Source organism: Diadema antillarum, unplaced genomic scaffold (genome assembly GCF_040938485.1).
Source record: "Diadema antillarum isolate AM-2024a unplaced genomic scaffold, OU_Dant_1.0 scf00000002, whole genome shotgun sequence".
NCBI classification, from domain to species: domain Eukaryota; kingdom Metazoa; phylum Echinodermata; class Echinoidea; order Diadematoida; family Diadematidae; genus Diadema; species Diadema antillarum.
In genome coordinates this window covers 1070559-1214737 of record NW_027270891.1, presented here as the reverse complement: position 1 = coordinate 1214737, position 144179 = coordinate 1070559, and the positions used below count along the sequence as shown (strand labels likewise).

The 144179-nt window shown below is 38.5% G+C and overlaps 4 protein-coding genes across 4 annotated transcripts; 2 read left to right on the top strand and 2 right to left on the bottom strand.

Moving 5' to 3' along the window:
• Positions 1-12125: 12125 nt before the first annotated feature.
• Positions 12126-17833, top strand: LOC139731422 (cytochrome b5 domain-containing protein 1-like). Its single transcript, XM_071642338.1, has 4 exons — positions 12126-12243; positions 14886-14962; positions 15952-16170; positions 17603-17833. Exons 1-4 carry the CDS (start codon positions 12126-12128, stop codon positions 17831-17833), a joined length of 645 nt encoding a protein of 214 aa, XP_071498439.1.
• A 7954-nt stretch (positions 17834-25787) lies between these two features.
• On the bottom strand, positions 25788-69122 carry LOC139732083 (uncharacterized). Its single transcript, XM_071642988.1, has 15 exons — positions 69075-69122; positions 56945-57146; positions 55500-55605; positions 54622-54690; positions 50390-50494; positions 49679-49774; positions 44379-44533; positions 39194-39291; positions 33408-33686; positions 31448-31526; positions 30316-30426; positions 29669-29766; positions 28784-28867; positions 28005-28349; positions 25788-27190 (listed from the first exon to the last, which is right to left on the bottom strand). Exons 2-15 carry the CDS (start codon positions 57064-57066, stop codon positions 25788-25790), a joined length of 3150 nt encoding a protein of 1049 aa, XP_071499089.1. The 5' UTR covers positions 57067-57146; positions 69075-69122.
• Positions 69123-93765: 24643 nt separating this feature from the next.
• Positions 93766-95073, top strand: LOC139729524 (uncharacterized). The gene has a single exon (XM_071640482.1). It carries the CDS (start codon positions 93766-93768, stop codon positions 95071-95073), a length of 1308 nt encoding a protein of 435 aa, XP_071496583.1.
• A 31012-nt stretch (positions 95074-126085) lies between these two features.
• Positions 126086-143001, bottom strand: LOC139731317 (uncharacterized). Its single transcript, XM_071642243.1, has 4 exons — positions 142915-143001; positions 128536-128866; positions 127808-127906; positions 126086-126789 (listed from the first exon to the last, which is right to left on the bottom strand). The coding sequence occupies exons 2-4, from the start codon at positions 128678-128680 to the stop codon at positions 126581-126583; spliced, it is 453 nt and encodes a 150-aa protein (XP_071498344.1). The 5' UTR covers positions 128681-128866; positions 142915-143001; the 3' UTR covers positions 126086-126580.
• Positions 143002-144179: the final 1178 nt, after the last annotated feature.

Sequence of the window (144179 nt, the reverse complement as noted above, 5' to 3'; positions counted from 1 at the left end):
GTGAATATTGAAGATGATGGCTAGTAACTGATCAGTGGGAATGTGGGGAATGATTGTTCCAATTCTTGTGGGATTCATTTAAGAGTACATTGTATATCTATTGTTGTGTGAAAATTATTTGCTTCAGAATGGTCTCATATTCAAGTATGTGGGTATAGGCAGTTTAATGTTTCCATTTACACATCATGCCTGTACAGATCAGGGCGATCGTTAACGGGCCGTTAACGATCACCCCGTCACTGTACAGGCATGCTAACCTGGAAACATTAAAGTGCACATTACTTGAATATGAGACCATTCTGAAGCAAATAATTTTCACACAGCAATAGATATAATTATAATGTACTCTTAAATGAATCCCACAAGGATTGGAACAATCATCCCCCAGCATTCCCACTGATCAGTTACTAGCCATCCCCTTTAATTTCGCGGAGGCGATCACATCAAGTGTATGTGTGTGTGTGTGTGTGTGTGTGTGTGTGTGTGTGTGTGTGTATGTGTGTGTGTGTGTGCGTGTGTGTGTGTGTGTGTGTGTGTGTGTGTGTGAGTGAGTGTGTTTGAAAGTATGTGTTTGTATGTGCCCCTGTATCATGCATGCATGTATGTTTTAGCTCTACTTGTTGCAGAATGACATCTTTCTAACTTTCTTTCATGTGTGTTTTTTTTTTCCTTCTGAATGATTATGTTTTCTTGGGACATTCAGTAAATCCAAAGATATATACATCACAAACACCCCCTGATTAACCCAGCAATTGAAAATGTCATTTTTACCTTATCACTGTGTCCATTCAGTATCACGTGTTCTATGACGTTTACACACAATACAAACAGTACAGATATAGCGTCAGCAAACGAGAATAACTAAGTTTTCTGGTAATATGTATGTCTCAGTAAATACTAATATTTCGTAATTCTGATAGGAACAGGGGTTTAAGATATGATGTTCTGCAATACGCGTGGTAGTGATATACATGAACCTGAAATGTTTGCATTTATTTCCCGCTCAGTGCACTGCCAGTGTGTGTGCATTTTATAGTGTGTGTTCTGCATGCTAACATGACATGACGTAAGAAATATTATTTGAACAGTCATTCCTTGTCACTCACGACATTATATTGCATGATCACCAAGGCAGCCATCTCGGCTAATTTTAGTTTGGTCGACTGTTTGATGTCCTGTTTTCCAGCTTTAGCAATATTACGCCAAAGAAAAGAAAAAAAAAAGGAGAAGATGACTACCATGACAGTTTCAGTCTATACATTGAAGCGGAAACTGCATATATGCAGCTGTCGTAACCCAAATACAAAATAAGATAGCAGAGATAAGTGCATTTAGAAATGTTTACTTGTTAAAAAATGCATGCATCGAATTGGAACATGAAATCGAATTGGAACATGAAAAAACAACAACTTGAAATGCGGTAAAGACTATAAAAAAACACAAATCTAGGACTTCAGTAAGATGAAAGACGACGATGAATGAAAGGAAAAAGGAAGATAGAGGAAAGAAGAAGGGATGTGGGAGTGAACGGAGAGGTTTGAGGATGCGACTTGGAAAAACGGGGCAAGAATATGAAAAGAAAAAGAGGATGGAGCTAGTGAAGAAACGAGGACGTGACACCAATAGCATACTTCAGACAGAAAAGGGCAAGCACTAGGGAAGGAAATATTTAGACTTCTCTTCTGTAGTCACTATGCGTCCATATAACAAAGTAGGTTTAAGTTGTAGAAAAATCCTGCCGCTCATGGGATGTGCTAAGCACGTCATGCGATAGAGGCCTGCACCATGGAGTAGTAAATCACTTTTCCGATTGCTCTGGAACCGCGTGATCTGAGACACAATTGTTATGATGCACAGGGGAAGTATACTATATGGACAAAACTTGAACCCGACAACACAGCTTTTAGGTTGTTGTTGCTTTTTACGTGCGAATACTTTCCTGCAGATGACAGAGTGATTCTCCCCCGGTGACTGGAGGGCTGGTGTCCGTCGATGTTTGCCTCGCTTGTTGGCCTGCGATGGAGTATCGTAGGGCAAACCAAAGACCAACACTGATCAGACTCACGCCAGCTATAGCCTCATATTATTATCCTATATATATTTCATCTCTCCTGAGAGACCTACAGTACACATACGACCTATTTGCATTTCGGTGGCTTCCTTGCACCAGCATGGCTCAGTTCTATCGAACCGCACATACACTTTAATTTTACTTTCCTCACCAGCTGATATTAGCGATTTCTAACGTTAGATCTGCGATGCGAACGCTAAGACGACATTAATAACGCTAAAGATATCACGTTCTGCACATGCACGGGGCAGCTGTTTCATTGTTCAATCAGAGGTTGCGTCGTCTAAGCGTTCGCGTCGCAGATTTTATTTCGAAGTCGTGTACTTTCCAACCTGTATTTTGTATGTTGTATATTCACTTAATACTTGATTCATAGGGGGTGTGTAGCACACATGACGAGCGACTGAGCAGCTGCGGGAGATAGTGTAGAAAGCTATATTTCAAATTATTGGTTCCACGTGTCTCTTTTTATTTTGCTGGATTGTTTCACGGTGTATCTTCACCAGCCAGCTTGATTCCGGTAAATTATGTCATGTGGGATACCGTAATGTTCTACGGTAGAGAAAGTTTCATAATTACGATTACTCTGATACACATACACAGACAGACAGACAGACAGACAGACAGACAGACAGACAGACAGACAGGCAGACACACACACACACACACACACACACACAAATCATATTAGAATTTCCCCTTGACGAACGTCCATATAATTATTATTATTGTACTATCGCAGGCACACAGGCACACGCTTGCATTGTACATGTAAACAAAATGAAGTGGAACAAAAATCGACCGGACCAGGAGGCAGATTGCAACTTAGCAAGAAAGCTAAGGTTTTGCTTTCTTTCTTCTTTTCTTTTCTTATTTTGGTTTGAAACATATTCTTTTAACACCCACCTTGGATTTGGATTTGGATTTATTTATTCAATACTCCATAAAAACCATACAAACAAACAGAGAAAATACACTACATATAAGTACAAATACATTACATTTAAATTCATGTCGTCAAATTTGTATAAAATAACTGATATGACTGCAACGGATACAAAATATAAACGTCAACATAAGAAATCATGAAGCATTAGGAACTTGACAGGAAGGCGGTGCCTTATATGAAGCCAAGTCCTTTAACATGTACCAAACGAATACCTTCATCACTACCGTCAAACATACAAAATATTTACGCCAATTAACAGCGACGAAGCTGCGGATGCTAAATATCACTGGGAATCAATTGTGTCATGATACGTAATACATCACCTGCAAAATTGTCAAACATGCATCTATCTATTCTACAAATAGTTCCGGGGTGTAAGAGAATATTTGACGCATCGTGTCGCGCATGAATCCCAGCCGAAAAGGGCTCAAGGTCGACTCGATATTTAAATAACACCTGCGGCAGCAGTACGCCTTTCAGGTCCCGGATGTGCGTGAGCTGACCGTTAACACCTTAGCCAAATATCACACCTATCAAAAAGAGAAAAATAACACGTTCCAAATATCAATAACCGTTAAATGAGAGTGAGGAGAAGAAAAAGAAATCATCTAATTTCTGTGGGACCAAACAGTTTTGTTAAGGGAGTTTTCGCTGCTAAGACTATAGCATGATCACAGCGGATCGATAATGCGATCTCTGTATCTGCGATGAACGTCATATTTTCATCAGAACAAATTAAATTCAGACCAATTCATGTGTCAAAATATTTTGAAAGCGACGTTTTAAATGAGGTTGTAATGACTCTAAATTGGTATTGTAATGTTGACACCCTCGGTTGTCTTAGTTATCACATTCTATGGCATAGGGCCATCATCTGACGTCGAATTTTGTGATGACGCTTGAATGTTCGAGAACGGTATATCATTTCCCCTTTCCGGATAATTTTTTTTTTAATTAATCTTTGAAAAACTGGTTCTATTTTCCAACCTTTATTGAATGACGGACTGATAATCAGAATGTAGTTTTGATTCTTGCTTCACTTGATAGCATGATTTGTGTATTGACGCAAATATTGCTAAAAACATCCTTCTGTTTTTGTTATCGTTGTTTCTCTTACATAGTATTGAGGTAATTACATGATGTTCGGAACACTCAGCATACTCAAGCATAATAATTATGATAATATAATAAAGAAAACCACCCAAACACGGATATATATGTACGATCTTGTGTGTGTGTGTGTGTGTGTGTGTGTGTATGTGTGTGTGTGTGTGTGTGTGTGTGTGTGTGTGTGTGTGCTATATTTGTACATGGGGAGGCAAGCGTGGAGAAAGCACACAGAGATGTTATCGTGAAAAGCGATCGATAGTTCAAACTCAAAACTGTAACGACCATGCATATAGATTAGCCAATAGCACATGATAAGCTCGACATAGGCTGTTAAATGTTTGAGCACGAATTCCAGACGGCACACGTCTCAGCCAATCAAATCACACATAAGCGTGTTTGAGTGTTTACCATTAATCTTCTTGAGTGTTGAGACTCCGTCCGTTACGATGTTTGAGTTTGCAGCTGCCCGTATTACTGGCCCATAAAGTATACACAAGTTTTGGGAGATCATAATTATCCACTCAGCACCTCCTAAAAAAAAAAGAATTTCAGTCTTTTTTCAGCACTGATGGCCTCCCGGTAGGTTTGTCTTTCACCTGGAAAAGAAAAAGAGAAGAACAGGTAATTTCCATTGTTCTCTTTGTTTTGTTTTGGGGCTTTTTTTCACTTAAATTGCATAAATCTGAACTCCTTACAGACATGCCTCGCCTCTCATCAATTCTCTTGGGTGGTGAAGGTTTTAAAGAAAAAAAAATAAGAGATGATCAAAGAAAGAAAATAATATGCATACAAAGTATACAGTTTTACCTAGAAGGAGGCAAAGAAACATATAGATATTGACAAAAAAATATATCATCTTGTATTGTCTTGTCTATTCTCTCCATGCAGGCGAGGGTAACCTTTCCAATGGAAAAGCAGTGTTCTTGTAGAGGTTTTTGTCATTATGATAACATTATTATCCGATTATAATTATGACTGCCATGCAGCATTGTCATGTAAGCTCATTTTTATAAACGTGGATCGCGTTGGTGAAAACAGCTTGTCCATGAATGTATGCAACGGGTTGGATTGCAAAATGATAGCCCCGTGAGGATGAATCTATTCATTGCCTTGATATCTAACATAGCCGTTAAGTGACCTAGAAGTAAGGGAGAAATTAAAAGAAGAGAAAATAAAGCAGACAGAAAGAAATATATATGGAAAATATATGAAGGGAGAATAGAGAGAAAGACGGAGAAAGAACAAAAGAAAAAGAAAAAGTATTAAGGTAAGTAATATGTATATGACTTAGAGCATAAAACTCTCCTTTATTCCTTTCAACGTTTCCAATAATTATATGCAATTAAAAAAGATAAAATACAACATAATTCACACGTGTTACACAACAGAGGGATGACATAACATAACAAAGTGGTATCAAGCCAGACTTTAAAGAGAACAAGAAAATAAGAGTGAAGTAAAGTGAAAGAAAAAGGTGTCCCGTAAAAGCCTCAAGGGCTTGCGAGAGATGGGATCACCTGACTATAAAGAGTTGGAATACACAAGAATAAAAGAAAGTGCAACGCTCTGTTGGGTAAATCATACAGGTGGTGGATCAAGTGTGAGGCAAAGTGAAGCTAATATTTGGCGAGGAGAAATATTTTGAGTTGTTGTGTTGTTGCTGTTTCTTTTTTTTTTTTTGAACGTCCTGTTATATTTTGAATTTCGAATACTATAGTGACTTCCAAATGACCAGCAATCAAAGTGAGCACACTCGGGTAAGAGATAGACGAAGTGGGGAAAAAATCGGAATTTAACGGCTAGACTGCACTGATAAATTCTTTTGTAATTGATTTTTATCTGATAAGGCAATGTTATTTTCTGGAGTGTATTTTGGAATACCCATGTATAAGAATGTTTTTTAATCTCTATCAAAGGGAAAACTACATACATGAAATCAAATATGAAATGACATGCAAAACGAAGAAAGAGAAACGGAAGATGAGTATTAAAAAAAAATGCATTTTTTATTTCTGAAGCTGATCCTTTATTGAATTTTCTCCATCTTTCAATGAAATTTCAGACAACTAAGCCATGACTAATCCACAATCTAGATCCCAGAAATTGCTTATTGGCATATGGTATAGTGCCAAATATTCTATAGAACAACGAATCCTGTACATTCGTGACTCATTTTCCCAGTTTATCAAAAAGATAAAGTTCCTGTTGACCTTTGGGAGCAGTGATTTAAAAAACGTTCAAGATATCAGTTTTGATGCATAAATGTGTAGACTAGTTGTATCATAAAAACATCCTACCATACACAATTTTTTGCAATAAAGCCTAAAATATACGTAGATATCACTATCTTTCTCATTAAACCATAACTGTAGACGGTTTAGTCAGGAAAGTTTTTATACTAACTATTGTTCACATTTTGTATATTTAACAATACTTAACATCGATTATACTTGCTCAAATTTTTACACTGGTTGTTTATATCCCTAACTCACATTTTAGAACTATTTGGAAGCACTAATGCTGGGTTTTTGTTTCATCTGCAAATGGTAAATTATGCCTTTAAGCTTTTACGCATTTTCAGCATTTTATCTTTTACATCTACTGTAACACCATAGACAAAATGCCCTTTATCGACGTATAGATAACATCGAATTAATCAGTGTGTTAGTAGTAAGCATGAGAAAAAAAAATATAAATATATATCATATATAGGCTACATACTGGGGAGGAATTCGAACCTACGACCTCCAGATCACCGGACAGGTGTCTTATCCACTGGTCCCGAGCTTGCCCCAACAGCCAGTAGTGGGTGCTGAGTTTGTATGCCCATTATTTTTTATCATGGCTACTATTAAATACTCATTAATGCGGTGCTTATTTGCGTAGATGAAGGGCGATTTGTCAATCAGCTGCAATAAAAATAAAACACAACTCGACGCAAGAATAATATCATTTATTTGAATTTTACATCTACTGTTATTATTTTACATTACTGCCTTTTTGATACTGAGTAAAAGATTAGATATAAATATTAAAGAATTTTATTGGTAGAAGAACCGTCGCACCTATACCTGCCACTTTAGATAAACAAAAAGGAAAAAACGGAAAAGAACTCTTGGCGAATTTTCTGGTGAAAATTAGTTCATGATATAACAAATGATTATGTTGAATCCACGTTTAAAATTGCAGCTGGACTATGACTGTCGCGAAATATTGTGCGCTAATTAAATTGTCATGATTTCTGTTTCAGACGCCCGCTCGCATAGGCGTTATCAATCCTGACTTCATTTATGACCATGTTCTTATACACACGTTTACAAGCATGCATTCTTCTAGACATGCGAATTTATTACGTCAGTATTAGGGTTAATGTCGGTCCTTAGAGAGCAACAACAACTAACAATCTTCATTATCTTTGTCAGGTCAAGTTACTTTTCTTCTGTTATGATCATACTCTAATTGACAGCGCTTTTCCCCGTGGATGTGAAACGTGAAGAAACTGAGATTCCCGCCATTTTATAGGCTCTCCTTTACCGAAATCTTGGAAATGTCCAGCGTCACTGTAACCACATTGAACGCTGATTGTGGCACGATAAAAGGTGAATTGATTACTGTATACCGAACTGACGTAACAATTTAGTTGGAAATGTTAACAACATGCGTGGAATGAACTCGGACAGATAGTTCTCGGTAAGGCCAATTCGCTCCTTCGAATACAACCAAAATAATAGCCATGAATGAATTATCGGGCAAACAAGATTTTAGGCTGAGAGAAAGCCCCCTAGGGGCATCTTTTGATAGAAAGCCTTTATTTCAGCTCCGCGTGGTAAAAAGGAAACAAATCTTACTAGGCCTATATCATTCACAATCACGCTCATCCGTGTTTTCAGTTGAATCCGCAACACTGGGCTGTCGATAATGTGTTTTTGTTTTTGTTTATAAACCCGCTTGTTATTAAAGTTTCGCTGATGACACCCCCTCACTTACAGTAATGAATAAATGAAAATTACGATGAAGCACGGTCAAACTAGACACGTCATGGCCTACGTACCTTCCTCAATGAAGTAGAGCATCAGTTACGCCTACTTTATTTAACACAACACAAGGGAATCTATATTGATGAAGGAGATTGAACACAAAATGTATGGGACAAATTGAGCTAACCCTCTCAGAGCGTGTTCCCGATCTATTGGGCGCATGGTAGTGAATCGGTGTAAACCTATATGGATATACCATCGTGACCTAGCGTTATGTCACCAGTGAAGGTGTCCTCAGTTATAATGAGGCCTATTGTGTTCTTTACTAGTCCTCCCCGCTAATTGGTCGAGGGAAACAAACAACACTACTACGGGCTTTAATTGACATAATCAGGAGTTGTTATGGGTCATTGAGGCAGTTTTATCACTATTATTATGCCGTGGATTTGGAATCTGACCTTTCTTCGTTGTTTGTTCACTGGGGACATGTCATGTGATAAGAAAAAAAAGCACGATTATTAAAACGATTTTGTAATAAACTACACCATACATAATACACACACACACACACACAAAAAAAAAACTTGTTTTCACAGGGAACAAAAAAACGGTATGTTGCCTCAGTTTGGATATCAAAAACAGGGAATAGCCGGATGTTGCATTTTTCTCGTGCTCGTTTATTAGTCTCTTTGTTTGTTTGTTTGTTGTTCGTTCGTTCGTTTGTTTGTTTGTTTGTTTGTTTGTTTGTTTGCTTGTTCGAATCTAAGGGAGGGTGCCTCCCTCCCATTTCCCCTCTCCGCCCATGATCAATGATAGAGCAGCGAAGTAATTATCGTGCCGACTTCTTGGTTTACTCGTAACTTAAAATAGGTGAAAGACAAGGTCGCGTTTCCCGTAAACTTCATGGCAGTGTGGGAGTACTGTGCCAGGCTTCAAAGCATCCAATGTTATTTCTTTAATTCTATCGACAGGATGGACAATATAATATTTAGCACCAACTAGAGTTAAGTTAGCGAAATTGCTTGACGTCACAATAGAGTGTTACTTACGTCTGTTCCGTGCAACATTGAATTTGGCAGTTAATGGAAGCCTTGATTTACGTGTCCTCGGAAGTGACGTTATTATTTAGAATACTCCGAAGTATTTACGACAGACAACGCCACTTTAGTTCCCCTCAACCGACTCCCATGTTTTAACTCTGAGCGTGCCATATTGATTTCCTGTCTGTGTGTAAAATCTGTGTAAATTTGACTCACTGGCATAGAAGGGGTTAATGTGCTGTGTCAATACGCGTTGTATATACACACGAAATTGTTTTGTAATACTGAGTATTAGACTTCACAAGAGAAAATTGTCTCAAGCCAATATAGGAAGACGTTTAATGACTTAACATATGGAGGAAATGGATTTGTATACATCATTGATTTTTTATGGATTTATTATGTATTAACACTCATAATGATAGTGACATTGAGGTTCTATTAGGACCGTCACTCTCCTTGCACGAAATATCTACTTTCAAAATCTCGGAGCCGAGGAAAGCTTGGTGATAGGGTGAAGCTCGCTCTCTGTATTGGAACTATTTCACCTGAAGGCTGTAGAAAGAAACCAAAAAATTGTTTCTTTGTTTGTTTGTTTGTTTGTTTGTTTGCTTGCCTTTTGTGTGTTTGTTGTTGTTGTTGCTTTTTTTTTTTGGTAAGGAATGAAAATATAACTTGTACTTGTCCAGCTCCTGAACTTGTTTTCACATTTCTTTTTTTCGGGTGAGGGGGGAGGGGGGGGGGGGGGGGGGGTAGAAGGTTGTTTTTGCTCTTCTTTTTTTTCAGAGCGGAGCGATGGATGATACAGCCACGCCGATACAGAGCTTTCTATAGAAGGCTCTGCGCCGATAAAAGGCCTTACGCCCTCTAGCGGCGTGGCTGCTATTACTATCATCATCATTTTCCAGAAGCTGCACTGTCTAAACCTTGAACACTCCGTGAACCCGATTTTTACGGAGGATTGGGAGAAATCAAATTTATGTTCCGTCCAGCCTCCCATTTCCGGCAAATCTGAGAGAGAAGTTTGCTATTACTCAGGTCAGATACCATTTCCGCAGTATACAGCAAAAATAATAACAGGCAGTGATAGAATTAGTCAATCAAGTGCTACCTTACTCTCGACATGCAAAGGTTAGGAACAAAGGCATTATTCACCATTTGCAGATGAAACAAAAACCCAGCTTTAGTGGTTCAAAACAGTTGTAAAATGTGAGTTGGGGATAGAAACAAACAGCGTAAAAATATGAATCAGTTTAATCAATGTTAAGTATTGTTGAATATACCAAATGTGAACAAAAATTAAAGTTTATAGACCAAATTGTCTATACAGTTATGGTTGAGTGGGGAAAATAATAATATCTCCTTATATTTTAGGCTTTATTACGAAATTTTCATGCTCGCGGGGTAGGATGTAGGCCCCTACATTGCTTTGTGATACAACTGCCCTCACATTCAGTGGCGTATCCGAGAGGGGGCGCACCGGGCGCATGCCCCCTCTTTATTTGTTGCTAAAACAAAAGAGATTTAAAAAAAAAAAAAAATGGGATGAAACCCGGAAGTAGCACCAGAAATATTGTTTATGCCCCCCCCCCCCCCCCCCCCCTTTACGGAATTTCTGGATCCGCCCCTGGCCTATTATGCATCAAATGTGATATCTCGAACATTTCTTAAAATCACTTCTCCCAATGGTAAACAGTACCTTTAAAGTGGGAAACAATAAAGAAACTCGGGGAAAAGCAGAAGCAAACATCCCGATAATGTTGAGCAGAGGCCTTTAAAGCATTATTCTTGTTTTATGTAATTTTTTAACATAGGACCTATCACTTTTAAAGGTAGAATAAGATAGCTGTATAAAACGTACCAAAAAAATCCAATAACAGCAATAAACATCGCAAAATTTGAATACTACTCTAAAGAGATAGACAAACAGAGGGACAGACAGACAGATACACGCACACACATGCACAATATTTGTGTGCGGGCCTGTGTTACTTAGTAGTGTGCTGCATAACGCATATCGTATATATAAATGCACAACGAATGATAACACACCAACATTTACCCCTTTTACACACACACATACATGTACACGCATGGCATGCAAACACACACACTGCGTAACACTGATTGAAAACGGTACAACATTACGTAGCATAGACTGAGAGGATTAACACTGGAAAAAAAAAAAAGTTATAGGCCTACGTATCTTCAAACCAAGTCTGCATTAATTCCCAAAGTGGACTTTCACAATACACGGAAGTAGACGTACAGGGGCAGATCAAGGAATTCCGTAAAGGGGGGCGCCAAAAAAAAGAAGAAAATTCTGTGCTACTTCCGTGTGTCATCTCATTCTTTTTCTTTTCATTCATTTTGTTTTTAACAAAAAAAATAAGAGGGGGCTCGCGCCCAGTGCGCCCCCTCTGGATCCGCCACTGACATAGGTGCCTACATGGTAAGGGAGGAAAGAGAGAAAAAAAAATTAATAAATCATGGCAATGATCCTTTTTATTTAATAGCGATGGATGAATTGTATACCTCCCCCTCGGCGCCCCTTAACCATTCCGTGTCTGACTGCGATCATGTTAAAACACTCTGCGTCTGCGACGAGAAGTTACATGTACATGTGTAGGGCCTACCAAATTCTTTTTCACCCTTGAAAAATAAAAACAAATCAAGATGGCTTACTCTCAGAGATAGATGCATTGGCATGTCAAATTTATCGTTCCCCATGATATTTGAGAGTAGATATGTAAACTAGAAAAAGAAATGGTTGCAAAAGTCGCCTCCAATTGTACGAAACCGCTACCAATTAATGGTCGTCGAGACTTCGCAACAATGATGGACAGTCTGTACGGAAGAGTCTTTCCACATACTGAGTCTATCTAACTTTTTTTGCTTCTACGGATACCATAGTTTCTTGTTTCTTGGCAACAGCGAAGCCACTGCAACGTCGTATATCACACATTCCAACCGCTAAAATGAGGCCAAAATACTATACTCCAAATGAAGTATTAGTACACAACACACTAAAGGACATCTGGATTTCATTTCTGGGAAAAGTTTATGATCTTACCCCACTTTGTGAAAAATATGAAGGTAAGAAATGAGAAAGGCAAACGTGCCCGTCGACTACTCAGTCCCATCAATTGGAATTCGTGTGTGTTGATATTCGGTTTTGTTGTGCCATTACTGCTGGGGCATTGTGCAAATCAAGTGGCACTATTGCCCAAATCAAGACGTGCGGTCTAGCGTAATAGAGAAGAGTTATTCCAGAGATTTTTAATGTGTTTTCAGGAAATTTGAAGCTGCCAATGCAGTAGGAGAATTAAGAGGGTAAAGACTAGTTTTAAAAACAAGACTTGAAGCTTTATTTATTGTCCATTGATATTTATACCACACCAGCTAACAGTTAGATTTCTAACTCTCATAGCGGTTATAGGTCTAACACATGGTTAGTCTATACACAGCCCAGTCGCTGTATAATTTACTATAAATCGCGACAGGGCTTCACATGGCGTCTGGTCGGGCTAATTAACAGCCAGCATGCAGAAATGGACTTGGACTGACTGGTTCGTGTTTGTTGATCTGTCTACGTTTGTCGTTGGTAAATTTAAAGGGGAAGGCTAGTATTTAAACTGATCAGTGGGAATCAGTGGAAATGCTGGGAGATGATTGTTCCAATCCTTATGGGATTCATTCAAGAGTTCATTGTATATCTATTGTTGTGTGAAAATGATTTGCTTCAGAATGGTCTCATATTCAAGTAATGTGCAGTTTAATGCTTCCAGGTTAGCGTCCCTGGTCAGTGACGGAGCATTAATCTGCACATTACTTGAATATGAGACCGTTCTGAAGCAAATCATTTTCACACAACAATAGATATACAATGAACTCTAGAATGAATCCCATAAGGATTGGAACAATCATCTCCCAGCATTTCCACTGATTCCCACTGATCAGTTACTAGCCTTCCCCTTTAATGGTATATGATAGGGTCTAAATCTTATTGTGTACTGATACAATAATAAGGGTGATGATATGGCTCTAGTATAGAGTCGGGGCACCAGTTTGCTGCAGGGGTCCAGTTTTCGGCACCCCTAGGAATATATAACCATATCTTCAAAAGTAGAAGGGTATTTTTTTTTTCTAAATTGTTTTATTTGAAGAGCAACTGTAGAGCTTTCTTTTGATACCAGAATCATGAAATAACTCAGATGATGGCCTTCGTAATTCTAATTCAAACCGTCTGTGTCACGCTGTTTTTAAAAAAGTATGACTTTCTTAACAAAACGTTAAGATTTTGTTCTGTTGCTAGGCAACCACCATCATCCCTTGTTTGTATCTTTTAACAAAATCTTACTGTCAAAAGAGGCCTGACATGGTAGGGATTCCTCGTGTAACTGTGTTAAATATTTTGAAATTCATTTCCTTTGTCAGTTTTGAGGATTGCAACAGTGACCAAAATGTCGCGGATGGGTCCGGTTTGTGGCACCCCTTTGGGATTTACACACATAGCACTATTTTACATGTCAAAATGGGTGGAAATTGATGAAATACATGCGATCTTGAAAAACTATGAAATCGTGAAGGATCGAGATAGTGAATCCAAATAAAGTGTTCTAACAAGCTGAAAACTAGTTGGACCATCAAAAAAATTTTTTTTTTTTTTGCAAAATTTTAATGTTTGAAGAAATCAGGGGACATTTTTGTGTGGGGTGCTGCAAACTGGACCCCCCTGCCGCAAACCGGGTCCTCTTGGTGGTTGCAAATTTTCTGCATAAAACTGATTATTATGACTGGGGTAATTGTCCACCATACAAAATTGTGATGCAGTGTCAAGAGGCCTTTGGTACCTCTTCCAATAAAAAAAAAAATAAAAAAAATATTTAATTTCTGTTGCCCGTTTTACCAGAATACTACTAAATACCCTTGAAAAGGCCTTAACCTGCAGCAAACTGGGTCCGCTACTCGATAGACTATTGCCAGTATTGGAAGCTTGTCTGCCTTTGAATCCAAAGGACCCTGCGTCTGGTTTGATTCCCGAGTCTCAGTGAGCAATTTGCAAATGTTCTACCGCGTACCGCCCCGTAAACTAGAGAGAAAAACACTACAAGAGTACAAACGTTAAAGGGAAGAGCTAAACAATTTGGACTGGAATTTTGTTTTACTGTTTTGAGTTGTTTTCTAAAAAAAGTATATAAAAAATAAATAGATGTAAATGAATGAAAAAAAAAAATCTCTTCACTGGCTTTAGGTGTCTACAAAGTCACTTATCTCAGATTGTGGTCAAATGTAAATTTTTAACCTAGACTAGAGGGTTCTAGATCTATATAAACTTTGAAGTTTACACTACAGATCGAGCACCATTTTTATCAGGTGACTATAATTCATAAAGTCCCTTGAAAGACTCCATTCAGATTGTTTTGTTGCTGTTCTTGGTTTGTATGTTGTCATGGCTCTTTCTAGGTTTTTTAGTTTCATCATAAATTCATGTTTTGTTTTGTTTTGTTTTTCAGATTGCTTAAATTACACTGCATCTTTCTGGTGGTCGAAGTAATTTTGTCATGTTTTTTTTTTTTCTTCAAATTTGATATCTCAGGAAAGAAATGAAATGAAATCATTTGTCATCATATTTTCATAATCTACATTTTGCTGCATTGCAAGAGAATGATTCGCAAGGTACACTTTGTAGGAAATGTTCACTCGCATCATTGTGAAATTGTCTGTCACCATTGCAGGAAGTGTTCTGTTGAAGCCCATCATTGCTTGTGCGGGGAAAGATATCTCACATTGGTTTGACAGAAAAACACAAGATGTAAGTATCTCCTTTCGTTTCCTTGTTTTTCTCATATTGAATAAAGTCTTGAGCTGTCACCAGTGTTTAGATTTTGTGTACATCACTGATTATGCAGCTAATTATAGCTTAGTAGTTGTGACCCGCTACAACAAAAGAATCTGAAAGTCGGAGGAGGTAGATTTTCTGAAAAATGATATGACATTCCCTTACTCTCCCACTTTAATTTCATACATAACACGACTCATGAAAGTAACTATACTCGGTTGCGGAGATATCAATGAATTTATGAGATTATGTTGAGTGGTCTAGGAAATCAGCGTTCCGATGCAATCATGATCAAGGGAAGGTGAGACAGTTTTCACCTCTTGACAATAGAAGTTATAATGCTCCTAGCAACCTCTCCATTGTTCATTTCAAACTTAGCGCCAGTGGTCTACGCTCGACCAATCAGTAGCCAGGATGCCACGCACTGACCAGTAAGATCACTCCCTTGTTACTAGGGGTGGAGGCAGTCTGCAGCACTAAATCTAAATCTTCGGACACATTTCTGCTCCTTTGAAACTCAGAAAATCATGGCCCAGAAATTGTTTCGAAATTTCGGCAGATGATAGAGGAAACATTAGACTACAAAATTCTGCCAAAAACAGAAAGTCGATGGTTTTGACCGATTTTGATGATCTGACTTCAAATTCGATTTTCTCCACATAACCATCAGTGACTTTCAGATCCTTTTGACGGGTCATATTTGTAGTAAGCAACTGAGGCTGAATAAGCGTTTTCCAAAAGTTTTAGAACTTGCTGTAGTTGTAATTATGGCAGACAGTGCATTAAGGATGAGGATTCTGCATTTTTAGCACTTCCATGGCTTATTTTGACTAAATTTAGCTTCAGTGATTACTTTAGCACAATCATAGTGACTTCTTATGTGTGTGCCAGGTCTGCGGTACAACTCTTGAAAGATTTTATAAATGTTAACTCATCAACCTTCTTTCCCTCCCACTCTACAGATCAGAACACATGTCGACCCTGTGACGAAGTGCATGTTCCCTTTCGCCCCTCATGGCCGTTTTGTGCACATTCCGCCTCCGTGCCCCCGGACAGACTGGGCCAATGACTTTGGCCGCCCCTGGTGGAAAGATGAGAGCTACTGCATTGGCATTCTGTCCAAGAAGACAAGGACGGTCAAAATCATCAACACACTGACCTCCCAGGAACAAATTATTGAGGTGAGATGACTAACACACCCACGAGTCATACAGCCCACGAGTCATACAGTTCATCAGTTCAACACTAAGCTAACAAGGCCTACGAGATGGACACATTAAGCGCTGTGTTGTATCTGTCGAACTTGTGGGCTGTTTTTACCTAGTATTGAACTTTGCCTAGTGTCGAACTCATGGGCTGTGTGATTCGTTGGTGTCGGTCTAGTGGGATGATGCCTGACCAGTCGGGTTGGACGGTAGATGCCATACACTGCAGAGCATATTGTATTTTGGTGCAATTTTCAAACTGCCTGAAATCAAAGAAATTGATAAGTCACAATAATATGATTGCCTCAAAATCAGGAATGCATCATATATCCTGTGCATGGTATCAAGTTGTCATGTTTTCTCTTGAAAAGTGATTTTAAGTATTTCTCATTCTGTCTCTGTTGTTCTTCATCAAAAAGACATCAACTCACTAAACTGTCTTGCAAGTCTGAATTTGTGAAATACTATGCATGAGAAAGTTTGCTTCTGAATATGATGCATCCCCCTATAAATCAAGGCTGGCTCTGTTGTAGGCAGAAGAGTTGAAGAAGTATAAAGGCAACCTCTGCAGTCGTTACTGAAAATACACAGAGAGCCCTTTCTCTGTATTACAGCTCTTGTATGTGTTTAAAATTGTGACCTGTACACATGAAAATATCACTACTTGCATTTCATACAGAGTACATGTAGTATGCTTGCAGGCTAAAGAACACCCAAATAAATGATAGATTTTTTTTTTTTAATCAAAAAAAAAAAATCACCATTGCTCTTGATGTCTGGTGTAACCATACCCGTATTTTACTCGTTTCTAAGTTGTAACATAACAAAGATTATCAATAATTTGTAGTTTTGCTGGAATAAAGTACATGATTGTGCTGTCATCATCCATTTTCCTACCCTAAGCAGAGTACTTTAAGTGTACTTTTTCTATTGTAGGATGATTTAAACATGCTGTACTCCCAAAAGTAGAATTCACATTTCTTGAGTATTTTTTTTTTCCTTTTAATGGGGAAAGGGGGGGGGGGGTCACGGATGTATGAGTTCTTTTGACTTTACAGCAGTCTTAAAATCCCCACATAGAAATAGACTGTGTTTGATGCATTGTAAACGTAATGAAACCCATTACAAATGTAAAACTCTAAGGCTCTATTTGACTAGTACTAACAAATATACGCCAAGTAATCTTATCAACAAGTCCCCTGTTTATTCTGATACCATTAGGAAACCGTAGGTAGTAAAACTTGTTGAATGGATGCATGGAAATGTAGTAGCAGGTGCACTATGTTTCTTTATTTAACCACATTCAATGACATGTTCAGTACAGTTGTGTTGTGTCTTGATTTGACATTGAAGAGAAAAAGAAGAAGAGTTGAGACTTATTAAGCCTTCCTATCTCTCACTGAATCAGGTGTGCTCTGAGGAGACGATGAACGAGATCCTCCAGCGGTATCTGAAGTGGAACCAGCATGCCGCCAGCTACACCTGGAAGTACGAAGGCCAGAACTTGGACATGGACAAGACTCTGGAGGAGAACGGCATCACGGACGAGGACGAAGATTTCTACAAACTAAGCATGAATGACGACGAGTTCCTCCGCGCCATACATCTCTACTTCAACGATGACCTCACAGAAGCTTGAGAAGAATTTTGGCGAACTCTTTGACATCCAGCATTTAGAAATATTTAATATAGCTCATACTGTTCCTATGGTGACTTGCAGTAGTCCCAAACGGGGTTGGAGACTTTTTGCACATACAGTGGGTAACTGCTATCGCATTTTCTGATTTCTGTTATACTGCATTCTTGATTTTGGCTCTTGTAAAGTAATCTTGGTGCATTCCTTTACCCACCTCTGTCTCAAAATATAACACAGCTTTAATATTGATTCTTTGCTTAGATATCACCAGCAGCTGTTATCAGCCTCGTGCATTCAGTATACCACAAAATTGACTGGTACAGAGAAACTTGAATTCTGGTTCAATTTGTTGATAACTAGTAATGATTTGTGTGGCTGAAAGTGATTTCTGGTCAAAGTCTGTCAACTATAAAAGCACAATCTGTTTAATCTTCACAGTGAAGAATATTCGGATTTGAAAGCAATGAGTTGGGTCATATGAGTAGGACTACCGAGCCATTTTGCTGCTTCTCATGGTCATTTTAGTAAGATATGTGTAGGTGTACTCTTACATGTATAACTGTATGGCACAAAAATAGCTTGATACTTGACAGTTGTGCCTTATACTGATAGAAATTTCATATAATATAAATTATGAATTTTATATAATGCTTGCTACAACATACTGTACAACGAATAACATGGTTCTTTTTGAGGAGATCCTTGCTGACCTGTCTCCGTCCCATTAAGAGTAAACCATCCTACCTGGTGCCTGTTTCTGCAGCTACTAGTATACAACGAATATCTGTTTCAACTTGACAGTATGGTACTTATCATTCACTTGATTATGTCTGAACTGTTTCTGTTTTGCTTGTTTTTACAAGAGTGTATAAAAATATTCTCATGCCATTAGGAAATCACAGGTTGCATGGCTTGTCAAATGAATGCGTGGAATTGTACAGTACCAGGTGCACTATATTGTCATATTTAATCACAATATGCAATTTTGTGTTTTGTGCAGAAGTGCTGTTTGTTGTTTTAACATTAGGAACTTTAGATTCTAGCAGCACAGACATTCAGAGGATAAAAAAATATTTTCTGCGCATGCACAAATTCGCTTATAAATATTGACCTTGCGTCATCTGAGTTTGCATGGTCTGGGCTATTTATGTTTTCACTCAAATTCACACTACAAAGAACTACTTGATGCAATGTTTAGTATATGGGGCACCATTTTACTTTGTATAGGCTGTATCCTCATGTAATCTAGAGCTACTTTCAACACGACACAGGGAGAGAGGAGAACGGCCAAAGCAATTGTCGCCTTAACCTGTTGAGGACGAGTCCCCAGTGTACTTGGGCAGGTATATATGGGAAATGCGTGTTGAAGCAAGACCAGTCCATCCTCAATGGGTTAATGTCCACGTCACAAATCTAAAGCTCTCTATAGAAGAGGGTGGAGACTGTAGCTCAGGGTACATGTCAGAAGTTGTTGTTTGTTCATACCCTTTGACCTGCCACCTCTTCCCTTGAGATGGAGAATCCCTCATTCAATCAGCTTACTAACCAGTGTCTGAATATGAGAGAGTTAGTGTGTGACCACCCTGCTCAAAACCAGCAAAAATAGGCCAAAATGAATTTCCACTTTTCTATGTAAGTTTAAAACAGTAAAGTTTTTAAATGGTATACACTTGATAGAATGGTAACTTGTTGAAATTGGACCACCCTAAACCAGTCAAAAGGTGACTGAAATAAGAGAGCTAGGAGGTGCTGTCGTAGAAAAGGAAGAAAAGAGGATGTAAAGATTACGGCCCCTCAGGCATACTGCTGAGCTTATGTCACATCACCTTTCATGTAACCCTTTCCCACTAGTTGTGGTGCTCAAAGGGCTCCTTACTCCAGTCACTGGGATCAAATTGGCAACTGAAGGATGAGTTCTCTGTTATGATCACTATGCTGATTTGATATCAGCTTATTCAAGTTTGGGTTAAAAAAATCCAACTTTATGCCGTGTTGATCATCAAAGTATTAAGAATATTACACCCCCATTCCACAGAATTTTTTTTTCTCATTGGTCACTCATTGGCCACCCACCACAGTGTATCGGATTGCAGTCTGATGAATCGGACTTGGTTGGTCAACTATCGAATCAGTGTCAGACATGTTGCGCGTGATCTTCATCGAATGATCTTTCCTCATTGGATCACCACTCGACACGTCTGACACCGACCTGGGGGGCGTTTCATCAACGAGTTCGTCGGAGTTTTCACTGACGAATTTGCTATCAGCCAATCAGACGCAAGGATTTATACTGACAACTGTCAAAAGCTAATGAAATCCTTGGTCTGATTGGCTGATAGCAAATTTGTCGGTGAAAACTCCGACGAACTCGTTGATGAAACGCCCCCCTGATAGTCGACCGACACAAGTCGAATTCATCGGACTGTGATCTGATACACTTCGGTAGGTGGCTGGAAGCGACAAACTTTGCTTCCGATGAGTGACCGACGAGAGAAAATCTCTGTTGAATGGGGTTATAACACATTACTAATCTGAAGGTCATCTTGGCTACAAGATTTTACAAGAATCATTGCATTCATTCAGTATGAATCCATTCGATTCCCTGGTACATGTACGTGGTTGAGCTTGAATGTGAGTGTTGCTATGCCTGTTCTGCATTACTGTGGTATTTTTCTCTTTTTTTTTTTTTCTTTTTTTTTTTTGGGGGGGGGGGGGGCATATTGTAAATATTTGTACATGGATTTGTTGCAGGTTGTAATGTATTCTATGAGATATGTTTGTGAATAAAATATATGTGTGTCTCACTCAAATACCAGGTATCAGTGCAGATTTGGACTTCATATGATTTGGTGTGATTTTGCAATATCAAATTTATTTCACCTTTGTGATTTTATTTTTTTTTTAATAGCTCTAGTTGCTAGCTCCATTTTCATTAATGTACCATGCATTTCTGTACAGTAATGCAAGACACTTGTATGGTATCTTAGCAGTTCACACACACAAAAGTGTATTTCCCTGATCTCAGTCTGACATACTGCTGCATTGAAACACAACACAGCAATCAACAATACAGTACGGTACATTCATTGCATCTTTACATACATTTGTATAGCAAGTCACATTCGGTGTTAATACAGTAGATAGCGTTGTGAATTTTTTTTTTTATTCTTGGTACATGGTACTGCTTTTGTTTTGTTTTGTTTTTACACTCAAGTGAGCATTATAATGTATGAGTCATGTTTTTGACCAAATATGCAAGCAACATATTTCATGTATCAATTCCAGTAAATTTTAAGAATGTGAAACAACAGAATAAAATGTCAGTGTACAAAACTGTTTGACATACATACAGGCTTGGTTTTTAATATGTCACCTGAAGTGTGACTAAACAAGCTTCAACTCTTACAGAGAATTGTCTGTACAAATAATTGACTTTTTCTGTCTTCAAGTGAATCATATCATGATTATGTTTACAAAATACGAAATGGCAAATCATTCAATTTTCATATATACATCTGATCAGGCCAGAGATACACAATACATTAGTGCATGAATCCAGAATACTTGTGTACACATACTCCAATCTATCTCCACCATTTCTTAATACTGTAAAACCAGAATCTTCCTCGTGCATGAAACTCTTGCTAATTTCGCGAGGAGCCAAAATTTGCTAAAGTAAAATGCATGTGAAAGGTTTTGACACCAAAATGCATTGAATGCCAGTGGCAATTCACGAAAATTTCATGCCACAAAAAGAAGATGAAGGGAAAAAAAGGTAGTCGGTTCCAACGTGAGAAAGTTTTATGCCACAAATGCTTCTGGTTTGACAGTATTTTTTGATAATCTGTGTAGAGACCTTTACGACAGCCACAACAATTGACAGAGTGAGAGCAGTAGCATTCTGTGAGAACAGAAGGTAACATGAATCTTATCCCATCTCACTCCCGACTGCAAAAATGGGCATAGGCTGTAAAATAAGGTCACATCATAGCAGTATAAGACTTCATACTGAGGCTGTCTTTATTAAAGGGAAGTTCCATCCTAATATGTTGCTTTGTTATAAAGACTCAAAAATCAGAGAAGTACACCTGTAGAGTGACAATTTCAGGAAAAATCAGACACACACACACAAAAAAAAAAGCTATAAACTGATAAAGTTTAGAGAGTAAGTCAAATTGGCAACTCTTGTGTGATGTAGGCCCTACGTGTTGAGCAGCTCTCCATTCAGTTTGTACACAAAAATTCACCAATTTCCATTTTTCTTCCAAGAAAAATTTCTTTAAACCTGTTCTTGGTATATAGTGAGAGTAATCAATTTTTGCATGTCCTCCTAAGTAGTTGAGTTCTGTCTGTGCCAAAATATTTGAGAAAAATTGAAAATTTGTAAATTTATGTGTACAAACCAAATGGAGAACCCAAAACCTACATCACACAAACTTGCCACCTTTGTCTTACCCTCTTTAAACTTTTACAGTTTATTGCTCTTTCTGTGTGTCTGAATTTTTCTTCAAATTTCCATTGATCTATTTCTCTGATTTTTCTGTTGTCACACAAAGCAACATGACATCAAGATAGAATCTCCCTTTATACAGGGCTCGACACTAACGGTGGCCCGGTGGCCCGGGGCCACCAAAAATGAAAGTCGGGCCATCAAATTTTTAAAAAGGGCAAATTTGGTGGCCCGCCTCGGGCCACCAAAATTCTTTGAAAAGTATGTCAATAAATTCGTAACTTTTTGCGCCGGAAATTAGCAGTTAAATTTGTTTAAAGGATGGATGAAAAGGACTTAATGAGTGCCTGAGAGTGAGTGTTGCAAGTTTGTTGAAGTTTATTTATGAGTAGATATGTCAAACTTCTAATTCTTACTATCATAAAACTTAGATATTTGACTCATTTAAAAAAAAGGACTTTTAATGTTTTTTATTGTTTTTTTTCGGGCCACGAAATTTTTCTCTCGGGCCACCAAAAATTTGAAATTTAGGATTTTGGTGGCCCCATCGGGCCACCAAACAAAAAAGTTAGTGTCGAGCCATGCTTTATATACAGTAGCATCAGACATAGGGAATGGTGGAAGTATCCAAGCAGGACTGAGAATAAGAAAGTTAGGAATTTTGAGGTTTAACGTTTCCACCAAATAGTAATCTTGCTTGCAACCACACGCACAGATCAGTAGAGGTGATGCTGTCTTACTCACATCTCTTTCACTTTTATTAGTAAACATATCAAATACAAAATCAAATATTTGCTCGCCAATCTAGCCCTCTACCTACATCAGCAAAGAAATTTGATTGAAATTGTACGTAATTGGCATAGTCGTGATGCCATAACATTAGCATCTGCAATATGCACGAGTGGTTGGTAAATATGTCACCATTTTGTTCAATATTCAATCTTTTAAATCTCATAACTTCCTGATTCAAGGTCTAAATTTTATGAAACTTCTTCCACTGTTTGTTTGATTGCCTCTATAGCCATTTTGAACATGGTATGGAATTGTAGTTTAAAATTTGCATGTACAAACTTTGTCTTAAATGCCGCATGAGAATTTTGATTTTCTCACCCTGGGAGACTGCATGGGGTACTGACACGCCCAGGTCATGGACACAAAAGGTGAGAGAATTGTTACAAATCTTCCATTTCTCCTTTCATCACGGGGGGGGGGCAAACTTTGGCAGTCCTTGAATTTGATCTGTATTCTCATGATGGCAGATACAAAAGTACATCTGTATGTTTTACTTTGGGATGATCTTTTAAAAAGCAGCTTCAATTTTCTACCACAGCCATTACACTCTTTTTTCATAATACTGGAGCTAATAACAGTACATTTCTAGGGTTCCTGAAATGAATTGTGTCCGAGCCTCCACGGATTAGTCTCCTTCGTGTGAAAATACACTTTTGGCATTACTCTTATCCACATACAGTGTATCAGATATTGATGCATTTCAGCAGCAATAAAGTAACACACTTCTAGCTGAGATTTGTAAAGGATTTTGTTACAACTTTTAGCCGGGAACAGCATGTCAAACCTTCTCGAATGCAGTCTTTGAAAGCATTCATCTGTATTTACTGTATGTTCTCACAAAAGGGCACTTAACAATGTACTTGTTGAAAAGGTTAAAGTAGTATTGTTCCTAAACATCATGGAGGAGTTAGACTGCCATCAAACGAATGACCTCACACAAAAAAAAAATGAAACAAATCCATGTTCAAAATTGGTAGGATTGTTTCATGATCAATTCATGCTGCCTATGTTATTACCAGCATTTACATCACACAAACTCTATCAATTTAACTGATTTTAATGGAGGGTTTCTAAACTAGGACCCTGAAATAGGAGAAAAACACATTAGAAATGGCTCTCTACTATTATGCAAATTCCAAAACTACTGTAAAATCTTGGACAACAAATTTTTTTCATACGGAGAATAACTTGTACAGGACTTTTCAGATATAAACATGGATTATAAACTGGCTTGTGATTTTGATATCCACTGCTCCTTCAATTCATACATACTGAGTTTATTTCAACCCTATTTTAACTGGGCTATTTGAGACCAAGTTTTTACTGGGGGGTCAATTTGACCCACCCTTCAGATCTCGGCCGCTGATCCCGCAATCGCCGCAAAATTTTGCCTGAACATAGAGCCGGAGGTCAACTACAAGATTACATGTCATACAATAGAAAAATGTTGATTTTATATTTTTTAATAAATTAATTATGCAAATTTATGCATGAAATCATATTTTCACCTATAACTCCATCAAAAAGACTGAAGGATTGCTAAATTTTTGTGTCAGAGTTCCTCAAGACACATCAAACAATTTTCTTGTAAAAAAATAGCGCAATCAAAATCAGTTTCTTTTGTTTTTTATTGTTTTTTTTTATTTCTTTTGCATTTTGCTGTTTTTTGGACCTTCTTTTTTTTCTATTGTTTTTTTGCCAAAATTTGTTGCAGGCACTTTTTCAAGCCTATCTACATTAGAATTGATTAATTTGAATGTTCAAATGTTGAAATAATCTAATTTGTATTAATTAAACAAAAAAACACAATTTGCACTGGATTTGCTCATGAAATCATGAATTTGAGCTGTTTTGGGGTTGACATGCATAATATGCAAAACATTGCGTAACTTCAGAACGGTGTACCCGGACTTCGCAAATTTGGTCTCAAAATATGCAGGAGACTTCAATGAAAAAAGTCATGAAACGACGTGGCAAAATCTTTGCGCGTTGCAGAATCGTGGCACGAAATGTCAAGGGGGGGTGATTTGGGTTTGTTTTCTTTGGGGGGAGAGGGGGATTGTTCTAACTTAAATGAACTTCAAGGTCTGTGTACATCAAATTGCCTCAACTTATTCGAGTTTAGACTTTGTGGCTTTTCTTCTTCTTTTTTTGCCTTTGATATAAGTGATCTTGGGGGCATTTTATCAAGCATTTTGTCACATATCTTTCTGACAAACCATTTCAAGCTAATGAAATCCTTGCATCAGATTGGCTGAGAAAAAAGAAAAAAATATATATATATATCTGACAAAACGCTTAATGAAATGCCCCCTAATGTCAAAGCACGAGAGGTTACCTCTACTAACAATACATTTCCAGTGAGGGAATGTTTGCTGACTCTCTGAATTCTGTACATGAGGTGTTTTGTTTTGTTTCTTTTCTGAGTAATAACCCTTTTATGGAGTAAAAGTCATTAGACCTTACCATCGGCATCCATTGGTAATCTTGAGATTGCAAGCAGTCATACTGTGAGGATGATACAAGTAAGTAGAGGCCCAGGGTTTTTCTGACCAATGCCTATCATAACCATAATCATCAAGACAGGTTGAGTGAGTTGAATATTACTGATTCTTCTCCACCCTGTTCTAACGTAGGGTTTGAGCTTGGTCACATGCACCTGCAGCTAGACACACCTCTCCCGGATCTCTGCCACTGAATTCCTGGTAGAGCTAGCTACCACATTCCCCTGCCCATCCCCCTCCCCCACCCTCTCCCCCTCCCTCTGAATCCCATTTGTGACCCTGGTCCAAAGGACCCCCTTCCCATCATCCCCCCACCCCTTCCACCAGCCACATCCCCTCCCATGAAGCCTGGGTCCTCCTCCCCTGTTCCGGGCCCCTCCTCCCACGTTCGCTTCCTGTGGGGCAAGGGAGGGAACTCCTCGTGGTCCTGGAGAGGCAGGGACCTCTCGTCAAAGTCTCTTGCTGGGTTTGCAAACCCAGGACCTCCTTGTCTGAAATCCTGGTCCTGACTTTCTCTAGTCCTCATTTGGCCACCGTCAAGGGGCAATAATGGTGGCCTGCGAAGGTCCTCGTCCTCCTTGCCAGGGGCCCCTCCAGGGGTTGTACTGTCCACTGGAAACCTACTATCTACATCTTGAGCCTGCTGACTCTCAAAAACCCTACTGGTGGGACCGTTGAAACGTTGGATTGAGCTTTGTCGCATGTCCTTGTCACCAAATTTTTCCTGCCGAAAATCAACATCCCCTCCCCCTGAAGGAGCAAAGCGCTCATCGCGATCTTCACCAGAGCGTACAATTGGTCCATTCCTTCTGGCCCCATCTGGACCAGGCATGGGTCTCACTGATGAACCCCCAGCAGGTCCACCGGGTTGTTCAAGAAGAGGGTTCTTCACATCGGGTGCCTGCCTCATATCAACATCACCAATCAGGGGTGCCTTCCTCAGGTCCACATCTCCCTGGCCAACGTTAGGCTGAGCATCCACTGTAGGAAGCAAAGGTTCTTTTGGAGGAGCTGTGATGAGTGACTGCGATGTTGGGGGAATTCCCGGAGAAGGCAGCAGGCCAGCCGGCTTTGGTTGTGGCAGCAGTCCTCCCTGGCTCCCAGGGTCTGGCAACAGACCTCCAGGCTTGGGTTTCTCCCCGAGCAGTCCTTTGCTCGGCGCTCCTGACTGGCTCTTTGGCTCCCCTTGCACTTTCTTAGCAATCTCAGTCTTTCCATCAGGTCCACTTGAGTTGTTACTACTCTCTGCTGGGGCTTTCTTCTCCTGTTTCGGTGGTGGAACAGCGATTGGCAGTGCCGCAATGCGTGCTGGCAAGGGTCTATCCGAGCGTTTGTCCTTGTTGAAGTTGCCGCGACTGCCATTCTGCTGCTTGAGACCTTGCTGGTTGTCGGAGGTGTCTGCAGGGAGGAAGCCTTCTTGCTTTAGCTTAGCAGCTAGATCAGGTGGGATGTGGCCCGCATCGTGGAGGACATTGATCGGGTTCAGGTTAGGTTTCAGGATGGGAAGGACCGTGCCGGCCGGTAGGTTGGCTTGGATGACATTCACCAGTGCCTCACGAGCAGCATTTTGCCCCTGCGTCCTGGCGATGAACTTAATTACTTCTATTGGGTTCCCTGCAATAAAAACCAAATGATTTACACCAATCACTAAGTTAAATCACTTTCAGTACAGTTTGTCCATACTGGCACTATCTACCCTTGAATAGCCAACAATAATCTCTTATCGGGCTAAAAGGAAACCCTGAAAAGAATCTATATTTTTACAAATAGGAGTGTACATCAACAATACTATAATAATCTCCAAATTTGTGGCAAGCCATGTTCTGTAAAGATTCTGATAGTCCATAGATTTCTACAATGCATGGCTGCCAGCACTGGTCTTGTATACTAATACTGTAAAAGTTCAAAGTTCAATCATTGTGACTGTCTAAAACATCAAAATCACACTAAAATTCATCTTTTCCAGCTGGGCAAGATTACTTACATGAAAGTTTTGATTTTCACAGCATATCAAAGATCATGCTGTCTCCTTTCAAAGTAGGCCTATTGAATTAAAAACGAACAGTTTATTTCAGTTGGGAACAGTTACAAACAACACATACCAGTCATGTACTAGTACATCCATCTGTAGTTTAATATGGTCACTGTACGATGATATGCACATCAGAGATTTTACATTTTCTCTTCAGGTTATCACGCAGATACTTTAAACACTGAAAGAGAGTGACTTTTCTGTCCTCCAAACAAACAGGTAAAAGTACGACCATCAATTTTATGTTTTGCACATATTGACACGTATCATTCATTCACCTGTTGGCATACATGAAGTGAAAGTTTGAGAAAGTTTTGATTGGTTGATTCACAGTGCCAAAACCAAAGCATGGAAGAAGCGGCAATTCTAGCACATGCCAATGAAGCTCACACATACCTCCAAAGTCTGGAATGTTGACAAGCCCCGAAGCATCTGCCTTCTCCTTGGCTCGTTTCAGGTCCATCTCCTTCCTCTTCTTCTCCTCCTCCGCCCTCTTCTTCTCCTCCTCCTCCTTCTTCTTCCGCTCCTCCTCCTCCCGTTTCTTCCGGCGCTCCTCCTCGATGTTTGGGGCGACGCCCGGTGCCTTGTTGGCCTCCCATTCCTCCTGGAAGGTCTGGGGGACAGGGCGGGCGTAGGGGACCTTCCGCTGCGGCTTGGGCTTCAGCTGTTCCAACTCCTCAATGGAGGAGTCCAGGCCTGGGATGGAGGTATCTAGAGTCTCTTCCACCACAGGTGCCACAACTATGGCAACAAGAATACAAACAAACATACACATAAAAATCATTAACAAAGAAGATTGATGGATACTGCTGTGGCCATTTTGTTGATTATCTATAATTGATTATGATAAATTACACAGCAACCATGATCAGGTAAGCTCTGAGATTGCGGACTTCTGCAGACCTTTTTGGCTACTGTTTCACCTTTTCGTCGATATCCACTGAAATTGTGATATTACAGTGTTATTTCACACATTTCTTATGCATAAATGTACATTTTGGATGAATAATCAACAAATCTGGAGGCATATGAGAACCATGTTTTGGCTTCAAGTCCTGGCCTTAGATTGCTTTGTGGCAGCTCAGATCCTACAACATGCACCTTTAACTAAACATTGAAATGAATTTCCAGATTCAAAATGCTTTACCCTATTAAAGTTGCTCTTCTAAACTCACCCGGTTCCTCCTTCCTCATGTGCTCTGGGACACCAAACTCCAGACCCATCCCAGGGATGACGGGAAGCGATGTCGTGTCATCGTCTACAGACACAGATTGCAGGGATAATAGAGACATACAAAGAACATTTACACACTTCTGTATAAAGGCACAATGCTCCTTCATAAATCAGATGAAATAATACTAGAAATAGGAATAAATGGACATGGTACTGTATAAGCTGTTATCTTCGCGAAGGTTTGATTTTCGCAAATCACTGTGGGACCGCGAAATTCACAACACACAAAAATGTCTACATGCGCTAGTGTAATAGTGCATCACTGTCATTTCGTGAGAAAACAGCATACTGCGAAAACCTCCCTGATCTTCTCATTCACAAAAATATCTGCATGTGAAAATAACAGCTTGTACAATAATAGAAGCAGGAATAACTGTAGTGGTAGTAGAAGCAATAATGACATTTGTAATAGAAGTAGTAGTGATAACAGTAGTATACATGGTGGTTGTGAAGGTAGTGGTGGTAATATTAATTAATGAATGGTTTCATAGTAAACCATGCAGTCTTCCTTGGATGTGAGTGTGGTCCAGAAAAGGTCCTTGTCAATCTCGACCTTTCAGCAAACATTTTCTCACCGTCCTCAGGATGATGAGTTCTTACTGTCCTCATTCCCCTCAGGATGGTAAGAACATACTTTCCAAATTGCGGATAAAGTTTACACCACTTGTACCGTCTGCTAATAGCTGCATCAAAATCAAAATGATTAAGAAGATTGAAAGTCTATCATAATCATGAACTGAAACAAGAATCATGCTTGAGCACTCTCCTGTAGCCTAATAGAGCACACCAACATCTTACAAAGCTATTTCACAGAAACTCAATTTACCGTATTCCAGGAGGTCCTCTGACGTCCCAATGGGAAGAGTGTTCAGGTTGTACCTATCCCTCATCTTATCTCCAGGTCGATTCCTTGTCCAGAATTTTCTGAAAGATATACAGCAAAGAAACATTTGAAAAATGCATATTCAAAACTATACATATAAATGTATAAACACATGTCCACAATTTATACAATCATGAGCAAAAATATTAGTTTTCATTAACAGCACTGCCATCACAGGTTTTGCTTTCTAAATAGTATCTTTTTTTTTACTTCCAAAACGTTTCATCAGAAAGACAATGAAAGAGGCTTTTGAGCTTGTAGGATCACAGGATTCTACCACTGAACCATCCATGGGTCTAGCATATGGAGATGAAGATCCAAATACTGCAAACAGCAATGCATTATTCTGAGCGCAGAAAAGCCATATTTTCTTTATTTTTTAACAGTATTTTCATCTTTCCTGCTATAGACATGTGAAGTAATATTATTTGGGAAAACAGTATCTTCCATGAAACCTGGAGTATTTTTGGCCAAAAAAAAAGTACAATAATGTGCAAAAAAAAACACACAATAAAATTACAATAGGCATTTTAGAAGCAAACTAAGATAACTTTAATATGATACATGAGTTGGGAAGTGGCATTACTCACGTTGTGTGGTCGTTGGAGCCAGAACAAAGCATGTGACCCAGAGGGTGCCAAGCCAGACTCCAGATAATACTCTCATGCGCCTCTTCAATCCCTCCAACCTCCTTCTCATTCCTGGACAGAAGGGGAGAAGACAATATCAACGACTTTCACTTACACATTCAATCAAGCTGTGGGGGGCCTGTGACATAGTGGATAAGACTCCCAACTCCAAATTGGAGGGCCAGAGTTCAATTCCTGCCCAGTGCTTACATCCTGGAATAGACAGTCTCACTTTTGGCCCAGGTGTATAAATGGGTACCTGGCAATGCTAGGGTAATAATAATGGCAGGGCCCTCTGGTAGAGCAGTCGCAACACTGAAGAGGTCCCTGGATAAAGAAAACCTTGTTATCATCATCCATCTGGCATTAGAATAACATATGACTGTGCATCATACAACCCACAAAGAAGATATGTGGGCCCATATTCACCAGTAAGCCTGCAAAATTGCATTTTCATTTGGCCCAGCTGAAGTGCGGCTCTTGGGTGGATTTTTATTTTTGTTATTGTTGTTGTCAACATTTTTTAAAATTTACCTTTTATAGATTTCAATTTGATGTCTGGAAACATAATATCAAGCAGAAGCAGTGTTTTAGTAGACTCATTTCATTCTTTTCTGTCCAAATATATCCAATTTGTAATCCATGAGGTTCTGAAAGTATGGATGATATTAACCACACAGAAACTTGAAGAAAAATCATCAGTACATGTGATAAATTTGACATGATAAGATTAAAATAGCGCTAGTGAGTTCCAAATTCAGAGTTAATCTACCGATCACTTCACAGTTTGTCAGATTAACATTGGCTCAAGCATTTTGAATCATTCCACAGAAGGGGAACACTGCCCTCTTTAGTCGACCCATGGCCAATTGTAAGGGAACACTTCCCTCTACAGTTGACCCAAGGCTCAGTGAAGGGAAACACTGCCCTCTTTAGCCCATCCACAGCCTAGTTGTTGTTGTTGTTTTATAGAAAGAAAGAAAGAAGAAAGAGAAAAATGGGGCCCTATACAAATAATTTGCCCCAGACAGCACTTAACATAAAACAGACATTATTAACACAGCCTAGTGTTAGCAAGAAGAGACACACTCACCCAACTTGCCAGAAGAGAATCCCACCATCTGAACCACCAGATACAAACAGGTTTTCATGCACAGGATGCCAGGCTATGGCTGTTCATTTGAAAAGAAAGACAAAAAGGGGAGAAAAATTGAATATTACCCTTACTTAGAATTCATTCAGAATATTTGCATCATCATGGTTGATTCTGTAAATGAATCAAAGCTTCACTGTAAGTTGAGCTCAAAAGAAATGTCTCTACATGATTGATTTGAAGTGACTGAAAGCATGGTAAAACTTATGTTTTTGTAACCTACAGTATAACCAATCACATCTCCTCCTGCAAAGACAGGGTGAGCCATTTCCTGAAGGAACCCATAACTATTGTGCAGCCTTGACAAAGTATTACTGCCAGGTACATCATACAAAGTCATTATACCATACATGTATTTTGTGATTCCCCTTAGCTTGTATTCTAGAGTTTCTTCAGAACGGAGTAAATATTTTTCAATCATTTCTTCAAATGCAATGCTTCATGTCATAAACACTAAAAAAAAAAAATTGGCATGCTAACTTTTATTTCAGGATCATACTTTTTTTTTCAATATCTATATTCTTCCAAACTTTCTTGCAAGATTTTGTTTGGGGGCTTTAACTCCTTATGTGCCATGTTTGCACATCCGACTCAGTCGACGACGTGCTAACTTCGCATATTCTGCTCAAATGAACAAATCCGCCCAATCATGTCAATAAATCGCCAAATGCAGCAGTACAAGGAAAGTGTTTTTCACACTTCCGTTCTTCTCACATAATAGCTTACATTTTATATTAAGTGATTGACTATAAAGTGATGTTCCCTACTGGATTTGCATGTAAATTAGAAGTTTCTGTCACTGTTTTGTGTGCAAAAGTCATGCCTCTGCAGTAATGCAGCTACTGTTCATTTCAAAGAAAAACAATCATAGATTTGTCATACAATTTCCATACATCACAGCAAAACTTGTCATTTTCTCTACAACTTCAGTCACACTATTTTATTTTGTCCAGCTTAACAAAAAATCTATAGAAGTTACATAGATTTGAAAAACAGGCGTGGTATTCTGAGGTCGTAATTAAGTCTGTAATTAACTTTGTGATTAAGTCGTGAAGTTAATAGGCCCTTAATCATGGGCAAAATCGGTATTCTAAGGACGTAATTAAGGTATGATTAAGTCCCCTGTAATTATCTTAGGTCCCTCCCATCTAATTGTTATTCCATCCAATCAGACGTGTTGTTAGAAGCCAAAATGATGATTGCAAGCGCAAACATGCCCTCAATGCGCGCTCCTGCACGCCCCCTGTAAGAGCTCCGTGCGCACACTCCGGTATTTGATTACAACCCCTCACCTACGCACGCGAAAATCTCAACCTCTTTGCTCACATAAAATGACAAAATTCCTTGAAGATCGGCTATATTTCTTTTTTTCTCTGAATTCTACGGATACCATGATAACAAGATTCAACCGCTCCTCGGTTACCGAAGACGGTAAGCATCGTTGTGGCAGAGAAAACTTGATGTAATGCGTGATATCGGAGTAGTTAATGACACTCTTTGTATCATTAAGTTTTCCATTAACTTTCATACTTAATTACACCCTCAGAATACCGATTCGTAATTAACTCTGTGATTAAGTCCTCTCGGAGGTGCACGCACATTGATACGCGTAAACGCGTAGGTCCTTCCCGCCAAAACGCTTGTTGCTATGGTAGTTGACATACCCCCAACTTAATTATGCTCTCAGAATACCAATTCAGTAATCAAGTGCTAATCAGACACTTAATTAGCTCTCAGAATACGGCCCCAGAATGTTTCTCCAAAGCATAACTGCATTAGTGTGTCAGAATAATGTGGCACACAGGGGGTTAACACCATTGGACATAAAGAGTTAAGGAATAGGCAACTGACTGTGACCTTCATGTGGTCATTGCCACCTTGTCCTTGTGGTCAGACTTACCAGTAGCCTCCTTCTTGTGACCCCTAAAGGTATTCATCTCCTTCATCATACGGATGTCAAACAGCTTGCACAGGTGATCTCGGGACGCGGTCAGCAGCCAGTTGCCGTTCATGTTCCACTTGGCGGACATGACGGTGGACTTGTGGGCATGCAGGGTGGCCAGGGCCTCGCCGGACCGAGGGTCCCACAGCTTGACCGGTTGCTGGGAGTCCTTGCTGCCGGACACGACGATGCCCTTGTGGGGGTGCCACTCCACACATCGCACGTCGGCACCGTGACCTGTGGACAGAGATCACTGGACATACACTACTGACCGGATGTTTGCTAAACACCCTCACAGTACTACTAGTACCTGAACTGTAATTACTGTGTATTCTAGGATATTTTTACCAAGGGAATAGTGCAACAAACTGGTATATATGAAGGCAGTACATGTAGGAATCATACCAAAGCTAGAAAAAGGTGAATTCGGGATAAAATCTCAACACTTACAAAGTTCTAATGATCAGATATTCAGCATGTCCTAACATGACATCAGAAAGTCTATTCAAAGCAGGGGTCTCGGTCAGGTCACTCTAACCCTGATAGCATAGTAATAACAAAAGGTAGCATCTTACAGCAGGTGTGATGCAATTCTACTAAACAGAAGCAACCTCCTTCCAAGTATGTGCATGAAAATCCTCCATTTTGTTAATTCCTCAACGTACAAAATGCACAACGTCTACCTCTTGGTCTGCGTGGGAGGACTGCCATTGACCACAAAGTGATATGCTAAATATAAAGTAGCGATTAGTGGTAACAATTTCTTCACGCATGCACACCTGTGTCATACTTCACTAGTAGAACTTCTCTGTAGCTGTGTATAGAAACTGACCTAACTTTGCATGATGGTATTGACAAGCTTGGGCAGCACAGAGCTTCTAACATTCACAAATCAAACTCAGGTAAGATCCAAAGGGCTTTCAGGGAAATAATGTCTGACATGCATTCCAGTACATAAAATTCCAAATCCGCACGGTTTTTTTCTTTTCTCAGGACATGAAAAATATATCTCTTTCATGGAGCCTTCTACAGAACAAGGAATACTTGTAACCTTTGACAATGCAATATTTTTTGTTGTTGTTGTTAATCTCATGTGCCACTTGTAAATTACATCACAGACATGACATCATGTCAGAAATCTTCAAAAAAAAAAATACATGCAAGTGTATCTAAATTATTGGCAGCATTGTATCCAGTGGAACAGGTGCTCTAAACATGTCTACTATTATTCTTATTATTATCATTAGTAGTAGTAGTAGTAGTAGTAGTAGTAGTAGTAGTAGTAGTAGTAGCAGTAGTAGTAGTAGTAGTGTCATTATTATTACCCTGTCCCTCGCCACTTCCAGATTGTGGTCTTACAGAAAACGCCTTCTCCATGTTTAGGCTGACACATATATCGTTGGTGGGGTGACAAAACCTCGTATCTCAATATTTGGTGAAAATGAGTTTTCTTCATTATATTGAAGCTAGGAACCATTACTATGTAATTCCCAATCCTCATATGCCCATCTGCAAAAATAAGGTCACAAATGAAAAATAAAAGTTGGCTGTTTCCATTGACTTACTTGCTATGGCAGCCATGTTTTTTAGCTCTCCTGAACATTTGACATTTTTTAGATACAAGGTTTTGTCACCCCACCAACGATATGTAAAATATAAGTCAATAAACACAAAGTAGCGGAAAGTTTTATCGAAAAAAAAAGGAAAGATTTACACTGATCTACAAGAAAGGAGAGAGTACAAAAATTATATTATGAACAATTCTGCTACTTCCCTTCTTCTTTGAACTGTCATTATTGACAAGTTGTTACAAGTTCTACAATTAGACGGAGAAGACACCCTCCCCTCATTTCTATTTCCTGTTGAGAAATAGAAAGAAATCTTGTGAATATTTGAGTAAGGGTCATTGGTAAACTATGACATCCTCACCTCAGCTAAGTTGCATGTTGTCATACTGTTATCACCACTTCATGGAAACATCTTAACTTTCAAATTCCATCATTATACAATGTCCAAGTAGATCCTTGTAATTTGATTGGAGGATTGTTGGTGGCGTGATATTGAATAAGTACTCCATTCAACGCGCCGTGCAATTTTCGTTCTATTTTTGCGTGCAACTTGGTTCGATTTTTTCGTTCTATTCAATAGTTCGAGAAAATGTATGGTACTGCATGTACTGTGTGTGTTGCATATTGAGGATCGCATGCAGCTAGCGCAGTGTACGTGTGCGGTACATGCATGCGCGTATGTATAGGCCTACGTAGTGCTAGTGTACGTGTGTATGAGCGCTAGCTGTGACCTGTATCTACACTGATTGCACAAGCCAGGAAGAGAATCGCAGTGGATCCACATGTACGTATGGCTATATTTTTCATACATAGACTTCTAGGCCTACTTAGACCTACCCATAATCCTCCAACCAAATAAAGATCTACTTGGACGTTGTATAAAACAAATAGTGTATGGTCTTTACTCGTGCAATGGAACAAGATTTTGCACTCGGTGAAAGATGAGGCGCACTATTAAACTCGGCTTCGCCTCGTTGAAAAGAGCGTCTCTATCTTTCACCTCGTGCGAAATCTCGTACCATTGCACTCGTGACCATTCACTATTTGTATACTAGTTTATCATCAGTCAAATTCAATAGAAACCTAACCCTTTTTGTTAATTTTCATTTTACTTTATTCCTTTCAGTTTTTGTGATTACTGCACTGTCCTCTGGAAATACCAAGTATCATAACTGGTAATTACATTAATTATGATAAGAATAATATTATTAATAATAATAGTTCAACATGAATATGGAGTAGTTTTCACCCTTGAAAAAAAAAATTGAAACAAACTAAATATATGGGAGGTTCCTGAAATAACTCCTCTTGCTGAAAGACATCCTTCAAAGTTTGTGTCTGCCTTTTGCAACTCTGAAAATCAGATTCCTTTTGAAAGCTGGCATATTGTAGAGACAGGTAATTCAGACCTTTTCTCAGAATAATAATAATAAAAGTGGAAACTTCTTAAAGGGGATGGCTAGTAACTGATCAGTGGGAATCAGTGGGAATGCTGGGGGATGATTGCTCCAATCCTTGTGGGATTCATTTAAAGGGTGTGTACAGTTCTGGTCGAGGTGAGGATTTAGCTTTTAACGTCTTGCGAGATATTCAGAAACCACTCTATGAGATGTCAAAGAGCATGCGATTCTAAGGGTTATCAAAAGTTTATTTGATGAAAATCGGTTTTGAAATGGCTGAGATATCCCAAAACAAGGTGAAACAAAGACATCCTAATAAAAGGCGTGGCCTATCGCCTTTTATTATTATCACTTTTTTGGATATCTCAGCCATTTGAAAACCAATTTCCATCAAATAAACATTGAATCCTTCTTAGAATTACATGCTCTTTTATATTTCATAAGAGGTTTCTCATTATCTCACTTAGGAATGTTCAAAGCATGAATCCCCACCTCAACCAGTACTGTACAGTCCTTTTAAAGGACAAGTTCACCTTCATGGACATGTGGATCAAGTGAATGCAGCTATATTAATAGAACACATCAGCAAGAGTTTGAGGAAAATTGGACAATCCATTTAAAAGTTATGAATTTTTGAAGTTTCTGCTTAGTCACTGCTGGATGAGAAGACTACTACAGCTTGTGATGTCACATGTGTACAACTATATATAATAATAAAAGAACACTGGACTTCCCTCTTTCAGAAACAAGAGGAATAATATTACCCTCAACATACGTCAGTGACGAGTCAAGGAAATGTGCACTTTTTTTCAAAAAGTAACATTTTGTGAAATTCTCTTTACATTTTCCTTTTAACGCTGTACGCATGTGACATCATACACTCTAGTAGTCTTCTCATCCAGCAGTAACTGCGCAGATACTTTAAAAATTCATAATTTTTGAACGGATAGTCCGATTTTCCCCAAACTTTCACTGATGTGTTCTACAAACATTGCTGCATTCACTCAATCCACATGTATATGAAGGTGGACTTGTCCTTTAAGAGTACATTATATATCTATTGTTGTGTGAAAATTATTTGCTTCAGAATGGTCTCATATTCAAGTAATGTGCAATTTAATGTTTCCAGGTTAACATGCCTGTACAGTGACGGGGCGATCGTTAACTATATTCAAGTTATAAATACATGTATCTCAATTGCAAGAGAAGTGAAGTCAAGAAATAGTATGTGAAGAAATGAGGTTGTCCACAAGTTGTGAAAAACTCAACTACAGCCTTCTCGTGATCACTACATGTAGTTCGAGAAAAAAAATATATATAGCTTCCTTATTCCCTTTCTCTCTTTGTTCACATGTTCATATTCAATAAACGTTTTGCAAATTCTCTTCCTACAATGCAACGTCGCATCATGTTTGAAGTTGACCTTCATAAAGGTAGCTAAATCAATTAGAGAGATGGAATCTTCATTAAAATTGACTGAAAGTATGAAAGATGGAACTCCAGTTTCACACATTTTTTACCAAATAGTGGTATTGGTCTAAAATAAGTGCAGAGAAGCCGGGGCGAGGCTATCTACATTTCAACTCTGCCACTGACTTGTGCACAAAGATATTACTGGGGGAAAATTTAGCAACTATAATCCTTTCCCACTAAAAGTGACCACTGCTAGGATGTAACTGTTATGCAACACATGTTTTTCTGATTTTCTTGTTGTTATTGCCATTCAAAAAAACAGGAAAATTATTGAGGATTTGCACGTAGGTCGATGGAAGGCCATATTGTCAATACTAGAGCTTTGCACATAATTGCACTATCACCATTTCCTGGAAGCACATGAAAAACTCTTATTCCACAATTTCTCTTTGTCTTATTCTATGTTGAATTCAACTAAACCAGTTTGAGCATGAAGCAGAATTGCACTTCAAAGTAAATGACCTATGGATTTTGGTGTCAATATAATTATTTCTCAAAGTACAGTACACTCCGATAACAACAGAAAAGGATATAACAAAATTTCCATTACAACAAAATAAAGATTCAGGTCCAAAATTATTGCCTACGATTGTACATGCAATGTACCTTTACATACTTATTTGGTCGGCTAATAATGAAATTTTGATGTAACGAAATCAAACTGCTGGTCAAAAGAAATTTGTTACAATGCTACTCGCCCGTGTGTCAAATGCACCCGTTTCTATCTTATCATAGAAAAGAATACCAGCTTTTTCCCACAGGATGCTCCAGCATTTTCACTGTAGCATGCTAATATAATGACTACAGTACATACAGAAAGCTTCCAAAACCCCGACCTTTGTTCCACTGCCGCATTAACATTTCAACTGTACGAGGGGAAGATCTGATTCTAAAGAAGGCTAAAACAGTGCACTCCCGTTATAATGAACACGGTTTTAACGAAATTCCGGTTACCAGTACAACGAAGTAAAAATTCAGGCCGCAAGATTATCTACTCTATATATTTCTTTTTGTTCATTTGTTTGGATATAACGAGATTTCGATATAATGAACGAAAATCGCCGGTCCCGAAGACTTCCACTGTATCTACTAGGAAGTAATATCCCAGTGCCGAACTCCATATTTCCTCATAACAGAAGGAAACTTACATCGCTGAATTCCACATTAGCTCATGAAAGAAGTTTGAATGGAGGAAATCTGAACGGACTACGTGTATCAAGGAAGGAAGCTGAAGTGGTGAAACACCGGACTAGCTGAAGGGAGGAAAATTGAAACATGAAAAAGAATGTCATGCAATACGCACCTCTCAAAATCCTCTCTTCATGGCAACGCAGGAAATCCCAAATCCGAACGGTTCCATCGTCAGAGCAGGAGCAGAACTTGGAATCAAACGGCGCGAAACTGGTAGGAGGGAGTAGAGTGAAGGGCACATAGGGTCATCTATCGGCATTTATCGTTTGTTTTTCTCTGCAAAATCCACAATGACGTTGGACTGCAAACGTTGGAGTGTCAGTGGAAAGTGGTTAGGTAGTAAAGCTGCAAATGTTTCTCTCTTGAGTCAGTAATTGTCTATTTCTATTCGATTGTCACGATTCATTTGTCTCTGCTCTTTGTGTATACATGTGCATGTGTGTGTGTGTGCATGAGTTGAGGCAGGTGAGTGGACATATCCTGGTTTATATACCTTTCCTCTTTGTCAGTGTATGAAATGACTGTAGACAAAATGAACAAATTATATGCTGTGTTGTTTATGTCTTGTTCTCCAAGAAGCTTGAGGTGAAAAGGGGGACAAGTTTAATCGACTGAAAAATGGAAAAAAAAATATGATTCATTTTGTACAAAGGCTTAAAATAGTAACATACAAATGTTCTGTCATGTCCCCCCCCCCCCACACACACACACACACTCTTCTATTTATAAGCAAGTCAAGAAAGCCATCCAATGACTGAAGATTAGCGATTATTGTCCTGTGAACCCCTGCCGAAACAGTGCCGAAGCAACCACACCCTACACTGCACCTCCAAGCAAAGGTCGGGTCATGTCAGCCCGAACAATCTACCTCTCACAATTTACACTGACATGAAGTACCGGTTACTGTAAAAGTGGACATTTTCGCGGTGTTGAAATGTTCGCGCATTTCGTGCAATCAGAAACAGCGCGAAAATAAAAGCACGCAAATATTTTTGCTTGCCATATGTTCCTGTGCGTGATGTCTTGATTCCGCGGAATTAAAAACACGCGAAACTCTTCTCATACGGCCAAGCGCGAGAAATTAGTTGAGCGAAAATATCCACTTTTACAGTAATCCTTTTCTCTCACTTTCTCACTCTCCTCCCATTACGATTCAAATCTTACGTCTTTGGCATACTTTGTCTCATTCTGACTCATCTCCTATGGTGCATGTCACATGCAAATTTCCTTGGAAAATACTGCATTGAAAATGAGGAGAAAAACACCATTCAGTGAAATTTAAATGACAGGTCAAAGTTCATGTCTGTCCGCAGCTTCCATCACGTTCGGCTTGCACCAGGCTGGTCTTTAAAGGGAAAGTTTCTCTACAGTTCAACATTTTCACTGCACATAGGTTTACCGTCTACACACGATGTCCAAAAACTAATTCTGCTTAAAGTTATTCCTGGTTGCAAAGCAGTGAGAACATGGATGCACAAAATCTAAATGGCATTTGCACGTGCTAGAGTAATACTGTTTATGTAACAAAATTCACAGAGAAAGAAACCAAGGAATTGAAAAGAATTTTGTGTTCTGTTTCAACAACAGTCATGTTCTGCTTTATGTCAACTTATAGCTTGCTAATAGATGGTATAGCCTCTCAAACAGGTGTTTTTCATTTTCAATGGGGTTTCTTTTCATGAAGTCCAGAAAATGAAGAGAAATGCCTTCTGCATGTCAAAGGAAATTTGCATCTGAACAAATTATCCTGCATTCACGCTCAAGCCCTGCTAATTCATGTTAATTTTCACAAGTCTGCGGCATACTGTAAAAGTGGAAATTTTCACGCATTTCGCGCAAATGAGAAACTAGCCCGATAATGAAAACAAAAAAAAATATTTTTGCTTGCAATATGTTACAGTAGTTCAAGTCTTGATTTCGTGGAATTAAAAATGCGCAAAACTCATCTTACCCAGCCAGGCGCGAATAATTACTCAACGAAAATATCCACTTTTACAGCACAAATGCTCAAAACAAAAAAAAATTAACACACAAGGTGGGAGAGTAAGTTGAATTAACCCACAAAAATCTACAACAGAAAGAGGATAAGCAGGCGACTTGTAAAATTGTGCACACTTGTGTTTGTATGATTGTCAAACTGCGAAGAAAAAGAGATGTGAATCTTAGGAGCAGTACTCCGTCAAAAAGATGAAGAATTTAAAGAACTTAGTCCTATATATGTAAGAGTAAGAATATAACCCTTCTAGAAAAAATAAAAAAGGATATATTCGCGGCGTTGCCCAAGAATGCATTTTACTTTCGGTTGCAGTTTTAATGTGTGAAAAAAAAAAGCTGCACAGTGTGAGAAGACTCTTCATGAACCTTAAAGGCACTTTTCACCATTCACAGATGAAACAAAAACCCAGCTTTAGTGCTTCAAAATAGTTCCATAATGTGAGTTACGGATAGAAACAACCAATGCAAAAATGTTAATCAGTATAACCAATGTTGTGTATTGTTAAATATACCAAATATGAACAATAGTTTTATTAAAAGTGTTTCTAGAATAAACCATATACAGCAACGGTTTATTGAGAAAAATAGTGATATCACCTTATAGTTTAGGCTATATCGCGGAATTTTTATTTATGGTAGGATGTTTCGTGATGTAACTGACCTACACATGTATGCATCATATATGCTAACTCAAAAAAAAAAAAAAAATTAAATCACTGCTCCCAATGGTAAACAGTGGCTTTAATCTGTTCTAAGACAAGTCTCAAGTGTACTCGGGCAGGTGTCTATGAGAAATGCATGTTGTAGCAAAATCAGCCCATACTCAACGGATTAAGGAGACATGTTAAAGACCCTACGGCATAATAAATAACGGAATGAGGATACAATTGGTACCCGTCTGATAGTCACCAAAATCTCTTGAAAAACAAGGTCTACTGCCTTTACGAAAAAATTGAGGTATGAGACAGCAAAGGGGGGGGGGGGGGGGGGGAGGAAGCACAAAAGCATACACTTCATTTTGAGTGGATTTAGACTCCCATTAGGTATGTTTCTTCTCGTGAGTGTTACATATTTGACAGCACAAAATTTCACTTTCTGGTTATAACCCAAACTAGGTATGTAAAGCATCTCCCATCAAGGGCAGATATCTTACTAATTGGGAACGTGCTAAATCGTCACTCGATTCATGGCTATAATTTTGGGCCTGTTATGTTGTATAGAGTGACATAAAAAATCTGTATTAGGAATGATGCCTGTCAAAATACAGTCATAACTTCTAATTTTACTGGAAAATAAAGAGATTGGATATTTACAGAATACAACCATGTCTGTTCTGCACAATAAGCTTATCAATGTTGATTTAAAAAAAAAATACATGTAATAATAATAAAACAAAGGATCACGATGTGGTGATACAACATAAGTAGAGGGGCAAAAGAGAAAAGATGTGTTTGAAATGTAAGTATGTATACACGTATGTTTGTATGGTATTATGCATCTATGTATATAGGTCCTGGAGTGTATGCTCATATGCTTGTGCAAGAGTGTGTGTGTCTGTATGTGAAGGAATGGAGTTCCTTTGTGGTGTTAGTTTTTTTTCAACAAATCCAACATCCAGTATACACCAATTTACAAAAATGTTGTGGATGGTCAATTTCTTCTTAAATCTTTGCAAATTTTTCATGTTTTGACATTAGAAAACTACCTTTGTTATGTGACTTTAAAGGCTTCCCGAAAGAAAGTTTGAGGTACAAAGAAAATTAGTAAATACAGTCAATGAGAACTGAAAAAAATTTAAAACAAATCAAATTCTGAGCATTGGTACTTTCATCCATAAACACACATTTTAGGAGCATGTATCATAAACTAACTTTAATGTCTATTTGTTGCTGTTGTTTATTTTGTTTTTCTTTGGGGTTGATTTCAACAATTGTACACATCTACATGTATTTCTGGGCTTACAAATTATAAATCTGATTGTTATACGGTTATCCGCATCTTTGTTTGATCACACAACCTACAATACAGGAACATCTGTGAAATTAACAAGAAAAATCTAGTTTCTCCACGAACTTAATTCCACAATCATAACTACAGCTCGGCATCTATTTTCCCTAACAAAACTTTCCAAATTTCATTGGCAACTTGAGATAACCTTTAGCAATGCTTTTGATTTAGCATGCTTCTCGCATGCATCGGATGAATACACATATTTCCTTTATCTTATTCATTACAAAGATGAGATACACGTAATGTAGGATTGTAGTATATTAAGCTTAGGTGATGAAAAGTGTCTTCTGTGCAGACTTAAATGTACCTATTTGAACTATTTACTAGTTTTTTAATGAAAATTGTAGGTCATGGTTGAATGTTGATACAGTTTTGACACATTCATGTCTGGATTGTAGTATCCATCTTTAGTCATCTTTATTACTTTAATGGTTATATGGCAATTCTATTTGTAGGTTTGATGTCTAGCACTCATGTATTTAAAGTCTCAGTTTTGTTGAAGATCATTCAAATATGTTTTCCATCTCTTTTCTCTCTCTCTCTCTCCTTCTTCCTCTCATTGCTGCATTTAATTTGACTCAGTTTCTTTCTCACGAGCACCAAACTACAGATATCTAGTCAAAATATCCTGACAGTCTTTCCTTTTGTTTGCAACTTTATTGAATTCCCAAAATTATGCTTTTTTATTCTTTTATTGTTCACAATTTTGTTGATTTCCAGATTTTATTAGTTTCATTTTTTTCTTTCATGGCAACCTTTTATTGAATTTCATTTCATGCATGCATTTTCTTATACGTCAAAATAATCTGTGACTGAACAATTGGAAAATCTAGAAGTAGATTAGATCACTCTCACCTCTCACACCGTCAACCGTTTTATTCACAGTTTTCACAAGCAAAGGTCTATTTCTTACGGCAGATATGAATGTAATCATCATAGCTGAAGTCAGGATACGACAGATATAACGTGTTAGATATCTACAGGCAATATTTTCCAAACACGCATCCACAGCTTTACGCCAAGTTCCACAGATTCCTTCCTTGCCATTTGCTGTATACAATATTACTATAAAGACAATGTCACAATGGAAAATGGTGCACCAGTAGTAGGCTTGACACAGCTCTATCATCCAAGCGACTAGACAGATAGTGAAAACAATCAATAAACAAACAATATAATCTACACTGGCAAAATGACAGATTTCTGTATACTTCTCTCTCGTCACATAGCTACAGATAACTTTCTCGCCGATGGAGTGCAAGAGATCCAACAGACTGTGGGTGGTGTTGTACCTTGCGCATCGGACAGCTTGGTTCTTGTGTGCCTGGTACATCTGGACATTGTTCATGTTGGACTGCCAGTACTTGACGTAGCCCAGGTCGTCCCCCGTCAACAGCCACATGTCATTATGACTCCATGTCATCGTCCTCACAGCATACTCATGCGCCTGTAACAAAGACATTGGAGATCGCTATCAATATCGACATCATTATCGCCATTATTACCATCATCATCATCACTATAATCATTATCATTGACATCGTCATTATAATCATGATATAATGATCATTTCTGTAATCATAATCATCGTCAGTGACATCATCATCACCATCATTATCATCGTCATGACATCACTTTTATCTATGAGAAGCAAAAGGACTACAAATTTGTATCTTATCTTCAGGGTTGCCAACATTTACCATTCAAAATGCGGAAGATTCCACTGAGCAAACATGGAGATAATGTTTAAGTTTGATATACAATGCACATACATGCAAAGTGCCAGGACATACACAGATGTACAAGTTTTCTGGAAGCCTCCTGTAGCTCTTTTCTTAAACTAAAAAAAAAAAAAAAAAATACAGTGCACTCCTATTACAACGAACATGGTTACATGTATAACAAAATTCCGGTTACAATGAAGTGAAAATTTGGGCCGCAACATTATCCACTCTATGTAATTTTATTGTTTAATTGTTCGCTTACAATATTATGATATAATGAAAGAAAACTGCCGGTCCCCAGGACTTCATTATAACGGGAGTCCACTGTATTAGAAGTCGTCATTTCCATGTCTGATATCAAAGCAACAGGTGTATGTCACTACATGAAGGGCTTCCTACAGACCAACCTGTACCTATCACTTGGGATAGAACATTGGTGCTTACTCTGACACATGTTGAAAAGCATAAAGACAAAAAAAAATACAAACATTCAGATAATCTATGACTTTCTCCATCAAGTTATTAAATTCTCAAAGTTAATATGTCACTAAGAGTCCTCTATGCAGCCCATATTACTATTAAATTAAAATCCACTGTGAACAAACCATGGTTGTTGAAAGTGACTTGTGCACTGTAAACTTAAAATACACAATGTTCTTGATAAAAGGAATCTTATTATAACAAGCAGTTTGGGACCACAGAAATTGAAATCTTTTATCAGGATCTTGTTACAGCAGGGTGAAACAAAAGAATATAAAACGCAATATAACCTGCAAAATTTCTTGTTATATCAGGTACACGTATCTCCTACGCGTATATGAAACCTCATTATGAGGTTCCACTATACAGTAAAGCATTGATGCAAGTCACAGTAACTTATTCTGTAGTTCCCTACAGTGACACGTGTACCAGGAGCAGTCTGTCTGCTATCATAGCATCACAAGACCTTTTGTCTCAGGTTTGTGAAACTAACAGAGATGAATGCACTTCCATGCTGAAGGTGTACACATTATTGTAGCACAAATTTCAAAAGGCATGATGTGGAAAAAAAAAATATATGAGTGATGCCATAGACATGGTGATCGTTTTACTGAAGATGGAATCAGTTTGACTTGTAGCTTTGTATGCTTACAGAGTCACATACAATTGTACATGTGTAGGGAGTGTAGAATAGCACACAAGTCAAGGGGTAGATTTGCTTGTTTTGTTTTTGGGGGTTTGTTGTTTTTCCCAGTGTGTGTAGCACAACCTGAGCAAATTTCCTGAAGTCATATGTACAAAACACTGAGCACAGTATGCATCAACGGCGTAGCCAGGATTTCATCTTAGGGGGGGCGGTTAGTCTGCGAGGGAGCGAAGCGACCGAGCCGAGCGAGCGGAGCGAGCGAGGGGGGGGGGGGGGAGGGCTGTGGGAGGGGGGTGTCCCCCCTCCCACGGTAAGAACTTTTTGCATTTTGATGTTGTAAATGGTGCGATTTGATGCATGTTTTTGCGCGTTTTATCGACGTGAAACAGTCCCACTTGTTTATGGTAGCAGTTTATTTTGATGTAGATTATTATTGAGCAATTTGCCTATAAAAGGGTATAATTTAGATACACTTCTTGTATTAATTCTTTTCACTGAATATCATGGACGCGACTGAACCCGAGCGAGCGGAGCGAGCGAGCGGGGTAGGGGAGGGTGTGGGAGGGGGGTGTCCCCCCTCCCACGGTAAGAACTTTTTGCATTTTGATTTTGCAATGGTGCAATTTGGTGCATGTTTTTGCGCGTTTTATCGACGTGAAACAGTCCCACTTGTTTAAGGTAGCAGTATATTTTAGTGTTGATTATTATTGAACAATTTGCCTATAAAATGGTATAATTTAGATACACTTCTTGTATTAATTCTTTTCACTGAATATCATGAACGCCACTGAACTCGAGCGAGCGGAGCGAGTGAAGGGGGAGGGGAGGGTGTGGGAGGGGGGTGTCCCCCCTCCCACGGTAAGAACTTTTTGCATTTTGATGTTGTAAATGGTGCAATTTGATGCATGTTTTTGCGCGTTTTATCGACGTGAAACAGTCCCACTTGTTTAAGGTATATAGCAGTATATTTTAGTGTAGATTATTATTGAACAATTTGCCTATAAAATGGTCTAATTTAGATACACTTATTGTATTAATTCTTTTCATTGAATATCATGAACGCGACTGAACCCTATAGCGAGTGGAGCGAGCGAGGGTGGAGGGGAGGGTGTGGGAGGGGGGTTTCCCCCCTCCCACGGTAAGAACTTTTTGCATTTTGATTTTGCAATGGTGCAATTTGGTGCATGTTTTTGCGCGTTTTATCGACGTGAAACAGTCCCACTTGTTTAAGGTAGCAGTATATTTTAGTGTAGATTATTATTGAACAATTTGCCTATAAAATGGTATAATTTAAACACACTTCTTGTATTAATTCTTTTCACTGAATATCATGAACGCGACTGAACCCGAGCGAGCGGAGCGAGCGAAGGGGGAATGGAGGGTGTGGGAGGGGGTGTCCCCCTCCCACGATAAGAACTTTTTGCATTTTGATATTGCAAATGGTGCAATTTGATGCATGTTTTTGCGCGTTTTATCGACGTGAAACAGTCCCGCTTCTTTAAGGTAGGAGTATATTTTAGTGTAGATTATTATTGAACAATTTGCCTATATGATATAATTTAAATACACTTCTTCTATTAATTCTTTTCACTGAATATCATGAACGCGACTGAACCCGAGCGAGTGGAGCGAGCGAGCGAGGGGGGGGGGGGGAGGGGAGGGTGTGGAGGGGGGTGTTCCCCTCCCACGGTGAGAACTTTTTGCATTTTGATGTTGCAAATGGTGCAATTTGATGCATGTTTTTGCGTGTTTTAACGAGTTGAAACAGTCCCACTTGTTTAAGGTTGCAGTATATTTTAGTGTAGATTATTATTGAACAATTTGCCTGTAAAATGGTATAATTTAAATACACTAGTCTTCTTGTATTAATTCTTACACTGAATATCATGAACGCTGTCTGTTCAGCAATCAAACAGAAAAAGCATGCACACGAGGGTGTAGATAGGGGCATATCCCCTGCCACACGAAGGTGATTTTGCGTTATCAGACATGAAATTCAGCGATCTGGTGCAAATTTTTGGTGCAATACTTTTTCATCGAAGTGTTAAAATCACGGAATTTAGCTCTTATTCCGAATGTGCACCATTTGTGTGTATGTATAAAGTCTAGTGAGGTAGAGCTTAGGGGAAGGGGGATTCCCCCTCCCGCTCGTGGAGCTTTTGCGGTTTTTTAGAATTGAAATAAAGCGATCTGGGTATAGCCACAGTCTACTTCTATGCATGGGGGGGGGGGGGGGGGCAAGCAGGGAGAAGGCGTGGGCGAGTGTTATCTCCACCCTTCCCTTCCGATGGAGCTTTTGCCTTTTTAAGGTTGAAATTGAGATATGTCGTATACGCATATTTGATGGAATCAACATTTGGGAAATCACACCCCCCCCCCAGCCTCCCCCCCCCCCCCCCAAAAAAAAAAAAAAAACTGATTGGGGGGGCTGAGGGAGGAAAGGGTCAATTAAAAAGGGGAAATTCCCCTTATACATGAGGGAACCTTGAGTTTTCGGAATATAAGTGATAAGGCTTGTGCACTCAGAATTATTCATAATTTTTTGTAAATCTAAAAAGTGTGCTTAGCTAGGGAAAGAGGCACAGAGGGGGAGGGTTTGGGAGGGGGATACCCCCTCCCAAGCACGAGAAATTTTGCATATTTTGAATTGAAATTCAACGATCTGGTGCACACTTTGAGTGAAATATAAAAAAATATATATATCTTATTTGATGAAAGGTTGCGAAGGAGACCCGCGTCATGTGCATGCATACAGTATACACGCATTTTTTTTCCCGCCTCCCAAATCCCCGGTCCAAATCTTAGGGGGGGCGACCGCCCCCATCGCCCCCCCCCCCCCCCCCCCCCTGGCTACGCCAGTGGTATGCATATGATTAATGACTGATACAGTACCAGTTGTAGCTCACATTTGTGTAAAGTATACACAAGCAGATAATCACAGAGTAGTGAGCTCTGCTATTTTTCTAAACTTTCAACTGCATGTACCTGTCTATTCAGGGACAACATGACTTTCAAAAACTCAGTTGATTGACAGCTTTTACTATGCAAGCTGTTACTTTTGCGAGGGTTTAATTTTTGCGAATTTCGTGAATCACATTCGGACCGCAAATTTAACAACACGCGAAAATGTCACCATGCGCTGCTAAGGTAATAGTGAGCTTATGAAGGCCTCTGTGTCAATTCGCGAAAACAACATCTCAAGGAAATGTCCGTGACCTCCTTATTCGCAAAAATATCTGTGCACCAAAATAACAGCGTATACACTTTCACACCATGCATCAGAACGTTTACCCGAGTGTCATGATCTGAGTCAGATTCACTGAATCATGTGGTCATCACATGCATGGTGCTTACATACCAACATCCAAATACATTGCACAATTTTTTACCACAAATCCGTAACATATTTAAAAGCCCCTTGTGCTGTAACCCATCTTCTCAGCAAGGACTTGAAGGTGCATGATTTGTCAATGATTAAAATAAATAAAATGCAATATCTTTAAAAAGAAATAACAAATAAAAAACAAATAAATGAAACCATGATATCATGGCTCACTCAACCAAATGAACGGTGGCAAACTGATAATACAAAATCTCAGTATGATTTCACAAAGATTTCTGTCATCACATAAGTAGGAAGCAAAGGGTGATGATGAATGCAGTCACAGTGTCAATACCCGCAGAGCTAGAAGTTACAAATGAAAAGAAGGTACAGCTTCCCCCTTCATCTTTCATTACACACCTGAAGGATTGTCTCAAAGTTGAAGGTAAGTCCGTTCCAGAGGGTGAATTCTCCACTCGAGGCACCAGTCACCAATCTTCGTCCTTCAGGGGTCCACTGTAGCATTAAAATCAAAATTTATGAATTTATACATGTACATCATAATCACTTATGCTGTCCATTAAGTACAACGTATGCCCTATAATCATAGAAACATAAACATCTCTGTACTTGTCTCTCTAACATACATATGTACCTGCCAACCCTGAGACTTAATAAATCTGAACAAACAAAGAAAAATTATTTAAAAATCTGAACTTTCACAAATTTCATATGACACTTTACTATTAACAGATATTTCCAAAAAGTCAGAACACACTGAGATTAATGCGCTTTCTTTCATTAAAAATTCTGAATATTCAGATTAAAACTGCACAGTTGGCAGGTATGCTCTAAGCCCTGCTTCCAATAGTATAAAGAGATGCACAATGTATACAATTACCTTATGGTATCCTAACACAATACATTCCTCATGGCACTAAACAAAAAGTTATGATGAAAACTGTATTCTTACAAACATGAAAGTATGAGTGTGATCACATACCAAAATATTGAAGCACTTTCCAAAACATGCATTTCATAATGGCAACAAAAACAAAAGGGAACAAAAAAAAAAGTTTCACATACTGCTTTAGATGTAAGAAATTCAAATCAATCAAATAAGAGACTTACCACAACACAGAAGATGGGGCATCTGACTTTATTGGTTGAGGTTCTCACAAATCTGGTAGTCACAGCGTTGATGGGGTTGTCCAATAGGGCATGGGGGAGATTAAGCTACATTTGGTGAGAAGAGAAGAATAAGTTGGTTTTAAACAGATTCCTGAAATCACATGCAAGCACTTCTTCTGCATGGTTTACTTTAAAAATGACACACACATGGGTCAATCCACGTCAAATCATCCAATTTTCAGAAAAGTTGTCACCCGACCCCCTCCGATTTTCTTTAAAATCGCACCAAATGTTCCCCAAAGTGTCTGACGGAAAATCCCAAAATATTTTGCCCCAAGGTCAATTGGTTGCTAAGATACAGCCTCACATAGCAACCAATGCGCATTCCAAAATATTAGTTAAAAGAAAATTATGCATTTTTGATCGATTGTGGTAGCATGGATATTTATGCAAAAGTGTTCATTATCTGGAAATTGAGAGAACTTTATAGTCTTTGCAAGAAAAAGTGACTGTTACGCGAAATTGATTTTTCGTTAACGTGCACGAGGTCACCGAAAATGGTGTTAAATGTTAATTTTGAAAATTTCAGTGCATATTTGGAGGCTAATATCTTCCATATTTCATCACCTCAGGTTCTAAGATATTATGCTGTTGAAGGCTTTGACTTGCTCAGTAATTTTGAAAAAAATCAGCGGATTCGTGCTCACCGTTTTGACGGAGAGCGCCCTCAAAGTTGACAAAAATGAAAAATGTGTCAAATTCAAGGTCACGGATCACCTTTCGTCCCACCTAGGAATGGCATCAATTTTTGTGTATTGATAGACATTTACCTATATTATCTTGGGTTACCAAAGAAATTTTGCTACCGAAATGTTAAATGGTAAATTTACCCCACTGAAAATGGTCGTAAATGGCCAAATTTCCATGTAATATCACATATTGGGTTTAGAGGACATTTCAAATGTCCATGCTTTCAAGATGAAAAGCCGTAGCCCTGTGATATTTGCTGTAGGGGTAGTCTGTAATACATATTTTAGTAATATATACCACAAAACACTTTCATTACATAATAATGACCTTGAAATTTAATCCAAAATTTGATAAAAACAATAAGTCGCTCTATTTTCCTCATTGCACTGCATGTAATATGTGTTTTGAATGACTTTTCACAGAGCAATATTTCAAGAATTATGAAAGCTGACAGCCTGCCATATTATGGTTCTAAAATATTTGTGCTCTTCTTTCTGATTTAGTGTCAATTTGATCATGAATGTTATACCCTTGACCTTGAAGTGCTTCTAAAAATAGCTGTAAATTTGTTAACTACAAATTACACACACAACAGGTGTTTTATGGCATAACATACTAGTGATTCTTTCGCAAACACAAAAGTTTTTATGGTGTAAATGTTATATACTGGAATAACTATAGGTTCTTGCAAGATATGTCCGATTAATTACTTTGTTCTGACAATGACCCTGAATTTATGACCTTCAAAATCAGGAGAAATGTCTATTCCTGCCCATAAAGACCTGTATTTAGACTGTAAGTACATAATATATATGGACATTGTGCCCAACACAAGATTCTTATTCTAGCCTGTGAAAAGCACATTAAAAGCACTGAGAGTCTTCTTTTTTGGAGGGATTTGTTCTGTAACTTATGACAATTCAAAAATCATTTCCATTCCTATATATTTTCTTGTTTTTGGTAAATTTGTTATGTATTTCTTTTTTTTATTTTCTACAGCATTTTTTTTTTTTTTGGAAATTGTCACAGTCCACTTTTTCTACCATAATTTGAATAGAATTAATCAATCAAAGTGATAGATAGCAAAAATGGTCAATTTTCTATGACTTTTACCAAAAAGCACTGTTTTCCATAGGAAATGCACACGAAATCACAAAATATTACTGTACCCTTTTGTGATTGAAATTGAGGGTCATTGTCAGAACAAAGTAATTAATTGTAACATATCTTGCAAGCACATATAGATTAATTCCAGTTTATAACATTCACACCATAAAAACTTTTGTGTTTGTGAAAGAATAACTAGTACGGTATGCCATAAAACACCTGTTGTGTGTGTAATTTGTAGTTAACAAATTTACAGCTATTTTTAGAAGCACTTCAAGGTCATGGGTATAACATTCATGATCAAATTGACACTAAATCTGAAAGAAGAGCACAAATAGTTAAGAACCTTAATATGGTAGGCTGTCAGCTTTCATAGTTCTTGAAATATTGCTCTGTGAAAAGTCATTCAAAACACATATTACATGCAGTGCAATGAGGAAAATAGAGCGACTTATTGTTTTTATCAAATTTTGGATTAAATTTCAAGGTCATTATTATGTAATGAAAGTATTTTGTGGTATATATTACTAAAATATGTATTACAGACTACCCCTACAGCAAATATCACAGGGCTACGGCTTTTCATCTTGAAAGCATGGACATTTGAAATGTCCTCTAAACCCAATATGTGATATTACATGGAAATTTGGCCATTTACGACCATTTTCAGTGGGGTAAATTTACCATTTAACATTTCGGTAGCAAAATTTCTTTGGTAACCCAAGATAATATAGGTAAATGTCTATCAATACACAAAAATTGATGCCATTCCTAGGTGGGACGAAGGGTGATCCGTGACCTTGAATTTGACACATTTTTCATTTTTGTCAACTTTGAGGGCGCTCTCCGTAAAAACAGTGAGCACGAATCCGCTGATTTTTTTCAAAATTACTGAGCAAGTCAAAGCCTTCAACAGCATAATATCTTAGAACCTGAGGTGATGAAATGTGGAAGATATTAGCATCTAAATATGCTTTGAAATTTTCAAAATTAACATTTAACACCATTTTCGGTGACCTCGTGCACGTTAACGAAAAGTCAATTTCGCGTCACAGTCACTTTTTCTTGCAAAGACTATAAAGTTCTCTCAATTTCCAGATAATGAACACTTTTGCATAAATATCCATGCTACCACAATCAATCAAAAATGCATAATTTTCTTTTAACTAATATTTTGGAATGCGCATTGGTTGCTATGTGAGGCTGTATCTTAGCAACCAATTGACCTTGGGGCAAAATATTTTGGGATTTTCCGTCAGACACTTTGGGGAACATTTGGTGCGATTTTAAAGAAAATCGGAGGGGGTCGGGTGACAAGCACTGGATGATTTGACGTGGATTGACCCACATACAAAAATAAAACGAGCGAAAGACGGACGGACGGACAGATGCAGTCTCCCCTCACCTCCAGTGGGCTCGACAAAAATTAAAAATAAAATCTGCTCTATACCAGCCAATGTGTTTTACAAACTAAGATATTGCGCATAGTACTGTATGCATGTCAACTGGCTGGGTCAATCGGAAGATGCATAAAAGAGTCTCCACAGCCAGTTTGTCTGTTATTCGCATCCCGAGGGGGGAGCACGGCTCTTAATATTTGATCATATCTACAGACGCAACTAGGTTATATGTGACCCGCTGCAACAATAGGATGCGAAAGTCAGGGGTGGACAATTTTCTGAAATGACATGCCATTTTCCCCCTACTCTTCCACTTTAATGTCATTTATAACATGACTCACAAAAGTACTCAGTTGCGGAGATATTGATGATTTTATTAGCACATGTTGAGTGGTTTAGGAAATCAGAGTTTTGAGAAAACCGCCTTCAAAGTTTTCCTTCCAACGCTATCAAGATCAAGGGGAAGCAAGACAGTTTCACCATTTGACAATAGAAGGTACGTTCCTAGCAACCTCCGCGATGTTCATTCAAGCTTAGTGCCAGCAGTCTAAGCACAACCAATCAGTAACCAGGGTGCCACGCACTGACCAATGAGATCACTCCCCCCTTGCTAGGGGTGGAGTCTATCTGCGGCACTAAATCCAAATCTTCGGACACGTTTCTGTTCCATCGGAAAAGTTGGAAAATCATGGCCCAGAAAAATGCTATTTTCTTGCCTTTTCTTTGATCATTTAGCTACAAAATTTTGGCATATTATAGAAGATGCATTAGACTACAAAATTAAGTCAAAGACAAAAATCTTAATGTTATGACGGATTTTGATGATCTGACTTCAAACTCGATTATCTCGGCTCACCCGTCAGCGACTTTAGGATCCTTTTGTTGTAGCGGGTCACATGTCCTAGCTTTTGGTCAGTGATGGTTTCATCACTTCTCGCTCTACAGACAAAATGACATTACAGAAGACACACTCACATCTCCCACATAGGCGAAATCTGGCTGGATCCAGCGTGTGTCCCGATAATCCCTCTGCCATACTCTCGTCTTGGTGTGTCAATAATTCCAACCACAGATTGTTTGATGACAGTAAAAGTAAACAATTACATGATGAATAAACACAAATGCAAACATTCACATTGCATGTTTGGTTTGCAGCAGTACCACTTCCCACCTAAAATTGTACATGTACCAAATTGATGAGATGAAACTACATCCATTTTTCACATTAAATTGTACAAGGTGATTCCATCAACACAATATCTCATGGAATACTTATCACAAATACAAAATGCTGAATGATATCATAGCTCTTTTGTCAATTTTTAAACAACTTTCTTGATTGATTTTGTTTTCTTGGATGCTTTACCTCATTACGAGATACACAGTGAGACATACAATGTACAGTATCTGAATAAAAATCTTGGCAAATGCAATGCCTATTCCTGAAGTTTGTATAACAAGCAAGCATGCACAGGAAGAGCACAGGTACTCATACTCAAACAATGCAATATTTCACTTCATAAAGTGCACCACCTACTGCTTGATAACTTCATTGTCAAGTTTCTCAATCATATATCTTTCATGTTTTTTGTTTTGTTTTGTTGTTCTTTTACTAAAATTGATGTTAAAAATACATTACAGCAATGCTAAAAATCAGTGCAAAAACAATGAACATTCCTATGTATAACATGTAATCGCTCCAGAGAAAATATTTCATAGTACTGCTTGTCTGAGGGAGCATTAAATACTCATGAAATAGTCTTTAAGTCCACAAAATTTCACTGTTGTGTAAGAAAAGTCATAATCTGATGTTGGGAGTTAAAACTGCAGGAGCTTGGAGCATGAATACACACCTGCAAGTATCGAATGATAGATGCATTGTAGTCAACCGTACGCCTCAGAAGGTTGTTCTTGAGACGCTTCGTGTCAAATGTTGTTGCATTCGTAGGGCCATGATCCCTTAGGTGAAATAAGGATGTCATTCAAGACACAGGAACCATGATAAAAATGTGACAATAGGAATGGATGTCAAACATTATAAAATCCCTCACTTTGATCTCTCATAAACTAAGATACAAACAAAAGCCTCAGATTCCAATTCCTCAGATTTGAAATAACGAACATACATGAACAGCAAAGGGTATCAACACACGACTTTAGTACAGTTGTAATACATTTAATGCACTTGAACAACAAAAACTGGTACATACCCTGAACTTACCAATGAGGATATGAATGGCTTACAATCGTGTAATTCTTGTCATCATCTAGTTTGTGTATAAAAGTTATTTTGCATTTGTGTCTCATGACTTTGAGATTACAGGTACTTACATGTGGGATACATACATATGATGACACTTTGGTTCACTAGCTGTAAAGTGAACAGGACTACCAAAAAATCTCTCAAGACCTTACTGTAAAGTCGAAGAGATTCTAACATGTATGTTCGTGTGAGATAGTGATGACTCAACAGACTACTCTCTCTCTCTTTGTTCTCAGGTGAAATAGGTACTGAAGTCTCCAAAGAAGCCACAGAAGCCATCTCATGACATGAAAACACAAACTTTCTCTGCTTTTGTCTTGCCTGGGAGCACATTATAGTCCATCACAAGTACAAAAATCTGTCATATTACAACAAAATCCAAACGGGCAAGTTTGGGTCCCGACTTCATCTTACAATAAATTCCGTACACAGTAATTACAGAACAACACAAAAGATAGAATCAAATCAAAATTTCTGATAGACAGAGACAGAGAGAGTCACTACAGTACTCAAAATTAACTTTCAAACTTACTGCACTTGATTGGTTGATCAAAACAATACATATATGAGAAGGACATAGTGCTTCCTTACTCGGCAGATACCCGTCAATAGTCTTGTCTAAATTTGAAACACTATTTTGCTCATAAATAATGCTATCTAAAGGGGGTGGTGCATACAAAGTGTACAGAAAATGAACAGAAGACTGCTACAGTTGTACTGTCCAATTGCATACACAAATACGTAACTATACCGACATCAGATTCTGTTACATAAATGTAGTGTATACACATGTACTGTACATAAATTATATTCTTCTGTGCTGCAAAAGCTTCTGATATGCTTGACAATAATGCAGAACTATGAAAACTGGATCTTCAGTCATGATCACTAGGCCGCTACAGTTGGGGATTTTCTGACTTCTAATGGTAAGTCATTCCAGTTTGGGAGCTGTGGAAGCAAATGCTTGGTTTTACAAATGTTATTTTGTTTTGTGTTGAGATTTGTAAAAGAGTGTGTTTAAATAGGATATCCCACCTGTGTCCATGTTGTCTGTGGTGCGGCTTGTAATAATTTGGCTTGATCTGGTAGTACGGCAAGCGGGGCTGGTGGAAGAAGTTTCCCTGATGCTGCCGGCCTTGGCTGTGTCCTCCCTCCATCTTGTCAAGCAGAGTAGCAGATTTCAGCACTCATGTATAAACTCAGCTGAGTAAGGAGTCAGGGACAGCACAGATACTGTCTACACATCAAACATAGAAAACAAAACAAAAAAGAAGCTTTTTGAGAATTCTGTTTGTGACAATCATGAAAAAAAACGCCTGTGATTTGCACAAGATCAGACTATTTCCAAATATTACAGCAAAGTGTACTTTCTTTTTCTTTTCTTCCATACGTAGTTCTATATTGACCGACTGCAGGAACTTTCTGTATTGAAATGTCTCATACAGTAGATAATGATCACTGTTTAACTGTGTACCTCTTCAAACGTGCTGTAGGAGATATATTCATTCAGTCCACTTCGCTACCAAACTACACACAGTATTACAGTGCACTCCCGTTATAACGAAATGCTCGGGACCGGCAGTTTTCTTTCGTTATAACAAAATTTCGTTATAACCGAACAAATACAATATATAACGAAAACAAGGAAACCACATATATACACTGTATATATCATATTCTGTTTGCTGAGTACTCATCATACACTGGAAAGCTATGTGAAATGTGATGGGATAACTGTATCACAATAACAAATGCAAGTTCCCCTCAGAAACTGTGGAACGAACACACACTGGTGTGAAGCGTTCACCCATGTAGAGACGCTATAAATGCTTGTTCTGCTACGTATTTTCGAAAGCAATTCGCATTTCGTTATAACGGAGCATATTTCTTTTGTTTTTCTTTGTATGTGGGCCCTGAAAAGACTTCGTTAAAACGGAAATTTCGCTATAACCGTGTTCGTTATAAGCGAATTTTTTACCATAGACTTTAATGGTGATAATTTTGGGACCAGAAGATTTACTTCGTTATAACGAAATTTCGTTATAACCGTGTTGGTTATAACGGGAGTGCACTGTATATGTATCATTACATGTACAGGATCGACGCTAACTTATTTTGTCAGGTGACCCTTTCATGCCACTTAAAGCTTAAAATCTAAAATTTAGGTGGGCTAAAGAAGGTATTGTATGTAAAGCGTGGCCCGAAATAATACAGGGTAGCAAAAGAAATATTCCATTTTGAATCTTAGTTGCCCGATTGGGCCATGTCGAAATAAATTTGGTGGCATGACACAAAATTCTTATGGCCCCAGGCCACATCTCATGCTGAAAACTGAGGTACAAGTACAGGTATTTCAAGATAAAACTAGAAATGTCGCTACAGCGACTGGTTATACCCCCGCCAAACAACATTTCATAAGCTTTGGTCAAAACAACATTTCATAAGCTTTGGTAAAAAAACTGAGGAAGTAGTTAAATCCGCAAGATCTTTCCTTGATCTTCTGCCATTAATATGCCGTTACCATGGCAACGTACTTTCGGGTACTGTCGAAAAATGCGTCTTGCACATCTACAACCAAAGGCACACATCTGTACCAAGTTTCATGGAAATTGGGCAAAAACTGAGGAAGTAGTTTGCAACACAAAATTTTCCATCATTTTGGCTCATAATATGTGAGCTGTTACCATGGCAACATACTTTTTGTCACTGTCAAGAAATGTGTCATGCTGACCTATATCCTGAGACAAACATTCAATATGAATTCCATGAGAATTGGAAGAAGACTGATGAAGCAGTTTTGCCATGAAGCATTTTGCCCTATATTTTACCAATAACATGCCGTTACCATGGCAACGCACTTTTTGCCACTGTGGAAATATGTGTCTTGCACATTAACATATTCAGATGAACATCTGTACCTAATTTCATAAAAATTGATCAAAAACTGTGGGAGGAGTTCGCGACGCAAGATTTGTACCCATTTTTGCCCATAATATGCCGTTACCATGGCAACGTACTTTTGGGTACTGTCAAAAAATACGTCTTGCACATCTACAACCCAAGGCACACATCTGTGCCAAGTTTTATGGGAATCGGTTGAAAACTGAGGAAGTACAATAGTTCGCGACGCAAGATTTGCAACGGACCGACCGCCCGACCGCCCGCCCGACCGCCCGACCGACCGCCCGACCGACCGCCCGACCGACTGTTCGCTGATTCCTATATACCCCCTTCAAACTTCGTTTGGCGGGGGTATAATAAGAGTAATCCTGCTAATCGCTACCATTATCGAACACTTGAATAGACCTGTGTGCAAGTCTCTTGTCCTAAGCCAGCCTCAGAAACGAGGAATTCATCTATGTATAGTGTCAGCACTTGCTTTGACAGACACTCTGTAGAGATTGATCATCATAGGCATGGCTTTGGGCACCTTTTTCACTCAAACAAAACTACTTTGACAAACATTCAGCTGCAATACGCAGGTTGTACAATGTAGAAGACTAAAAAAAAGTGTAAAAACATGTATGAAAAATTTATGTCTCACTTCCCCCTCAAAAAGTTTTTTTTTTTAATCCCTTCTAGATTTTCCCACCTCTCCAAAGAAAGGACAGGGAGGAGTGAGAGTCGCAAAAAAAAAGCATTGACAATTTTGAGTCCAATCAGGCCGATACAGTGTTTGTAGGTGCACATGCGGCAGCCCTGCATTGAGCAAACCCTGCCACCTACTGTAGTGCTTCAGTGGGCATGGGTTGTAGCAAATCTGTTGATTAAAACTCAGTTTTTGTCAAAAAGCAGACAGCATTTTTCTTCTTTTTATTATGAGTAGACATGTGTGCATACAACAAAAAATCACTGTGTGACAATTTAGCTGTCTAGACTAGAGTAAAATACCCTGTTGGCGGCATGGTTTGTAAAGGGTGCCTATTTGCGGAAAGGCCAAGGGCCATTTCATTCATGGATGAAAAGGCTCAATCAGGTGTCACTTCCCATATTCACACAACACTTGCGAGTAATGCACTTGTCAATGTAATGACGCACCCCACTACCCCCGGACATGGGTGCGTCATGGTCATTTTTTGACTGACCACCCGGGGTTTTTGACGGACACCACAGTCACTTTTTTGACGGACATAACGCTGCAAGTGACGAACACCACAGTCACTTTTTTGACGGACAACACGTTGAAAGTGACGCACACCTCGGTCACTCTTTTGACGGACATCCTCGGTACATTTGACGCACCCCCGTAAATACGGAAACGATTTTTGCATACGTTTTATTCAAGCAATTTCATTTTCTTTTGGTTCGTACACATAATTTGTAAAAGTTTCGGCAAGTTTTCCTTACCATGTAAGCACCGTATTGTCATTCACCGTACATCACGCTGCTGCTACGAAATTCCGTATAGTAGTATGTATTCTGTGCATGCAATCATACATGACAATCACATGTGTGCAGAATGCGCTGTGTGTGCGCGGCCATTGCTAGTGCGGTGGATGCATACTGCTGCACCACGCCACGGCATTCATATTCCCGCTCGAGTACTGCGTAACTACAGCCTAGTCGCGGTACGTAGAGATTCGCACAGCTAGCTAACAGCGTCGCGCGCGCGTCTGGCTAGCTGGTCGGGCTATCCCGCGAGCAGAAAGTGGCATGCAGCAGGCAGTTCTTCTGCTGCCGTTTCGACAGGAAAGATTGAACTAAGTTGTTACATCGCTGAACAGTCCCTGGTTTGAGATTGAGTATGCATGATTTCATGGGTTTGTTGGAGGGAAAATGTAAGGAGAAAGGGTGGCTTTTAAATTCTTTGCTTGCCAGATTCTGGCAAGCATTTTTTCCTCTTATTCCAAAATGCTTCCCGACTTTGATTTTCACTTGCCGCGGGAAAGCGCTCACTGTAATTTCACTCGCGGTACGTGTATCCGCGTCCGTGCAAAAATGCGTGCAGTTTTCCATAGCCAAGTAACGTACCATGACGCACCCCTCGGTTGAAAATAATGCGTATTATTTTCCATAGCCAAGTGACGTACCATGACGCACACCTCGGTCAAAATTTTGACCGACAATGATGGGATTTTGACGCACCCCTCGGTCAAAAATTTGACGGACAAAGCTGGTAAAATGACGAACACCTGGGTCACAAATTTGACGGACCAAACGAGGAAATGACGCACCCATGTCCGGGGGTAGTGGGGTGAGTCATTACATTGACAAGTGCATAACTCCTACATGTTCTAAAGTGGGACTACAGATTGTACGTGTAAGCACACATGATGTTCATTAGCTGTTTTATTGATAAATGAAAGTGCCCCTGCCAGAAATAGGCACCCTGCCACATATTGGGTATTTTACTCTAGACTATGTCAGCTAAGATGAGATGATTTAAGTCAACACTGGGCTGCCTCATCATGAACATGGCCACAGTACAGCGTGGGTGCTCATGAGCATGATTAATACACAGCCCTGTCGCTGTACATAAGTGTCGCGACAGGGCTGTACCGACTGGAGGCATCGTAATCTTTGAATTCTGGGGCGCCAACACTATTTTGAATTTACTACACCATATTTCTTACTCAGACTATGTAAAATGAAAACTTTATCTATTTAGCTTATAGCTTATATTTAACATACAGATGTCACAACTTATCGAAAATGAAGCCTTGTTTAATTGTTTACGCCGCAGAAATCGTAGAAATCGCAGAAATGATTCGAAATGTCGGCACAGCACTGCAAAATGGTGGGCAAAGGGGGCGCTGTCGACCGTGCGGGCGTACAAACTCTAGCAGCGCAATTTGCATCGTTCAAAACTGGGAAAGATTTTTTTTTGATCGCCCAGCGATGATCACAGCATTCCGCGTTAAGATTGGACTTTTTGCTCAGTGAATGTTGCGTGAGGGCTCACTATGGACTAATATACCATGCTCATACTCAATAGTCCAAGCATTTCAATTCATGTGAGTGATTCGTAAAATTTGTGATAAGAATGTAGAAATTTCAAGTTTTGTTGTTGTGTGGCCATGTTCGAGGGTCTTAAGTAGATTACGATGCCTCCGGTCGGTACAGCCCTGTCGGTGTACAGTACATGTACAGCGAGAGGGCTGTGTATAGTTAGAGCATGAGGAGAACATCCTCCCACTGAGCACTGTAACCGCACCATCCCTGGAAGCCTTCCGTCAGTCAATGTGGACAGTGGATAGAGGATTTTCCAAGGCCCTGGATTGTTTTTACTTGCACTGCGCCGTGTATTTACTCTGCACCATGTAGGTCTACCTCAACCACTGCGTTTCACGCACACACTCACACACATCCAAAATTTGCAAGAATCTTCAAGTTTGAAGGAGGCAGACTGAACCAGAAGAAGAAATACTTGCTACACTGGAATGCTAGTATGACCAGGAACCACCACCCCCCCCCCCCCATGACCTTATGGTCAGTGCCGGTGCCGTGTCACTGGAATGTCAATGTTTGAGTACTGATCTGACCGACAAGTCTGTCTAATTCCGCGAAAAACTTCTAATTTATAATAATGACAATTGCTGGGTCAGTTTTTTGCTTCTTTATAGACAGACACCATTGATACATACGCCATTGTGACAGTTTCCACTGTTCTGGCAGAAACGAAGCTTCGACCCAGTTCCCCCCGCATAAAAATGGTTATTATTATTTTTTCCAGCTTGGTTTTCAAACCAATCTGGAAAAAACATATACAGGATTAATCAGTAAACATTTTGACTCACGTCTTCCACTGTTTCCTCCTGTTTTCTGGTTGTTTCATCCACTTCTTTGCAGCGCTCCCCAATTCATCGCCGCCTTCGTTTGAAAAATGACGACACGAACGTCTATGGCAAGCCAAATGCTCCATACAATCACTATATCTGTACACTTTACGTTTATTGACTGAAGTACTAGTAAGTTGTTCGAGAGCTAAATTTAACTTCGTAATATTGTGAATGAGCATTTGGCTTGCCACAGACGTTCATGCGGTCATTTTTCAAACGAAGGCGGCGATGAATTGGGAGCGCTGCAAAGCCAAAGAAGTGGAGGAAACAACCAGAAAACAGGAGGAAACAGTGGAAGAGGCGAGTCAAAATGTTACTGATTAATCCTGTATATATTTTTTCCAGATTGGTTTGAAAACCAAGCTGGAAAAAATAATAATAACCATTTTTATGTGGGGGGAACTGGGTCGAAGTTGCATTTCTGCCAGAACGGTGGAAACCGTCGTAATCAACATGATCAATGGCCATGATCAGTAGGGGTGCTGGTCCGAGAATGCGGATCGTCCGCACAAACGAGGGTATCTTCGTAAACGCGGACAAATCGCGTCCGCGAAAATCGGGATCGGTAGCTTTTTTGCGGACGATCTTTTTCCTCGGGGCTTTGCGGGCTTAGGTGTACCGAACCGCACGTTCTAGATGCGATAAACGGATTCCTCGTGTACAAATACCCCTAGTTCACCGTCTACTTTCGTGGGTTGTCCGTCTTCCCGTGGATTCATCGCGCGAAATGTGAAAGTCGCTGTGCTGTCAATGGCAATATGATACATGTACACGCATCATGGAGCAACTTAACACACCTACGAAGTCACCAATGCACTTTGCAGTGGAATTACGGCAAATTTGAACGGTATGAATATTTCTTATGAATAAAATATTAATTCTAATTATTGTTAATTAATATTCCGATTTCCGATTGTCTGGTTTGGCGACTGTATGCCGGTACCTACAAATCCCGTTGTGAACACATCGTTGTGTTGAAAACTACTTGCTAGTAATGTGTTGTATGTCCGACTGCACGTGCGCAGCTACCGACGCTAGTTTCCCCATGTATAATGTATGCATGCACATGGGCATTTAAATGATCAAAAACAAAACGGCAAGTGCTTTAATATTCAAGGAACGGTTGAATAAAACTAACAACAAAACTCTATAAACAAAACAAAACAAAAACAAACGAAAAAAAATAATTGTGAAACAGTGGAAACGAAATTATCAAAGATACTTCTTTCGATCGCATCTAAATGATATTCCCATTTTTAAAATCCTTATGATCAAATGATTTATAAAATAAACTTGAAAATGGCTCCCGTAAGCGAGTACTGCAGCAATTTTAAAGACTAGTCGCACTACAGTTATAGAGTATGCAGTGCTGATAGTTTAACCAAACTGTGTTTGATTTTATGAATCATTGTATCTGTGAGGGTGAGCTCTCACCTGTAGGTCCGGCGGTAGCACGCCCGTCATCGTGGAGTCAAGTGAGGGGAGAGGCCAGTGCTATGGTAAGAAAAGTTACCAGAACTTCTCACATGATGGCCCACACGCATGCTTCATTAATTGGTCGGTGAATGATGATATCACATTTGTTTTATTGGTTATTGCATCATAAGCGCATCATAAGCAGAAACAAATTACATGCGTACTTCTTTAGAAGTGTTACACGTGTGCCACATCAATTCTGTTTGAATCTAGATGCAAGTATACTAACCAAACTACATCTGTTAATTTCATAAAGATGACCTCCAAGAACTGATGGATGTTCACATTCACGAAATGAAGGAGTTGCGTAATGAAGGCCAAAACGAACAAGGTAAGCAACGTTACACATAAAAGTAACATTGATATATTGCTACCAATCTGATTCAGTATTAATATCACACTGCATATTTGTATTTCTCTCTGTGAAACTGGAACATTTCTTAACAGTTTTTGATATATTTTCTTTCCTTGTCTTATGGCACAGATCCCAACAGCACAATCGAAGTTGAGCAAGGTAAGATCGTACGATGTGTAGGATATGGCAGCCCTGAAATAGGCTCTCCACTCTTCCCTGAATCATTATTAATGCTCAACAATGATTCTGCATGTTGCGTTGGCAAGAGGAGCTGATATGGTGCACTTGCGTTACCACGAATGACATATTGTTACAACGTCGAAGCACATGCAAAAATTAAGATCTAAAAATAAACGTCATTGAGTCGCTCAAAAGTAAAACGTTTATAGCTAAATTTTCGATTGAACGAAGTAATTTCCGGGCGACATTGAAAAAGAAAAATGAACGAAATTTATTCTATAAGGCCCTATAACGAAATGCGGGACGCTTACGATATACAGTATGACTTCAGCATAAGAAAAATTTAGCGAGCGTCTCTTTGTTGAAGAACGCATCACATTTTTGTGGGTTTAAATAGAAATCGCTCTGCGTTTCAGGGAACTTGCATTAGGCCATATTATAAGATAATCCGAAATGAAATAACGATCGTTTTTTCCGAAGGTTCGTAATTCCAAAACACACAAATTTTGTTTGCAGTGTACCTAGATGTTCGTTGCAAATCCGAAATAAACTACTGTCCGTCATTGCGACATAGTTTGTATGGCATATGACGTTACTGCGAAGATTCATTTTTCCTTACGTTCAGTAATCCGAAAATGAAATAAGGTTCGCTATTACGAATGTTCCTTAACCTAAAAATGTTTGGAATCTTTGTGTTTCAAGGTTCGTTAATCGGAAATGAAAATCGTTTGTTAATCCGAAAATGAAGAGGTGATTATAGGACTGCTAACAAAAACATACATAATTGTTTTTAGATCAACAAGTCTTCAGATAATGAACCGTTTTCATTTAATGATGAACGATCTTTTTTATGAACAATGAACCTTATTTCCATTTTATGATAAACGAAATGAAATAACTAACATTTTCTCATTGACGGATGAACAAACCTTCGGAAAAAACGAATGATACCGGTACTTCATTTCGGATTAATGGACTTTCAGCATTATAGCAAACCTTAAAATTTCCTTTTCATATAAAAAGAACCTTTCATTGAAGATGAACAAACCTTCGGAAAAATCGAATGATACTTCATTTCGGATTAATGGACTTTCAGAATAACAAACCATAAATTTCCTTTTCATTTAAAAAAGAACCTTTTGAACAACTGTTACGAACCTTTGGAATAGCGAGCCGTAAAACCGACGACCCGTCGAAACGGCAAACCTTTTATAGTACAACGGACATTAGGAACAACGAACGTTAGAATAGTACTGTAATCCTCAACTACTTTGATGTGATTTCAAACTATAAGCATGAAGTACAAACAACTTTCTCTATTAAATGTACAATATCGATGAAATTAAAGTGATAGCATTGCATTTAATATTGCTTTTTAGCGTATTATGAGTAGTCGATAATCACATATTTGAGTGTTGTTTTTTTTTTGTGTGTGTGTTGTACACAAAATTTTGATACAACGAAACAAAACTGCCGATCCCAAAGACTTTGTTCTAACGTCAGTACACTGTACTTCGGCAAGATACCTTTTAGTGTGCAGATGTGTTTATTTCATGTATAATTCTGCCCACTACACTCTAAACTGCCGAGTTACTTTTGTTGTACACATTAATTATAGTATTAATTTGTTCTTCTCTTTGATTTAGGGAATGATCTTGGTGGACAGAACACGACAGCAGTTCTAGAAATTGATGTTGAATGGCACATGTTCATGCAAGTTGGGCTACTCTCAATTCATGTTCGCATGTTCGGCTTGCTCCTCACGAATGTCGGCTTTCCCGGCGGCTCTCAGTACCAGTGTCACGGCGTCATGAAGCATAGCTTGCACTTGTTGTCATGCAATTAACATCCAGAATTACTGCTCAATGACTTTCCTTCAGCTTGTTCTTGATGGGAATGATGCTGTAACCTTAACTTCTCATGAATTAATTCTGTAGAAAAAGAAAATGACATTTTTATTTCGAAACGGGGAAAACTTGTGTGATATCAAAGTAAGATTATAAAGTGTACGCATAATGTTAAAATATTGTGTACTTGACCAACGGTGTTGTTTATAATGTTAAGGGATTCCTTCCTGATATGTTGCTGTGTATGAACAGCTATGTGCTTAGCATCTGCCCATTCTGTTTGTAACTGAAAAAAAGTCACCAAACTATCTTTTTCCGAGGACAAAAGATAAAAAGTCTTGACATCAGCTCCTATAATAAAGTCATACTTTTGTTTGTGCCCTCCTCGGCAACTCCAAGGCCAAGCTCTGTCTAAGCCAAACCGTTTGGTAACTGTTTAATAACAATTAAAGTGCAATTTCACGTTCAATACTCTAAAATCTTTTACAATTTACTAAGTTTATTATTATGTCTGTTATACTTAAATTGTCACTGATCTATTTGTTTCTCTCTTTTTTTTTTTGCTTTCCAGTACGTTATCTTACTGCTGAATGTTTCATTATTCTAGGCGTACAATGTAATTAGGCTTTTAGTCTTTTTTTTTTGTATTATAATTCTAGTCTATAGCATTATTGTCAGCACAGAAAGGATACATGCATGTATAGTGTACTGTGATACCTGTGCCTATTTTTGTTTAAAAGCTGATTTTTTTTTTTGTCTATAGAATTGGCAATAAAATGTGAAGATTTGTGTGTGTGTGCGTTTGTGATTAATTGGTACCGGTACCTGATTTCTTGGCGCTTGTTTTGTTTGTTTGTTTGTTCTTGATGTATGATAACAATTTCCTGGCATTTGGGTATCTCAAACACCCCCAGTTACACATGCATACCCACACAAGACTTCTAATACATGCAGGTTTCGTCAGCGCTATAACATTGAATGGAAAATACTAAATGTGTGTCGTTTTCAATTAATAATTGTAGTAATTAAATGATAGACGTAAACTGACGTGAAACTCATCTGCCTTTCACAAGTCAACATGCTACAATAGGCCGCTTGCAAGAATTATTCACAATTTACAGTATATCCTGAAACGTCCATGAATCCAAGCTCATCTAGATCTAGAGATCTTCTAAATTTTACATAGATCTACAATTGTAGGTACAATGTTATGCTTGTAGCTGTATAAACATCACAATGATAGTAGGACATCGATACTCACATTAGGTTGAAGAGCATTTCACTAACACTCGATCCATATTGGTCCTAGAAACGCAAAATTTGCTCGACTTGTTGATGTCGCAATGCGCAGCATGCAGCGGTACAACGAAGGTACGTTTGTACAGTGTATTATTGAGATAGCCCTATATCATACATGTATAGTGTATTACATGTATGTCAGCTTCAACTTACAACAAAACATATGCATGGGCACACAGAAAACGGTGAAAGCAGTGATCTCTGTTTATTGCACATCGTCCTTATTTACGAGGGTCAAAGCAAGAAGCAGTCAACAGTTGCGCTTTTGCGTTCTTACTTTTGGGGACAATCATAGCTTTCTAAGCTTATATCGGTTTTTAAGGACGCGTCCTCATTTATCGGGACGCCGTTCGCCCAGAAGTCGGCAGCTTGCGACGTCGTCACCGTATACGAAGACGACCCTCATATACAAATACGATCCTCATTCTCGGACCAGCACCCCTACTGATGATTGATGGCGTACGTATGTATCAATGGTGTCTGTCTAAAAGAAGCGAAAAACTGACTCAGCAAATGCCATTATTATAAATGAGAAGTTTTTCACGGAATTGTAGACAGACTTGTCAGTCAAAGTACTGATGTGATGTTCCAAATGTTTTTCTTCTAAATTTCCAGTGACACTGTCAATGGCGGATGGCCATATGGGGTCAGTGAGTGTCACTGACACTGATTGCTGACACATGTGAAGGGCACGGCAACATAAATTAATCTAGAATCTAACCGCTAGTTCCTCACTTTATAGGCCTATTTACACGACAATGCAGTGTCAACATACGGTAGGTCTCGTCTCGATGACCGCACCTTCATATTTACCTTTCATTCAAAATAAAGCACGTTTCTGCAAAAACAGAATGATCAACCAACACTGCAACAGCTTTACTGCCTCTGTTCGTTCGTGCACACTCTGCATAATGCGCATGCAACATGGACGTAAACTTTACGTGCGATGTGTACAATCAGCCCTGTGTACAAGCGATGTCGGTGTGAGGGCTGCGCAGTATACCGCGAAATGGAAACGCACCATGAAAGCTCATAGCGTTGTGTACGAAGTGCGCAGAGCAAGCAAGATTGAAACATTCCAAACAAAAAGCAAAACGTGTTTATTCATGTGTCAGTAGAACTACATGAAACAATTTCATCACCATTATGCTACATTCATTCAAATGGGAATGATGACTTGAATTTTACAATAATAACAAGACACGACACGCAAATTGCCAGTTTCTTACCAAATTTACATGTAACGTGACAGCATTCTGCTCGCCGACAGCTTGCCTGGTGCGCCCGGAAATGCTGGGATTTATGGGTAGTGAATAGTATAATCGATCGAGCGATCAGCAATTGATCGCGATCACGAGAGCGATCAGCGCGAGAGACGGGCCGGAAATCCAGGGAGCGAGATAACTAAATTAGGCCTACTAACTTACTTTTACTTTTCAGGAAAGATGCTGCAGGTCAGAGCCTACTGTTCATCAATCAGGATTGTATCCACGGTTGCTCTTGGGCTAATCTCATTCAAACATGTATCTTAGAATTCCAAAAATCATGGGACATACTTGCCATGATTAAAAAAAAAAAAAACACCTCCTTGCAAGTTGCATCTTATGTTGATTGATGATAATAATGACCTCAATGACCAAAGTGTGCACTTACCATGGCCGGAAAGGGGGGGGGGGGGGGGGGGGGGCAGCGAGGCTCGACCCCCCCCCCCCCCCATTTTGTGCACCATACAAAGGAATACATAAGGTGCCATCACTTTGGGACCCCCCCCCCTCTTTTAACCCGGAAGTACGTAAGTGGTACTTGTACTAAAAAGAAATAGATAGAGATCTTGATGTGTGAGTGCGGTAAGGGTATGTTTTTGCGCTGAAGACCCGTGTTTTGTTTGTTTGTTTGGTTGTTTTTTTTTAGTTTTTTTAGTTTTTTTTTTTTTTTTTGCTTGTCAGCTGAAGAATCCCGGAAGTGGAAGGGGAGAAATGAGCTGAGGACTTTTTTTTTTTAATTTGCTTGTTAGCTCATGAAACCCGGAAGTGCCCCCCCCCCCCACACACACACACACTTTTGAAAACGCTCCGCCGGCCCTGAAAACTGCTTGAGACCAAGGACCTACAGGCCCTACGCTAGTTACTCATAACCGTAATGTAATACACAATTCTTCCAATGCTCGTCCAGCTTATTATCAAAAGCATTTCAAATTTGTGTAGTGATGAATGAATATTCATTCATTCATAAGTGATCGTTAGTCATGACTGGATTATTTTGTAATGCGCAGTAGAGTTGAGGATTATTATAGTAGCTGCGAAAAATAAATGTTCATGATTATTATCATCATCATTATTATTATTGTGACTTCATCAGAGTATACTATAGGGATTATGAAATGGATTGGAAAATATTGTAATAGATGTTTTGTACAATTTGTTTCCATTCATCGATGAAGAATAAAGTTTTAAAATAAAAAGGGATGTAATAAGTGCTAGGATCCGCCGCACTGGTTTAAGTGGATGCTTTGTTTAAGTAGGGCCTACGCCTTTATTGAATATTTTGGTCAGTAGGCCCTATCGGTATTTGTTTACTATACTCTATTATTGCTGTTATGTTTTTATATCATGTTGCTTTAGGTCCTAATACAATTGCTAACATGAGCTCAGGTATATGGTCACATAACATTGTTCTGTTCTCTTTCCAGTAAAATTGAAATTGAAATTGATCTGGTTTATTGCCATCAAAAACATGTACAGACGGGTGAAAAGTCCGAAGACTTATTATTCCCGTTTACAAAACAAATTGTACATAATATACATAAAAACATATTTTACAATGCACAATAGTTCTTTGTTATTTGCCAGTTTCAATGATGTTTAAACATCTTTCTTAAAAACGCATTGAACAAAATACATACAAACGCATGTACATCAATACGGAAATATAAAAAGACAATATATTATTCAACAAAATCTAATTTTTGATGAAAGCTAGAAAAGTGATTAATGATTATGTTGTATTTCCTTTATATTTTCTTTATTATGTTGTTGTAGTCTTCTTGTTCAGCAATGCCTGCACCAATTGTCCTTACTTCCCCGATCGGAGTATCCTTGCTGTATTCCCTCAATAACAATATTTGTGATTATAACAATAATAGTATAATGAAGGAAGTAGTAGTAGTAGTAGTAGTAGTAGTAGTAGTAGTAGTAGTAGTAGTAGTAGTAGTAGTATAGTAGTAGTAGTTATAGTAGTGGTGTTGGTGGTAGTAGAGAAGAAATGATGATGATGATGATAGCAATGATAATGATAATAACAACAAAAACAGCAACAATAATGATAATGATAATAATAATAAGAATAATGACAATAATAATAATAATAATAATAATAATAATAATAATAATAATAATAACAATTATAATTATAATAATAACAACAATAACAACAACAGTGATAACAATGATAAGCCCAGGCCCTACATAATCATTCGTAACGCGTTTAATACAATGTTTAAGCGCAAGGGGAAAGGGACGAATGATTTTAAAGTAAATAAGAAAAAAGATAACAGAAGCGGATCTGGGGGGGGGTGGGGGTTGCAAACCCCCCCCCCCCCCAAAAAAAAAAAAAAAAAAAAAAAAATCTGAGGACCATTTTTTTTTATCTTATCTTTTTTTTTTAACTTGTAATTTTATTTTTTTCTATTTATGTATTGCACATGGCAATGACCTATATACCAAAAATAGTGGTGTTTTAAATGCAAGAAAACGCCATTTTCACACACAGATTTTCAAAAATTCTCCCTACTGTGGGAGGGGGGACACCCCCTTTATAAAAAGCTAGATCCGCCCCTGGATAACCATAAGTATAAACATGAAAAAATACAATGTCAATTCACATTGGGTATCATTCTCTCTCGAAACATGCGCTGTTTTAAAGGCGTCTAATAGTAGGCTACCTTTCTATCTTGTCAAACAATCTGATAAAAATAGGCCTACTCGAGTTGGAAGAACACTAAGAATAATATCAGGATATAATAGCATGATTTTGATATTGATGTACAATGATTTCTTCACAACTGTTACCATTTTTTGCATCTGTATCCCTCCTATTATCGTCATCATTCAATCTATTTAACTGAATTTTTGTTTTCAATTTTGTCTTTCGTCAGTCAGTGTTGAAATACTGTTATCAATTCCGTGCGTTCTCGTCACTTTTCGATCGCCATTGTATTTTGAATACGTCGGTCACAATATACATGTAGCTGCAGAACACCAATGCTGGGAATCTCGTTCCGGTCAAATTCGTCACCACGATATACGGTAAACGGCAGCTGTAATTGTTATTTCAATCAACTATGTTCACGGCCACCCTCAAGTTGAAAAAGGGGTTGGCAGCTTATATTTCTCATGCCACGTCTTGAATTCTTCAACTGCCAAGCAAAAACAAAACAAAACAAAGCAAAACAAAACAAGAAAAACAAAACAAAACAAAACAAAACAAACAAACAAACAAAAATTGTTAGACTGTAATATGTATTACAATGTATTAGGCAAAAAGAAAAGAACAAACAAAAATGGGGGTCGAGCCCCCCCCCCCCCCCCCCCCCCCTCCTCCGCCTGCGCCGGCCCTGTTGTTTACTCATTCCATCAGGTTCGTTGCTTTAATCATGAATCCATTAAAAAAGGAGATTATTACTCATGTCTTTCTCGCAAACTGTATATCATGGAGTAGCGCCATCACGCGGCTGCGTCAAGGTTAAAGTTTGACTTTACCTATAGCCGGATTACATGGATACTCGTGTCCAATTGAGTGTAGGGGTGTCTTGTATTGTGAAATACGCTGTATATGTCAAGTACATGGATAATAGTTAATGTTCAATCTCAACATTTTTTTTCTCAAGGTCAGTGTTGGTTTTTATACAACCATGTTCTAGCCAGAAATCATCATCGTTATCATTGAATTAATTACGGATAACTTTTTTCATTGGTGATTTGTTTGTTTCCTTACGTTCTCTATAATTTTCTCTTTTATAGCATAATTCTAATGGACTTCCTCTTTACAATAAGCCATGATAATGTTCCCTTCCTGCTTCTCCTTTCATGTTTAATACTCAGGATGGTATTTTTTTAGACGTATATGGCTTTATATTTTTGTGGGGTTTTTTATCTTTATTTTTCGTGTAGTCCATGGCTTGTATCATGTCATAAAAATGATATTTATGAAGGTTAACAAAAAATAATAATTTGCAAAGGTATGTTTAGTATCTTTTTGTTATTTTCACCTTTTCAAGTTATCATTCTCGTTTCAGTCTTTTATGGAAATGCTTGCCTACCTTTAGAGACAAAATCAGTAAGAACTGAAAAGGGAAATTGATTTGAATGACGAAAATGTAAAGAATATTTCTAAAAGGAAAACGAGATAGCGAAGAAAGACATGACAAAAGACCTGAATTTCAGGATACTTTCCTTGTAGGCACTAATTTGATATCAATTTTCTGGCGACATGCCTCCAGAGCTATGTATGATGGCAAGCACACTAGAAAATTTACAGTTGCCTACTAAATGCTTCTGCTCGTTGACATCATAAAGTTAAAACTCTTTGTTGCAAACTCTCATTTTGCGGCAACATCATGGCATAAAGAACGCAAAGGAAAACAAAACAAAGCAAAACACACAAAAAAAACAAAAACAGCGCGGAGATGTGTGTGGGTCACTGAAGCTGGACTTCTTAGTTAACCACTATAAAACGGACCCCATAGAAGATCAGCTAGTGGAGACATCTTCTCAAATGGAAAATGAAACAAACAAACAAACGAGAAGAAGAAGGAAAAGAAAATGGAGAAGATTAAAGGGATAGTACAGTATTGGTGGAGATGAAAATTGGGCTTTTGAATTTTTGCAAGATACCAAGAAAACACTTATGATATAGTACAGAGCATACCATTTTAAGAGGAATTCAAAGTTTATTTGATGAAAATCGGGTTTGGAATGACTGAAACATCCAAAAACAAAGTAAAACAAAGCAATCGTAATAAAGTGTGGGTCCCACACTTTATTAGAATTTCTCTTTTTTGGATATCTCAGCCATTTTAAAACCAATTTTCATCAAATAAACGTTGAATTCCTCATAGAATTACATGCTCTTTCATATTTCATAAGAGGTTTCTCATTATCTCACCAAAAAATGTAAGAAACCTGAAATTAGGTCTCAACCAAAACTATACGATCCCTTTAAGGGTTGTGTAAAGTGATTAACAAGGTGGGGTTATTGATTTCCAAAAGAGAGTTGGTATATGTCAATACCAGAACTGTTCATACAAGTATTGCGATCAGTTAAGCAGTTGATCAGTAGAGTGGTGTGAAACCAGTCCCGACATAAGAATACAAGTAGTGCTCGCAGGGATAACATGTGGAAAGCAACGTGAAACCAAAGAGGAGTGACATCCAGCTCCCCGGTGAATTCTTATATGCGGAGACATGGTTCATTGACATCTAAAGGAAAACATGTCCAGCCTCTGTCTCTTGGAGTGGCCAGGGGAAGGATTGATTGTTTGCTTGTTTGTTTGTTTGTTTGTTTGTTTGTTTGTTTGTTTGTTTGTTTTTTAGCAAGCAATAAGCATTTTTTTATTGTACACATTGTATTCTAAAGGGGAATTCTATATACCTTTTACACGACTTTTCCTGGTTTTTGTTTAGTCTTCATTTCCTTTCTTTTCTTTTCATTTCATTTCTTTCTATACAATAAGATTATTTTCTTTTCGTTTTTCTTTTCTTTTAGCTATCTGCAGTAAAAAGAAAACAAAAAGGTACGGCCCGGGAAGGCTTATTTTGGCTACACTTGGCTATTTCGAAGGTTCATTAGTCCAATGGTTAATCAATCCGAAAATGAATATAAACAGGGAGTTGTGTGTTTCGGAATAACGAGCCTGGGGAATGACGAACCATAATATTTTATTTTCGGATTAACGAACCTTGAATATGAATATGAATATCACCCAATGTTTTTTACAGGTGTTTACAGACACTATCGCTGGAGGTGTATTATGGAAGAAAGTGAGGGATGGGGCAAATCATTGTAATGGGTGATATCAAATAGTGAAAGTTGTATAATTACACAATAGTAGAGGAAACTTGATTAACTCGTTTAATTATCAATCTTTGTTTGTGTGTTTGTTTGTTTGTTTGTTTGTTTGTTTTCTTGTTTTCTTGTTTGTCTGTTGGTTGGTTGGTTTGTTACTTTGTTTGTTTGTTTGTTTAGAGGGGATAACTTAAACGATGTCAAAATATCCAATGTGTTTTGCCGAATTTCTTTATTTTCACACAGGTTCCTTCATCAAGGAGAAGAAATAGTACTGTAGTAGAGCTTGATAAAGAAAGTTGATAAATAGGCAAAGCTGTCGATGATTTGTGCTGGTTCACTGCATAAGCAATTCTTGCTGCATGTCTGCGCCTTCACTATGAACATAAGACGCTATTACATTCGATGTTTAAGATTTGGAAGTGGAAAAAAAACATAACGGTCTCTAACTCCTCTAAAGGTTTTGGGGTAAGCATAACAAATTTTTGTGATATCATTTCCATATCTTGAGGTCACTTGACTGAGTCAAAGTTCTCCCGGATTTCCTCCAACAACAAAAATAAAAAAGAAGTTTTCAAACATGCCTTGAGAATGATGCTTTCTGAACCCAATTGTTCACCCACCCCCCACCCCCAAAAAAAACCAACAACAACAACCGAAACATACAAACAAATAAACAAACAAACAAACAAAGTTCAGGCTAAGGACATTAACATGATATATACGAAACAAAGGAGCAGAACCGTCAGCATTTCGTCATCATCTGATCAACTTCTGATTCACTTTCTGTGCCCTTGTGGCTACAAACCATTGCTTGATTTGGACAGAATTCCATGTATGAATTCAAACGGAATTTTTGTTACTATGGCATCAACACCAGACTGACTTTGAATGACAATAATTAGGCCTATTCACTTTTTTTTTTCTCTTACCATAATCATAGTAAGCACCGCTACTTATTGTTTAGCTCACTCTTGTCTTGATGGGCAATCCCATGAAGTCGCGTCATAGCAACTTCTGTTACTATTTCTGGAAAGGTCAGAAGTTTAACAGCATTTCTGTTAAATGTTTAATTGAGCCTTTATGAGCCCAGGCACTTAGCTGGCACTTGCCATGCTTTTATCATCAGCATTCAATAGACTCCTCCAAGCTTGACCTACTGGTAAGCTAACCAATCCATAGACATAGTGTGCACCCCCAACAAGAATGCATCAAGACGGGTATAAGGTTCAAGGGCGTGAGGTAATAACGCTATTCATTGGCTGTTAGTTTTCCTGTTTTCCAGACATCTCCAAGAAATCGTCACGGTGGACATGTCGCGAACAAAGCTTAGTAAAGGTACTAACCGCTATAAATAGAGCCGCCGAGAGCTTATAGAAAGGAAAGACAATAAGACGGGATTCTAATTACAACAAGGGGGCCGTTCCCAAACAAACTCTTCGCTGCATTAGGGACAGTAAAAACTTGCTTAATACTAGACGCTCTCTGTTCGTGATCGTCTGAGCATGTTATTGCGAATAACTCGCAAGCAACCGCAGCATCTTTTGTTTCACGATTTACGTTCAATATCGTCAAACGTTCCTGTAAAGCAGGAATGAGCTGGCATTGTTAGTTTGAGTAGAAAAAGAAAACAATCGACTTAATGAAAGCAGATTTTGTTAGAGAGAGAGAGAGAGAGAGAGAGAGAAAGATCTACCCAATGTTTTTGACGGCAATGCATAGGAAGAGGGAAATTGCGTTCATGGAGGTCCATCGACCATGTTTGAATCTAGAAATGTATACCAGCGTCATACATTATAACACATGAGGTCCTGAAATGTGCCTTCTAAGGTGGTTCTTAGGCTGGGTGTGGCGTTTTGTTTTTGATATTGTATTGTCTTTTAATAAACGTCTGTGATCTCTTCATTTACGATCAAGAGTATCTCGTACTGTATTTGCGTCGAGGGCGTGTCCTTAGTTTGGTCGAATGACTCTCAAAGACAGAAATAAAACGACGTTCACTCTGCGTTTCGTAGTCAAGAAAACTATACCAATTTTACCGAGAATTGAGTGTGCACCTTCTTTCCAAGAAGAATCGAACAGAGATCATGACGAATCGACAGTCCGCATTGGTCAAAAGGGTTCACTACGGTTCGTCGGCCGCTAGGTGTCGCCTCGTCAAGACTGAGATCACATACAGATCGATTTCAAGAAGCAACAAAATTCTTTTCAGGTTGATTATAAGGAAAGAAAGAGTCAGAAACCAAATTGTGCTCTCAATACATCCCGTCTCCATCCAGCTCTCTGTTCTAGACTGACACCTATAGGATATTCAAACATTCAGACGATCGGATTGGGTCACGTGACTTCTATATTATTATGTGCCTTCACATAATGACGTCATCTTACTGGGATTATATCTTAGATTTTGTTCCGTACGTTATCTTTTTCACATTGACATGCAAACGCAAGAGTTTTAGCACAACGATGCTATATAAATCGTTACACAAAGAGGTAACATAAATCGAGTCAGAACTTGAGAAAATTAGTAATCATACTCAAACAATCACCAAGATTTTTTCACGCTGTCAAGCCTTGGGGAAGCGAAAGTTTTCCCCCGAAATCTCTTAGGCAGTGCCGATGTATAATATACTTTGTGGAGATACATGTATGAACTACGTTTAAAAACTGATGATAAACGTGAGTCGTTCGGAGATCGCCGACTGCAATGATTATGACGCACTGATTTCTAGCTGGATGAAAAGTCTATGAATTTCCAGTGTGCTATATTCTGCTCAAGCAGAGAAGAGAGACCGTCTGGGAGATATTTGGGCAGCTGGAGGTACACAGGAAACTTTACACCAACATTGGTTTGTGACTGATGCTCAACGTGTGAAACGGAGAAATCATGATGGAGGAATATGCATTATGTGTCCTTCTTCTAGATTCCACATGATTAAAGCCCAGATTGTATGAGGTAGGTGAGTAAACGTGCTTTGTTTGTTTGTGTGTTTGTTTGTTAGTTTGTTTGTTTGTTTGTTTGTTTCATGTTCCATAATTATGACAAAATGGCTGGATAGCCCACATTCAGTTACACTATTCACATCATAGCCAGTCTTCCATGAAGTTCAGCTGCATTTACTTTGGGGCGGACCACTTCACAGGGTTATGCACCCTGCCCTTGAACGTGATGAAAGACCGTAGTTATCATTGTGTACGTTATCCGAAACGGGGACCAAGAGGAAGCGTAAACTTTGTACAAACCTCCATGTATCTTTTCATGTTCCAACACGACATGTGTGTAACATCCCTCGGTGTAATGATATAATCATTGTGATGAAATTTATAAATGTATTTTTTAAGTGAATGTCGACCTGTATTTCACAATTCGAGAGGATGTTAGCAAGAATCATGCATGCGCCATACTTTATAAGGCGCCAAGCTGTGAATCCGTTATAGCCTTTAGACGTGGTCACACTGGCAAAAGATCGAGAAGTTTGGCTGGGGTAGGGGAAATATTCCTATCAATAATTGGAGTGGAAAGTTTTCGCGATAGATGTCGCAGGGACTCCCGGGGCGGGAACTTTCGCGGATAGTTTGCCCTCACAGTGGCACAACTTCTCTATCTTTTGCCAGTCTGACCACGCCTTTTGTTATGGCTTGATAATTGAGGAAGAGAACGTGAGAAGGTAACAATATTTTTGTGAATTCCTAAATTAATTGTGGCCATCGGTATAATAATGTAGAGCAGTGCAAGGACATGTAGATTCACTTTAACGGCCAATATAACAGAAAATCTTGCTATGTTAATAGCCAATCAATATTTACACTGTAGACTCCTACATAGCTACATGTTTGCAAACAGGTGCAATCACACCTGTCACATGTTTGCGTCTTCGGTGCTGCAGCTGCTGTGTATGAAACGCCTGTTCTTCAGCTTGTAACTTTCGTAATATATTCATCAGATTTAACCACAATACGACTTATCAAACAACATTGATTAGCCGAGCAATTTTGACGGCAACGTGTTAAATGCAATCTCTAGCTACTTGGCACAATCAAAGTCGAGTTTAATTGTTTTTTGTTTTTGTTTTTTGCTTCTTCTTTTTTTCCAGGATTCTCATTTTCTCAACAGTTCTATATCTATCGTATACACTGTATGTGAAAAAAAAACCTGTTGATATGTACTATCAACCTTGAGTTATTTTGATTTTACTTTTGTGTGACCACGTTATACATTGTAAACGATGTTTAACAGACGTCATGACCACACGATTCACGACATCATTCACTATGCAACGTACGTGCCATTGGGTTTACACGCATATCCAACGTCGGTGTACCAAATTGCTTATTATACGCCCTTGACACTTCATGTTATCAACATGGCATAGTACAATGTTCATAATGCGGCTATGTTTGTAACGTGTGATAGTGTATAGTATGCGATGTGCAGAATTGTAGTGTTCACACCCAAACATGGTCCGTCAACTGCTGTATCACAGCGTTCTTGAGGGTCGTGGTTATTGCTGAACGGTGTGAACACTGCCGTGACAGAAACACAGAAACAGGCCTAATGCCCTTACTTTTGCCGATTTGTTGCCAATTTTGATGACATTTTTACATATAAGTCTTCGAAAGGTTAAAGGAAAATGTAGCGAAGGCTTATTGGGGGAAAAATCTTCTTCAGTTCATTTCGATACTTCAGGTAGTGCGAGTATAATCAGTGGAGCGTTCGAGCTGGGTCACGCTTTAACAAATCTCGGTCTGCGAAGGTAATTATTGTGTGCTTTGCTGAGTGTGAAGTAATCAATGCGAAAATCGATAGGAGAATCGATAATGACGTTTTTACCATAATACATAAACACGAAGAAGCGGCATTTGACAACTGCGAAGTCTTTCTTTCTGAGCTTATTACAAAATAATGTTAGCGCAAATCAGTTTATGAAGACCGTACGTAATAGTCTCAGCTTATCTCAGGTAATCTTTGATATCCAGGCATACATTTGGCAAATTTGCGACATACAACAAAACAATTCTGTGGATCCTACATGCAAGACCTAGCAGTGTTTACTATTTTCACGTGAGATTCATGGGATATAACTTTTAAGACAGATGCTATTCCAAGTTTCAGTTCTTTTCGATGTAGTAATTGCGAAAATTGATAGGGCCTATATGCTCCCTCTTCTTTCTTACCTTTATTCCTGCATATTTTCTGGGCGTATCTTTTTAGGATTCGTGCATCCTCCACTCAACTGAAGCTGAAGAATATAACTACTTCCATATTCACGGTACAATAACTCTGCCTTGAATGTTGAACTTCTTTTCTGCTGGCTATAAGTTTGGAATCGAGTTGCCTTCTTTGCCCTTTGCCGATCCAGAGGTTTTGTTTTGTTTTGTTTTGTTTTGTTTTTGTTCTTTAGCCATCCACTTTAGCAGTCAAAGAGCTACATTGAGAGAGATAAGATCCCCCTACAGTCCTACTTATTCAGATAGTAGCATATAAAGATGTGAATCGGTGAAGCATGTCAAATAGAACTCGGGCAATTTGGCTGCAGTAAACTGCCATATTCCCTCTTTCTCACGCATTTACGTTTATACTCTGGCATAAGTACAATGCCCTTCATTTAAGTTTAGCTGAAGTTCATTGGTTTTTGACCACTGACATCGAATCTTCTTTCGACGAAGGACAAAAGTAGGTAATGATTTAACGGGTAACCATCAACCACACCAAAAACATGATTTTCAAAGGAGAAGTCAAACCAGGAAAATTCATTTTGTAGCACATGCACATCTGTCATATCGGGCGACTTGTTGCACATTAAATTTCTGTCATTCTTACTAAGTAATGCTACTATAATATATTGTACGTTTCTAGCTTTAATCTATGGCTGAACACGCCCAGCTGTAGATCTTGCTGAAAATTGTAGTACACTGACATTTGACCTTGAACTTGAAACTATCATGGCTATCACTGTATGCGAGTAACTGCGTTTTTACGAACCTTCTTTTCCGAACTATATCAACACTGAAAATTCAAAGCTGCAGTCCTATCTGATAAAGAGATATCCCAATCATAACCAAAGTTCAGTGACCTTTGATCTTTGACCTCAAGGGATCTTGCCCGAATCTGTTGAGCGTATTTTCGACTTGTATTGTTTCATAGGTAGCGAAAAATACACTGCATTGGCTGAAATTTTGGTGATGCAGTCTCGGACGAACAGACGGAAGGGCAGAAACCCCGAAAACACGATGACATCACCATTCATCGGAGCGGACGCGCAATAATTAGTAAGGTATATGGGCCTATCATGTTCAATATTCGGCATGCGAGCGGATATATCGCGCGTCAAGAATGTGAAATCTCGTCTGCCCTCCCCGTACTGCCATTGCACACGCTTGCCTGCGCAATGGATGACCAGGGAGGTGCACCTCCCTGGGATGACTAAAAATAGCCAAGCCCGCCGAGGTGACATTACGCCAACACACCGGTGCTAGCTGCAGGTACACCCGGCGTCTTTTGCGGTGGCGAACGACTCATGAATAGCCAAGAGCCTTTTCCTCGCTGGTCACTTGTTTATTTGTTTTCACCCCTTTCGGATATTGTTCGGTCCAATTCTTCTCCCCATCGATTCGGATGGATATCATTTCACGATGACCTTGCCCGCCAGTGATAAACAAAAGGAGCAGCGATCCGCTCGTGCTCTAACACTGGCTAAGCGAACAAGAGACCGAAGACAATGCCGCTGGTTAATTATTCATACATTCTGCGTTCAGCTTGAACTGGCGGCGTGCGTGTCTCCTCACACATTTAACAACACTTGCTTTTGACTCAAAAGTTGCGACACTCGTCTTATTCCACAAGTTTTCTTCGGCTTCGTCAGAGGCATCACCATCATCACCATCTCCATGGTAACTGTTTCTTCGATCCGGAGGATGGACTCTTATTTTTGAACGAAACATCACAATCAACTGACAATACTGAAAACAATCTGAGCAAGTAAAAACCTCCTTAATATTTCGAGAGAAATTTAACATGTTTGTTATTATACGCACCAACTTGCGAGTATACCCGACGTTACCCGTCATAGTCATTACCATTTCTTGACTTCAAGCGAACAGATCCAATCTACCAGGGCTGGACACTCATGTCCAACAAGAACAACGGTGCTACCTGCCATTTGCTCTGCCATCATCGTCAGCTGCGGTTGAACAATTTACCGGTCATAATTTATCTTACCTTATAGTCCAACTGGAATCAATGACTTTATCATATCCTCATCAACAGCAGCGTTTTCGTCTTCTTTGTCGATATCGATAACGCCTTCGATCGTCATAATCATCACTCTTCATCATTATGACATCGTCAAGAAGACCACTACCGTTGACTCATATGATATTCCACTCATGGAATTGGGCAGTGTAGGGATTATGGATGAAAATACAGGTAAGCGGATTTGAAGGAGGTAAAATAATCATTATGAAGAGTTGTACATTCTTTTTGTTTTATGTCCTCTTTTATGTCGATTCATCGCCACCATTCTCATTTCGGTATTCTTATTGCATTTTTTTTTATTAGTATTTATGTTTTTGCTTTTGAAATGAGTTTTAGATAACCCTATATCCATATATACAACGAGAACATTTTAGATTGACAGTAAAACTAAAATGTGACCATGCGTTTCGTGGTTGTACAAAATAAACGGACGTTGATGAAACCATCAGAAACGTGCACGGAGATGACAGCGGTGGCTGAAAGTCTATTTAGGTTTAATTTCGCGAATTTTGTGACAACCAAGAACTCTCAAAATTAAAATGCTAGGGTTTTTGCCTACACTATATGCATTGAACGTTAGAGGCACCTCGCGAAAATTTCATATGCCGCGAAAATTTCGTGTGTTACAGAGAGTAATGTGCCAATGTAACTCTTCTAATGTAAACTGTTTGTTGTTCCACATTCTTTGAGGTCACGACCTCACTTCAGATAGTTTGAAAGTTGCAGATTTCCTCATGTTCTACTCCATCCGGTTAAAACGTGCCCCTTTAGCTACTGTTTTCATAGCGTCTTGACACTGTACGTGGCGTTACTATAGTTTCAGTTGCAGTAGTTAAATTTCCCTTGCTGGGCCTGCACATTTTGTGTCTTTTTAGTACATAATCTTATCTTGCATGAGGCGTTCTACTCTTTCTTTCGCAAAACAAATTCACGTAGTAGATAAAGATGGTCGATTCTCGGCATAATGGCGCTCGAGTTGTGGTTCAAGGCACAAAAGCACGCTGTGTTCACCGAAGCGTTTGATAACTTAAGAGCGACCACGTAACTTATTTTACTTTCAAAAGAAGTCGGCCTCGAAATAAAAACGTGTTTGGAGATATTATGTTGGGATCAAGGAAGAGGAGGAGTTAACGATAGAAGTTAATCATTGTATGGTACAATAGACGTCATCGTAAACATTGGGCCAAGATTTATAGCGGTGGGTGACATTGATCGTCTGACGATGCTCGAGGCCTCGTCGCATTATATCTGCATACAATAACCACTGTAAATGAATGCCAAAGGAGTAGAGCTTTTACCTTCTCTTCCGTATACTCAGTAGTATAGTAACATGGCCACATTCCTCTCAGTTGACAAGTCTACGGGGCTGAGCATTTGATGAAATGGTTGAGATTTTAACAGCAAGAGACGGGGGATCGGAGGGTGTCAGTGCAACAGAGGGGGCGCGGAGGGGGCCCCATGATAAGGTGGAATAATAAATTGCTCCCTTGCCATAGTTGGTGCGACAATTTGGTGCAACATAAGAAACGAGTTATCCTACATGTTCATATACATAGAATAACAAAGCATTAGCGGCTTCTTAGCGGTGATACTCATTTGTACAATGTCATAGTATTCCTATCATCATTATGGCCATCATGACTACTCTGGAATCTTTACTACTGATAATACTGGTGACATTATTAATCTTGTGGTTTCTGCGGAGAACCTGTCTATGATGGGTTATATCAATTGACATTTTGAGATATCTATTTCGACTGAGTATGAACATCGTCAAACGTTTGATTGTGTATCAAAATCCCCTTGTGCATCAAAAGCCCTTTGTGCTTCAAAAGCTCTTTATGCATTTTGGTTATCATTACTAATAATTTCTCCACAGTATCTCGATCGTGTAACTGGATTACAGATCCACATCAATCCATGGGATTGTAAAGATAATTCACGCCAAATTATCACCCCTAAATGGCACATCCTATAACTCCAGATAAGAGAACAGTATCCTCGAAAGATTTAGCTTCCCAATTGTGTTAATGAAATACATGTACATTGCCAAATGCATGCGAGAGTAATGCGCTTTACTCACATATCACTATTGTATACATAATCATAATGCGCATGTTCGGCTGACTTTTGTGAGTGCAGTGTGATGAATTACGAGAGTATATGATATATGGTGGCCTTTAATGCCCTTGAACTTGTGGGAATTTAGGTCAGTGCGTGTTTCTTAATCTTATTTCTTCTGCTGCTTTCGTCTCATTCAATACGAGACATTATCTAACCTTGTAACATGGTTTATCTATATCTCCCCATCCCTCCCCGTTGACCTTAATTGCTTGTATCATGGTTACAGTTCGTCAATTCCGAGGGTTCGTTAATCCGAAAATGAGATAAGGTGGTTATTCCGAAGATTCGTTAATCTGATAATGAAAAAAAAAGGTTCGTAATTGCACAGGTTCGTTAGTGCATGTATACGCACCGCCTTTACATTTTCGGATTAATGAACCTTGTTTCATTTTCAGATAAACGAACCGTCGGATAATGAATATCACCTACTTGTAAGGAGGTTTACATGTCGGCTCAGACGTCAGATATCAATCCATCCCACAGCAAAATTTCTTCATACCTTCGCTCTATAAAAATCGCGTTTGACAGATTTGAAACCATATAGTAGGTTGTGATTAGAGAGCGGGTTAATAAGTGGTTCCTTCCTTTGAAGTATTCGACTATATATGACTTGCTTTTTTCTCTTTCTCTTTTCAAAATTAGCGGCAGATAGGTTAAAGTGTATAAAGACACATTAACATAACTAAAAAAGGAACAAGAGGAGAGAGAGAGAGAGGGGGGGGGGGAACGAGAGAACATTCTAAATTAAGAGAGAACAAGGTGTACCAATATCCTTCTTCAGTCAAATCAACTGGTTGCATTTGTTTGTGATTTCATTTTGATGATGGTACCAGTGTTGATTAGTCTAATTTGATCGATTGCACTAATACTACAAATCTATCGGAAAGCCGGTTCTTCAGAGAACACTATAACTGCGATGAACAAAGGGGATAAGGATTGATATACAAGTGTAGGAAATGTTGATACTTATACGTGATAAGTCATTCACCATTTAACATAACATATGCACGTTATGTGCTTTAACATGACATTATACCCCTGAAAAGCATGGTAAAATTAAATGGCACCTGGCAGTTACTGAGAGTCGTTTATCCAAATAAAAATTCAACGTCTTACTTTTGAAAATATTTCTCTATCTAATTACTTCATTGTTGTGAAACCTCTGTAATATTCTGTTACGTGAAAATATCAACGCCGCGTGTCGAAAGGTGACGATTATCTTCACCCCCAAGATTACAAGAATAGTTGAATTTTCTTCTCTATATTTTACTTGCAGTTTTAAGATTCTAGGTATGATAAATTGTCCTTCTCTCTAAAAAAAAAATCGAGTGAAAATATTCACTCTTAAAGGAGTGAATACAAAAAAAGAGTGAAATTAGAGTGAAATTAGAGTGAATTTTTAGAGAAAAAAATGTTCATTTTCACTCGTTTTAGAGTGACGTCAGGGATCACTCCAAAATCTTCGAGTGATCCCTGAGGTCACTCCAAAATGAATGAAAAATGAACATTTTCACTCAAAATTCACTCCAATTTCATTCTAATTTCACTCTTTTTTGTATTCACTCCTTCAAGAGTGAATATTTTCACTCGATTTTTTTTTTTTTGGGGGGGGGATTTCCATTCCTGCTTTAAACTGAAATAAAAAAAGGAGACCCTTTCTCTGTTTGTAACGGTTGTACAGTATATAGTGCAAACTGCACTAATGATTCCCTTCGAGCATGATCTCACCATGATACGCCACCTGCGCGACCCCATAGCTCTGGGCAAAAGGCAACGCTCTTGCCGTCAGCTGGCTGTATTCCGACAAAATCTCAGAGGACCGTTTCCCAAAGATTGTGGTAAAAAGTCTTATCACATTCAATGCTAGTTTGTTTCAATAAACAAATCAAAGCTACAGATAAGGCCTAGATCGTTTGAAATGGGGGGGGGGGGGTGGTGAGTGGATAGTCATTCAAACCAAAATTTAAACACAATACTTCCACCGATACATGGTATCAAAAATGTCTAATCAGAGTCACTTTCATACATTGTAGTTTATCCTTTCAGAGAAATAGAGAACAAACAGAGAATGTTGCAGAATCCTAGATTGCCCCAGGTTGTAAAAGTGAATCGACGGCCACTTGCTTTTGTGACAGTTGTGCAGTTCGCCATGATGTCGCTGTACTTCAGTCGCTAGTCCACTGGTGTGGTAAACAACAGGTATGACTTGAATTAGAGGCAGGCCTGATGTTTAGCCCGTATGGATATACCAACGTTGTATACTGTAGTCTATGTGACGAAAGTCGTTGAAATAGAGAACGCAGTTTAAAGGGCCCGTAAAACATATTGTATTTGTTGCTTGTAACTTGCATTCGGTATATTTTTAAATAGAATAGGGTGAGGTGAAAACTTATTGATACGGATAATGAAATACTGGTTCAGGATTGCTCTGATGGTCTGAAATTCCTTGGAGAATCTTTTCGTCGCCCTCACAGGTATAGAATAGTGCAGGTTTTTATTACTTGCCTAAATATAATTACTGTGTTTAAAAAAAAGGAGAGCCTTTATGATACCCATTCATCGTTTTACGTAAGAATAACACTATTCTTTCCTTATGTACCCTATGTTACATTGTAAGTAAAGACATCCTATATTTCCTTTAGAAATAATGGTTATCACTTAATTGATGATGATGATAGCCTTAGCATGACCCTCTTTTAATCGTGTAACATCCAAAGCTATCGCTGTGTTCTTTCATCGCAATGAGCCCATTACCCGACACAGCGCTAATTGTTAGGAATCTGTCGATGTCATGTGAATCTAAGACATCCTGCAATTTGGGAAACAAGTTAGTGCCGGCAATTACAATATTTTGTGAAGACCAACATTCATGTACATAGACTAAACAATTGCCTTGTATATTGTAATATCATTACACAATGCGCGTCCAAAGAGTTCACCAGTTCGTCAAATTTAGCTTAGAGTCTTACAATAAAACTTGTTGAGGCAGTGGGCTAATCCGCTATCACTTATTAAGCTTATCGTAAATTAGCAAGTACGTGACAGAGATGTCTTAATTACAAGGACGAGTGAATATCACTGATCTCATTACGTTAGTGTCATCTCAGTGTTCGCCAAGATGGATTCTTCCAGACTGCACTTTGTCATATAATTAGGAATTAATTGCAAATTGGTTCATTCTTGATAGACTGCGGTGCACACAGGCCTATTGATCTCTTTACATATCAGTCCTTTGCTTATCACTATTTTTTTGCTAATGAAAACACAAATATTTGCCAGATGATATCGATAAGCTGCCCCGATGAACTTCCAACTTCGAGTTTTGTTTGTCGTTCCGATGGCCTTATCATCGAATATGGATTTGCCGCTATTATAATGCAGTTTTCTGGCGTGTTTGTTTTGCTGTCTTGTTGGAGCGGGAGGCGAGCAGAGTGACACTTCAGAAATCGGGTCTTTTCTTCTGTTGTAACAATCTCTTCCTTGTGTTTGAAAGACAATAGAAGTGGTTACCTTCAGAAATGCTGTTCGAGAGCCACAGTCGACAAGTGTATCATTTCTTGTTGAAATATATGGGAAGATGAAAAGCAAGGTGAACGGTAAAGGTCGATAGATAAGCCACTATTCTTCCGTGTGGAAAACACCTGACTTCATCACAAGGGTCATCTATGATTACTCATAAGTTATCGCACTCTTGAGGCTTGAACAAACCAATGAGCTATAGTACCTCCCTGAACAAACTATACGACCACTCGGCAGAAAGGCAAAATTCGTTTATGAAAACGAGATTCACCTACAGATATTATATGTAGAGCAGACATATTGCAAAGCTTGGGCTATATGCATTCTGAACAGAATCATCTGGTAATTGTGGTATAGGCACATTCCCAACTTATGATGTTAAATGTGGAGGCTAGTTAATCATTACTTATACACAAATATGAAAAGACTTGGTTTACATAGAAAACTGTTTATCCCGATGGCCCTGACCTCCACCGAGGAATGCATGGATGACGTCATAATGAAGGATTTGATTTTAGCCCAAATGAATTTCAAATATTCTGAACAATAAAAATAACATTATATTTAACGTTTTACGTTATATATCAATGTGATAATTATTGCTGCCAATCAGAATACTTTTCACACACCTTACGTCTTCTTTCATTTCTTTACATATCTCTTCTTGAATGAAATTTCCAATGTATACTTGAGACCTGGACAGAAAATCTTTTGTAATGCAGGCCGAATACGTTCAAAATATAGGCACAAGTCAGGAACTCGACACCCACGAGTCATACAACTCAGGAGTAATATTGCCCATGAGTCATACAGCTCACGAATCATATTGCCCATGAGTCATGCGGCCCATGAGTCAAACAGCCCAAGAGTCATCAGCTGGAGACCGAGTGAATTAACAAGGCCCACGAGCTCGACATCAACCAAAATAGGCTGACGAGCGACACTGTCCATACGCTAGACACTAGGCAAGTAAGGCCCTTGACCTCGACACTATATAGGCAAATAGGGTCCACGAGCCTGACACTAGACTAAAATGGCCCATGAGCCCGACATTGTGTACATCACGGGACACTATGGATGCCTTGTCGAGCTCTTTTCGAGGTCTTCTCTCGATCGTTGGTCTCATTCGCCTAAGGCTCGAATTCACGAAGGTGGTCCATGGTTTAAACTATGGACAAAGACAGTATAGTCTGTGTGGGGCGCCAAGTGTCGCATGGCCTATTACGTAAAGAAATGATCATTTCTTACGGTCTTTGTCCATGATTTAATCATGGACAAAGATTGTACCACCTTCGTGAATTCGGGCCTATGAGTTTGTTTTACTTTGTGTCTAGCTATTAGTGAGCTGTATAATGACTCGTAGGTGTATGACTCATGGACCTCTTTCAATGTCCAGCTCATGGGCCGTACGACTCGTCGATTTCGAGCTCTTTGGAGGACTCCAAAAATATACGCAATAGGTTAAATGGTAAGATAATGTGCAGATTGACCCGATACATCTATTGTAAGTGTGTGTGTGTGTGTGTGTGGAGGGAGGGGGTTAATGAACCTTTGTCATAGTAAATAACGAGCCCAGTTGACTCGTTTTACCACAGTATTTTATCTTCTCCCAGTGTCTTTAATTCATTCTGTCATTGTTTTTTAATGGAACGTGCAAATCAATACTTTAAGTTGAGACACTCTAAATAGCGCATCGTTATCATTTTCTTAGTTGCCGCGACATACAATTTTTGTTTGTTTTACCAGAAATATAAGATGTTGGTGATGTATCTTGTTATTCGATGGCAATGTGTTCAAATTTGACAGATTAATAAAAGTCAAAGGGCTCATCATGACAATATAGTGACAATAACCGTGATGATGATGACGATGATGATGATGATTATTATCATTATTATCATTATCATTATTATTATTAGTAGTAGTAGTAGTTGTTGTATATCATTGACATTATCATTACTGCGATGATAATGATAATGATAATGATAATAATAAGCTACGCTTATGCTGTAGCCCCTCTGTATTATTCATTGTAGTATGTTTTGTTGTACTTTTGCTGTACATTGTACACAGGCAATGAACAAGAAAATACTTATATATATTGTGATATTTATGTTTGTACATGAATGTGTATATGTATAATGATGATACAGAAACCAATAAATCAAATCAAATCAAATCAAATCAAATAATAAGAGTAATAAGATAATGACGTTGTTCTTAATCATTATTATATATAGTAATGAGTTTAGCCAGTGCAAGCTTTTCAGTTTTTGTACTATTCCCATTAGTATCATTGGGTGACAAGGGACACTATTGGTGAACCATCGTGACCGTGGATGTTTTGTTTGTTTGTTTATTTTCTATTTGAGAAGATGGCTAGATAGCCCATATTCAGCTACGTTAACCCTACAAAGCCCAATGGGGGGGGGGGGGGGACATTATGCCCCCCTACCAGATTTTCATTTGCCACTCCTTAATCCGATTTCTACCAAATTTTGTGACTTTTCCTAAATTCTTATTGCAAACATTTTGATATATGATTTAGCTATATTTGATGTTGCTGGTTGCCATGGCAACCATAAACTGACAACCATGTCAGTCAGATTTTGCACCTTTTTTCTGTTCCCATTTCATTAACATTAACAGCATTACAGTGTATGAAATGGGAGTTTCTTGGCTGAAATTTGTTAAAGGAGCAAAATTTGAAGTAATTATGGTCCTGGAAAGTTTTTCTTATTATTTCCTTTGTTTTTATGTGACAAAGGCATAAAACAATAGATATAATAGATATAATTGAAAACAAAAACATTTTCTAAAGATTGCCCTTCTATTTTGCGTTATTTTGATTCCTTTACGGAAGTTATGCCTCTAATATCATTAGTTTATCATATCATCAATTTGCAATCTCAAAATTCCACTATTATGCAAATATGGATTGTCATAGCTATACATGTACCCATCCCAAACATTTCATCTCAGGTCTCATAATGTATTTCTATATGTTAATATGAATAGCGCCACCATGTGGTGACCTTGAGAAATTTTAACCATAACAAATAATAAGATTCTGCTTGCTTATCATTTGTGGCAAATATGAAAGTGATTGGTCTATGATAAGACATAAGGTAATGGGGATAAAGAAATTATACAGAAAATCGAGACATGTTTTTAGCATATTTCCTATGTATTTCTTTATATTTTGGTAAATAGCGCCCTCCATTGACATCCTTGAGAAAATTCAAATATGCGGTCATGTAGAGTATGAGTTACTCTACCCATGTGCCAAATATGACGATGATACATCACATGATAAAAAAAAGTTATATGGGGGCACAATGTGCCCCCCCCCCCCCCCCCCCCCCCCTTGGGCCTGCGAGGGGTCAAAATAGCCTGGGCTTAATAGGGTTAAGCTGGTCTTCCATGGGGTCCAGTTGGATGTGAGGTGGGACCACTTCACCGGGTTAAACACCCTACTTTTTGCGATGAATGAAAGAAGCGGGATCTTTTACGTGCATGAGTTGTTACTCTCTCATACACGGGTCCTCCATTTTATGTCCTATCCGAGGGACAGAGTGTTTTGCCTCTTGCTAGAAGGGACGGTATCCTTACACACAACATTGCTCAGTCCAGACTCGGGTTCGAACCCGGGCCACGTAATCGTGAGGCAGACGCGCTACCGACTGAGCAAACTCACCGCCGATGTACTTGTACCGATGTACAAGCACCGGTCAGGATTCGAACCCTGGAAATCCGGTTTGAGAGCCAGGACTCTTTCCTTGACACCATATTGTGCTCATTATACTGATGCCATCTCATAGAGTTGGATTATTAATACGTATAATACAGCTCTATGTGCCATCTTCACCTAGACGATTTTTACGGCAATGGTTCTTCCTTCCTAGAACAGTCCCAAGTCCACTTTTCTACGTCAGATACAGTAGCTGATGGGGACTATTTACAGTCAGCATGCGTGCTCGCACTTCAAGAACTCGAGGTGTGAATTACTTCATCTGCGTAGAACTAAAACACAGTCGCGTTACATCGAGATTAGATACTATTATTGACCATCATAATATTTGCACATCATTGTTTGGCATTGCGTGTCTATTCTAAGGTGTTAGCTTAGAGTCATTAAAATGTTGATCAACGTGCCCGAAGTGTTTGACTGAGTCAATTAGAATACATAGACACGTCTGCCTCACCCCCATGCATGCATGCAACAATTGTGTGAATCACAGTTGAACATTGTTAAGTAAAATAATGTGTAATGGAAGTCATGAATGTAACACGCAGCTGCCTATCACCTCGCTATCTGCTCTGCCCCACGGGAAGGCAAAGTTACCACGAACATTCAAACCCTTCTAGAGTATATACAATAGTGTGCCATATGAGTCAAACCTGTTATCCATACAGCTGCGGAGACGGAGACGGAGACGGAGAGAGTAGCGGCCGCTAAAGACAGGTGACCACTATGACAGGTTTTACGACATATCATGTGTATTATACTCATATTATGCTTCATGCATTGAACAATGCCGTTATTGATCGCGTTATAGCATTCCAGTGTCAATACATGTACTGCAAGCAAGCATGCTGCTTTTCAAGAGTGTACACTGTATTACTATCAAAAGCATGCCTGCACGACCATGAACAGTACGTCATACACGGCTGGCACAGTTGTGAAGTACATGTAGAAAAATGTGATAAGATATCGTCAGAGCATCCATATTGGTCTGTGGCCGCTATACACAGGTTTATCTGCCGCGAGGTACAAAATTGGTGGCCGCTTGCTGCGTGAGACCAGCTGCCACCACAGACAGGGTCTTAAACATGGCTTTTAATATAGGGGGGGGGGGGGGTGGCCGCATACGACAGGTGGCAGGTTTGCGGTCTATCAAGGTGACATGAAAGGTGTTCTTTAAAGACAAGTGGTCACCATAGAAGGTTGGCTACGAATTCAGTGTTATCATGATGTCTGTCAATGACGTCACACAACATTTTTTTTCACAACTTCTTTCCAGGGAAACTCTGTGTAGTTTGCAGTGTTCGTATGGCCTCATAGAGCAGGTAGCCGCTGTATACAGGTAGCAACACAGACAGGTTGAACTCTTTCAAATTCTAGTCAGTTATTGCAAAAACGGAAGTTTATTTAAACCACAATTATATACCCTTCTGTTACTCAATGATTCACATTAGCGCCGTCAGCATGGAATTAGGAAAAAGTTTCATGTATATATGTGTAAGTTTCATATTTCATTTTGTAGCCGTGCAGTTGTGTTTTCTCATTAACACGCTCTGCAAATAGTATTTGTCTGCTCGTTTCTTTAATATCTCTCTGCGTCTTTTTTCATTGCTTTTTTCTCTCTCTCACTCTTTTTCTCTCGCTGTCTAGCTCTATTTCAACCTCTCCCAAAGAAAGAAACAAGATATAATACACTGCAATTATCTGACAAATTTCTATTTAAAAAAGAGCAAGTGAAAATGTTAAACCGAAATAACAGAACAAAAAGTCCTAGAACTATTAACACTCGGCAGCAGGAATCCCTGTCCCTGCCCCATCCATTTCGGCAGGGCAGGGCAAACAAAAAAAAATAAATCTCAGATCGAGCAGTGTCGAGATACATTACTCATCGAACACCTTGTGTCTTGTTACATGTAAGAGCACAGAATTCGAAAAAATAGAGCGTAATCTATGTACTGGTCCTGTCCCTCACTCTCTATGCGGATCACTGGTTCAGAGTAACCCCTATCCAACCATGTGCGTCATTCAAAAATCATCGCATGTTCATGAGTAGCCTAATTCATCTTGCAAATGCCTATCAAATGACAAAAAAAAAGGCATTTTGTTCGCCGTCTTCTCACTTTGCTTTTTGTTCTTTCCGTTCTCTTTGCATCAAGGAACACTGTCATCTCGACGGGCTGCGACGACGACATCGTCTCGGAGCGAGATGCCGGTGATGGACAAGCACCGACCCGTGTGGGCCCGGGGCCTGTCGGCCACCGAGCTGGACAGACGACAGGAACAAGCCCGCGTTATGAACCACGGCCAGCAGGCGTTGCTCGAGTCCAAACTGGGGAAGCTGGACATTCGGGAAAAGCGATCGGTCAAGGATATCTGCCGCCAAAAGGAAGATGTGCTGCTTTCTCTTCATAGTATCAAAATGACGTCACCGGGCCTGAGTTCAATGGACAGACATCGAGGAGGCGTTCGATCGATAGCACGGTCATCATCATGTAATACCAAGGCATCGTCGTCACTCGAGAACTCGTCGGCATCTGGAGATAGTCCAGATAATGACGTCGTAGAAAATTGCCCTTCAGCAGCGAAAGAGCTCCACCTGCCGAGGTTAAAGCCACAGCCAAGGGCTTCAAACTTTAACTCGCGTCGTCGATACAGCGCGAACGACGCCCTCGCCCAATCACTCGAGCGGTTTAACATCTACAAAGCGGGTTTAGTCAAATCGCCTTCGTCGGAGATCATCGCCGAGAACGGAAACTCCGTCTCCAGATCAAACACTCGAGGTTCGAGCCTCACAGTGCCTCCAAGCACTCCTTCCCTAAACGGGTCGATTCATAGGAGTCATTCATGGCATGAAGATGGAGATCTTCCTCGGCCGCCAGTGAAAAAAGCCAACCTCACCTTGCGGTCTAAAAAGACACCAGTTAACCCTGGATTTTTCCATGATAACCAAACAAAGAATGCCCCCAGCGATGACAATGAGACAGTCAGCTTAGCAGACGAAGAGGCTCTTATTAGGCCGTCCACTCATTCCAACTCACATCGCAGCTCAAACCTCTTACACCCAGATGCAGTCTTGGTCGCACGGAGTAAAAGTAGTCAGGACACTCAGGCCTCCGATGAGGTGAATGATCTCGATAACGACCACCAGGGGAGGTCTGTTTCAGAAATTACGATCACCGTCACCGTTCCACAGATTACAGATAAGCCGCTTCGTCTGCTGAGACGGAAGTCGCTGGCTGTAAAGCCGCCCACGCCTCGTTACCTCAACCATCGACGACAGTCGTCACCCGAAGTCTTCATTCACACGATGTCGCAACGCAATCGATTGCTATCTCTGTCGAGACAGACGTCGACTTCGAGTGCATCTCCCACTCTCTACACCCATAGGAGTGACGATCTCGACTTGAGTGTGAAGATACAAAATTTTCTGCAGCGGACCGATTCTTTTATCAAATCATCGGGTGTCGATAACTTGCCGAATATAGACCCTAACCACGCCAGTGACGATGAGGAAGATGAGTGAGATGACGTAATCGAATTTCTGTTGAGGCAGGAACTCTAAAGCTTGCAACTGGTCTGACAATAGAGTACTATATCAAGATCTTAATTCCACGGATATCGTGGTCATTTGTCCGTTGCCCAATTTCATAAAAAGTTGATATGATAATAATTATGAAAGTAACTCTCGCTGGAATAGCAATTGTCATGGTAACAACAGGAATCCAGCTTCCTGATTGGCTATTGCAATGGGAAGTTGACACTCCAGCAAGAGTTGCTTTCGGAACATCTTTTATGAAATGGGACCCTGTTATTCAAAATTTGTCCTATTTGTACCAAAGATTTTAGAATAAGAAAACATCCTTTCCGTAGTACTGATATTCTTCGTACTTTCATTTTTCAATTACTGTACTATTATAACTAATCAGTAACGTAATTTGGTTTACCTCATCGTATCTATTACAAATATTATTAGATATCGTTATAACTTGCATGTTTCTGTGATATTAATGTGACTAACAAAATACATGGCGAGGGAACATGCAAGTTATGCTGAGTCGAGGGGAAGGTGCATTCCAATGTCTTTTGTTAAACATTTCAGCTAGTACTTTAGCAATCATTGACAGATGAGGTCATCTGAGGAATATTGGTTTGGAAGGATTTTTGTTGGCGTTCCCAACTAATCTGAACAAAAATAGAAGAAAAACCGTTAAAAGATATGGAGTGTTTCTAAATATTCGTTTCACCGCAAAAGTGATGTTGAGGGTATCATAAATCAACACAAGTCAACATGCATTTGGATTTCAGGGCCCCTTTATGAATGTATCATCGAATACGTCGTTTGTAAACGTAAAAGTCTTCCATTCCAGCTATGTTCCTTTCATTTATTTGTATGTGGTCCGGCGACTTGTTCTTCTACTCTGAGCAAATCATAACAACGCACACAATATTTTTTCGTTGTCTGAAAAAAAAAAAAATATGTTCTTGATGCACGTCAGACCAAATACAGCATTCATTTTTTCAGAACGTTGACTGATGTTCACAAACTTGCAAAGGATCGCAAACAGGAACGAACTCACAGATCCGAAGACACGCCTCACACGTTTAGTCCAGCATCACTGATAAAATGATCCTTAAAGATGAACGATACCCATGTATTTGCATACATGTATGTGGATTCCAGTAATAATGTATTATTAAACACATCAGTGAAATTTGAGGAAAATCGGACTTTGGGAGCAAAAGTTATAACTTTTCCTAATTTCGGTGCCGTAATTGCTAGAATAAAAGACTAGAACATTTCGTGATAGCACATAGACAACGATATAAGAAAAAATAAAGAGAAGTCAACATATTTCATTTTACTAACATGATGGAAGAGCACTTGAATTACCTCTTTCAGGAACCAGGGGGAATAAGATTACCTGTAACCTACCAGTCATATCGTTTTCATGCAGTGACGTCACGAACTGTTGCAGTCTTCTCATCCAGCGCTGGCGGCACCGACATTAAAAGTCATTCAAAGGTTTTGGACGGATTATCCGAATTTCCTCGAACTTCACTGATTATGCTCTATTAATATTGCTGCATCCATTTATTCCACATACTTGGATATTTTTCCTTTTTTAATGCTATAAACAGCCAAAGTGGCCCACGGAGTGTCAATGGGTATTGGTCCCTGCTTCAAGGCCGCTGATGGCAGCGGCTGTTGGGATCATCCCACGAGACCGACACCCACGGGTCATACAGCCCACGAGTTCGACATTGTAAAAAAGGTCCGTGACTCATACAGCCCACGAGTCATACAGTTCATGAGTTCGACATTATAGGTGAAAAACATGCGGCTTAATGTGTCAGTCTCGTGGGCCTTGTTAGCCTAGTGTCAAACTTATGGACTGTATGACTCGTGGACTGTAAAACTCGTGGGCTGTATATATGGGCTGTATGACTCTTGGGCTGTATGATTATTTGGTGCCGAATTCATGACGTGCACCCGCGGTTGTGTCCATAGGCAAGTTACTTATTATCATTGTCTGTAGTCCTTTCAAGGAGTTATGTATTCAAATATTTTTCTTTTTTTGTGTGGCCACGTTCAATGAATTGATAGAAAACGCCCAATTCGAACAAAAGTTAACAATCTGAACCCTCATGTTATCTTAAACACAAGACAAGTACAAATTTGGAGAACTGGAAATGTTTACCACCATAACTTCTGTTGATGTATGTAAGTTATAAGCAGACCGTTGCATTCTGTCGTGCGTTGGTTATGTCACCAGTCAATTTATATGTGTGGTGAACTAATTGTGAAAACGTTCTACAATTTTTACTTACAGAGTACATTAAATCAATACTTTCCTATTGCAATCAGAATGATGGTCAGTGTTCTTGTTAATTCGTTCGGTCCCATTATTAACATGTCCACGTACTGGTACTATACTGTATATCAACAGCATCAGAGAACGCTTTAGAGAACGCTTTGTTGCTGTTCGTTATTCCGAAGGCTTGCTATTCCGAAGGTTCGTTATTCCGAAGGGTCGTTGATCCGAAACAAGCAAATTCCCTATACCTAGAGGTTCGTTAATCCGAAAATGAAAAAGGGTTCGTTAATCCGAAAATTTGTGGAGTTATTCCGAAGGTTCGTCATTCCGAAGATTGGTTAATCCGAACAAGAAATTCGGAACAATGAACCTTCGGAATAACGAATCTTAGGAATAAAGAGCCTTCGGAATAACGAACCTTCGGAATAACGGGCTGTAACCTTCACCATCCTTGTACAGCCCTGTAGCGTTTCTACAGCGACTGGGCTGTGTATAGTTAATATAAATGTAGAAATTCATTGAATATTGAAGTTTCACAGGTTTTCACGAAACAATCATTCATATCTCAACCAATCGGATGAAAATCCATAAATGAGGTTTAAAGACAGGTCCTCGTAATACGTTTGAAAAAAAAAATGCCGAAAAATTAATTTTGTGCTTGATTTAGCAAATAAAACCCTTTCCCTAAAACTATTACATCTCTACATTATAAGACGGCTTTGATTCATTTTTTCTTAATTATTTCGAGGTCAATGTCTTGCATAATGAGATTGTGTCCAATAACAGCATGGTTTCAAAAAGACCAAGTGAAATGTAGATATCTCAACTTTCTTGCCCGTTGTCCGGGATGAATGACACTTCTGCGGCGATGTTTTCGTTCTTTGATACTACATTATTTACATCCTTGTCATCTATTCACTTTTCTCATCCTCGCGTATGAAAAATAAGCAACACACACTCACACACACACACACACACACACACACACACACACACACACACACACATACATACACACACACATACACACACACACATACGAACACAAATCATCTGGTTGCAAGACTACACGAACAGAATCAGTATAGATATCAATGAAGAATTTCAAGGTAAGAAATTATATTAACAAGATCGCAGGTAGAGCTAAGTCATTCTTTCATCGGTCCACTAATTACTTCTATCTTTAGAATGCATATCATGTCTACATTCTGTAATATGAATATCTTGTTGATTTTGTTAATACTTGCGAAATCGTACTGCCAACTAATTTTTCATTCTTCTATTGATTCATGAACAATGGCTCGCATGACTTATACTGCTATCTTTAGGATATTTAACAAGGAACCATGAAAAATTGAAAATCATGCTTGTAAAATCATCTTTCATCAAAATTCTCTTAAAGACAAATCATATTGGTCTAATCTTATACATTTGGTTAGAGGTGAATACTAATAACCAAGAAGATTATACCACTAGACTAACTGTACTGCCAGTACTTCAGAATTTCTCTGAGATACTTACCGTTAAAAATGTGCATTGAGACTGATTCTAAACAGATTATCAAATTCTTCAGACAAAAGAGCTAAATGAGCATATTATTTAATATCATATATATGTATATTTAACTATCTGTCATGAACAGCCGATTTACATGACATTGTTTGAACATATGATTTTATATCTGACAATGAGCTGCGCATTTTGTCTAATACAAAAAAAAGAATACCATTTGATGAATAATTATCAACACAATTTCGACACCATCCCCTTAAAAAAGAGTTGAGTAAGTCATATTCCAATCTGTAGAAGTTTGCATAAGGACCTAAAGTATTCTTCATATACAGCATCACATACCTATACTTTCATTTCACCCATTTATACTAAGTACTAACGACAAAAAGGATGTCTACAATGTCATTAAAACCTCCTTGGATGATCATCGATTAGCCTATTACAGAGACACGACGTGTTGTTCCGCAACATGTGAAAGATATAAATTATTCAAATCCAGGAGAGATATAATATCTTATGAAATCCTATATAACAAAGAAAATGTATACTGTTATACAATGGAAGTGTAAAAAAGCACAAAAAAGACATATCAGTGCAAAAAACCGATTAGTACAATCAACAAAAAAGTATGATATCATGAATATCATCCTTACAACTCAACAATGTATTCTACTACACGATATAAGGTACACACATTACAAGTACGTCACCTATACGCTCTGACTTTGTAATGCATTAAAAAAAGTATTTATAAAGTAATTTCGAAAGAATTGACTACATCAATCTCTGTATAGGACCTGCCGACAGAGAAACCTGTCATACTCTCATCAAAATTATATAAATTCATCAAATTCGTTATTTCTAGCTACAAAGAACTCTCTGTAATAGCTTGGAAATAGTTACAACATGCCAAATTTTATCTTCTCTTTCCTTACTCAGGAATGGTAATAAATACAAAACCAAATATTTCAATCATTTTCCACACCAAACAGTTACCCAATACAAAAAGAACATAATCTTTTGAATTACTGATTAGAAGCGAAACTTTACTGTGTGGACTAGGTGACTACTAAATATCAATAGAACGAACAGAACAGAGGAAGTTAATTGAATATAGACAACAAGGAAGAAGGAAAATCGTGGTAATTTTTAGTAAAGCGCGATTTTACCATACAAATATAAGAAAATATATATATACATAAAGTAAAACAGAATATATATTATATATACAAAATACAAGCAAGATGCAACATTTTATGAGGTGATGACGTCATTGAGTTGCATTTTTACCAAAATATCCTCATTCAAGTAAATAAAACAGAAGCAACACTAAGATCCTTCCCAGCACATCATTCAAGAGTCATAGTGATTAAATTTTGGTGATAATGAGCCATAATATATAGGTGGCAGAATATTGACTGAATTCTTCTTTTTATTCGTTTTTTCAGGATCTTACTTTAATTTTTTCCGCACATATTCATGGAAGAGTTTGGACTAAATCCAATTTACAGATGTGCCGGGCACCAATATGGCGATTTCGTGAAACAAAATAACGACCAATTACGCTATTTCACGAAATCAGGCTGAATTTCAAAATTCCATTAGTTATGTTTTCGAGTCGTATGATATTTCCATTGTTCCGTTTGTCGTACTATTATGAAAGTCATCGTGGGCACAGAGTTGAGTTTGCATTTGATGAAAATGACCAGAGAGTAAAAGTGGTCTGGAGATAAAGTCCATTAGCAAGGTGTGCTTCGATATTGTTTGAGGCGTTTATCTAGTTCCACTTCCATTGATGACGTCAGTTCCACGTGCACAGCCTCAAGGGATACCGCGTCCGATCCAACCGCGTCGCACGATTCTGATGAGGGCGAAATATCGTCCATTTCCAAACCATCGATAGCAACATAGTGGGACTCCTGTGTCTCTTCTTTCTGCAAACTTGTTGCCTCTTTACGATTAATGAGATCTTCCTCATCAGCGGGGGATCTTTGTTCGGAGTCGTTGGATTTATCAGCCTCCTGTTCCTGGGCAGGGGCAATTTGGATCGCTGATTCCTCCGGCTCTCCAACATCGCATTTCTGTATTTCCTCCACGACAATTTCCTTCGGTTGCACCGCGTCGCTTACTGGAGTCGCGGTTCCAGCTACCGCGTTACCATTTACCGCTTTTCGTTTCACCGTCGCGTAAATTACTGTCTCTTCCGCTTTTTTCGGTACAGTAGAGCCGGTAACGGGCTCGGACTCGTCCACGGGATACGGGTAGACCATGTGGTCGATTTCGTCGCCAACATCTGGAGAGTCGCTAGACACGGCGGGACCGTTCGTTTGAGTCTCCTTCTCTTCGCCTATCGTGATCGAACTGTAATACGCGATGTTTACCATCCCATCTTCTTCCTGTGTGAATGAATAGTGATAACAATAATGACGTCATTCGGATGATAATATCTAAATATCATTTCATATCAGACATCACGAAATGGAAATTTTTCGGAAGCCTGTCCTCCAAATTCTCTGTGCATGGGTTACATCGACAAAGACATGAGAATGACAAGTCTTTTTGACAGGGAGATGTCTCTTTCTAGTGAGTAATATAATTTCAGAAGTATTAATTTGAGCGAATCCACATTTCCTAACGGAAAAGGTTAAAAACTTGTGCAATGTAAGGAGCATTGCTACTTTCTGTGTTGCCCTCTATTGTTGGCGGGTAGTGTGTGTTTGCAAAACTTTCAAATAATTACGGTCGCGAGCAAAGCAGCGAAACATTTTTTATTTAAGTCAAAAATTCTCAAAGAATGCCACACTTGTCCTTCTGTAAAATAATGTGGTACTAATGACAACATTCGAAGAGTTATGAATTTCCTTTTAGAATTCATAGCCCCTGAAAATATGGCAAAGCTTTAATTGATAAGTTCTAATTTGACTCTTTTAATTCACTTACTTTTCGCAGATTTTAAAAACATTATTTACCTTTTGCCAATGGACTTAAAACCCAGATTTAGTATTCAAACTTGTTCTTAAGTGTGAGTTGGTGGTAGTAACAACCAATGTAAAAATTTTAATCAGAATAATCATTGTTAAGTATAATAAGATATGCAAAACGTGAACAAAAGTTATAGTAGAATTGTTTCTAGAATAAACCATCCACACTTATGATTTCTTGGAAAAAAAGTAATGATATCTCCTTATAATTAAGGCTCTGTTGCAAAATTTTCATATGGTAGGATGTTTTGCGATACAACTGACCTACTCATGTATGCATCAAATGTGATAACTCTAACATTCTTTAAATCACTGTTCCCAATGGTAAACAGTTCCTTTAATAAGACTTCGTTCGTTTCATTTGTATTGGCGTTAGCGCACTGGGACGTAGTGTGAGGTGATTCTTTAAATGAAAGGGAAACTCCTGGATGATTTACCCCCTTCTTGTTCTGCATCTCTGAGGACATTTTATGCCCCTTTCTGCCACCAGGGTTGTCCACCATGTACTTCTGACTCGATCGACGGTTCTCGTAAAAAACGATGCCGATGGCGACCAGGAGAACGACAGCGAGGATCGGAATCAGAATTGCGAAGACGAGAACGACGGTATCGATCAGGAGTGCTGCCATTCATAAGAACCAGAGAGGAATTATTTTTGCTTTTGTTGCTTTCATTTCTGTTTTATTATTTCTCTTTCTCCAGGTGGAGTAGAAAATAAGTACACAGTATGCAGAAAAGGAGTATAGAAGACAAAAACTGAATGCAAAGGAACTGTCGATTTTGTAACATCAGTAACACTTTCGATAACATCCCAACTACAAAATTGTATTACACACTACAATCATACCAAGAGTGAGAGAGGGCGAACCATCATACGCAATGCTACACTTGGATGGTGTCCTGGCGAATACATGATTGGAATCTGAAATCATCACTAACACTCGATCACTTCAAACAAAATTTGAAGACGTACTTATTTTGATATCCCTTTATATGCAGTGGACTTGTACTGTCACTGCCTGGTAATTTGTTTATATTTTATCTCCTATGGCGATCAGGTATGATATCTCATAGCGTTTTGTATCCAGTGGAAAAGGCGCTCTAGAATATCAACCATTATTATAAACTCGAGTTATTCAACGTGAGAACAGACATTAGAGAAGAAATAAACGCGTCCATGTGGGATATAAAGATAAGTATTTTGAAAACTCTTGTTGCTTTTCAATTCCCTAAAATTCTTTGTAGCTCCTGAATTTGAATGCTAACGGACTGATAGGGAGATATGCCATACAGACGACAATTTTTTTTTTTCAGATGCGTGCTTGTTCCCATATTGCATTGTTGTAAAATTTGCTGATAAAAAATGAACTAACCATTATTACAGGCTCCATAGAGCCTTTTAGAGTAAAGATTCCCAACATTACTTAAGAAATGATACAGTTACCATAGAAACATTACAAGATAATAATGGCAGACAGGTCGGTTGCTTCCATTAACTTACATTAAACAGTATAATGTGTATACTTTCGAGTTTTAAAAAGAAATGCGTTAAGTCACGGGGAAAAATAACAGGTCAAATGATGTCCAACTCCTCGGAATTCTTCGTTTCCCTTTCGACTGTCTTTATTTTTCTCAATGAAAGATGGATTTCCCAAATAAATCTGTTGTACTTAAAAGAGAGTTAGGTGGGAGTCAGACTTACCCGGTTCTGAAGTGGTTCCGTAGGTCGCAGGAGAGGTTGGCGTTAAACCGGGATCTAGAGATCAACATGGACAAAATAATGTAATCGGTAATGAACCACCATCGGCACACGTATCATGAGATTTTACAATACGACTAGTATTGTTAAAAACAGAAGTGTTTGTGTTCATGAAATTTTCGCGAATTTCGCGAGAAGCCAATGTTCGCGAAAGTAAAAAGCACGAGAAAGTTCTGGTGTACACAATCATGACAATGCATTGAAGGCCAGTAGCAATTCGCGAAAAATTCATGCCTCAAATGTTTCTCATTTTACAATCAGTACCACCAGACTTGTACTTGCTTTTAAAGGGATCGTACAGTTCTGGTTGAGACCTAATTTCAGGTTTCTAACATTTATAGGTGAGATAATGAGAAATCTCATATGAAATATGAAAGAGCATGCAATTTTATGAGGAATTCAACATTTATTTGATAAAAATTGGTTTTGAAATGGCTGAGATATCCAAAAAAGAACGATTCTAATAAAGTGTGGGACCCACACTATGTATTCGATTGCTTTGTTTTACTTTGTTTTTGGATGTTTCAGTTATTCCAAACCCGATTTTCATCAAATAAACTTTGAATTCCTCTTAAAATGGTATGCTCTGTGCTATATCTAAAGTGTTTTCTTGGTATCTTGCAAAAATTCGAAAGCCTATTTCTCATCTCAACCAAAACTGTACTATCCCTTTAATATGCCTACATAGCTAAATTGTAAAGAGCTTAACCTTTAGATGCTCGATAACTCTGCAAAGAGTTATGTTAGAGAAAGCACAAGGTGTGTAAGTTTTACATATATCTGAGGATTACGTTTAAACTGCTTGCAGGATGATAATTTATTGCTCTTTGCCATTATCTGCAGGACTGATACCAATCGTGCACTTAATAAACCATAAAAATAGTCTCTTATCTACCAATAACGAAAAGCAACAATATTATAGAACTTTCTATGTTTGTTTGTTTGCATATTTGTCTATCTCTCTGTATACAATGAACATCATGTACGATAGTGATATATAATGAATGATTACATGTCCAAGATAGATTCGTTATTACTGAATCGTTGCGTGATATATTCTTGATGTTACAGGCAAACAAAAATGCGCCCGACTTTAAATATTCTGGTACAAAATCATGTCAGTTGGAATGTATAGGGAAAGTATAAGATTTCTTAAGAGTTCCAGTGACGTCATAATCAATGCCCTCAGGTTCAATCACCGAAAGGGGTGACTTACCAGTTGACCGACTTGTAGAGGTCTCTGCGGTCGATGCAGTTGGTTCGAGCGCTGTTTGAGAAAAAAGAGAAAGGAAAAGAACAAATGAGGAACACTCACTATTCGCCAAGTGATTTTGTGGTTTCTGAAAATACGATGGCCGAACACAAATTCAGGATAGGATTTTTTTTTTTAAGTCTCCCTTTAAAACTTTTAATTGCTTCACCATGGTGCTTTGGGGAAGCAGGCATTGACATGTTCACAACATCGTACGAATAAGTATCATTTCAATTTATTGGGTATTGTAAAGTATCTGCAGCAGCGATTACACACTTACATCCTACACTGACAACTGTAGCCGTCAAGTTGCCGTTCTCCAAGTCGTCTTGAATTACATTTAGAATACCGCCCTCTGTGGCATCGGTCGACACATTGAAGAAATGTTCGCTCGTAGCAATGATGCTGCCGTTTGTGAATGACGTCACCTCGCAGCCGAAGAATCCCGAGAAGGAATCGCCGACCGAAGAAAGCTGAAATTACGTCACAATGATCATAGACTTATGATATGTGTGTCTGTTTCTGCACACTTGCACTGAAGGTGATAGATCATACATGTACATGGTTAGGCCTATTATTACTTGCAAATTAGTATTTAATGGTTTGATGGAGAAATCCAATTATCTTTTATAAGTTAAGTACCAATGAATATTATTTCAACTCATTATGTAAGGTTTCAATAATTGGAGCATTATGTGTCTCAATCTAAAGATGTTATTCACCGTTATTCAATGTTATTCACCCGTTTAACCCTTAACATTCAACACTGAAACATGCTGAAGTAGCTACATCCCTGAAGCTCTTGTAAGCTGAAAGTTGGCTGTTTACGTTTGAAACATTGCCCACACCCATTAACTGCTAATGATACTACTAGACGAACTTTCCTACAAAACGCATTAACGTGCATGTCTCGGAGTGGGGAGTAAAAGATTGATTGATGTGACGAGAATAAGTCAAACTCACTATTCTCTTTCATTTATTTTCCTCCACCCTCAAATAAGAAATACAACAGCAACACGCAAATGGACAAGATTTTAACGATTCATAACAATATGTATCACTACATTACATAACACCAATCAGTTGCATGGCAAGCCGAGGTGGTTTTCTAATACAGCAAGTTACGTGTAGCTTTTCATTCACGCACATTTTTACATTCGTTATAGTGTCGGTGGGGCATAACCCTTACCTGAAATTATATCATATACCATAATAATCATCGTATTCACCTCTTTGCAAACCATGGCCGCAAGATTTGAGTACCGTAGGCTCGAAGAGTCGGTCAGGTCTTCTGTGAATATGGCTTCCTCACCGTAGATTTCAGTTATTCTGATGATTACCACGAATGTATTTGCTTCTGTAGGGTAATGTAACAAATATGTAACACGCGGAGAGTGAGCGATATTATGTTTAGTTACTGCCGGTATTCAAAGATAATATATGGCATACGTGTTGTCTTTATTGATTGATTGATTGATTGATTGATTGATTGTTTGTTTGTTTGTTTGTTTGTTTGTTTGTTTGTTTGTTTGTTTGTTTGTTTGTTTCTTGAAGTTACGAACCGCGAGTCAGTTTATCATCTCCATGTCACACACATGCCCTTCTATGTCGAAGATTAAATATTGTTTAAAGTTTTGTCCTTCAGTTTGCAATCGATAATCTTACTGGAAACTGCACCAAGTTTGGTTAGCAAAGTCAATGGCAGCATCCATTCTATAATTTTCTGTTTTTGGAAAAAAAAACCAAACAACAACCATCAGTGACATCATTCATATTTCAAGTCAGAGTACCAGACGATTTCTTAGCAAATTAAATGTTATTCCATCTCTGTCTTTTACTGTCACTAAAAGATGCTACTGTTTACACAAACTAGCTGTCATGCTACACCTCAATCAACACACTTTCGATTAAAGCATGTTCCTGTGCAAAGAGGTTTACATCTTGTTATAGCTTAAACATCCACTTATTTTACCTCTGTTGCTACAAGTTAAAGTCTTGGTATCAATATACGGACGGATCATGAAGAAGTATAAACAAGTGTGGCGCAAAGATTTCGGAAGTAATGAAAGCATCTTATGTGGTTGCCATGTTGACATCAATCCCATTCGCCCCGCCCACAAATTAAGTATCTCATTCTCACCTACGCACGCCGCTCTTTCCTCCGCCTCATTGGAGGCCAGCCTGTAGAAACCAGGCAGACACTCACACCTCGGTCCTTCTGGCCCCAGCACGCAACGCTCGCTGGCCGCGTCGCACAGTCCGTCGCAGGAGCCCGCGACTGCAGTGGAGCAAAAATATTATTATTACGTACATATATTGTTCAGAAAAAAAATGTTTAATGTAAATCTGTGAACCAGACACCCAGCAAATAATATTTCATGTATTTCTCGTGGTACTGTTTACAATGGAATTTCCTTGATATTGACACAGAGAACTCGGCAATATTGATGGGATGGCAGCTTTGAGCAGACATCATATCTTCTGCTGCATAGCAAAACTGAAGACCGCCCTTAGGCCCAATATCACATCGTGACCATCATGTCAGTGGTCTTTAAAACGTGGACAATCTCGGCATTGCTATCATTATAATTACAGTTTTATAATATCTACGCTGTGTTCCATCCCTTATCCTGCCAACATATTTTTGCCAAGTTAAAGTTTGTCAGCATTGTTCATTTTAAGTGCATAAATGACACGAATATGGTGAGGTTGTTGAATCACACAATGAATTTCAGTGATATCAGAATATTTTCGGGGAATATTTACATTTCTTAGCTGTACTCACACGGCGTTCTTTCCCTAAATTATTTCTGTGGTCATACCTGTAGTGACGTCACTGATGTATGTCTCCGTGTACAGATCTGTCGTCGGGACCGTGCTTGCTGTTGCGTCATTGCCTGTAGGGGGCGTCATATCAATTTCGGTCGTCGATTCTTCTGCGTCGAGTGTGGTAAGCACCTCCGTCACTATTTCAGTGAAGATGGGCGTGACTTCATCCACATCTGTTGCCATGACGTTGGTAGCCGATGGTGTGTCAGCGCCCTCTGTGGTGGCAAGAGATCCAGTTGACCCGGGAGTCGTTCCAGCAATGTCACTTGCTAAATCAGTTGATTCGATATCTGATGACGTCATCACAGTTTGGGTTTTTATGAAAGTGACGACATCAGTCTTCTCGACTTCTCTCTCCGTGGTCGTTCTGAGCAATCCATCAGTCAATGGTATCGTCTGTATTTCAGTTACATCATCTCCATGAGAAGTGGTTGCAAAGCTGGTGGTGGCAGGTTCGTCCGTTTCTGACAAGGTAACAGGGTTTGTTGGAACTGCAGGTCCTACTGTCGTGTCGTACGAGGGAGGACCAGTAGGCTGTAGCGTTGAACCAGTGGAACTTGATGTCGAGGCTGTGGTAGGAGTTGTTGTTGCAATGACACCTGGCTGAGCAGAGGAAGGTGGTGAAATGGTTGCTATGGGAGACGAACGGGATTGAGTTGTTGGGGCAAGAGTGTATAGTTCTGTTGCCAGCATGGTGACGTCCGCGTCGGTGGTTTGTGATGTCACGTCATCCCTATCGAGTGACGTCGTAAAATCTACACTGAATGTCGTCTGCTTGAAGGGGGTCGTTTGGCTGGTTTCTTGGGTAGACAGCGCCCCCTCCGATGTAGTTGTTGGGGGAGCGTCAGTTGGACCACCTGTCATTTTTGTAAATCACCATGACAAGAAAATAATCATGAAGATCTGGCCATGATATCTGGTCCATGATTCTTGATATCATTCCATTGCTTTATTTCATTACATTTCATTTTTATATTTAAAAATGGCACAAAAAAATACAATTATACAATACAGAAATTAAAAAACATAAATTAGGTGAGAATTCACCTGAATTCACAGCAGTCTGTGTAAATGATATGAACACAAAGGTCTGTTTACAGTAGTGTTGGGCTTAATGCTCAAACAGTAGTAGGAGAAATATCAACGAACTTCCGTAAAAGTAAACTTGTTCAGTCGTAGTTTCCAGGACAAATTAGATAAATGGAAATATGGAATATAGATATCTATTAGTATCATATCATGATTGAGGGCAAACGATGTTATGTTTTAAAACGTAGTTGCGAATTCTCCCATTTATTTTTTTTTTCTAGTTTTGTCATGATGTCAGGTATGATCCATTTTTTAATCCGCTGGAAAACAAGATGAGGCGAAATCACTGTCTCACAAGCAGGCCTAGGAGCATTTTTACTTACCGTAATTTCATGGGAACCTGGTTGTTAAAATAAAGACCCAAAAACATTATGTGATAACGTACACTTGCACACACAATATGAGAGTTGTGAGGATCAGTCAAACACAACTTCTACCACAATAGTTTGGGTATTCTGTTCGGTTACCATAGTTGTTGTCACTGTCCCCTATCGCTGCAGAATAGTCATGCATGATGCAAAATTGTGTTTCCATATTTTGAACACTTAGTATCAGAGGCAAAGCTGATGGTATGGAGATTTTCGATACTTCACTGCCGTATCTACTAGAGTAAAGATGCCGAATTAAACAATTTGTTTTTGATATCTATTCTTTCCCATTATTTTATTGATTGTTAGCGCGTCGCATGTAACTCCTTATGCACAAACATGTATTATTGTAATATGGGCCCAAAATGAATCTAGGCCTACTTACTAGCATTAACATTATCATACCAAAGTCTATTCTCATCAACTGTTTTATCATTACGAATGTCGATTTGATTTTTTCTTTTACATTGTCATTTTTTCTTTCATTTATAATTATAAGTATTTTTGTTCCTCTTTATATTGAGCGTACATTCTGTAATATTCTTTTCATTCTACACGAGATGTGCAAAGTGAACCATTGCAGTGAATACAATCCTGATGAAATTCCGTGTGTTCTTAACAAGATCAGTGGAGATAAAGGCGCCAGTTTCGTATCTGCACAGTTTTGTTTCTTTGCTGCTTAATCAAATAAGGCTCGTTCTAAAAGCAAATATTTACAGGAGGTTGGACCATTTTTACCACCTTGTGTTACGGCAGTGGATTGACTAGTGAAGAAACCAATGACTTTTTGCACCACTCTTTGAACCACAAGGTTCTTTCTTGAAATAAAGATTGCACCGAGTTTCCTTCGTTTCTTCAATCTAAAGGAAACATAAAAATTATGTGAAATATCTCTGGCATTGAAAATTTTATTGCTCGCAACTGATTTCTTCTCTTCGGCTCTAAATGAATTTTCATAAGGATTTCTTCCATATTTACGATCGCAGTAGGAGTTAGTAGATTAAAAGCTATTTCCTCTTTTTCAAAGTGTTACCAATCTGAATGTGCAAGTAGGCCTACTGTTTGGACATGCGACAATTAGTTCGATTATTATTCGTCAGCGAGAATTACTCCGAAGAAAGTGAGAAAGTTAAATACTTAATCCGAAATAAATTTCACCGAATACTACATACTACTACCAGCGCTTTGTGTGGGGCACGTGTTGCTGTCTTGTGTTTGGTAAAAAAAAAAAATGAGTTTAGGAACTTGTTGTTTAGTCACTTTTTTGGGGCAAAATAGAAATCGCTTTTGGGTCTTTCAACCTCAATTTGGTAACGCTTGAGTCACCTCGACGAAAATGGCAAGATGGTGGCTTCTTTGCTTACTATAGTTAAGAAAAGTCGCAAATATCCCAAACAGTGATCCAGCATTGAGCGTTCATTATCAAGTCAGACAACAGAGTCATTTAATCACTCAAACTCACTTCGAAAATCGAAATTGAGTATTCATGTAACATATTTTTGGCGGTTTTTTTTAAGGGAAAAGTCGAATTATATCACGTAACAAAATATGACCTATGAACACGTGCAATGATGAGTGGAGTGTGTTTGTTTCTACTAGAGTCAAATCCTTTCCCTTGTACATTAATGCTCTATGTTTTTGACAGTCAATTGAAATGTTTATAAAAGTATAAAACTCGATTTAACCTCCATGGTGTCATAAGTCAATTACTCGTGTGAGATTCCCCGTGGTGTCCTTTTAGTAAGATAATTATAATTACTTCCATTTGCGTCATACGCCTCTATGCTCTGCTCTTGAAAACTGAAACAACAACTCATGCAAATGGCTTTCTCCCCTGTCCGGTGCTTACCGTCACATTTGACAGCATCCACGTCGATCGAGCCATCCGAGCACGTGACCGTATCTGGACCAATCAGCGTGCTATTCTCAGGACAAGAGAACTGGATACTCTCTCCGTGTTTGTAGTAGGTCTGTGTGGTGCCATTTCCGTCTTTATGAATGACACCGTCTGGAATGAGACTAGCTGAGCAACTCTCTGCGATGGGAAAAAAAAATATCCAGTAAAGACATGAGGTCAAAGGTCATTAAATGACTGTTTATTGTTGAATTCCACAAATTCATCAGTCTCCATCAACATAATCAAGCATCTCGACATATATACGTACATTATTTTGACATAAACGAATTAAGCGGATTCTTAGCAGCCCAAATATTGATGTTCATTCGTGCATTCCAAACTCGAAATGATGTTTTTAAACAATAGAACTGTCCACTTTATAACTCTTAATCCACTTGATTTGAAGTTCAAGGAAATGACAAATCTGAAGAATATTAACGAATGTTGTATTATTTTCAAGATTTGAGAGAATTTGTTTCTAACTGCCATTTTCCCTAATGAGCACTCAGATTCCATAGCTGAATCAACTCAGGAATCATACATAATATCTCAGAACTGTTATCCATATTTCCATATTTTTGTCCAAGTCTGCACATTTCTTTTAATACCTATGATACAATAGTCCTCCTCCAACTTTAAAGGACTGGACCATAATGTGCATCGAACGGTACACATATCACAACAATTACATAATTATAAGAAAGAGATGAAGATATGCGAAAAATATCTCCAGGAACACCCTTCTTCCGGAAATAATTTACGGTTTCATGACTATTTCTACAAATAATTTATCACTGTCAGTGTATCTTGGTCAAGGAAAACGCATATATACCGTTAGAATAGAGTAAACGTTTTTTATTTTTTCTTATCTTACTGCTTATAAACCACTGTCTAAACTTTGTTTCTTTAGCGGCCTGAGCGGGAAGATAAACAAAGGTTCGGTTATGGAGTCAAGCTTTATACACAAAGCCCGGCGTGGTGTCATATAAGGTATCGGAAATAGAAATATCAAAAGAAGTCGATCGAGACCTGCTTTAAATTATCACTTTTTTATGTTTATATAGTGAATTTGAATTCCTGTATATAATATAACAACGTGTTTTCATCTGTTTAATTACAGACTAACAATGTGAGGAAAGGCAGTGTTTTTTTTTCTGCCGTTGGACTGGATTTGTGCGTTTGACATGCAGGGACGACAGCCATTTTTTTTTTTAATTATTCATCTTTTTTTTTTCTCTATCTCTCTTTTCCCCCTTTTTTAGTGCTTAATTGTTGGTCCTCAATAACTTGACTTCGTACTTGCTAACCTTGTTTGGGCCCCCAAACCCTATATTTTTTTACTTATTTGAACAGGCTACTATTTTTTCTTTTATTCTAATAAACCAAATTTTTCATAAATATGGTTTAGCAATCATTATGAATATGAATGAAATAAATATGCTGTTTACTCGTTCGTTTCATCAGAAAATAGTTCCGAAATAATGTGATTAAAGAATGGTTCATAGTTGAATTTGAGATCGAAACCCGGTGTGCGTATGTCTTTCCATTGTATTAAGTAAGGTTATGGTACATTCTGGAGGTTAACTTCATATAAAGAGCTAATTATATAATTGACGATTTCTCAACATAGCTACACGTTTACACACGATACGATTATAGACAACTGAATAGTTTACACTTTCTTTGAAAGAAATCGTTAACCGCATTATAAAATATCCCAACTGTCTCATATTCATTACAATTTCTTTGAATTTGTATCGAGAAATCCAAAGCGAAGGAAGCATATAATCAAATATCTTCTTTTTTTTTTTCAGCTGAGGTTTTGAATGTCTTATGCAATGTTCTGACATTGCGTGGCAAGTAACTTGTGAATCCCCTCCCTCTTCAGCCTCGAATGCCACCACCACCATGACAACACCCGCCAATAGAGTCCACGATAAAATCTTTACCAGTCTGCGGGGGTAGCTTGTTACTGAATCTCAAATGGTCAATACCTCACGGAAGTAAAATTAATGTACTGGTAATCATGATGCATTCCCTATTATGACGTAATAAGGTTTTTGTCGGGAGTGGTGCTCAACCATCTTACCGTAACATAGGGTGTCGCTTGTATCTGGTCCCCAAACGTTGTTCCCCTCACAGTAACTGTACGTTGGACCCTCCTGTGTGTACTCCCCTGACGCGTTACAAGACAGCTCGATCCTTTGGAAGAAGGAGTATGTATCTAATTGAGGAGTTACCACAACTCTTGTTGGATCGGAGAGCGGGACAGTGGAGCAACCTGATGGAAACAATTGACAAACAAAGATTTTTATCATCTGTTAATAAACTTTCTTCAAGGATCTCAAAACAATATTTTGTTTGTTTGTTTTCATAACGGTTAAAAAAAAAAACAACTTTCAAACTCAATGCTGTTTTTCAGCGAGCACTACAAAAATGTGTCGATGTGTAATGATAATGATAAATATGATAACAATGATTGTTTTGATAGTGAAAAATGATAACAATGAGAATTGATATGCTCATGAGAGCAGTAATAATGATGATCTGATGATAATGATAATAGATATTAGAAAAGCATTCCAAATTCCATCAACAAATTCAAAAAGCTCCTCTGATTAGCGGTTCCAAAGAAAAGGAGGTTTTTGTGTCCTTTGTTAAACCCCCTGTATGTTACTTTACACAGAAACAACAATAAATTCAAGAATTGCTAAACTAAAAAAGAAAAAAAAAGTGTACGCTTTTAGCAGAACTCGAACCTAGTATTTAAGATCTAGTTTCTAAGATTTAAGGGTCGAATGTCCTCACAGTGACCTGGAATGACTTGATTTAAAAAGCTGTAGTTTATCATGAAAATCACTGAATGTCTTCCAGTCTAATGAGGTATTCATATTCTGAATCATTTAAAGACACGTATATTTAAGAGGCCGTTGTCCAAGTCAAGCTAGTTGCTCATTGATAACGGTCTCCCCCACCTGTACATCTAAAGATTTGCCATAAAATATATGTTTTATTTCACATGATGATGTATTTTCATGACTTGTAAATAATGTTTGATATTGTTGTACTTATTTTTCTCTTACATGTATATACATGTGGAGAAATAAAACTTACTGAAGCTGAAACTGAAACTGCTTCTTTCCTCCTTACGTTATGAAAAACTATAACAATGTTCTCAATGATAATGATAATGAATAACATTTATATAGCGCTTAATACTGATGTTTCTAAGCGCATCAAATCGGGGAAAAATAATATATATAACGTAAAAACAAAATACAGCATTATGTACATATTATGATAACGACAGCAACAACAACAGCAAAATTAAGGTTGTGTAAACAGATGAGTTTTCAACAATGACTTAAACCTATCAACATTTTCAGCGTTACGAATATAAAAAGGGAGTTCATTCCAAAGAAGTGGGGAAATAACTGAAAAGGCCCTATCACCATAACGTGTACAGGTGCGGGGACCACGTGATAATTGGAGAGCGGAGGAAGAACGAAGAGAACGGGTTGAAGTGGAGGAGCGGAAGGAAATTAAATCTTTAAGATAAGATGGGGCAAGATTATTACATATCTTGTAAACAATAAGGAGGATTTTAAAAGTGATACGTTGATGGATGGGGAGCCAGTGGAGGGATTGGAAAACTGGAGTAATATGGTCAGATCTTTTTGTAAGGGTCACAAGCCTAGCAGCTGTATTTTGAATTCTTTGAAGTGGTGCAGTACTTGAAGCAGGGAGACCAACAAGAAGGGAATTGCAGTAGTCAAGATGAGAGGAAACAAATGCGTGAATGAGACGTTCCGTGGAAGACTGATCCAATAATTTACGTATTTTACCAATTTTACAAATACCCCAAGCATTTTTACACATACCTCAAGACCCTGCTGCATTAAAAATGCAATCAAACATAAGTCAGAAAATCAAACATAAGTCTGTGAATACTCAATTCTGATTGGCTGATACCTGACTTATGTTTGATTTTCTGACTTTTGTTTGATTGCATCTTTTTATGCAACAGGGCTCTGGTAACAGTAAAATCAAATACAATTGGATTGAAATATAAGTCTAAAGTTGGTCTTTTTTTCTAGATTAGCAATCAATGTACGATTCCTGAAACAATCTTAGCGTTGAGTTTTTAAAGAATTCTTTGTGTCACAAATGGCCACCAGGAAAAAAAAGGCACGATTGCGCAGTCTTTATGTGAGATACTGACTCGCACTAACAATAACCTGATCACGTGTTTAGTGCATATACGGTTATACAGTATTCTTGCAAGTCGTAAACCCGCTTTTTCCAAAGTGAAAATTAAGTGTTAAACATATTTCAGTCATGTAACCACGAGAAATGAAATTCGTTTTTGTATGTATGTTTTTGAAAGACCAATCCATTCTAACACACCTCTATGTAAGTCTTATATCCTATGTCAGGTTACGTAAGTAATGCTAAGTATTACTTACTCGGTTACTCATAGTAGGCAGTCAAAAGGTCAAACCAAAGCAAATTCATTACTAGATATTAATCAGTGTTATCTCGACTCCCTTTTTTTCATTCTTTGACACACTTTACTCCCACCCCATTGGAATGCCATGCTAGGTTTTAGCAAACAGACGGTGGCCTATCAATCTTGAATACTTACGTTCGATAACGATAGAAGCAGAGGAAAAGATAGCTCACCGAGCAAATACATAAAACACGTGTTGATTTTTTACACGTAGACTTTTATAATACACTGTGCTGTAGCCTGCATCTAGTAGAGTATTCCTATAGCTCTCCTAAAGGTCATTCGTATTCAGCTCTCTTCGTATTTTGAAATTTGAAATGAAATGTATTACCAAACAAACATCGTCATCATAGTCAAAACAGTCAATAGTTAAAGTACAGTTTTGGCCACAAAAAAAAAAAAGAAAAAAAAAAGAACCGAGCAGGCTAGTCGAGGCCAGTCCTTTCAATGATATAGATTATACAATGTATTTACAAAATTCACAGAAGCAATGTTATATGTCATTAGTATGTACATATTGACAGGTCTTCATAGGGGATCACTTATACATTATTTGATAAGAGATACTGATTTCCGAAAAGAGTTACGTGTGTTCATCTTTTTTACATCCTGTGGAAATCCTCTCCAAATTACAATTTGTATACTGCCCGTATATGACATGAAGTGTTTACCAGTTTCAGATCTGATTTTTGTTGGTTTATAATTCAAATTTTTTAAACCTTGTATCATAATCATGCTCAATTTTAAGACAATAATCGATAATCAATAATCAATAATTTTGCCTACCAGGATTCCGATATTCTAGAGTAAACATTACAAAGTGGTTATTTCTCATTTTTTTCATCTATTACCGTGTGAATGTACCATGTGTCATAGATCAAACGAAATTTCACAATTTGATAGTAACTGTGGTACAGATTACTGTTTTAATAGACTTCATCATACGGATGATAATGTATACACAAAATATTGAGCATTCATGGAAAATACATCATCACCCATAATCATTTTTTCTGAATCATCGTTGATCTTCTCCGGTATGATATCAATTTGTATTTTCACATTCCTTGTTTGTTTGTTTTTTTGCGCCTGTGTAAAGTAATATATGATTTGATTTGTTGTCTATCAAATCGATGTTATACTAGATGCTACATTCATAACTTGCATATATACCACAATTACACCATACAAATGCAATAACATTGTAAATGTCACACGGGAAGAGAGACGTAAACTACATAACTGCTTTGTGCAAAAATCAACGCCATTAATACAAAATTTACAATAAAAATCATCTAGTTAAATAGAGACAAATCTCCGTGGAATGGAATAACCCATTCGATAGTTCAAACGATCCATGTATCAGCTAATGGTGTATGTTAAAAATGTATACTCATGTATTTTTGTTTTGTTTTGTTTTGTGTTGTGTTGTTTTTGCAGGTGAGAACAGTGGGGGAAAAAGTGACGCCGGAGAAAGAAGCTCTGTAATAAAGAAAATTTATGATAACTCAAAGATGTGAGAAGAGTTATTTCAAATCACCATTGTAAAATTAAACAAAATTGAAAATCACAGTCCCAGGATCGATTCTTCATGCTATCAGAGTCTTGATATTTGTAGACCTACTTTTACACATACGTACGTATGCATTATTTACCATATTCAGAATTTCCCAAAGACTATATGTTAGAGTAACCATTCAGTAAACGGTCTATCAGCATGTACATACACTTGTTCATTGATCTTTTAATAGTGACATCACGATTCTCAAACCTTTTATACGCTGACGATTTTTTTTTTCAGTTGCACACATCATAATGCAACTGTTACCATGTCAGCAAAGATTGACAATTTGTACCATACTGAGCCACCAAAATGATAGAATGTGCCTACGTGAAAATATAGTAGCATTTCTGACTATGGGGCGAAGAAAAAAAAAAGATCAATGCCCATGTTCCGGGTTTTGTTTGAAGTTGTTTTATATACCCCTGGCATACCACAATCATAACGACTCACTGATGAATACCAGGGAAGAGTTAAATATACATTAAGTGTCATAAGAGTATTCTGAAACGTAGGAGAGTTTTGGATAAGACAGGAGAGCGAAAACACACTGGGAAGAAACGCTCCAATGAGATGGAAAAGAGGAATATGTTGATTTAACTACTTTTAGCAAACATGCGTGTTACATCTTGTCTACATCTGATATTGTATCCAGCAATGCTCCAATTTCGATAAGATTGGAAAGGAAGAAGAAAAAAAAGAGAGAAATCATTGGATTTTCAGAATAGGTTTTCTCTCAAATTTAGTTTTGCTATTCAAAGTTTGAGATTTTTTTTTTTAATCAATAAGGACATACATAAAATAAAGGCCCATATCAGTCTGGTATTATATATAGAAAATATAACTTATAAATCATGCTGAATACACGCAATAATGAACACTGTGTATCACGAAAATAATATCTTTTAATTTCCTTATTTCTAATTTTGAGTTTCCAAAGGAACATTAGAAGGATGATAATTGTTTCACTTGCTCTGGGTTGGTTAAGCCAACCGCCAATGACTACTGATATGAAAAACTAGCAGACTCTCAAGAAAAGGATGATATCAAATATGACATTCCGCAGGTTTAAGGTGTTTCACCATGTCCCATCAGAGGTTTCTTACTATTTGCTGAAACTTGTAGATGGTAGCAACTCGAGCAGAGAAGAAGGTAAGCTACCACAGTCCACACCAATCTCGGCATCTTGAAAACACAGAAGGAAAACGACGATTTCTGATCATAGGTGGCAAGTGTACACGAACAGACAAGAGTTAGCTGACGTTGTTACCAGTTTCCACACCGTGCAATACTCCGAATGGATAGGAAGCAAAGTTGGGACAAAATATGATCTCCGTACGAACACACACTAAAGTCATTAGGCATATTATGCATTTTTTAAATACACATCGTAACATTAAAAGAAAGGCGCGCCGAGTCGATCACGTTTTTGGGGTAATGAATCACAAATTCCTCGTCGAGTGTTACCGCGGGTGCATGGAAGTGGAGAATGCGGTGGACAATAAAGCAAATTTGGGCGAGTCGGTCGCCACCTTCGAATACTTCTAGCTATCGCCATAAGTCAATATTGATCACATATTAACGCCCTGACCATCGTGGTTCGTTGACGTGTTATCAGCAATATGCGCTACATACGTTGTGCACAGATTACAATTACATCCACCTTCTTCAAGAATTTTCTTTTTCATTTCTATGGGTGCAAATTCCAGAAATCGCAATAATACAATTTATTTCGATTTTATGGTTCATGCATGAAGATGACTTATAAGAAAAACGAAATAATAGTGGTGTTGTTAGGAGATTCTCTGGGGATATATTCGTCTTTGCTGTTTTATCCTGTGTAGTCTTAAATTAGATTCATATGTATTGTGTACATGGTGTAGCAGAAAGCTATTCAAGTGTTATAAACATCTGGCCAGGCCAAGTCACATGAGAATATAGTAACTCTACATTATTGAAAATTATTTTGGTGATAGCAACATGTTTCCATAGCTAATACAGCCAAGAAACCATTGATAGTTATGTTGATTGGAGACTTACCATCATTTATTGCAAAGTTTCCATAGTTTTATGGAGCGGACCAGATGTTCGCATAATATGTGCGGCGAATTTACGAAGATAGTCTTGTTTTAATGTGACATGGTGGGGTATCACTCTTACTATTACGTAACTGTGTTGTTGGTCTTTTTTTTGTAAAAGTTATAAACGCAATATCTTGTCATAAAGCTGAGATTGAATGATCTGGAAATATATAGTCAAGGCAGCATATCCGATTAGGTTCTGACATTACACCTACAAGCTGAAGGTTTAGCCTCTTAAGGACCAGGAAATACAAATCCTACTGGTATTCTGAATGAACATGGCTAACATAGGATCCTTTGTGGGATGGATGGGCGTGGTTTATTGGAGGAGATGCCATTCTAGCGGTGGTGGTGGCGTCGAAGAGGCTTATAGGGTTAATATGATGTTAAGTTGTACACAGTTTTGGTAAGCGTGCAAAGTGGACGTACTTCAGAATATTTGAGTCTGATTTCATCTTTCGCTTAGAATCAGAATTATTCATCCCATTGTCCATCACTGCCAAAGACTAAAAACAAAAGTTCCTTAAAGGACAAGTTCACCTTCATAGACATGTGGGTTGAGTGAATGCAGCAATATAAGTAGAACACATCAATGAGAGTTTGAGGAAAATCGGACAATCCGTTCAAAAGTTATGAATTTTTGAAGTTTCTGCTCAGTCAAGGCTGGATGAGAAGACTACTATAGCTTGTGATGTCATATGAGTACAACTATATACAGAAAGTATAAAGAAAATTCAAGATATTCTCACTTTCAGATGTCAGGGGAAATAACATTACCCCTAACATAAGTCAGTAACATGTCAAAGAAATGTGCACTTTATTCAAAAAGTCAAGTTTTGTGAAATTCTCTTTTTATTTTCCTTATATTGTTGTACGCATGTGACATTATACACTGTAGTAGTCTTCTCCTCCAGCAGTGATTGCACAGATACTTTAAGAATTCATGACTTTTGAACGGATTGTCGGATTTTCCCCAAACTTTCAGTGATGTGTTCTACTAATATTGTTGCCTTCACTCAATCCACATGTATATGAAGGTGAACTTGTCCTTTAAAAATCAGGTATGATTAAATGAAATTTCTTTTATCTAATGCTGAACTTGCGTTTTTTTTTCCTCCGATATGAATCGATCAAAGAGTGATAAGGAAATTGAACGCGATACTAATATGGCGCTGTGTTATTACTCCATGATATCAATCTCAGCGTTGTTCAACTTTCACTAGTCACAACTTTGATAATTTTTATCATGTTGTATACGTATTGCTTGAGAGATATTAACAATATCAAATTCTCTTTCCACATCGTCACTGTGATCGCAGCACAAACTTTGTAACAATTTCAAGGCAAGCCTGTTGCTGTTTGGTTTCAACACTACCACCACCACCACCAACAACAACAACAACAACAACAACAACAACAACACTAGCTTCGAGGGTTCCTGGCACCTGGAATGGTTCGCTCACTACAATAAAGATGAAGGTAGGTATTGTGGACTGCCACGCGTTCAAGCAAGCGCTTATGTAGTGGCAGTCTTCTTCTGCATGATTTTCTTTATCCAATTTTACTTATTTGGTAATATAATATAAGTTGCGTCAATGTGGTATATGTGTGTTTTTTTGATTTATCATCTTCACATTATGTACACTATTTGCTTACTTGTTTATTCATCCAAATACAAAATTGATAAAACTATAATTGTATTCGATGTTTTGTTCAAGCTTGTGGGATTAAAAATTCCTTAATTAAAATGTTCTTAACTCATGCGTGTAAGCGTTATTTATATTACTTTGTCATGTTTGTATTGCTGTATATGGAAACCAATCTATTTGAACTTGAATCTGAATTATATATTGACGTTTTGTGTTATATTACTGAAAAACACATGAATTTTGATTTATGTAGGAAATCATGTTAAAGAAAACAAAATAAAAACAAACAAATAAACAGTGGTGAGGTGTGTTAATGTCGTTCGAATCCGCTTGTAAATTATTCATATCTCCCTCCCTTACTCTCTCTCTCTCTCTCTCTCTCTCTCTCTCATGAGTGGACTCTTACATTGTTTAGAATTCCTTTCATATAATGAAGCATATTTCTATATACATTTTATAGGCATACACAACATAGAGCTAGATATCGATTTGAATCTGTTTCATAAATCTCAAACATTATTTCTCAACTCGCTTGATTGTCATACCTTGGCTTAAATCTTCATCAGATAGAATTTAGATAGGCCTAACAACTGCAACAACAGTTTAAACTGACGTCCGACTATCAGAAGTTTATCTTTCATTTTTCTTTTAGGAAAAAAATTAATCATGTATGGCCTCTTCTTGGGGAATTATGCTTTAATCTGATATTGTGATTTTGATATCTTGATACTCATGTAATGGTGTTATACAAAAAAAAAAACTAGGCCCTGTTTTATAAAGCTGTTCGTGTAATGACGCACGACTTTCCGAACGACATCAATATGGCAAGCCAAGTCGGTTTCAAAATCATTGTTAATTTCAATATAAAGTTGAAATTTTCAGATGGTAATGATCATTCTTACATATGTTACCACACGTTTTTAGTTGAAGGTGTATTTTTACTCCAATGTAGATGAATTATTGATATACAGTCGTCCTTTGTTCAAACGTAAAGGGCAAAAATGGGCGCACATATTGGCACACATTCCAGTTGTTCGTAAAGTCATTCGTAACTTTGATAAGTTTATACGAACAGCTTCATGAAACAGGGTCCAGCCTGGTATAAGGATTTCAGTAGGCTCTAAGCATATTACCCGTGTCTTCAGCATAGACTGGTAAATTAAGATGGATTGCCTATAGGATGTGCAAATGATGCTATCCCATGTAGCTTACTATGATGAGGATTATGTAGGTATATATATATATATATATATATATATATATATATATATATATATATTATATTATATTATATTATATATATATGTATATATATATATATGTATGTATAATTATGTAGGCGCTAATATGCGCGCGCGCGTGTGTGTGTGTGTGTGTGTGCATGTGTGTACGTGTGTGTGTGTGTGTGTGCATGTGTGTACGTGTGTGTGTAAGAAAGAGTTTTGTGCCGAAGTGTACGTATGCATTATTTTGAGCACGACCAAGTATTATCCTTGATTTTTATTTATGGCAATTTATGTCGAAAAAACATGCCATTAAATTTCTTTTTTTTTTCATGTCGTTAATGGTTTATCGTTATTTAGCTCTTCCACCTTAAAAAGCATTCTGATCCTACGATCACTGATGAGCACTCTGTGATGTATTTAGATAATAAAACCTCTGGTCGGATTCTTATATTATGCTAACATGCAACACGATATTACTAAATTTTGTGAATGCGAGGCATGTTACCTAGAGGGCGTAAAGGCAGGTCACGCGGTTTTTCGCATCGACGTCATAAAAAGAGGGTTGCCATATTCACAGTAAGCAGAGAAAGATAGCGTGAATCAACTTTGCGGTTCGCCTTTAATAAAAGGTGTTCGACATTTTAACGAGAGATAATCTCACACGGAGGCGAACGGGTGTTGTCCACGAGATTCTTATCATGCTGAAAGAATTTAACTGCAATGTCAAGTCCCATAAAATGGTGAGCTGTTTACTTTTTTTTTCAGCGCTCACTGTGACTGTGGCGTAACTCCGCTCTTTCTCTTTCTACACACTGTATACTATTACATTGTATGTATAATATATAACATATGAAAAAAATTATATAAATGTATATACGTATAATGTTTATATGTATATATGTATATATATATATATATATATATATATATATATATATGTGTGTGTGTGTGTGTGTGTGTGTGTGTGTGTGCGTATGCGTAATATATGTAATATTTACCTATAGCACTATGCTTTCTAATGATTGGCAAATAGGTAATGTATTGTCATTACGTGTAGAATAGTCACTGAAGTTATAACGCAAAGCTGGGGCGTTTCAATTTGAGCACTCCAATCGGTGTGAATTCTAGCTCTATGTCATAGTTTTCAGGGATCTTTGTTCAGGTTCAATGACATTAATTTCCAGCAAATATGAATATATATATATATATATATATATATATATATATATATATTATATATATATATATATATATATATATATATATGCATCGTACATATAATCATAATAAGTATAGAAAGATGTGATTCCTTTCGATGCTGTCATCTTAATCATATGATCAGCAGAAGATAGGTGGATGTGTCTTTATCACAGTATACTTTGTCATTTCTTTAAAATCTGTATATGCGCTATTATTGCAGTTTATCGGATTGACAAACCCTACACAGTTTTGACAGCACGGGACCATGGTTATCCAGATGATTATGTTCTTACAACTTTTTATGACGTACATCTAGGACACAATAGTGATCAACAAGTGTATCATAGTGTAAGGCAAAAACTCTTCGGGACAAGGAAACTGTTTATCAAATACCAATATATATTTATCTTATTTCATATATCTATGTACACTTCGATCTCATTACGTAATTCATTCGTAGTACGCATTATACCTTACAAACAATACACTATCATATAAAACTGTCTTCTTTCAACAAAAAAAAAATACTTTAATTGTTACTACTTGCCGATGTCAACCTGTCCCACTATATGCTGAACAGCAGGAGGCAGACGAAATTTATATTTCTGATTTGTAAAGTACAGTCCAGACGTCAACTTTGTGTCATCAGATATCATTTGAGTGTTGGGTTTCTCAGTGGGTGTCTCATACCGTCATACTTCAGACAAGCATTCCATCCTTGTCCCATTACATATCGTTAAAATAGTTTAGTAATATCTAATAAACCAAGAGACAGCGCAAGAATCTTTGGTTTCGGCACGATCAAACGGCAAACATATGGTTATTCTTATCTGAAGAAAGGATTTAGTTCCACGATGTCGTGTTTTAATAAAATGTGACACCAGCTTGTAATGATAAATCGAGAATGGGGACAGATATTGACATTTTTGCGTATTGATCAAGAATAAACAAACACCTACATACCAATAGGTTGTTAAAAATCAGAAATTGAGCAAATTATGAGCAATATACACTTAACGAGGCTCGTGTGAAATGTGCTTTCCCATAGTCATGATACTCAAGGCAGTATGAACACAGTGTGTGCTGGCATCAGCGGATATGCAATACACTGTGTTATACAGTTACCTTAGAGCTTCAGTACATGGAGTATCATACGTCTTTGTACGGTACGTATTATAGTCATCGTTATGATATACGCCCGTTAGAACAATTCTTACGAACCATGAAAAATGCAACCAATCCAACAACGACAGTTCGCTGAGATAGGTCTATCATGATGTATCCATATTGGATACATGTGATTCATGAGATTAAGAACATTCTACTCTAAATACGTGTTCTTTCTATACATTGCAGAGCCAAAAAGGGATTCATATTAACATCGTTATAAATTCGCACAGACAATCATGGCACAACAAATTTACCGCTTATTTTACGTATTCACTGTTTAAGAATGGTGGTGAAATAATCCGCACCTGACGAATTTGGGGAGTAAAACAAACAAAAAACAAACAAATACAATTTAACATGGAGCAAGCACACAAACGTCGCATACGAGTGACAGAGTAATCTGATGGAAACACGCCCTCTTGATCGGAAAGCAGAAAGGCCAGACGAAATACTCCATCACGCATGCGCAAATAAATATAATTGGGACGGATTAAGAAAGAGACTAGCCTTAGCTAAACATATGTGTTGAAGAACTTTGATCCCTTCATCCTATCGAATACGTCACACGTGTTGATACTATTTTTAGCAATACCCCTTGCTCTCTTAAAAGGAATAGTCCCAAAAAAAATTACAACGGGACCCTCCGCAATGATATCTTTAAAAACAGTGAAACAATCCCAATACAAATTCAGGGTATGAAACTATAACTCATTGTACACATCTTACAGAAAACCCCATTTGATTTGCTTCAGTGGTTAAAGAGAAATGAGGATCTTTGTAGAGTATGTCAAGAATCTCTTCCCTCCAAGTTCTGTCTATTGTATTCACACACAAAAGCATCGAAGTGCTAAACTTTGAAGTATCAGACTCATGACATGCTTTACAACTTTTCATATTACAATTTTCTCTGTGACCGCTTAACCAAATTGAATGGGGTTTTCTGCAAAATAGAGTTAAGGTGTTATATTTTAAGACCCTGAAGTAGCATTTAGACAGTTTAATCATATTGGGTGTTATCAATATGAAAATTTCTTTTTTTTTTTTGGACATATACTGCACACGTACACTTGTACATGACATTACAGGAAGACGTAGTAGAGATCCATGGAGGTGGGCGTGCACAATTTGTATGCTCAGAACTAGTTTTGTTTCCTTTCGTAGGCTATAGCGCAGTACCGGTGGAGGCGTTCCTATAACTAATGGGTAACCTAATGGCTTTGTGTATCATGCTGATACCTGTTACAGATTTGAAAAGAAGCACTCCTACGTGCTACATCTGAGACATTCTTTTCTCTTGGTTTCTGGAAATTGACAACTTACTGTTTTCCTCTCTTTCCTATTTTGTTGCCATAAGACAAAAATTTGGTAGTCTTGGCAACAACCTCTCGTAAGCGAAGAGTTGATAAGCCGCGTAAAATGCTTCTTGACCAGCCGAGCAATATCATTAGTGAAGCTAATCTTGGGGAACTAGAGATAAAGGAATCAATTCTCGAATGTTTCTGAATTTAAAAAAAAACAACCTAAGATAATTACATAACACTGAATCACGCAATTGAAATACATTTCATCTATGATAAATTTTTTGATAGGAACAGTGAACTACCGTATTCTATTCAGTTGAGGGATGTGTTGATCTCCTTCTTTTATAACCCTGTGAAGACTAGTCCACAGTGTTCTCGGGATGGGGTGAATGGGAAATGTGTGTTATAGGAAAAACTAGTCCGTCTTCAGCGGGGTTAAGTGTTCCATAGTCTTTCGTTATGTTTAGGCACGTTTTCATTCTTCCGTTATTCGCTAAATTTCCATTTTACCGTATACTCCTTCTGCGTCATTGTTTTCCCCAGTGTCCTCGACTTTGTCTTCGTCTCATCTCTGAATTCAACCCAACTTTGTGTTTACACATGCAATTTTACTGTGTTTTGGGGAGAAAAATCATTTTTTTCCCCTCAAATATCATAGCTCTTTCTTTTTTGCCAGACTTGTCTGAATTACATTCGGTCCCACATGAATCAACTCAACTAACGAAAAGTGATACAATAAAATGTTTGTGACACTATAATGTAAACTTGGCAATACATGTAATGCTTTATATTTTCTGTAGATACTAATGGAAACACTGTGGGAGGCCCTCTACGGGTCGATCGTGACAGTCTTCAACTCGACGTCTTCATTCTTCCCTTCGACGCTGTCGACGAGGGCGTAATCGACTGAGTTCTCCTTCATCCTCCTCCTTCTCATCTCCGTCTCCCACTTCTTGTGCTTGAAGGCCAGGAAACAGACGAAAGCGATGGAGAGGACGACGAAGATATTGGACAGGATGACGATGATGTGATCGACTCCTGGTCATATAAAAAAAGACAAAACTTTAAAGTTAAAGGCCTCAGCAAGTTCAACTTCAGTTCATTTCATTTCAGCTAATTTCTGCATACTGTTTTCAATACAATGTATAACAAAAAATGACGATATGTCATAGATCATATGAATTGTACCGAAGCACTCATACATGATCTATTGTGGGGCACGATCGTATAAACAAAACGTAAAGTTCAACAATGCCAAATTAAATGTAAATTGCTCGGTAAGGAACAGATCAGATTGGGAGTAAAAAATATTACGTATTATAAAGACTTTTATCGCAAAACGAGCCAACTCCATTCTTGTTAAGTTGAGATATTTGTTATTAAAGCTGTTATAAAAAAATCAAATAACATAATAATAAAATAGAGGATATCTTTAATCATAACTTCTAGAATATTTTTTTGTTATGTCACAAGTGAGGTATTGTTGCACAGGTTTAATTTTGCTCTATCCAATGATGGACTTGCTTTGAAATGTTTAAAAATGGCGCTAAACTCATTTTCCAATAAATCTCTTCATATGAAATTATACAATATCATAAATCTAATTGGAAATGCAGGGGACCATCTTCATAAGGAGAGCTTCACTTGGAAGATGGTCACAGATAGACTTACGACACAATGAATGAAAATTGTAACTGTTTTAAAATCCCCATTCAAAAGCATAGTTAACATTAAAAGATTGAGTAGAATTAAACAGAATGTTTAAGGTTTTACTGAATAGAGATGTTAAGTAAGGATATTAATTAAATTTTAAAGTCTCACAAGTTATCACCAAACAATGCAAACAGTGGTATTACTAGCACACACAAAATGACATCACCAGTTTCACACTCATTTTCAATATTTTCATCTTCTTTAAACAGAAAATAAATAAGTCAAACTGTGTATCCTTCGGATCACATTTTACTCAACACGTGTTACACTACTCTAGAAACATTAACTATTTTCGTAATAATAGTTAATTATAGTGAACGAGGCTAAAATGACATAGACTTACCGAAACCATCAAACCTTGTCTCCGGCATTGCTGTGACGTTGTGCACCAAGCTCTCATTTCCTGGCACGTAAGTCAGTGCGCCCTCATAAGTTTGGTTTCCTACAGGGAAAGAGCATACAATATCTATAACTATATTGTACATGGTTCAAAAGTAGAAGGGATCAGATAATCGGGGCACAGAATATTATTCTAATCAGTTTAGCAAAGACTCTATAAGAATTATTCTACTACCAGAAAGAACGTTACACGGAGAGATCACAAGTTTCCTTTCTGATACATGAACATTATTTCAGTATGACGATGCAGTTGACATGTGGCGTTGCATTCTTGGATTGTTTGTGCTTCTGACGTTTCATACATTTTTACATACAGGAGTGGTTTTTACTGCACTGATATTGTTGATAGTATTTTCGTGCTTGTGCCACTGTGGTACGGTGCGAACTGCTTCACGAAGTAGAAAGATTACGCAATAGTGTAATTTCTGTCAGAACGTAAAGTTTACACCAGGGAGGTTAACATGGAAAAACAAGTGACGCTGCCTGCAACCACAGACCCCCCCCCCCCCTTTCAAAAAAAAAAGAAAAAAAAAGAGATAGTAATATTCCTCGAAGAGAGTTAAATTGCTGTGTTCACATTTGCTGTCGACATGCTGAGTAATTTTATTTTTTTTTTGGGGGGGGGGTTAGATCTCTTCACCACCCTTGTCTAGGATGACAGTCGAGTCTTACCCATAGTCTTCGTCATCAAGCTCGTGATCTTCATCATGGGCGACGACTCCTGAGCCACGGAGGACGGCTGCAGGCTCACCGGCGATGTCGTACTCGACACGCTGGCGGCGAGTGCTTCAAGCAAAGGGGAGTGTGTGGAATTCATGATTGCTTCCCTCTACGTCATCACATCGGAATTCAAGGATAAAGACTCCAAGTTCAGGCAAGTCAGTGGCAGTGGAATATTGTTTTTACGCAAGGTTGTACGTAATCCACATGGATGACAATCTTTTGATGCGTGGTTCTCCTTTAAGATGGCCGTTGGTGTTCTTGATGATTTTTCTGGCCTTCTCTGTACTAGGAAAACAAAGGTTGTTAAAAAGTCAATCGCTAAGAAAATGATGTGAAATGAATCAACCTGAAAATCGGTTGGTAATTAAAGTCTTGTCATGATTCTCGGTATCGACAATGCGCAGAAAATGTCTGCACACGCTGAAGAGCTCTGTCACAGATGCACTGTTGGATTCCTCGGTGCCCTTGTTCGCTTCCGATTGTCTCACGCGAGTCGCAGTTCCCATACGATTCAATGAAGTTATTTGTCTGTTTTTCCGTTGTTACCCCTCTTTTTCTTGGCTATAAATTCAGCTTAAAAGAGTTGAAAGTCACATAATGGAAAGCCAAGAAATCTTCAACAAAAAAATACCTCTGGATAAAGACAGGGCGTGATCTGAGTGCATGTGCAACCAAAACCGGCGGGGCAAGTTTGTCTCGTGAGCTATCCCATAATGCATCTAAAACGCTGCTCTGCGCACGGCATCTAGGCATGGCCGGCGCAGCCGTGGGGGCCGTGGGGGCTCGGGCCCCCACACTTTTTGTGCACCATACAAAGGAATGCATAAGGTGTCATCACTTTGGGCCCCCACACTTTTTTTAACCCGGAAGTACGTAAGTGGCACTAAAATAGAAATAGATAGGGATCTTGAAGTATGGCGGCGGTAAAGTTATGTTTTTTCTCTGAAGACCTTTTTTTTTTTTTTTTTTTGCTTGGTAGCTCATGAAACCCGGAAGTGGGACCCCACACTTTTGAAAACACTGCGCCGGCCCTGCTAGGTATTGGCGATACCGAGAATTATACACAAAAAATATATAGTTACATGCAAACTCGAAGAGAGGTTTGATGACACAGATAAACAGTCAGGCAATGAAGATTGGCCTGTAGAGACGCAATTGCGAAGAAAAAAAAAACAGGCCACCGTAAATGGTTTGTAACATCCCACATTCTTGGCAGACAAACACACATGATTATTCGTATCCAAGAACACACCATGAACTCTAACCTTCGCAGCTGTTCCTTCATACAAACTTATCACAACCCACGCAGACGGTCCATTCCAGGTGTGTAGGTAGAAGCATCAAAATACATTAGGCAATATCAGAACGATTGTAATGGTATACTACTCAGCAAGTGAATTTAGCTCAGTATCGACCCCACCCCCTTTTATCATGTTTATTTTTGAAGATATTAGACTGAATGATATGCACAATAATAATAATAAGATGGATTTTGAAAGAAAGCTATTATTCAGAGGGGTGAAGGTTCAGGAGTCCCACTGGCTCCTTTTTTTCCGACATGCTTGTTAATTTACAGATCAGCAGTTGCGATCTTAACAATTTTGATTTGTAGAGGAAGACAAAGTGAAGAAACTCGCGTCTGAAGATGGATTTTCTCATTCTGTAAAAATCTATTAGTATCAAAGACTATACTCATTCTTCCGCACTAATAAAATAATAACAAGATACGTTTATTTTAATCCACCTGATCCTAATGGAATCGGCTAGCACCAACCTCATTAATTCCAATGGAATGTTGTCATGTTCAAACCAGTTGAACTTTGCCATAGTTCTCATAATGTCTTATCGCTGCTGGTGTGAAAGAACCACTTCAGTCTGAATGATATCTAGTTAACTATTATGCTTGTGCGTAGACACTCCTCCAGAACAATCGTTCAGTTGTGGAAGGCTGATATCAGAAAATAACAGATAAAGCCTCACTAATAACAGTCTGTACTTCGTCGATACACGTCCAGGAAAGAGTAAACTTGGTAATTACGATAATTAGACAAGAAAAATTCAGCATATCAAATGAGCGGACAGACTTGCTGGAAGGGATATCAAACACTGGAAGGAAACAGCCGGAATTCGGAAATGGCCCTTTCACTGAGAGACTGTAACCAGGTCAGTTCGACTGACTACTGGTTCAGGGGCGTCACCAGCTTTTTTTCAAGGGGGGTGCGTTTTGACACTAAATGTTTACGAGATTTTTTGGACAGACATTTGGAATATAGGAAGCTCTCAATCCCTAGACTTTTACTGTTTTTTGAGGGAAACCAAGCGGGGAAGGGGCACCGGCGTAGCTAGGATTTCATCTTGGGGGGGGGGGGGGGGGGGAGGGGGGTTAGTATGCGAGGGAGCGAGCAAGGGTGGGGGGAGGGTGTGGAAGTGCCGGAGGGGGTTGTACCCCCTATAAATGGATTATGGAATGACGGTGTGAAACGACAAATTACTGGCAGCGATATCAGGAGAATGGCATAACGACTGCATATGCGAGCGAGGGGAGCGAGCGAGCTTGAAAATTTTGACATCTTACAGTCCAAAAACTGCCGTTTTATAGCCATATTTTATTGCTTTGTAAATTAAGGGGGGGGCGCACCGGAAGCAACTGCTGGCAATTACTGGCAGCAACATCAGGTGAATGGCATAATAATTAAATGAGAGCGAGCGAAGAGAGCGAGCTTGAAAAAATTGACATTTTACAGTCCCAAAAATGCCATTTGGAGCCGTACTTTTTCGCTTTGGAAATAAAGGAGGGGTGGGGGCGCAACGGGCGCAACTGCCGGTAATTACTGGTAGTAACACCAGCAGAATTGCATAACAATTAAATGCGAGCGAACGAGCGAGCGAGCTTGAAAATTTTGACATTTTACAGTCCAAAAACTGCCATTTGTAGCCATATTTATTTGCTTTGGAAATTAAGGGGGGCACACCTGGCGCAACTGCTGGCAATTACTGGCAGCAACATCAGGTGAATGGCATAGCAATTAAATGCGAGCGAGCGAAGAGAGCGAGCTTGAAAATTTTGACATTTTACAGTCCCAAAACTGCCATTTGGAGCCATATTTTTTCGCTTTGGAAATAAAGGAGGGGTGGGGGCGCAACGGGCGCAACTGCCGGTGATTACTAGCAGAAACATCAGCAGAATTGCGTAACAATTAAATGCGAGCGAGCGAAGAGAGCGAGCTTGAAAATTTTGACATTTTACAGTCCAAAAACTGCCATTTGTAGCCATATTTATTTGCTTTGGAAATAAAGAAGGGGGGGGGGGGCACCGGGCGCAACTGCCGGCAATTACTGGCAGCAACATCAGGTGAATGGCATAACAATTAAATGCGAGCGAGCGAAGAGAGCGAGCTTGAAAATTTTGACATTTTACAGTCCAAAAACTGCCATTTCGAGCCATATTTTTCGCTTTGGAAATAAAGGAGGGGGGGGGGGCGCACCGGGCGCAACTGCCGGCAATTACTGGCAGCAACATTAGGAGAATTGCGCAACAATTAAAAACGATCGAGCGAGCGAGCGAGCTTGAAAATTTTGACATTTTACAGTAAAAAACAAGCAAACTGCCGTTTGTATAGCTATATTTCTACGCTTTAGAATCTAAGGGGGCGCATCGGGCGCAACTGCTGGCAAATACTGGCAGCAATATCAGGAGAGCATAATGATTACATTCGAGCGAGCGGAACGAGCGAGCTTGAAAATTTTACATTTTACAGTCCAAGAACTGCCGTTCTTAGCCATATTTTTTCGCTTTGGAAATTAAGGGGGAGGGGCACCGGGCGGAACTGCTGGAAATTACTGGCAGCAACATCAGGTGTATTGCATAACAACTAATGCGAGCGAGTGAAGAGAGCAAGCTTGAAAATTTTACATATTACAGTCCAAAAACTGCCGTTCTTAGCCATATTTTTTCGCTTTGGAAATTAAGGGGGGCGCACCGGGCGCAACTGCCGGCAATTACTGGCAGCAACATCAGAAGAATGGCATATGATTAAATGCGAGCGAACGGAGCGAGCGAGCTTGAAAATTTTGACATCATCTTTTACAGTCCCCAAACTGCCGTTTGTATAGCTATATTTTTTCGCTTTGGAAATTAAGGGGGGGGGGGCGCACCAGGCGCAACTGCCGGCAATTACTGGCAGCAACTTCAGGAGAATGGCATTACGACTAAATGCGAGCGAGAGGAGCGAGCGAGCTTGAAAATTTTGACATTTTACTGTCCAAAAACTGCCATTTCCAGCTATTTTTTTTTCTCATTGGAAATTAAAGGGGGGGGGGGGGGACGCCCGGTGCGCCCCTCCCCCTGGATCCGCCACTGGTAGTCCAGGGTGTGGGTTTATGTTCATGACTGGGGGAGGTATGACCAGCGAGGTGGCGTCGAAGTGACCAAGTGGGGAAAGGATGTCCAAAATCTGCACTTTAGAGCATCCCCTAAACTAATATTGTGCATGTTTGTTTGTGTGTGTGTATTATATACATGGAAAAGTTAGAAATTAGCCTTTTTATTGGCAATGCAAGACATTTTTAGATAGACTAGTATGTAAAGCAACACTGCAAAATGCAATGATCAAGCTTTGATAAAACGAAGCGTAAGGTACAAAGGTGTACATTCTACATCACATTGCGCAACATTGTAGCGACTCTTCGTTCGATGTACTGAGTACACTGCGCACATCCTGCTTATATGCAGAATGCCAACCAGGAATCACAATCTTTTGTCAGGTCTGGGCTTTTTGAACGATGTTTCACACTATATTACCTATTTAATTATGGTTAAAAGAAATTATAGAAAAATATCTTATTTCTGGATCACCCTTTCATTCAAATGCAGTTTACTAACACTTGAACTACTATTTCGGTAAATCTTTTTTTTTTACCAGCGGATTGGGAGGGGGGCGCACCCCCCCCCCCCTTCCGTAGTTACGCCACTTTTTTGGGGTGAAATAATTGGACAGATTTCTTGAATTCTAACAAAAAAGCAAGAAAATCTTTTCATCGCGGGAATTATGATTATGTGGGGTGGGGCAAATGGTGCGCTTGCCTTCCAATATCTTAATGGGGGCAACATTTTTGTTTTCTTTCAAAAGCAAGAAAATCTTCTCATTTCGGGAATTATTAATTATGGGGGGGGGGGGGCAAAACTAAGATTTGCTTGCCCCTCCATTTTTTTTCTTTTTTTTTAATGAGGCTAAGGCTCGCTCTTGGGCTGGCAATATGGATTGGTCAGAAGTAACGTACACAGACCCTACATACTTGTAAGTAGCACACGTACATGCAAACGTGTAGAAGTGGTCCGTATCGTATATACGGATGTACAGTACGGTCGATAAATAGTAAACACTGTAGAATACTAATAGATATGTATAAAATCAGTGCTGCCAGAACCAGGGGTGCGAATTGTTTTTGCCGACGATTTTCTTTGTGTGTGTGTGTGTGTGTGTGTGTGTGTGTGTCCCTGGTGCAAAATATGAAAAAAAAAATAGAAAAGAATAATTATTTAGCGTCCGGCGTTGAGGTCGCTCGCAGACTGTTTTTGTTTTTGTTTTTGTTTTTGTTTTTGTTTTTGTTTTTTTAAGGATCTGAAGGGGGGTGCGTTCGCACCCAACGCACCCCCCCTGGTGACGCCCATGTGGTTGGACAGATATCAAGGGTGAATGTCTTGACAGACGCAAAGGGGGAATGGTTTCACCAAAGAAGCACAACGATATGTGTTACATACTGTAAACTGTGACAGGCAAAGTCATTATCAGGGCCGACCCAGAAAATTCTGTAAAGGGGGGCGCAAATAATATTTCTAGCGCCACTTCCTGGTTTCATTTCATTTTTTCTTTTTTGTTTCTTTTGTTTTTAACGAAAAATAAATGGGGGGGGGGGGGCATTGCGCCCCTCTGGATCTGCCACTGATTATGACTCTTAACAGATGAGGATAGCAACACCCACAAAACCTACAAAAATGTTACTTTTGTCACCCACCAGTGCTGTGGATTTGTTTTTTTCACTTGAAATATTTTCTTGCCTTGCAGTGCGCTTCTCCCTTCTATTGTGGCTATTTTCCTCCCTTCAATCTAAAGCGTGTTTGATATTTACACTGGAGAGAAGGAACTGTCTATTGAATCAAAGATAGTGATATTTTGCTGAGTAAAGTGTGTGTTATACAAATTAAAAATCAACAAATGACAAACATATACATGCATTTTTATACATGCTGCATGGGGCAACTTCACAATCAAGAAGAATGCATTTCTCACGTTAGTTCTAGTTTGATTCGAAAGAATTGAGGAGAATTTCAAAATCAAAATCAAATCCACGTAATAAAGATTGTACGTACATTGCGAGTTGTAACATTTACAAACACACGATAAACTGAATTGAATATGTATATCTCCAGTTGGTAGTTAATTTAAAATGCTGTAACTTCTTCAGTCCTTCATTTTTTTTTTCTTCAAATTTGCATTAAATTGGTACAGAGCCATCAAAGCCATTACCTGACAGAGATTTCACGGGAAAAAAAATTGGGTTTAAACTCAACATGGATGGCGATACTGTTGTAAGTGCGAAGATTTCGAATTAACGTGTTGACCACAGACCACTGTGTGTAGAGTTCTGTGGTGTTGACCCCTCTTTACAACAACCTGAAAAATCGCGCGCGAGAACTCAAGAGTAAAAACGAAAGACCAGAGTTGCTCGGTGCTTCTTCCATGTATACGTGGGTATCTATGTAACAAATGTTTCTGAGGCAACCTTTGGATAAGGAAACACAAATATCTCTTCATTATCTTTCGTATGGAGCAATTGTATTTACACAATAAGTCATGACGGTGCGCACATAGAGAATCCTGGCCGTGCACGTGTCATATTTGCAAACACTTGATTTCAATGACACTGAAGACACATTTTAAGGGGGCACTTACACCAGTTAATTTTTTTTTTTGGGGGGGGGGGGGGAGGGGTGGCTTAAATCATTAAATTCTTGTTCGTTCTCGGATGATTGATTTTATCTTACCGTAACTTTGCTGAATATTTCCACTGCCACCAGCTGGTTAAGTTTTTGTTGACATTTTAAGGTGTAGTTTCACACCATACAAGTCATACATAATTATAATGTGTTCCTTCGGTATGAATAAGCCCAGTATCAGTTGAGTATAGGAACCGCACACACACACATGCACACACACACACACACACACACACACACACACACACACACACACACACACACACAGACACACACACACTCGTATACACACAATTATATGACAATATGTGTGTATGTGTGTTTGCATGTGTACGTGTGTAACTATACATTCACTGTATTACTTGTTTCTCCAACTTGAAACTTCCTTTTCAGAATGGGGAAAATAAAGGCAAACTTACTCATTAGAGGCCCTCTTATTAGCCCTTGGAAAGATCAAAGTAGCTTTAATCAATGTCAGTAACCGTGACACCTGAATTGATTGTCTATTATCTTGGTCTATCACTTAAGGCATGAATCGCTTCAGAATGCAGTGACCTGTCTGTTGGTCTAGGAGCTTTAACGGTAAAGCGAAAATGAGATCTCATTAGCAGATAATCATACCGATAAATATATCATTATGCGGTGAGTCACAGCAAGTTTTAAATTCCCCGTTCAGTTCCTTGTTGGAAAGAGCCCGACCTGTTAATCAAGATTTGTCCTTTTGGCAGATCCAATCTGTCAACTATAGCTGCTCAGGCCCTTGGCATACGACAGTCAAATGGTTCGGTCAAAATCAAAGCCACAATAAATCTACAAAGGATACATTACTGATGGATTATATTCATATTATACTCTTATACTGAAAACTTTTATTCTTAATTTAGCTACGTACGTCGAATCAAGTAAAACAACATTTAATGATGATAATAATAATGATAATGATGATAATAATAATAATAATAATAATAATAACAATACTGAAAGCAAGAACAATAATAATGATAGCAAAAATCCATGTAATGAAATCAAATGAAATGAAACAATTATCACATGATTATCATAATTATCATTGTTACATGTATTACTTATTGCCATGATTATCATAACTACTACTATTACTACTACTACTGCTACTACTACTATTACTAGTATATTAGTAGAAGTAGGAGTAGCGGCAGCAGTAGTAGTGGTAGCAGTAACAGCAGCAGCAGCAGCAGCAGCAGCAGTAGTAGTAGTAGTATAGTAGAAACATAATGATTATGGTACAAAAGATAATGATGATAATCTCCTCATCTAACCGGGTAATAGGCTCGTCATGTTTCACACTTAGTCTCCCACAGGATCTGCATAATAATTCACCCCAGCCGAGTGTTCTTTGGCACCCATTTACAAACATAAGGTTACAAGAGGGACATTTGAGGCAATATAACAAAGTGTTTAAACAAGAACGCATCGCGCAGGATATAAATACCGATATACGACGTATTAACACACACAATGTGTATTGAACTTCACGCAATAGATATATATATATATATATATATATATATATATATATATATATATATATATATATATATATATATATATATATAATTATATTGGTTATGTTGATTGGCACTACACGACTCTTCATTTAGCCTGATTTGCTACGTCACAGGACCACGGCAGACCCCATGGCCACTCCACAGATGTCAGACATGACAGATTTTGCTCCAAGAATTGTAATTAATGTAGACATAAAGCTCTATTAGCGAGCCTGATTATCTGATACATGTTTTAGGATGAGCATATCTATGCCAATCTCCGTAAGAGTAGGCCTGTACATTACTTTTACACACTATAGAGAGAATAAATCTTAGCCTCGTTCGGATTGAAGAAGTCACGAGGTGACCTCATTCGGACTGACCAAGTTCACACCACATTTTGACTGACCGGCCTCGTTCGCACTGTTCTTTGCTTTCGTCATTGGTAATTGGTCGGGTGTGGGTCAAACATTTTGAATGTCAAACGCAAACAAACAAATAACACACGGGGATCTTTGCTTCAACATCATGTAGCCAGGAAAACACATCCATTACTCTATATGCAAAAACACAATTCATATATAATCATTTCTAAAGGTTCTAACTTTAAAAAAGAATAATAATAATTACAGTGATCACATTCAAGCAATCGAACACCTCTGAAAGCAGAGCACAGAGTTTAGTGTATCAGCTTCTACCATTATTGTTAGACTCCTTTCAATACATACACACAATGATACTACTAAATGGGAGTGTGTCGACAATAAAAGGTTTCTTTGTACTTCACGCTCTGAAAAGCGTGTATTCGTTTACGGTATCGTCTGTTGCAGTGAGTAAACAGATGATCGATACCGATAGTGCCTGCCATAGCGACCGCCAAGTATCGCACGTCCGCTGCCTTCTCTCGTGTACAGTCGTGGCGGGACGGAGTGTTGACTCAGCGATTGTTCGATGACGGCTCTCCGAACATAGTGGCATAATTCCTCGTGACATAGTGACTAGGTCGAGATATGAAAATGTGAGGTTGTGATCTGAATCTTAGAGCTTTGGATCTGAGGGGAAAAACAGCTGCGCTCTCAGTCATCCCAAATAACGACTTGTTCACGTTAATTTCTTAATTATCACTATTACCTTTGAAAAAGATAAACAAAAAGATAAATAAAAAGTGACAAAAAATACAATCGTGAATTTTTGTGCAACATTGTTCTTTAGTAGGGCTTAACGAAATAAAACAGCTGCGATAATGCGTTCGTGGCGTGTGTTTGTGTGTTGTTGTTTTTCATGACGAAACAAACTGATGTTTTGTCTGAAATTTGGCGAGTGTTTTGATACCTGCGGTCTTTGGTTAAAAACAGCAGGATGGGGGGGGGGGGGGGGGGAGGGGAGGGGAGTAGATGAGAAACCATACACACATACATGTGGTCCTCTGCTTCCATGCAGCGCGTTGCTATTTTTGGTCGCCGACCATTCACAATGGACGTATGTTCAACATAATTTAATTTCACGGCAATGCAACTCGCATAATTTGAATACAATGTCGCATTAGATTAATTTCACCATTGTTCTGAATGTATGCTGGGATGCAATCTAATCCGACTTGTTTCAGGGTACATATTCTCCGAATTCTAGCTTATACTTGAGGTTAAAACCAACTTCCTGCCTCTGCTGTGGTCATGTCTTGTTCTCAAACAGTTCTCGCTTGTGCGCAAAGTATCACGTAGTCCTACTCACTTGTCATGCAAACTTCGTTAAATCGATAAAGTTACTTCAAAGTGTGCAATGTACCGGAAAATCCTTGTTCGTCCTTGATATAAGACCTACTGGACAATAACCACTATCACTATTGAAGGTTGTGAATACAACCAAGGGGTAGTAATAAGCCCGCCTCCTTCCGATCCACTCCAGTCCAGAATAATTATCACTTCATCTTCAGCCTCGAAGGCACTGCTCCCGTTGTACATCCCTTTAACCCGTTGATGACGAGTCCCGAGTTATCGGACAAGTAAGTGTCTCTGGAAATGTGTGTTGTACACGTACCAAAATCAGCCCGTCTTCAACGGATTAACAGTATGACGTTTGCATTGTTGTGATCAGGATAACAACGTAATATAAGACTCCATGGCTGGTTTACCATAAAAACAACCTCAGTTAATAAGGTTTTAGTTGAGTACTGATCAGTGCTGAATTATCACAGCATAATGTACACAAACATGACAAAAAGACCACAAGAAGGTGATAAAGAGTAAAAAAAGGCACGCCATAGCAGACCTGGATAGATCCACTGGTCATCTTTGATACCCGAGCATCCCTCACTAAAGCAGCATCGCCTAAGCATCTCTCACATCCGTTCTTAAGTTATAGGGATTCTGAGAATTTCCATTGATTGTAATGATGATCTCTAGGTAATAAGTATAGTGTAATAATACACAGTCATCTACAAATTACAAAGAAACAGTTGTTTTGTTTTTGTTTTTTATGTATGCCTGTTAATGAAATTTGTATTTTTTATATTGTAAACTGACTGTTTTGAGTGCACCAGGTGGGTTGGGGAGGATGGCCTGAGGGCCTAAGTCATTTAGTTGGCTCTTTCCAGACCCGGGCTACCCAACCTGGTGCCCCCTTACCACTCCAATGTACAATTTTCTGATTTCGAAAAATGTATTTGTGATTGAAAGCCAAATAAAATAATAATCATAATAATAATAAATTCGGAAAACTTGATCATGGCACATACGATAACTTTCTATAAAATAACGTCAACATAACGAGCAGCTTGAGCTTTGATCTCTAAGCAATTTACACTGGTTTTGTATAAACCTTTTCCTTTTTAAATTGTTGAACAATACTTCGCCTTATCCGGTGAAAGAGGACGTAAATGGATTTTTTTTTTTTTTTTTTGTGAGAATCTCTCACCTTCATAACAATGTCACAGTAAACTTTGATCTTTGTGGTAATGATTTAACAGCATCACGAGCTCCAAGTACAATAAATCCGCTAAGCCAGCTGGCAGGAAAACGGAGAATCCAAAGGGAACATCCTTTTGGCTTCTGACATTGACGGGGGAGCGGATATCATGGGGGGGGGGGGGGGAAGGATTAACCAGAAATGACTTTAGGAAAATAGTGACATTATCCGACAGAAGAGGTTGTTTTAGTTTAACCGCTAGTTTATTAATGTAAGAGAGTAATGTTTGTTTTGTTTATTTACCCGACTGTGGCTTTTCGGAATATACTTTGAACTGCTTCTGGTTTCTGTGAGTGTGTTATAATACTAGATTATGTTATGTGTCTCTGTGTGTGTTTTGTGCATGCCTTTGAACTGAGTAATAATTCTTAAACCAGTTCTTGACGGTTTGAATTTCAACCACCTAGAGAATGACAGAGAATAGACAGAGAATGCATGTCTTTTTTTTTTCTCGCGTTGTTCCCGCAGTGTGACGAAGAAAGTTGCAGACGATTTAAATTCTTTGTTCTTCATTTCGCTTTTCTTCATCTTCAATAAAACTTGAAATTCTCATCTGTGCAGCTTAATACCCATTTTAAAAACGAACACATACACACAAATGCACAGAGTGAACAGCATCTTCTTCGCTTCTTTTTTTTTTTCATAAGACATTACCCCATTAAGTTGCTATGAGCGTCTTTGCACTTAATGTCCAATCAAAGACTGTGCTAATGTGTGGCCCATTTTATCTTCTTCAAGAGCATCTGAGGGTATAGAGTTGATTGAATATTCTAAAAGATGTTATAATGGTTATTAAATCAAGAATGTTCAGTAATCTATGGAGGAGCTTCTTCTTTTTTCTCTCGTTGCTTTTGTTTGAGGAAATTCTTTCTTCTTGAAATAATGATCATTCAGAGGGGTGAATGTATACAGGTGTAAGTTTCTTCAATTTGTCTCCCTCTGCAAATTAAATTTGTTGAGATCACGACTACTGATCTGTAGATTAACAAAAATTTAGGTCTCTATATAAATCATGTTAATGCGAAATAGAGCGCTGAAGTAAATTCATGACATCACTCATCTACAAAGACAAAGTACATTATATACAGACATATATATCGGAAAAAAAAAGAAATTCGAGGCGTCAATACATTGAAATAATCTTCTCTATCTAAGTCTGTACCTTTGTACTCCATTACATCCCCCTACTGTTCCCAAAGTATAGTATAGTCATTATGTTATCTTTATTTTGGAAGGTTATAAACTATGTGGTCATTAAGTTGAAGTGGAAATCATTTTCTAAATCTATGACAACATTGCGTTTTTACTAAAATTGTTTAAACTCTGACCAAATTTCACGTACATGAGGATAGGCTGATTTTGCTACAACACGCATTTCCCATAGACGTTTGCCCGAGTATACTCAGGACTCATCCTCAACGGGTTAATACAATCCGTCCAAGGACACTGTTGGTATTATTATTATTTTTTTTTTTTGTATACAAGAGTGCATGCCAGCTATTACAGGAGTTCTCATGCATGACCGCTGGGAGACTGTAATAATGGGAAATCCAATATTATTCCATGAACTTCTTCTTGAAGCGAAAGAGAAGAGTTTTATGTATACATTAGGATTGTTTATTTCATGCTGCAGTATTACCTTTGGTCATTTTCCTAGTGAAGATGCATTCCTGCATTCTAACATTTTCGGTAAACTTTGATCTAATGTTGCGTTTATCATATATTTTCTCAACTGTGTACATTGAATAGGAAACGGCTTCATACGTTTTCGATTTATATATTTTTTATCTCATATTACGTACATTAATTTTGCAACCAATAATAACCATGCCGACACTTTGTACAAAATGTTTTCATTGTATTGCTAATGGAGTGTAGAAATAAAACTTAAGTCAATTGTAAGTGGACTAATGTATTATGGATTATGCCTACACAATTGATCTCATGCTATAGGAGTTGTCTTCTAGGCTAAGGCAGATCCACATTCATTCGTCAATCTAGTCCTATTTATTCTTACTTTATAAATTTGTATAACATACACGTCCTTCATTCAAATATGACTTCTGATCCAATTGACATTTGGGGTGTTTACGTCTCACATCTAACTGAACAACATGGAAGACCATCTGTTGCAGGTGAATCTATATAGGCTATCCAACCATCTTCTCAGATGGAAATGAAACGGACAAACAACAAACAAACAAACATTACATAACAATATCATTTGATTCATTCTCTTCGGTTCTAACGCCAAATACGCTTTAGTAGATGAAAAAAAAACCTAAATGAGAAAGACAACCACCTTATAGTCCCACAATATATTCGAGATGGAAGCACCAATGAAACGGAACAAACCGAACAATGATCAGATGATCGACATCATTGTTAGGTTACTAAAGACAGGTAGCTTATAATTTTATTGGTTTTGTCATGATTCTTTCTTCGTCTGCTTCAAGAATTGTGTTGTGCCTGTCCCAGTCTATATTGGCTTTATATCCCCTTGGTGAATACAATGTAGTTCCCCCTTTAGTAAACGTCAAGCTATTAAACCCATCACATCTTATGTCTCATCCACCGAGATATCTTGCAAACAGACTTTGCTTTCCAGTCAAGGTGTCAAAATGAAGTGAACAGACATAATAATGATGATAGAGAGAAGGCAATATTCTTTTTTTAATGATGTAAAAGGATACGTGTTAGAAACGGCACGGGCGTATAGATTGTTATGCCATTGTTATAAGGCACTCGCACAGATGATAGTGGGATGTCATCTGTGTCAGTGGCGTGAAAACAGAGAGTGCAGTAAAAACCCGAAGAGAAATGAACCTCATATTGACTTACCACATGAACACACGCAGCGGGGATGTCAGGAAGCTAATCCACTAGGAAAAGGTACGTGAAAATCTCAAGATGTTCCCTGAACGAGTCCAAATTGGTCGTTGGAGTAATTTTATAGCATTGAATCATGTCTATACTCCGAGCTATACCTTCTGATTTGCATCAGCTGATGATGGCGAAAGCCAAACACGTACGCCAATACGAACTCCGTCAAATGCCACGGGAACGACGATGCTGCTGTACCGTAGAGACAAGTCAATGCGTACATCAAGGGCGTATTGTATGTGTGTGTGTGTGTGTGTGCATGTCGAGTCGGGAAGACAGCGCGAAACTCGCTGCTGCACAGCGTGTGTATTGAAAATCACCAGCTCGTAGCGGAGCGCCCGCTGTAACTCGTGATCAGCTGTAGTCTTGTTGATTCAGCCGCAGTTTTGTTTCGTCATAGCGGAGAAAAGTTCTGACACATCAAAGGCCCGCAAGAAATAAAAACTACTCCCCACCACTCAATACCCTTCTTCGAGGATTTCAATTCTTGGTTGGTTATGATAACACCTTGAATATGTCTGCTAACGAGACTTCGTATCGAGAAATTAATACTGGCTGAATGTAGGCCTACTCTTAATTATGCCAACTGAAATTAGACGATCCATTCAAAAGCTTCGAATTTTTGAAATTTTGGTGCAGTCATCACTGGATGAAACGACTACTCAGTTTGTAACGTCACTTACGAAAAACAATAAAAGAACATAAAGAAAAGTCAACATATTTTCACTTTTCTAACATAATGAAAGAGCACTTGTCTCATCTCTTTCAGAAAGCAGGGGGAAATACCCATAACATTTTTATCGGTATACAGTCGAGAGATTGTGTAGTTTTTATAAAAAGTATGACATTTTGATGAATCTTATATACACTTTCTTTATATCGTTCTTCATATGTGACGTCACAAACTGTAGTAGTCTTCTCATTCAGCAATGGCGGCACCAAAATTTGAAATTCGTATAATTAGACTGGTCGTCCGATTTTCCTAAAACTTTCACTATGTTGTGCCTTACTTATGTTGCTGCATTCAATCAATGTTTATTGACATGTATATTTTGGATTTGATATGTCGAGGGTCATATGCTGACGCTGCGACGTACTTGCAGTCAGTTCAGTGAACGCTACGAAAAAGACTCAATTGGGAAATTTAAAGGACAAGTTCACCTTCATAGACATGTGGGCTAAGTGAATGCAGCAATATTATAGTAGAACACATCAGTGAGAGT

Bases quoted from the DNA above. Each gene is read 5' to 3' on its own strand.
- LOC139731422 (XM_071642338.1), top strand. From the start codon at position 12,126: ATGAGGCCAAAATACTATACTCCAAATGAAGTATTAGTACACAACACA. The intron at 12,244-14,885 runs GTAAGAAATGAG...TCACCATTGCAG, and splicing joins ACTTTGTGAAAAATATGAAG to GAAGTGTTCTGTTGAAGCCC. The intron at 16,171-17,602 runs GTGAGATGACTA...TCACTGAATCAG, and splicing joins CCCAGGAACAAATTATTGAG to GTGTGCTCTGAGGAGACGAT.
- LOC139732083 (XM_071642988.1), bottom strand. From the start codon at position 57,066: ATGGAGGGAGGACACAGCCAAGGCCGGCAGCATCAGGGAAACTTCTTC. The intron at 55,606-56,944 runs GTGGGATATCCT...ATTTCACCTAAG, and splicing joins CACAGACAACATGGACACAG to GGATCATGGCCCTACGAATG. The intron at 28,350-28,783 runs GTGAGTTTAGAA...TTGTTGCCATAG, and splicing joins CATGAGGAAGGAGGAACCGG to TTGTGGCACCTGTGGTGGAA.
- LOC139729524 (XM_071640482.1), top strand. From the start codon at position 93,766: ATGGACAAGCACCGACCCGTGTGGGCCCGGGGCCTGTCGGCCACCGAG.
- LOC139731317 (XM_071642243.1), bottom strand. From the start codon at position 128,680: ATGAATTCCACACACTCCCCTTTGCTTGAAGCACTCGCCGCCAGCGTG. The intron at 127,907-128,535 runs GTAAGACTCGAC...CTTTCCCTGTAG, and splicing joins CTTGATGACGAAGACTATGG to GAAACCAAACTTATGAGGGC. The intron at 126,790-127,807 runs GTAAGTCTATGT...TTATATGACCAG, and splicing joins GACAAGGTTTGATGGTTTCG to GAGTCGATCACATCATCGTC.